This window comes from Gallinula chloropus, assembly GCF_964237585.1.
Source record: "Gallinula chloropus genome assembly, chromosome: 5".
NCBI lineage: Eukaryota > Metazoa > Chordata > Aves > Gruiformes > Rallidae > Gallinula > Gallinula chloropus.
The window spans coordinates 61,643,528-61,762,252 of NC_140090.1; the positions used below are offsets into that span (position 1 = coordinate 61,643,528).

The 118,725-nt window shown below is 41.6% G+C and overlaps 1 protein-coding gene across 1 annotated transcript; it reads right to left on the minus strand.

Moving 5' to 3' along the window:
- Window positions 1-9,966: 9,966 nt before the first annotated feature.
- Window positions 9,967-106,139, minus strand: MARCHF8 (membrane associated ring-CH-type finger 8; the record flags this gene model as incomplete). The annotated part of the gene is made up of 8 exons (XM_084265297.1): window positions 106,061-106,139; window positions 84,151-84,329; window positions 31,494-31,544; window positions 20,457-20,536; window positions 19,306-20,151; window positions 17,208-17,388; window positions 12,746-12,893; window positions 9,967-10,271 (listed from the first exon to the last, which is right to left on the minus strand). Exons 2-8 carry the CDS (start codon window positions 84,244-84,246, stop codon window positions 9,967-9,969), a joined length of 1,707 nt encoding a protein of 568 aa, XP_084121423.1. The 5' UTR covers window positions 84,247-84,329; window positions 106,061-106,139.
- Window positions 106,140-118,725: the final 12,586 nt, after the last annotated feature.

Sequence of the window (118,725 nt, forward strand, 5' to 3'; positions counted from 1 at the left end):
TTTATAATGATTTCCACCTTCAAAGGCTCATTGATAGTATTTCCTGCTGCTTGAATTTTGAATGACAAGTAAAATGGCAGCATATGCAAAAAACAAACCAAATAATTTTATCAATAGACTACGTTGTTTCATCCCTGAGTAGACCCACACTGTATGAGCTCTCAGCATGATTCTCTGTTGTATCTAACAGCGCTTGATGTCAATCAAGGGAACCATTCCTGGAAATACTAGTTGGATCCTGTAGCTGGATACAAGGTAGGTGTCCTAAAGATTAGTCCATGGGATCAGACTCAGACTTGCATTGCAGGGTTTCCCCTGCTACCCCAACACCACCCTGGACTACTCTTGGCATGATGGCTAAGTTGCAAGGGGAAGGTGGTGCTGCACGGTGTGCATGGTGCATCTCCCAACGATGGAGAGGGAGGCTTGAAAGGCTCAGTCCAGGAAGACCCTGACCTCTGGTTGTTGGTCATTTCTGAAATCCCCAACTTAAAGCACATAGCCATCCTCACCACTTCTGCCTGCTCTTCCAGCTCCTGCAAGACAGTAGAAGGCATGGAGACCAAGGGAGATGGAGCCTGTACAACACACTCTGGGACCATGAGCTTCCTGGCCAATGTGCCAGCCTGCATCCCTGCTCTAGGCACCAACACCCTGCTGCTTGCTTGCAGGCTAGGTGCTCAGACAACACTGCTTGCATCTAATCCCAAAGCCTTTCAGCCAAGAGGAGACTAAGATGAGAACCCCCAGTTCCCTCTGGTCCTTGGACAGATCAAAATTGCTCCTATGCCCAGGTCTGGGTGCAGGCTGGGTTTTTAATTGCCATGGGAATGAAATGCACTGCATGCATCTGGGAACTGCATTCCCACAGCATGGTGCCTTGATCTCATGGAAAACACACAGAAATGGAAAATGCAAGACGTGGGGGCACTGCCTGCCTCAGTGCTCAGCCCAGCTGCTGGCATGGCTTGGCCCTTCCCTACCTCCAGCCCAGCCAGAAACAGCCCGTCAGCCACAGGGCAGGGGCAGGCACTGAGCAGGGGCAGCTGGAAGGGACAGGGTATGACCAGCCCTGGACAGTTGCAGAGAAGACAGGAATGCTGTTACGAGTGCAATGTTATGTTCTTTGCCAGTGTGGAAAATAGAAAAAGTTCTGTATTTTTTTCTATTTTGCATTCTGTATTAAGACTGGGCTGCTGTTATGTGGAGTGCAACATTACCTCCTCTGCCAGTGTGAAAAAGGCAAAACATGCCGAAGTAATCAATTTCTAATCATTATCAATAACTATCCTTACCTCAGGCAGTCATAGCACATGCAGCTGCTGAGACCCAGTGCTGGGTTTCTGGCACCTGTCTGCAAAACCAGGCAGTCCTATTCAGGGACTGCCCCAGTGCAGGCAGCAAGTTTGGGGTTGTATATCCCCAGGCTGCTTTCCTGGGGAGTGAGGATCCACTGCCTGCATGAACTCCACACTCCAGCCTCTCTGCATTTCACCTGCCTCACTCCTCACTTGAAGACAAGGCTGTGGCAGGATCCGTGTGCTCACAAGCAGTGAGCTGGGAAACTGGGCCCTTTAAACAGAAGCAGCTGCTATTTGTGATCTGGCTGTGTGATAGTGGGGGGCTAGGACAGCCCCCTGCAAGGGCACATCTACTCTGCCATGGATTTTGCTGCTTGTAATTCACAGCTCTTATTCTCCCAAGTGTCACACCGATTTACTACATGGAAATTCACAGTGGAAGTCAGCTGCTGTCCCTCTTTATCTCCTTGCAATGCCAGTGAAAAACAAGGTTGTTCTGTGAAGATGTCACATATCTTATAGCCCTCCTGAGGCTACAGGCAATTTGGGTGGGCAGATGGCTCTCTTGAAATACACTAATAAAGGACTGGGAGTGGGGAGGAGTGACACAACATGGTAATTAACAAATGACAGAGGGGATCAGTAGAGCCTACAGAAATTTCCAAGCTACATAAATAATCTAGAGGGCATGAGCTTAATAGCTGGGAACATATGGGTGCTAATTGTGTATTGCTCCACCAGAATGGGAAGCAAAAGCTCCTTGTACATAGACCTGCCTTATCCCAGATGAGACAGTCCAGAAATTAACTCTAGGATTGCAAAGCTCAGCACAGGTTGTCATTGCTCTGCCATGCAGGCAGTGACAATTCTGAGAGCAGCTCTCACAAACCCCAAGTGGAATCAGTATCAACACTTATTACAATATCTTTATACTTTTTGTGCAAGGGATCATCCAGATTGCAAGGGGCTGTGAGCCTCCCCCCACCTCTGTGGATGTAGCTGTGCTACCCTGGCTCTTTGCAAGTTGAGAGAAAAGAGGAGGGAGGCAGGGAGAAGGCAGTGTGCTTTCAGGCTTTACAACTCCAAATCAGTGCCAGGAGGCCATGCAGGTAGCACTGCTAAAGAGGAGGGGACAGCAGAAGCACGGGACAGGTAAACCATGGACAATGTAAGCACAAGGAATACAGCTCCATTAGTAGCTACTCTTTTAGTTTCATCTGGTACTGCACATGCTTGAGAACTTCAAAACCAGAGTAACAGTGGGAAACTGAAGACTGGTGCAGAAGTCCTCTAAGCCTCACTGGCAAACAGAGAGTCCTGATAGATGCTTGTGCAGTATCAGCTCTAATCTAAAGCCAGGCAGGTCAGGTCTAAATTCATCCCTGAAATAATACCTTTAACTTCTACCACATCTTGATTTGGCCCAGGGCTGCAAGAAAGCTGCTCAATGGTTTTACTTAATTTCCACCTGATTTCTCTGGAGTGCATCAACTGCTTAGGTGTGACCACTAATACAACATGGTTCTGAAAGCACAGTTTGGGGATAAAATGAACTACTGTCTTGCTGGCATGGGAAACACCGATTTAGCTAATCCCATGATCAGAATCAGCCCTCTTTTAATGCAGTGCTTTCAAGACTAAAAGTTAAGCAAAAGAGCAAGACAAGTAGTAAGTCAGACTCCAGAGAGACCTCAGTTTATCCACAGGAAGGGAACAGTGGTACTTTGTGAGTTAATTTGGGGTGCTCAGGGGTAAAGCACATATGAAATACTGGTTACACTAAAACAGCTGCTGTTTCTCAACTGGGATCATCATCAGCCTGAGACATTTTCTCTCCCAACCACAAGGATGTTTCCTTTAACAAAGGAACCTGCTGTCCCCAGCATCAGATCCTATGGCTCTAACTGATGAATTCTCCTAAGCCTGCATGGCCTGCCTTGTTTGCAGGTGGCCTTTCAGACAGAGAGCATCAGAGCAAACCAGCACGGCCAAGGGCTCCTAGCAAAAATGACAGGGGTGTTAATTTTAGTGAAATCTTAAAATGTTAGGAATTGCAAGCCTGATTCCTTGAAGCTTGGGCATTTAATGAACACACCCTGACTGGTGATCTCCCTCTCTGCAGCCTTCTGTTCGCTTATTCACTTATTTCAAACCCTCCTCTGATGTTAAAGCCTTTGAGAGAACTTCACTAGTGATTATTTTTTATTTTTTTAAAAACTTCTCCTGCCTCCTTTCTGAATTATATCCCACTCTCTGTTTAGCCAAGATGAATGACTTTTTTTTTCAGGTTTGTTTCTTATTCTATAATGAGATATTCTTGCCTGAATTTCAGGTATTATTATATTGCAACTCCATCAAAAAGCATCCTCTTCTGACTGCCTGTATTGTGGTAACATGATACAATCCCAAAATGTCAGAGAGCATCCTACACATCAGAGACTGAACCCTAGAGGATTTACAGGGAAAAAAAGGTACAGCAGGTGACACTGAGCTTTATTTGCAGTGTCACTTTCTCTGTGGTTATTCCTACAAATCACATGCCAATTGTAATTTGGTTCCAAATTACACAACCCCCTCTTTCCAGCCTCACCCAGAGGCAAGTTGAGTGACTGAGAAATAATGACAGTGGTGAAAGAGGAAGGGAGGAAGAGGAAGGAAATTTGGGTTGCACAAGGAGAGTGAATGGAAAGGGAGAAGCACCCCCTGATGTGGTGTGACGTGTGAACAGACTGGGGACAGGGGAATTTGAAATGGAGGGGGTGGGTGACAGGAAAGTGGTGCACAGGGTGACTGTGGGAAGAGGGGATTCCAGGAGGATGCACAGTTGCTGTAGGATGGGCTTAGCAGCAGTGCAGGCGCAAGCAGGACTCTGGCTGTTTTTTCAGGGTCAGTAGCTGGAGTTACACCATCTGACATTTCTGTAGCCTCCAGAGGGCACTCAGGTGGATCTTACCATCCCTGCCTTTTGCCCTCCTACCTCCCGATAGCCACTCTGTGTGCTGCTGGTCCTGCCAGACTGTAACTACTCACCAGACAGCTCCAGTTCCTGGGGACCAGCTGAAAAATCCTGTTCCTGGAGTCACAGCCGTGCCATGTGGTGCTGAGCCCCTGCTCTGCTCTGCCCGAGATGGACACACTTCACACAGTGATGGTAATACACTTTCAGATGAAAATAAGGTTCATAAGAGAGAAGTTATTTTATAATTAACTCGAGGTGCCTGAACCCAAGATGTGGAGCACTTTTTAACCAGCAGGCAGATGGCTCTGTAGATTTTCTTTGAGGTCCCTTGTGTCTGTTACACACACAACTTTCCAGATCTATTTTGCCTTTTGGCATTTATGCTTTTGTTACAAGCTTTCTCACAGCAGCACAGATAGATGTTTTCCTTCATCTACTGGTGCTAGAAACCTATTCAAGTGAACTGCCTAAAACTTCCCATTCTGCAGATTGGTCCTGGCATGAAAACACACTGCAATTGCATTCATGCCATCAGCAATGAAGGATAAATACAGCCATCCCCTACTCCATGCTTCCACAAAATTATTTTTCTTCTCAGAGGAGAGTAGAAATGAGCATCTTCTGCTCTGCCCCTCTGCACAGAAACCGATGCGTGTGAGAATGCTGACCTCAGACATGAAGCATTTGTAGTAACACTCAGTATTGATTCCAGAAACTTCAGATTTTAAGGCCCACAGGAATCTTGTCTCCCCACCTCCTGCGTGACACAAGCCAGAAAATTCTCCCCATGACTCCTGCATCAGAGCCCAAAGCACCTGCACAGTCATATCTTCTCACTACATCAAAGGAGTCGCCCACTTGTTCTGATGGTTAACTATCCTTTTGTCATTATGAATCATTTTAACATCAAACTGTCATGGGATGCTACTCTGCATTTGCCTGTTACACTGAAAAGCCGTAAAGTTCCACGTTTATTCCGGTGAAAGTAACTAATTTTGCTCATCATGCTACTACTGCAGAGCTCAATTTCTCTCCTGCATGGGCCTCTAACAGTTTTTCAAACAAAATGGATACTATAATGGTTTTGTTTTGTTCTGGTTTTTATAGAAACACTTTATTGCTGCAGTCAATAACCCTGTGTATTACACACAAATATCCAATTACAGTTTAAGAAACTAAAAATAATTCTGCAAATGGTAATACTGAGAAAATGAACATACATGAAAGGATACAAAACTATACATTTAAGTTACTAGAAATTTACTAACTAAAAAATTCTGCAGAAGTGTGAAGTGTCTTGTATAAACTATACAACACATGCCAGTGTAAAGTTGTTTAACATTATACAATTACCTATCTACAATTGTTTTACCTAAATACAAGATCAACCGCAATTTTTAAACAGTTATCTTCTATACAAAGACAAGTGCTTTCAGTACTTCATTGGAATATACAGACATTGCAATATGTCAAAACAGAAAAGTAATCACAAAATAAAAGGTCCCACTTAGAATTCTGTTTTCTTTGCATATCTAATATAATGCTGTGAAAATCCAGCCAGCAATATCCTTGCGTTTGTATTTGCCCTGTTTCACCCATATCTGAGAGACCCAGCCTAGAGCCACTGACCTCCCTTCCACCGGTGGCCACCATCTCCACAGCAGGCTACACCAGAAATCTGCATCTTAACACACTTCAGCTTTAGGAGAAATTTGGACCCACTTCCCACTTTGTAATAGATACTTACCCAGCCAAACACAGGGCAGAAGCAACCGGCTCCCATGCGTGGCCATACCCACGTACCACGAGTGGCCCGCCAAGCACCCTCTTCCTTACAGCACCGCCACACGTAGGATTGATGCCCCATCAGTGGCGTGGCAGAGGGGGGCTTGGACAGGGAGTTGTTATTGCTTCCCTGGACTTCCAAGGTGCTGCACAGAGTCCCAGCACTTTTCCAACCCCTGGCAGGCTCAGTGCAACTACCATTTAATTCCTCTTGCTGAAGCAAAGCCGATCTCAATGACATTCAACCAGAGGAGGCTGTCCCCAGGTCTGGCCATCTCTTCAGAACACAGGGCAACATTTTGAACACCGCCCGTGCTCTCAAAATACAGGGTTACAGTTGAAGAAAGTCCTGAGAATTCATAGAAATTTAATGTCTCATGATCTCTTAAATGGGATCAACCTTCTGCAGCACACACCTGTATTTCTAACACAATACATGTTCCTGACCTGGCAGATATACCAAATATGACATGTTGGGGAAATTTCCTTGGCACAGCTGGTGCTTTTTTGGACGGGATTTAAGTCAGCAGAACAGGAGTCTGGTCAGATATCTAGGGCATGGGACATACATAGGCTCTGGCAAGTTAGGGAAGGGATTGTGGTAGATGGTATTAAGTCTATATTCCCTCCTACTTAAATTCCAGTCTCTGAAAAGTTCCATGTAACCCAAACTAACTTTTGGCCAAAAAACATGAACAGAACAAAACTGACACCTCCATCTCAGTAATTTCAAAAACTGTCAGGAGGAAGCGTTGGAAAGCCTGATCTTAAGGGGAGGGATGGTCATTCCCCTGGGCAGGAAGGACAGAGGTCACCTGAGCTAGCATCAGTGCCTCGCAGCTGGAAGCTGAAAACAAGTCAATAGTATCTCCTTGAGGAGAAAGGAGGAAAAAGCACCATTCAGACCTTCTCACACCATTTGATGGCACCATGCAGAAGCAGGGAACTGCAGCTCCAGAAGCCCACTGTTAACACCAAGCAAGAATCAGCATGGGAAGTGTGACCAGCACAAATGAAAATCCCTAACAGATGTTTTTCTTCTACAGCCATTCCTGGTATGAACATTCCTAAACAGTATAAAAAGTTCAAATGTTAGGCCTGGACTTTAATTCAGAAAAGACCTGCTGGGAGAGGGAATGGTTAGAACACTGGCTAAATCAGTTTAATTCACAGATCTTTTTTCCCAGATGATTTTGCTGGATGTGATTTTTCTTCCCAAGTTAAGACAGATGGGACACAGCAAAAACTTCAGTATCCTGGATACACTGAACATGACCTGGCATGTGCCACATGGAGCATCCAAAACACCACATGAGATTTCACAAAGTTTTACCAAGAATCACATACGACAGTGATTGAATCAGGACCAGCACATTATGGTATGCCATGTCGGCACTTGGCACAACAGCAGTCAGATGCCAGTGCCTCCCAGATGTGAGCCAGAGAACAAGCAGGTTTCATACCAGAAACTTGTCCGTTTTCATTTCACCTACTGGCCACAGATCAGATGAGAACACGCACAGCATCAGTCGGCAGCCGACTCTCTGCAGCTTGCAGCTGTAACGTGCGCATCTTGCAGTCATGTAAGCCTCATGCACTTGGGTATTTCAGAGGAACATGATGAAGGTGTGCAAGACCTGATATTTAACCCACCTGAGTTTATCTAGTAAATCTTTTCACAGGTAAAAATAGAAAACAAAACAAGACAGTGTATTATCTGGGTTCTCACAATAGCAGAAGACCACCCACAGCAGGGTTCAGGAAAGGGCCCAAGTAATTGCACTTTAAATTACGGCAGGCATAGGCAACAAACTCTACACATGTATGGTCATGAAGACTGCTGCCCCCAGACTAGCAGGGCATGCAGGGTTTGTTTGCCTGTATCATGTAAGCATGGGACATCCTGACACACCTAGCACAGTACACAAACCTATGCCAGTGCAGCTTTGCTAGGTCTGCCTAGAGGTCTGGGTATTTGAAAACTCTCAAGAACAAGGTACCATAATGTTCGTGAAGATCACAGCCAGCAAGCTTCAAGAATGAGACCACACAGAGGTACACATGCACACACATGCTTGTCCTCTAGGAGCTCTTAGGAACCACTGGTGTTTTCTCTTACCATAGTCTCCTCTCTGCCTTCTTTTAAAATAGTAATTTAAAAATAAATTAATATCACATTTTAAGGAAAAAAAATCACCAATCTCTTACCATTATTCTTTGGGAAGTCTTAAAGCAACTATTTTTATTATGAAGAAAACTTGCCCAATGAAAGCTCTACTTGTAAAAGACTAAGTAAAACCTGAATCAGAGCTGGGGATTTAGTTCAATATCTCAACAATTAAACAGAAGGTTTCATCTACCTAGAGAAGTCAGTCCAGGCAACTCCTACTTAGACCAAACAAAAGATTATCACTGACTTTGCTGAGATTAAAATTGGGCTCAGGTAGGGAAAGTCAACTTTCCAATGCAGAGGCCTTGTGTGCTGACTTTTCATGGGGCTTGGTTACTGCTCCAGTCACACCGAGACTTTGGGCGAGTGAGGGCTTGAATCTGAACAGGGGTTCAGTGCAGCAGATGGGTCAAGTGAATTAACAGCAGACATCCCAGGCTTTGGGCAACTCTGTCTAAAGCAGAGAGGTTTTAAAGCTGTCCCTTTCTTTCCATTAACAGTGACTGAAAAGCTGGTCTGAAATTCAAAAGCACACACAAAACTATTTTCTGACCATGTAATTCATCACATCAGGACTCAAACCAGGCAGGTATTTTTAAACTTATCCACTTCATGGAATATTATTTACTTCCTAGACTTTGATCTCAGCATCTCCTCTGACAAGGTTAAATTCTTAGGTAATTCACACATGACACAGCACTAAAGAAGGAAAACAAATTTCAGCTGTATTGACTAAGTATCATTTTTTTCTGTAACAGCTCACATTTTTACCAATATAGCACAAACCCTTTGCCAATGGTTTGGAATGAAAGTTACATCAAGTATGTATGTGCAGATGTCTTGGTGGTCTGACCTGTTAAAAAAACCAACCACAACCCAAAAATGTAAAACCATCCCCAGAACAGAGCACTGAAGCCATTACGCATTGAAAACAAATGCTGTACAATCCACCACTCCCCATACACAAACTACAAGTGCAATATCTTTTGAAAACAATTGCTTCTTAAAGGAAACCCAAAGAGGCAGAGTTTCTTAGTGTTATGTTTAGTAAGATAATGTGGACATGTATTGGAAATAATAGGTTGGAATTGTTTTTGATTTTTTTTTTATAAGGCAAGAGGTTTCGTTCCAGAAGAAGAGATGGGGTAAAGAATGAAGAAATGTTCTGAAAATGACACATTCTTTCAAGTTTCATTCTCATTTGACATACATATTAAAAATAAAGATTTTTAAAAGTGCTATATGCTTTGTAAGTCTCATCACAATATGTAAAGCAAAATTTTACACCTGCTGCCTAAGACTAAAATGTTAGTGGCAGTTAGCGGTACATTAGACTCTCTCATTTCCTTCAATGTCTGGGACAAACTTCTTTACCACATTTAAACAAATCCCACTCTACACATATTCCAGAATCATTTACAGCCATCTTCTAAAGTAACAGACTCCATGAAGCTGATGACAGGTCACTAGCAGCTTGCTTGGTACTAAACCTAGGGCTCATTCTACTCAGTTTCCTGTGGCTCTTTGACCAGACAGTACGAGCGACAAAACATGGAGAGGTATGCAACTGTGATGACACTGACAGATATGCCAAAGGGATTTAAAAAAAATTCCAACAAAAACAAAAGTAAAAAAAATTCATCCGCCAGCCCTCAGCTGTTGGCTGATTTGAAAAAGGTAGAGCAGTTTGCAGTAAACAATGATACTTTAAATCTTCGAGGACACACAGAAGCACCTCTCCCACCCAGCAATCAGACGTGAAGGATTTCTGCAGCGCAGTCTTCTGGCTCTGTGTAATGTGAAGAGTTTGTGTCTGAATGATGAACCCCAAGCATTTCTTTACTTTCAAAGTTTGGCTCCATTAGTGCAGGTTTTTCAAAAATATTCTTTTTGCTAGTTTCTGGACAGTTTTGCACATATATTACTCGGTTATAAGCTTTAAGTCTCTTCCACAGCTGTACGTACACTTTACATTGTACATACATGAACAGAAGTCCTCCAGTGAAACCAATAGCCACAACCACCAGCTTAGTCCAAAATGGCCACTCTAGAATTCCTGGAAGAGAGAAAATTAAAAAGATATAAAAAAAGGACCAGATCAGTATTGCCTGGGCTACATCAAAAACATCCTTTCATAGAATCCTTAAAGGAAACTATCAGAGTTCAGGTCACAAATCAATCTTATTTTGCTATTTTTCTCACTTTGCATTTTTTTCCCCCTTCAAGTCAAACACATTCAGACTTCTAAGCTGTTGAGTTCATACATCACATTTATTCTCATCTACCAGAGGAAAAACAAAACAATTGATCCTCTGTGTCTGAGCCTTTGTGTGGCACAGAGTCACAGCAACAGCCAGGAATAGGTTTAGGTCCTTTTACACCTGTTTTAAAAAGAAAATTGTATCAGATTATGGAAGGAATGCTTTTCTCTCCATAGCAGGAAACTCAACTCAGTGACCCAAGAAGTCTGTTCCACTCTGCAGTCATGCAGTACATGCAGTCACAGTTTTGAAACTTATATGGGAATGACTGCTACCCTCTAGCTTGATGTGTTTGTTATGCAGATTGGGCAATTTTATCTGCATTAATTTGCAGTTCAAGTAGAACACTCTTCTGATGAAAAACTTCAAGCGCTGGAAATGCCGAAGCATTCTGGCAAGCTTACCCTCCCCTATTAAAAATGACCACCATTACTTTTCCCGAGTTTGTCTAGCTTGAACTTTTAGACATTGGGTCTCGTTACATCTTTATCAAACTCATTTACAAGAAAGACTATTCATTTTATACATCATCTGCTTACATAGGTCCTATGTCCTAGAATCCACACAGTTTCTCTCCTTTTTGAAGACAAGTGGCATAATCAGATGGATATGAAACCATGCTGAATCACCCACTATTGGGTTTCTCACAGAATAAAATCATGGCCTGCCAAGTATTGAAAGTTTGTTACCAAGATAGAGGACAGTGATCTTCTGGAAATACATGGTAGTGTGGGAGGAATGAAAATATTTTAGTCCCAAAATACAAAAGGCGCTGCAGTGTGACTATTGATGAAATCCCACCCGTGATTAATACTCGAACCTCTGATTCACAGGTGAGCTTTGTGATGCCATCTGTAGGACACTGACAGTATATGCTTGCCTCTATGCAGACATGAATATGCACACACTCCCCACAAGCCCCCCATCTCATTTCAGCACTCCCCAGATTTAGGATCCAAATGAAGGGATCAAAGGCAGCACTGTAACAAGTAGTAACTACTCACACTAATATTCCTATTCACATTCACCTAGTATATTTATTGGCTAAAATAACCTGGAGACAAAAAAAATATATCTTTAAAAGCATATGCTTTTCATTTTCATACAGAAGCCTTAGAATGAAAGGACAACCATTGCCAGCATCCATGGAAGAGATGGGGTGGGATGGAACAGAAACTAAAAGATTTAATTCAAAGCAGCTTCCTGACTAAAGTGACGAACAATCAATCTACAGCCCAAATCAGAAATGACAGCTAAACTGTTTGGTTTGAAGTGTAGACCTGCTCTGAAGAGTCTGTAACAGCTCTACAGTTTTGTAGCTTTACCAGTGCTCAGCTACCTCCCCAGAGGACGCTCTTGAATGACCAACAAAACATTTTCTAACTGCATGTCTAGTTGTCGGGCAATATTCTGCAAGCAAGGACAGTTTGCCTTCTAATAGCTCCCAGACTTGGAAGGTACCCCATCCCTTCTGTCCCCACCTTCAGAGATATCTCAGCTGCCTCAGAAACAGTTCCGTGACAAGTTGGAAATTTGGAGTCCAGAACACCCAGGTAAATAGATTTCAGTGTGGTCAGTTTGCAGCTGGCATACTGAAGAAATCCTACTATTCAAAAAGTTAAGACATCCCTGCAGTGGGGTGGCAGCGACTACATGAACTGCAGTGCACCTTATCTCAGCTGCGTGAACTGGAGGCCTGAGGATCAACCTGAATTTCTTCAGCTTCATGCACACTCACGAAAATTTCTCCAGTCTAACATGGCTCTCACAGGAACCTTGTGCTAACCCACCTCAAGATGACTAAATAGAAAGACCACCCCGTTGATTTACCTCAAAGATTTGGATTTTGGTTCCTCTTACTTCTTCTCTTTTTAAACACTGTTCTGGTTTTGCCCTGTTAAAAGGTAGCCATAGCAGCAAACAAATGCTTACGTCTTTATCTGCTCAGTAAGTGTTCCAATTTGAAACTAAATTAGCTAAGGCAGTGCAATTTTGTGACTGGCTACAGTGAATTTGCTCTCATATCTGTGCACTTAATGAGTACAAACTAAATTGACTTGAACTAGACTTTAAAAGCACCCACAGATGAATTTACACTGATTTAACTAAATCATTTTAGAACTGTGCTTTTAAACCAACCCAACCTTAGGTTAAAGCTGACTAGTCTAAGTATAAACATTACCTGCACACTTACGCTCAGCATCCTCTATACAATCAGGACAAATAGTTTTTCCAAGATAGTAAATGGGAAGATAAGCACGTAACATACCAGTAGTCTGTCCCTGTTTAATCTCTTCAGCAGTCCTGTCTATCAGGACATAGAGAGACCACACAACGCAGGTGATGGCAATGATATGGAACGTCACAGAGCACATGATCTTCCTCCGCTCGCTAGCCGTCATCTGCAGCTTCTCCCACTGGCAAAGAATCCAGAAGCAGAGCAAGAAATTAGGTGTTTATTTGAGTTAGAGAGTATAAAAAGAGAACACCGATAAGAACAAAAAACAGGCAGGAGGCCAGTTTACCCCTAACACAGATTTTAAAAGTCAGGTGGCATTATTGCTCTGACCACAGCATGTGTGCGATGGTGGACAGCTCACCCTGCTGTGACAGAGCCATCCTGGCGCTGGAGGGGACCTCTGATACAGAGCCTCAGCAAAACATCATCACACCCTGCTTACCCAGGCAGGTGCACCTCCAGCACAGAGGGATCCTAACATGAGGTTGTGTGCAGCACAAGTAAGGCTGCTCCTTCTTGTGTTCCCCACTCAACAGCAGGTACCCACAGCCACCACTGAGCATCGTGAGCAGCAAAAGGTATCCTCGCTCGGGAAGGCATTCAATAAAACACAGCAACAGAATGGCATGAGATTCAACTGACTGGCATGTGCAAGACATCTCACACTGAGCTGTTAAGTGTCCCATGATGCACAGTCAGGGCTGTTTCACTCTCAGCTGAAGGCTGTTCAGTTCTTACTTCCTCCTACCTCTGGAGTTTTCATTCAATCTTCACATATATTTAACACTACATACAGCAGCGACACACATATTTTATTCCCAGTGTTTCAAGTACACGTGTCCTATGAATATACAGTCAAACTAAGGTGAAAGCTTTTGTGAGTGAGAAGACATAGCAAATTAAATCCCAAGATGTGTGTTTATTGTATAAACAATAATGTTTATACAGGCCAAATAGAAACCACAAAGTCAGATTTCTGTCATTTAGGAAAGATACAAAGAAACTAGACAATTATTATAGATGCTTCCAATAGGCACAGAATTGTTCAAAACCAGCGTTGCTTTTTTTTTTTTTTTTAAACTTAGACACCTGGAAGCTTCTTTTACTTTTATTCCAATTTTCCCCAGGTACACAATGAAAACTTTTGCATGTGGGTTACACATCCCTTAGTATATCTGCTTGGAACAGAGAGTTAAGATGGGTTTTTCTCACACCTTCACAAAACATATGCTGGAGCATATATAGCTATGTGTTTCTAGAGACATGCATTTGATGTCTCCTAGATAAATTGTAGAAAAAGAGGACTTTGAAAAGGAGGAATAATGTGGAAGAGTGTGAAGATGACCTAATCAGTATGATTGAGTTCATCCATTGCGTTGAATTATTGTTTCCACTACTACAAATATAAGAATGGTTGAACTCTGAAACAGACTTTGTGATCCACTCTGTCTTGCCAACAATCTCTTTGGTCAGTCCAAGCCACCTCTCCAGTGCTGTGGGCATTCTCATCATGTAACAAGAATTGAAGACTTCTAGCAATAACATGCTAGATTCACGTCATGCTAGAAAGCTATATTCTTTCAATCTTCTTAGAAAAAGATTAGACAAAACATTCCTTTTGGATGCTGTGTTTTAAACAGGAAAATGCTTTTGAATCTAAACAAAGATGTTTACTTTTGAGAGAAAGTGTAAATGTATTTTGTCAAAGCATAAACATGTGAAATCTGTGAATACTCTTGCAGAACCATGAGGATTTTTGTTTGGACTAATTTATATTTCTCTTTTCTGTCCCACAGGTTGAACTCCTCAGCTGGACAGTATCTCCTGTGAACTGGTGGCTCTGCATCCACCAAACCAACCCAAACCATCTTATCTCTTCAAGAGTTATGACAGCACAGCAAAAGAGAAAATATTCTGCAAACTGTGCACTAGCTCAGAGAGGAAACCAGAATTTGTGGGTCCCTGGCGCATTATTCTGATGACACAGCATGTGGCATTTCCCAATTAAAATAGTCAGTATTTCTGGGGTTTTGAGGTGTTCAAACAAACAAACAAAAACTCAGCAGAAGATTTAATGTCTTCTTTTTTCCCATTGAAATTTTAAAACAAAGTATCTCTCTTGTCTCCTGTCTTCTTCACTTAAACTGTGACACTTTATTTTCTCATCCTCTTCCCACAGTAACTTAGTGTTTAAACAGACCAAGGCACTGAGTTGCAACATAATCTTAAAATGCTGACAATTTAATTCTACTTCTACCCTACAGACCAGCACAAGCCCTGTTATTTGGCCCATCTGGTTCATAATCACCAGTTCCAGACTGTCTTCTCCTGACTGACAGGATACCATAAAGGCTGAGCTGAAGATACAGAAGCAGCTTATCTTCTGGCTGCAGCTGAACCTCCAGAAGACTCTTTAGATATATTTGAGAGGTAAATTTTTTCTCCTGTTTATGGCTCTGTCCCTACCTTCTGGCATCTGGTCTCTTTCCCACAGATGACTTGTTCAGATATAACTAATGATGCTGTCTGACTCATTTCTGAAGGTACCCAACAGCTTTTTCTCACAGGACACAAATATTCAGAAAATGCTTTCCACCCACTCCAGGCAGAGAAAGCACTGAAGAAACATTAGCCAATTACCAACTACAGCAACTCTTTTTACTTAGGATCCTCTAGAGTAATTTCTTTAGTGTCCTATGGCTTGGCTATGCAAAGTACTGTCTCTGCAGATAACAGAACAGACACCTTAGCTCAGAGGTACTATGCTCTGTGCAAAGGGGCTACCAATGAAAAACCTGCAGTTTTAATTAAAAGGCAAAAATTCATTGCAGTCATAAGCAGAGGTTGTTCTACCAAACCGACATGTTAAGCTCTATACTTTGCAGACTGTGTATCTCTGAAATAAAATAATGGCTACTTGATTTGAAATCTGCTCTATTTCCTGCTAGGAGTCATTTTCAGGAATTGGGCAAGTTCTCATTACAGCTTTTGGATGGTTGCAGTCTGGACTTCCCACTCCACATGATTTAGGTTCAGCATAATTGAATTTAATGTTTCTCATTTATTCTAGTTCCAGACTAAGGTTATTGTTATTAACCTCTTCCATTTTGGTAGATGTGTCCTAAGAATAGCAGTGACTTCCATCTCAAAATCCTGATGGTAAGCACCAACTGAGGATGTGGAGAACAAAATGGATACAGCACAAAACTGGGCTTACAATACAGGTAGCATGTAAGTAACTTCTTGTGGTTTACCCTGGCCAGCAGCTAAAATGACCACACTGCTGTTCTCTCCACCCCCTCTCAGAGGGATGGGGGAAAGAATGAAAAAAATAAAACATATGAGCTGTGATAAAGACAGCTTAATAGGACAGAGAATTAAGTTGATGGTGATTACGATAATAATAAGAATATTAGGTGATGATGATTATGGTAATAATAACAGAATATACAAAACAAGTGATGCACAGCACAGCTGCTCACCACCCAGAACCAATGCTCAGCAAGTTCCTGAACTGGCTGCCCTCCTCCCAGCCAACCCCTAAGTTATATACTGAGCATGACATCGTATAGTATGGAACATCCCTTTGGCCAGTTTGGCTCAGCTGTCCTGCCTGTGTCCCCTCTCAGCTTCTTGGGAACCCTCTGCTTCTCACTGGCAAGTCAGTATGAGAAGCTGAAAAGTCCCTGACTGCTTGGCAACAGCTAAGAACATCAGTGTATTATTGACATTATTCTCATCCTAAATCCAAAACACAGTGTTATACCAGCTTCTAGGAAGAAAATTAATTCCATTCCAGCCAAAATCAGGACATATCTATACTTTTAAGTCACAGATTTATGAAAATTACTTTTCTATAAAACAGAAATACAGGTTTTAGCAACCTGAAGTACTACAACCTAGTCATTCACATTCTAAGAAAAGGTAAAAATCAAATCATACACTGTAATGTTGTCACTAAATAGGTTTGCTCCTTTAAAAAGAAAAAAAAAGCCACGAATTTTAATCAAATTACACTCAGAAAGCGTGGTATAAAGTTAACCTGAAATCCTCGCATTTTCAAGAGAGCTTTAAAACAATGTGGGTTTCGGAGCAGCAAACTAAAGCAAATATCAGTAATCCAAAACTCCATATACACCTTTGTGTATCAGCTCTAAAATGCAACTGTAGAGAAAAACAACCAGGCTGCTGCATGCATGTATGTATACATGTATACATGTGTGTGTGTACATTTATATGCAGAGAGCTGCCAGGCTACAACAGCTAACTCTCAGAGCTGGATTCCACTGATGCTGAACTTGCTAGGCTGAGTATTAATTTAAATCCTTTTGTGCCCATACAAAACTGATCAGACTTCCTGAGGAGCCACAGAAACATGATAAATACGTGGGGTGGGAGTATGCTGTCAGCTCACAGGCAAAAGCCTGCCTGTTTTCAGAGCAGATCTGTGTTTAACAAAGCATTTCCTTGGGGAAGCAGGTCTCGTGCCTACCTTTCGCAAAGGCTTCAGTTTTGTCTCCATGATGAACTCATACTTGCACAGTTCACAGCATCGTGTATCTGAGCTCTTGATCCATTGCTGCAGGCAGGCTTGGTGCACAAAATGAAGACTTCCCGTGCAGTGACAGGGGGTAATCAAAGGGCTCTCATCATCTCCTTCACAGTGACATATCCTGAATCAGAAGCAAAGCTGCTCATTAGGAGAAGAGGAAGCGGAAAGGATGTGGAAGAGGCATGTAATATCTGCGATCACACACGGTGGTCCATTGAGGATCCTGAGACATACATATCAAAGGAATGTGTTCCACAAAGAAGCTACTACTAAGGAACTCCCTTGCTGTGCAAGCACATACACAGGCACAAAATAATTGAGCGCAGACACTGCTAACTAGACAGCTGCTTTCTAACAGATGAGGCGGGCACACAGAGCCTGACAGAAATGCAGGATCCAAAAGAAAAAAACAGGGTAAGAAATGACAACGCTTCATCTAGAACAATAGCACTTAACTGAAAATAGCATTTAAACAGATCAGACGGCACTTCCCAAGACAAAATATGCACAGAGAAGTACAGCTACTCATGGATTATGAACTGAAACAGAAGGTAAAACAAAATGTCACCAAACCAATTGTGAAACAGCCACCCCAGTATCACGAACATTTGATTTAGCCTGGATTTTGCACAAGAGAAGTGGCAATTTCTAGTGCCAATTGCTAAGAGACAGATTCACACTGCAAAGCACTAAATCTCCCCAAAATACACCTACTCTAAATGGACTAATAGTTTCACTTTCCAATTCTTACTTTGCAAGAGCTGCTAAGGAAGCATCAGCTCTGCAGCATTCTCCATTACCCTCACAGCCTAACTGTGCAGACGGCAAGGACACCTGATACAGTGTTATTACCAGGTGCTAGCATTTGATTTCCAGCTTCGATTTACACACAACCCTGGGGTTGCATCAAACATCACTAAGACCTAACCACGTGGAAGAGGCCATGAATTGAAAGGGGGATGGTAAGATGCTCAGGGAATTAATACAAGTTACTAAGCATATGTGAAGTACGTCTTGGCATGCTGCCATCCCTGTCTATTACTGAAATCTCTTACTGATGTGTAGCATCTTGCCTCTTCTGACCTTGCTGATAGCTGGCAAGTGGAAATGAAGGAGTGGGTGGATTATAACAGCATCTTGTTGATGACAAATCAGTACAGAACTAGATATTGCTGGTAATGGTGTGGGGGGGGGGGAAGGTGGGAGGGGATCAAATAATATTGGCAAGTAGCAACAAAGCCAGCTTCAGAAAGTTCTGTCAGGGAGGAGAAAGGTTAGGATAGTAGAACACTAGGTAGAGAGGGATGGGACATTTCCTCCTGTACTTGGTGAGCCCTTCTCCTCAGCCACATTCTGGAGCTGGGACGGGGCAGCTCCAGTCCAGAGCTGGCTGTTCCCTAGACATGTGCACGTGGCTAATCCGCTGTTACTGGAACATGGACATCCATCCTCGTTGGGCCTCACACTATGGACCATCACACAGGCCCACCACTAACATGCAGCACTCTTTACAAATAGAAGTGTGTGGTGCAATACAAACTATCAGAAGATGTAAAAAAATTTTTTTAAATCTTAAGCTATATTGACCCATTTTCCAAAGAAATTTTCACACAGTCAGTTTTCCTCTTGACTGTCCACCCTCTGACCAAACCAATAGTGACTATCAGGACAACACACTGCTCATTAAAAGCTAAGACATGTTCAGCTTGGCCTTTAATACATGTAGCTGATTCTCTCATGATATTCCCAGTTTGGGCACTGGTAAGAGAAAAATACCATCCCAGAACCCCAAACCTGAAATAAATGGCAAGAGAATTTATTTGACTCCAAAGGAAATTCTTTTGCTTAGTAGCCTTGTTAAGTGCATCAGAGGGGTGCAGGACAGCAGAGACAAGGCTGCATGCTTCATAACGCACATATTAAAGCAAGGTGACAGGGTGAAAGAAAAGACAGAAACAGCACAAAGGCAGGGGAAAGCAGAACGGTCACCACCGCACATGGGAGGGCTCGAAGGTAGGCGGTTCTCTGGTAAACCAACCTGCAGGTATCCCCCGAGGTGGACACCGGGGAGAGAGGGGGGAATTTTTCTGAGAGGGGGGAAGGGCAGTCAAGGTCACTGTCCTTCTCAACTGAACAGAGCGGCGCCCGCTGCTCTTTTGTTTTCAGTTTCACTGAGGTGCTGTCCTCAAAGACGTCATCATCTCCCATATCATCAGAGCAGAAGTCCGTGCTTTCCACCAGCACACTGGAGGATTTCTCAGCTTGGAAGTGACTGGAATAGCTCTCCAGTTCGTGGAACTTATGCAGGCTGCTGGTGCTGGAGGTGTGGGAGAAGGAAAAAAGGTAACGCAAGAGTTTTTTGCTCCTCGAGGTGTCATGGTCCACTTTGTCCTCCAGCAAGGGGATATGTACAGCGCTGTGGTTGTCTGCTCCTCCCGACGCACTCGAGTAGTTGGAAAGGGAAGGGATATAGGAGTGCTTAGGATTGCTAAAAGAAAGAGGCCTGAGATTCAGCGGTTTTCTCTCTTTAAGATGAAATTTGTTAATCCTTAAACACTGCTCTTGAGTCGGGGTCAATTTGCCTTCTGAGCGTGTTCGCTCTACATAGTCAAAGCACTCACTGGTGCTCTGTGCCTTCTGGTCCACGTCATTGAGGGACTTGGAGAATTTCAGAGTGTGGGTGGGCTTTACATTCTTAGCAGACTTGAGTGTCTGGCCCCGATCCTGCCCACGGGAGTTTCTCTTTGCTGCATGTAACGTATCCTGACAGATTACTGTCACAGTGACCCCTTGTGTCAGAGGGCTCTGGCAGTGAGGATTTTTCAAGACAACAGCAGACTGCACTGGACTGTGATGACAACACTCAGAAAACACTGCACTGGAACTGCATGCAGAACAGTGGAATAAAAGCACAGAAAGTAAAAAACAATTACATAAGAGAACACATATAATTAAAAGTGAAGAAATGAGATTTACAGCTAGTGTGGGAATGGCAAATGTAGCGGGGCCGAACAGTCAGTGGGATTCAACGAAGCAGTGTTAGACAGCGGTCGAGTCAAACAAATGGGATGCTTCATATGGGAACCCCACATCACTTACTTCCCCATACACGTGCTTTTTCAGGTTTGTTTTTAGTTAATTTGAACCTCATATGAGCCTCACTACAGCCATGCAAACAACACACTTTACCTGCAGATGTCCTGGTTGGATGGTGTAACAGAAGTCCGAGAGAAGCTATGAGGGGCAGAGATAGAGGTTGGACTTCCAGCCTGTAGTAAATTTAAACAAACAAAAAACAAGTCAGAAGAGCTTGACATGCACTGCAATCACCTTTAGGGTTAAACACAGCATATGGAGTCAGGTATTACTCCACACTGGATATTCAAGGGCTAGTTGCAAGAAAGTGGCTTTATTGTCAAATGCTAAAAAGGGAGGTCACACAGCTTCATCCTTGGAAAAGTAGTAATCAGACCAGAAACGCTTTCCCCCAAGGTCAAATGCAGCCACCTCTAGAGCAGATCCTGCCAGCTGTCAAACACTGCATGAAACAATAGCCTAGGAAATAAGGAATTCTATGTTAATTAGAATAATTAGATGGAGGTGTGTGTACAGACTAGTCAGAATTTAGCTACCACATAATAAGCTTCCACTTATAATGATGACAAGAGATTAAAGGCTTGCAGGTTTTTTTCACAGGACAGAGCTGTCAGTAATTCAGTAACTCAAACACTATTTGGGGACTTACATATGCACCATCTGCCAACACAGACCATTCCCTGAAGTACTCTGTACTTTGCAAGGCTTTTCATCCTGCTCTTATTCTGACAGGGTCTTCCACCAAGTTGGAGAAGAGATGTTGCAAGAGTCACATTGGTAGGACCCAACAAGAGTACAGTGAGAAACTGAATAACTGAATAATTCAGAATTCAGCTGAACTCACTCAAAAACCACAGCTAAGCTTTTGGCATAGTTAACACTTAACAGACAAGCCTCTAAAATCAATCTGGCAAGAACAATCACTTTCTCAGAGTCAGGACTCAATGGGCTGTTATTATAGGCTCTTTCTAGTGCTATATTCTGTGGGTCACTAACAGAAACCTCTCAGCTACTCTTCTTAGAGGCTTTGGCAAGGAGATGACCTGTGTTGATAACCCCTCACAGAGAATCTTTAAACCTGGTTCTCCCATGTTCCACAGCTGCTGGGTAGACCATGTGGCTCATTCCATGCTGTAAAACACTTCAAATTTAAAAATTCAGACAAAGGTTTACAGCTCTTTAGATCTGCAGAGCAAAGCCTAAAACCCAGGAAGGAAGAAAGAAATCAGCACAACAACAGAAGTGTCAACACCATGCTGGGCTGCACAAAAAGCCAGCACAGCCAGCCCAGACCTGGGCCCAAAGTGCTCAAAGCCAGACTAGGAGAGACCTCAGGTCATGAAAGGTGTGTTGCCACAGAAGCATGCTGTGCTCAGCTCAATACTTCCGACTGAGATGCCAGAGCTAGCTCAGACATCACTGTTTGGATGATATTTGGACTCTTCAATCCTACACTTAATTTATTAAAAGCCCCTCTGGTATACTTATAAAAGGCTGCTGCAGGCTTTGACACTCTCATAGCAAAACGTTCCTTGTCACCTATTATACTATTCTTTCTCTGCAAGAGAAGATGAATATGCTAGGATACACATGCTAGCACACAACCATAATTTTCTGTGCTGCAGGACTCATCCGTTAAGGATTTCTTTCTCTAGCCATCAGCACTACAAAGAGCAATGGATTTGGCCTCATACTGGTATGTCTCAGGTGCACCGAGCCTGGAAAAACAAGTATACATTTACTGCTGGGTCTGCAAGAGTTCAGGGAAAGACTCAAACACGTACCTTGTGATCTGTAGCAACACACTGTAACTTATCTCTCATCCCACCTAGCTAGTTACATGTACAGAATAAAAAACCCAAGAAAATAACCTTGGGCAGGAAAGCAAACTGAACCATGGAGTGACTGTGACAAAACAAATTAAAGGCTTAAAGATCAACTATTGGCTTTATCCTAGACACTATGATTCTTTACATTTTACACATGCTAATGATAAGAATGCTGACTATACAGTGAATTCAGGTATTACTTGGAAATTTGCTCTCTATTTGATGCTTAACCTCTCTTAAAAACAGGTACGTCTCTGGCTTCAAATCCTGTCTTTTAAAAACAGTTTGTGCAGGAATTATTTTTCTTTAAGAAAGACTGACAAGTTCGTGAAAGACTTGACACACTATAATCTGCTGCTATAATTATGTAAATGATAATTCAGTAAGACTTAAACAATGAATTATTTAAAAAGACATATTTAGGAATCTTCTAAAACCAAAATATTAAACCACTAAACCAGCATGTTGCATTCTGCCATGGAAACAGAACCATATATTGTTGGAACTGAAGTAATAAATCAATTAATAAATCTGTCCCAGGTTTTATGTTATGAACAAACCACAGAAGGTAACCTCCTTACGATGAATCCAATCTTTTTACTTCTTCACTTTAGAAATGAAGCTTTAAAATCAAAGACAGCAGTATACATGATGTGACAATCTAATGATCCAAAACTTCCCTTCTGAAACCATACTACTGGTTTCTTGATCCAATTGCCTGGCACCCAGACGTCGCAGTCTTGCCACTTGGGAAATCAAAAGACTGGGAAACAAGAAACTCTGGAATTTCATTTGCATTTCAAGCTTACTGTTCTGTTTCTAGATGCCAGCACTGCTCAGGACAGCTTGCAAACACCCCACATCTGAGGCCTTTTCCTCCTATCTTCCTCCTTCAAAACAGGAGGTCCTTTGCTCTATCTATCCATAATGCAAATGCAACCAAAATGTGAACAGAAGTTAACACACTTGGAAAGGCACTACAAAGTGGAATGTCAAAACCTTAGAGGAAGTTATGCCTCATCCTTGGTTTAAGCTAACGTAAGCTGTAGCTACACCAAAAGCCATGGTTCAATAAGCCTCAGGTCTCTCAGTCTGTCCACCTTTCCTCCCATGCTTTTTGCCCGTGAAACTATTTACACTGCTGCACTGCAAATCAGATTAGGATACTGAGGTGAGGTAAAACTAACCACTTGTTTTACTGAGCTTGTTTAATGCAAATGACTGCCCTAGCTTCAGCTGCCAGAGTAACACAAGTCAATTATAAAGCAATGAGCCTCTCAGGGTAGAGACACAACTCACTGACAAGAGAAGGGCAAAGTAAAACACAAGCTGCTGCCAAAAGCCCAACAGTTCTACCAGTCCTAGAAGCAGAGGTGCATCCAGCTGATGCTCTAGAGTCCCCACAACTTGCCTGTGTTTACTAACTCAGATAAGCAGCTCTCAGGAAGAGAGAGGCCACAGAAAAAGAAACACTGGCAGCATTGGGCCAGAATAGAGCAAAGAAGAGGCAATGTGGTGGGTGAATGCAACAGAGAGGCAGATCCAGATAGCCTGGAGCTCTGATGTTGCTTCCACAGGAGGCTCAGCTCTGAAGAGGTTAGGAAAATAAGCAATCAAAGCCTTCACCACTTGGTGGCTTCTGACACACCCTCCATTCTTAGTGGTCCAGCAGTGGCCTCCAAAGTAGAAGCACCTTTGGTTGAAGTGGCTACTTACAACAGTGACAGCATCAGCAGGTGTTAAAGCACTCCTTGTCATAAGAGGTTTCTGCCATGCTCATTATGTGATGGGTAGGCCAAGCCATGACAGCCTGAATTTCACTGTTCCAGCCTCAGAATCACTTACATTCAGTGACTTCTTCTGTGATTTTGATGCCCTTCGCGTGGAGGAATATCACCTCCACCGACAAGCCTTGGAGCTATGTGCTAGTGAGTTACCCTGCACAGCCAGACTGGTTACCTAAAATAGCTCAGGACTAAAGGTCAATAGTTAGTTCATTGTGTATATTGACATTCCCATCTAATGCAATTCAGTGAGGTCACAGTGTGGCCTTTTGCACTGGTGTTTAGATAATCACAGTGACTCCGAAGGCAGTAATCCCTGGAAGCCTACAGCTCTCTGGAGGGTTGCCATCAGAAAGATATATATATATATATATATATATATATATATCTGTGCCTATGTGTGCATGCATATATACATGTATGTGTGTGTGTATATAATGTGCTGACATAGCTGGTTGTTCTCATTCTGACCCCTCTCCAAGAACCATGTGATCTGCTGGTCAAAAAACTCCACCTTTTCTGACTCCCTACTTGTGATGACATGCTGCACACCAAAAAATAAAAACCCCACCCTGCCTCAGAAAATAATGTCATCTTTGAAGTGAGCCATAGTGAACATGTCAATGGCTTGGACATATTCCAAGGAAACAGCTTATGTGAGATGGTACGTCTGGGTATAGCTGCTGCTGTCTCACTCCGGGCTGTACTTCTGTACTAACAATTATACCTTATTTTAAAGGAACAGGGCATATTACATTCTAAGAACCTTAATAAATTATTCATTAAAGGTAAAAAAAATAGAAACAATGCTGGAATAATTCTTCCACCAAATGGAAGGCTGAAGGAAGGAAAATAAGATTTTTCCCACAACTGCAAACTTCATCTTTTCATATGGCTAAAACCAATACTGTGACCCTACTATTTGTGCTAAAAAATCATCTAGAATCCTGGAACTAGCATACTAAGCACCATGCACGTTTAACAATGGAGCACACCTTTCCTTTGGGCAAAGACCTAGAGAAAAGCAGCACAATTTTAAGTCTTTTACTGAGGAGGAGTTGCAGCACAAGGAGCCTCAGACAAACACAGATTTAGCAATAGAGCAAGAAGCCAAATATTCCACCACCCAGATTTCAACCTGGCCTTTTGATTATGGGTTTGCCTTTGTTTTACAGTCATGGACCCCTTTCAAAACTATGCTCTTCTGCTGGGTTAAAAAAATAAGAGAGAATAAAAATCTTAACAGATAGCTGTACCTGCTGTCAAGAGGACTGATGCTAAAAGAAGTCTCAAGTGCCACTATACCACTGCAGCAGTCTCTCCCTCTGTTCCTTGTAAGAACGATGGGAGCACAGTCATGGTCTTTTCCACTGAGCCAACTCCAGTTACCACCAGTCCCTCTGGGGATTAAAGAGCTAATCATTACACAGCTAATCATAGTAGGTGCTGTCTCAGTGGAGACATCTCCCATCACTGCCCTGGAGTTGTCCTGTCCCACGCACAATCAGCAATTGAGGCCCACCACCTCTAATTACTTCCCTCCACAAACAATCCACCCTGCGCTTTTTCAGCGAGGAGATCACGGTGCTGCGGTCTGCAATGGGCCACCAGGAGTTTTGTCTCTCCTGATACTACCACATCCCACATCACAATGATGAACGTGGCAGAATCACATGGTAAAGACAGATGGACAGTTACCACACCCTGTCTTTTAGAACTCATTGCCAAAGAGATGTTTTCTCTCTTGTGCGCAGATCCTATTTAAATGTGTGTTTCTGCTGCTAGAAATGGAGATGGCAGCCACTTATCTTGGGTGGTACATCTCCAGAGGCAGCAAAAGCTTCAGGCTCTGCTCTCTCCTTAGTTTACACCACAGAAACCAAGACCAGCTACCTCATACTGGTTCCTCTGGCAGGATCTAAGTGTAGAAGGTGATCTAGGAAAGAAAACAACAGTGACGGGGCCTTGTTAAAAAGGCACCAAGTGCCACTGCAAGGCACTCCATAGCTAACCTGGCTAGTCTTCACAATGGGATAAGGATATTTTTGAAGAGTCCCAGGGGATCTGACTCTGCGTGCCACTCCTGCCCCATTCACCTCCCATCCCTATGACAGGTGCAGCCCCAGCTCTGTCTCATCCACAGTGGAAAAACTTATTTCTGCCTGCTGGGCTGAGAAGTCCTGAGCCTGGGCTGAAGTAAAGCAGGGAGGTCTCGATTAAACCCAAGGGACACATTCATCATTTCTCTTGAGCCACTGCAGAACAAATGTAATTACTTGGCTCCAGCCATCCACCAGGATGCAAAATATTTGTGTTTTCATGCTTTCAGCCAAGTGCTGTATTCCATGTGCATGTCAGCTCATGACTCACTCTGAAGTGCTCTGCAGCTGTAAAGTCTCCAAAGCTTATCTGTGCAACAGATGTGGTTGTTTCATTGCATGCATGCACACCCAGGCAGCAGTGCAATGAGACCAACCAGCCGTGCTGACACTTGAGATAGCCAGAACAGGACAGCCATGGACAGACTGGATGCTGAGAAGGGCAGACAGCCCTGTTGACAGGCTGCTTGTGAAAGCTTTTCCTAAATACCAATATAGCAGGATCCAACGTCAGTAACTTGTGGTCTTCACTATTATGCTGTCCCTACCAGACTCATGCCATTCTGACTTCCACCACATACTAAAATCAAGTGGTTTTTAGCTGGGATAAGACACACTATTGGAATGGAGAGCGGTTAAAAAAAATAAAAAAGAGAAAGAAGTGTGTGTGTGTGTGTAATGGGTGATGGGGAATAAGTTTGAGAAAGAGGCATGTGAAATTTTCAGGATGATCAACTCCACCATATAATTTTGGCAACAATTCAATAGGAAACTGCAGTCAGCTGCTGGAAAAACTTTCTTCCACATTTTATATAATGTACATGACTATAATTAAAATTATGTCTAGGAACTAGGAGTGAAGCTGAAGTCAGCTTCCCGTCATTCTTCCTAAAGAAATCAAAAGAAGGATTCTGGCATGACCTTTCTCTAGAGACACCAGAGCCATAGGCACTAGAGAAAGAAGGCTATCTATCTTTTGAAAATCTCCCCAAGTGTAATCCAACCTGCCTATAGCACAGGATTAATGTTGACTAAGCCCAGTAACAGTTGCACAGGTTCTGCAGGCAGAAGCAAAAAAAAAAAAAAAGCAGCAAGCCATTTGACTTTAAAATCTTCCTCAAAATACCTTGAATAGGCTGAGGGAATAAAAGAGGAGAGGAAACTCCTGCAGTTGCTACTTCACAGGGTGCCCTCATACCTATGTGAAGTAAGAATCTAGCCCCTGAAGACGGCATTTATCACAGCAGAGGGGGACTATCAAAGTCCTTACAAACATAACTGCACTGTGCCCCAGCATGAGATTACTTGCTGTTGTGGGTGGGGAAAAGACCATACCTTAATCTTCACACTATACAATTTTTCCTGTCTTTTCCTTTCCCCAATAACTCAGTAGAAGGATTTTTTTCCCTTTTTCTTTTTCTTTTTTTTTTTAAAGATTTTTCTGTTTCCCTACCCCCAGGCTCATGTGTCTGTACAGAACACCTCCGAGCAGCAGTTCTTTTCAGTAAGCCCTGGTCATCTGATAGACTACAGGATAGCTAAGCTCTGTGACTGAAAAACCTGGACTGCTTTTCTACAGACGAACGCTCACTGAATCCATCAAAGCTTCAGGCAACAGCGGACGTGTGTATTCATATGCTTTTCTAAATCTGTTCCAAGCTGATGAACAGCCTAAATGGATTTTAAATTTCATAGCAAGCTTAGGCTACCACTTTGCGTCTGCACTGGCTGCCATTCAGCCCAAGAATAATTTAATACTTTACAGTGTGCTTCTGCTCAAAAGATAAAACCGTGCAGGCCTTCAGAAAAGACCAAGTATTTAGATTTTTTAAGGAGTTCACTTTTTCTTCCTTTGCTGTGACCCCAGTGTTAGCATTTTCAAAGTTTACCCTTCAAAAGGCCAGGAAAATAAGACTACAAAGTGCTACCCCACTATGCTAAAATCAGCCCTCCAGAGCAATGAGATGACAGGAACAGCACACAGATGACCTGAAGATATCTCTGTACATCATATCATCAGTTTCAGGATATTCCAGGCAGTTTAAAGCTAAACAATATCACTAATTTGAGGATAACTGTTTAAAGACAAGCTTTGTTAGTGACCTTGTTTAATCTGCTTGTAAGCTCAATTCTTTTACCTAAGAGCAGAGGGCATTTTTCACCACTGTGAAAATCCCTGCTTTTTGCTGCTTTCAGTGACTAGCTGTGCTTTAGGGTCAATTTAATCTATATTTAGAAGATGAATCTCTATAAAGCTTAATTATTTCTCTGTGTGGCTTGTAAGATGAAGGCATTTACCAGTGAATGGTGGCTTCTTGGCAAAAATGTTGGCTTAGGGTAATCGGCTGAAATGTGGGTCTGGGCTGTACACCTCTGTGCCAATTGAGGGTGTTTCAATAAGCATCACTGTGCTTGATTGGGGCGTGCTGGGAATCAGGCAGTGTCCAAGTCCCATGACTAACATCATTTCAACACTTCTTTTTTTACTTAAATTTCAAAATGAACATAGAAAATATTCCAGAAATTCAAACGTTTCCTGTGGAGCCTATTTAAAAGCAGTGTTTGAAATATACACACAAAAAAAGCAAGGAAAAGCCTGGAGGAACGCCACATCCCCAAGCGTGCAACAGACTGTACAAAAGCTAATGGCACCATATGAAGATCCTCCTACATCTTATTCCCCTACTCCTTTTTCTGCTGCTTCTGGCTTCCATCCCTAGCTAAATATTCAGGTGATTGCTTTTTCTTGGCCTGGCCACATGTACTAGGATCTCTTCAGACTCTCTTAGCATCTGCCTCTTGGAGAACTGCCTTTTTGCCCCTTCCTCCTAAGGGATGGCTCCACCTGGCCCCAACACCTGGGGTCTATGTTTGGAGAGGTCCTGCTACCTCTACCAGCTGATCTCATTTTCAGTGGCACCATCTGTTTGCCTCCTTCCTTGATCACTTTTAGCTGTAGGGCATTGCCTTCCTTGGTCACACCGAGTAACACAGCATCCTTTCTTGGCTAGAGGCTGAGTTCTGACTCAATCCTTTCCACTCCTATTGCACTGTGCAACTGAGAGCAGTGAAAAGATACACAGTAATAATCACAGTGGGTTTATAATGACATATCAGCACCAGAAAGGCTTTGAATCAAGTGTCACTGCCAAGCATTTGTAGTAGATTTGCTACATTGCTATGCCGTAAGCTAGTTCTGGGCAAAAGAAATAATAGCTGAAACAGTAATTTGTAGGAAGCATGATCATTATTTCTGCACACACACACACATCAACATATCTGGAAATGCAGCATATAATTGATTAAACTCAATTGTGGTTAAATAGCTTCCTTTAAAATGGTTGTAATATCAACAAGCTCTATGGATTTCAGAAAGGGCTGTACAGGCAACCAAGCATTTCCACACTTTTTCCTTTGTGTGTACTCAATCTGCCTTATTGGCCAGGTAGTTACACTATTCTAAACAGAAATAAAAGGCACTTTTGTATTAAACCTCAGAACTAATGAAAAATTTTCCATGTACTTAAGCTTCCACACAGCATCCCATGACTATAATCTTTTCTGTTTTGTCCTACAAATTGCTTGCAACATCCAACCCACCTGTACACTGCAAAATAAACTGAACTGCCTGGATGTTCACGGCAGTGTTTGGATGTATGAGGCAAATCAAGGGGACTGATTTCACCAATAGGACTTCCACCTCTTTCCCTTTTTAGCAGTTATCTCCAGAGTGGAGTAAGTGTACAGAATGGATCAGACACAGAGCAGACAGAGGAGCAGTAAGAACATCAATGCACTCTTGTTTGCAACTCATTGAACTGCCAAAGCTGACTTTTGCTCTTCTTGAGAACTTCAGACTTTGTAACACACAGCAATCACGTTGAATGTTTCAGTGTTTCAAGATGAATGCAAATATTGACGTCTCACTTGCCAGTACTCCCAGGAGTGCTTTGCCACAGTGTGAGGTCCTTCCCACTGCACTGCCACACTACCAGTTCTTGATGCACTAAGAATGAACTGTGTGGCTTCATATGGGTACCACACTGCTGTTGCCAAAAGGCTTGTGCTGAATTTCAGACACTCAAGGAATAGTACAATGACTCTTAATGATAAAACTACCATCTCTGCTGAACAACACCTGAAATTCAACTAAGAATACCTAAGAAGAGAAGAGCCAGGGTAAGACAGAAGAGGCACAGTCAATGTTAGAAAAGCACAGATGACAATTTATACTCACGTGGATTTATTTCAAAACCCTTTCTGTGAACACGTTTTCTGATACTGAATGCAAAACAATCCTGCCTCATTCTATGATAACACCACCTTCAGCTTGGTCAATACCTTTTGCACTGGACAGCTGTCCTGCTCATTATTTAAGACACCCAGTAATCTTGCCTTTCTATTACAAATTGCAAGTTGTCTGTGCCTGTAGAAACTGTAAATTAAGGGCAGACACTGTTTCCTCTGCTGGAGATATGCATGAATAACTTTCTATATCCTGAAGTACCCAAAATAGAAAAAAGGGACTTGAGCTTGTCACAGCCATAATGACTCAGTCTCATTAAAAGTCACTATTACCAGCAACATCAACTGTGTTAACGAAGATTTGAGGCTTATGCACCCCATGAAAAAGAGCACTGCCCTGCTTGCAAGAAGGCTTTAAGCAACTGCACTTGTATTAAGCAAAAAAGGTGTCAGGCCTCCGCAAAATTATAAATCTTCTTATTTGCAATGCAGAAGTAGTAGTAGGGTATGTGTTGTAGTTAGTTATCTTGGACAGAAGATGCTTTTTCATAGCAGCATAACAAAGCAGTTGTGCCTTTGATGAGTCCATCAGCTATACTGAAGTGTGACTAGCATGGGTAGAGCCTTACAAGATCAAGGCCTATAATAGCAAACATTTTAAAATGCTTACACAGTCACACCCAGGTAACAACACATTTCACGATGCTAACAACACTCCAGTGTTTAAGTGACAATAAAATAATGTTAAACCACATACGCAATGCATATTATGGGATGCATGGCTATACATACCTTACAGAGAACATTACATTGCATAGATTATGGTATAGAAGAACATACTTGAGCAATGTTTTTGGACTGATTTCCCTCCTCCCCCCCCCCCCCCCCCCCCAGATAAGATCTCAGGCATCTGTCATCTATCTTGCAACTACCAAGCTAAGGAGGCTGACAGTGCGAAAGGGAAAACCTACTGTAGCTTCCATTTCATTTGACCTGTAAAAAGAGTCTGCAAAACACCAGAGTTCTAATGTTTCAGGAGTGACTATCAATGACAGACAGTGTAGAAGCATTTTGTGTTGGTTACATTGTCACATATATCACCCCAGTTTTGAAACAAACAAAATGCCAGTATCCCCAGGTTTATCCAAGATTGAGTTATATCGAGGAACATACCTTTGAGATGTTACTAGATCGGCTCACAGAATGCCCCAAAGCCTTCTCATTCTGAAAAAGGAAGAAAAGGATTCACTGCAGCAACAAATGACAATTATGACAATATTTTAAAGCTGGTGTTAGAAACCAAATTCCATAGAGAAAGTCATACAGATGTTGCTTCTATTGACATCAGCCTGATTTACGATAATCACTAAATTGCTTTCTTTGCTTAACAAGATATTACCTTGCAAAAAGTCATCTAGGAAAGGCAAGTGCAAACTGAGAAATATTAGAACAATGATTTATTCTCTCTATGAATACTGCAAAGCCCTTTTCTCAGATGGCACCTATTTTGAAAAGGATATTTCTCAGCCCTGCTTCACTGACATCTAAAGGCAAACATCCAACTGCTAAAACTGAAAGCTCTTGCTTAAAGAAAAACAAAACTACTGCAGTGATGTCCAGAAACAGTTGTGAATAACCACATGCATGTTATGGCAGGAGAGAAAAAGCAAAAATAATGAGAAATATCCTATTACAGAACTCAGAATTAAGCTGGAAATATCATACAAGACGGAAATGCAGAAGCTGTAGTTCTCAAGACTGAAATCAGTGTGACTGCATCTGTTGCTCACTTTTCAGAATACAGACCCTGAAAAGGATGACAATCCTAATCCCTACTAAAACAAAATGTACATTTCACCAAGACATTTCATGCTTCAAGGGTTCCTGGTTTCTGAGTATCAGTTTGCTGTTAAGTGTAACTGGATACACTTGCTCTACAGGAAAGAGCCTAGAAATTGGTCTGCAAAAGCTTTTCTGAATTAAATCCAACAGAAATATATTTTTTTCTAAACAAATATTTTAAACAGAGCAAGTCATAACATTTGCAAACTGGTTTGAGGTTTAAACCCTCTGAAAAAAAGGATAGATTTACTACTTACTCTTATGGGTTCTATGGTGGGTAAAAGCTTTGTAGAACTGCAACTTTTAATCTGGGATTTTAGGAGCCAAACTTTTTCACCTTTACCCCTGATGAGAATTTAACCTATTAGATAGAGGTTGACAGCATCCTGTTCCAGTTTTCATTGGCATTGACTGATCAGAAGTCTTGCATATATGACGAACAGGGACATATGGCTAAACCATAGGCTGTTAGTCCTAGATCAGTCTAGATAATAGCACACTGGTTTCAGACCCCCCGCCTATAGGTTGTTACAATTCACGTGACTTTCAATGCTTTCAAAGACTAAACCCCACATCTCGTCAGCCTGGCTGGGCACCCAGGTGCTATGCCCACATTTTGCGATCCTTGTGCTCCCAGACGCTTCTTCCTACAGCACAACCCCAGGGGCAAGTTCAAAGCTTTGCAGTGAAAAAAGAGAAGGCAAGGCAAAAACTTCAGCATGTGCTTACACAATCAAGCTGTCCCCTCCTTACAACACCAGCCACCACTCAACACAATCTTTGGCACTGCCTGAGTTGACAGATATAAATTGCACTTTCTTCCTTAACAATGTGAGAAAACAAAGACAGTGTTCTGAAACCTGCTGTTTGCAGGAGCTTGAGTATCCTGAAGACAGTAAAACAGTGTTTCAGAAGAACTGAAGAGAAGTGACCAGGGAGTCCCCTGCCAGCTTTGACCGATGGCCAAACTAAAAATCAGCAAGGAAGAGTTTAAGCTCTAGAATAGCTATGGCCTAAAGTACCATTGACTTGAATGCCAGATTTGCATACTGCACAGCTGAATTTGATTTTCAAGGTGCCTATGAACTTTTACATAGGTCACAGTATTCCTGGAACAAACACATAAAGACCCCCCAAAATATGGATGTGATGCTTATGTGAAGACTAACATTGGCCAGAACCAGTATGGCTAAGAATTTACTCCAACCATAAGGGAAAGACCTAGCTGATTTCAAAGGCAGTGTAACTATAGCAACGGGGGAAGAAAAAAAAGTTCATTGAAGCTATAGAAGGTGGTAGAAAGAAAAAAGGGGGCAGGGACATGTTCTCAAGCTATGACGAAAAGAAACCAACACAAGCGGGCAAACACAAAGACTTGTCATTGCATGTATGTGAGGTGGGGGGGAGGGGAAGCAGGCTGAGCTTGGCCTTCTAGGGATGTGTGGGAGGTAAACAAAGCAAGGCTATGTGAGACAAGGGAAAACGATAGAGTGGGACATGTGGTTGTGAAGTCTGCCTGAAGCAACACATACAGCTTCAAACAAAGGACAGTCTCAAATCCTAGCCCTAGGTGTCAAAGACTTCTGGGTGAAATTTCTAAAGACAAAGTTAAACAGAGCAGAGGTTTCTTCACATTAACTCAAGCTCCTCAAATACTGCTGTCTAGCTGAAGAAGATGCCTGCAAGGGAGCATGACTGAATTTACAGAGACACCTGTGTTGAAAAGGATGTGTTAAAATTCAGTAATCATGAACAGGCTGGAGGACAAGACCTATATTTGCACAACATGGTAAATGATGCAGAGCAAACGTACTCTTAGCTGTGCCACAGAAACCAGTCTTTCTTCCTCTGCTCCAAGAACTGATTTTATCGGATGGATGTCAGCAGCCCCTAAGAGACAGATGCTCACATTACCTTTATTGATCTACGTTGGAAACATACCTATCAGAGGTTTCAGTCAGTAGATAACTGTGAACAGTTGGTTTTGTTATTGAAAGAGTGATCATTTTTAAATAAAAAAGTGGTCTTGAAAAATATTGCCTTAAGGGTTACTGAGTGCATACACACACATTGGTGATATTTCTAAAGGACTCCTAGCCACCTAAGTGCTCTTTCACATCTCAGTTTCTTTACCACATAAAGCTGGGACATCCATAAAGTCGACAGGAAAATTCACTACGGCCTTAGCACAGGTTGGGCAAAATCTATATACTGTAAGAGCTACTTAGATTGACAAGGAAGAGAAGCACCAACTCAGCCATATTTTCAAGGAGTTACAACTGACCCAACAGCCACTACCGGACCCAAAACAGAGTTGCAAATAATACTTTGCAGTCTGGATGGGCTGCCAACTGCCAATCAGCCCTGTCACCCAGATAAAACTGCTTCAGCCCTTGGATACCAACTGACCCTGTCTTAGCCTAAGATGATAGAGAATCTGGCATGGGAATGGCAAGGCCAAGCTTCTATTATGGCACTATCACTACCCAGCAAATAAAGATCTTCAGACACTTTTTCTAGTATGTTCCCATTGCACAGTAAGACATACTCTAGTCTGGTAATTACAGCTCCAAACAAGCTCTCCTTCCTTCTTGCAAAAGTGTTAGTCTTTTCACTTGAATGAAAGGTCAAGTCAAATGCAACATCTGCCAGCACCTACCATACAATTATTACCAGTTAAAGCAAGTGTCATTCTACTTTAGCAGATCGGTATTTTGGTATGGGATAATAGGAATCCTGCCTTTCAAAATCATCCTACTCAACTAGAACCACCTGGCAGGCACTTGAAAGAATCTAGATAGGAAAAAATTACAAGTGCAACTTGTAACTTCTCCTGAGCCACTCACGGCCAGCTGCTGCTCCTCTGAGGTCCCTATCAGAGCCCGGCTCTAGGGAAATGACTGAAAAACAGAAAAAATGCTAGCCATTCCTACAGTGATATGCTTCTCTAAACTCTGGATGCACTTGGTTGCAATTGCCTGAATCCCCTGCCCAACCTGCCTTTCTTTTTCTGTTGTCCCCTGGAATTTGCTCCCTCCTGTGAGTCACAGAGCTGACCTCTTCCTTTGGCAGCTGCTTCAGCTCATACCTGCTGTCCCACAGGGCTCTCTACCTTGGCTTCTCCAACCTTGCTGGCTCATTTTCCCTTCCGCCACCATTCCCTGGTTACCCTTGCATGACACCTCTCCCTTCTCAGTTCAGAGATCTAGAAGCCATCACCTCCCTCTCATCCTCCCTTTTACCTCAGTCTTCCATATTCAGAGCTACAGGTTTTTTCATCCCTGCTTGGAAACATTTTGGCTTCCAGTTATTAAGACAGACAAATAGAAGACAACAGAGGAATCAAGTCTCACAGCTTGTGTGGCTTCTGGCTACATATCTTACACCTATGGTCAATCCTAAGTATGGCTAATAACTAAACTTATCTTCATGTCTGCTTGTAGACCTGGAGAAGAAAGAGCAAGCCAGATCCTAATCATTTAGCAAGGAGATTTTTATTTTCTTTCCCACTGTAAAGGGAGTACAGAGAGAACCAGAGGGCCATCCTTCCTCCTCAAGCTACCCATGGCTATGTGCAAACGTAGCACATACCTGCTTCCTGAAGTCTTAATTCCCTAATACACCAGAGACCTTATAGGGTACTATATTTCCCATTTTGCAATACTACTTTTATGCTTCATTATTAACCCATTAAAATGGGTTAATATCCTCATCTAATGATAAGAGTTCTCAAACTAAAACCTCAGTTGTTTTGATGATAATGTTAGTGCAATGACCCAGCCACAGATCCCTACAAGTGAAATACTATGCCTTAGCCCAAGAGAGCCAGAGTTAAGCAAGCCAGGGCACCCTAGCCAGGACACTGCCTACTTGTGGTTTTCTACCTGGAACCTGAAAGCCATTTTAATCTCATTTTGTGCATTGCAATTGTATTTTACAATGATAGTTTAATCACAAGATCGGTAATTAGTAAAATCACTTGTGGCCCAGTGGCATGGGCAGCATTTCAACTATGTCTTCTGGGTAAATGGTTGCTTTCCGTAATAAAAAACTTTGCAGAAGAGAATGAACACGTAATAATTGTTCCCAATCATACAGCAATTCCCATTCTTAGAACTTACAAGAATTACAGAACAGGACACAGAATGGCATTGCATGAAATGGTGAGGTGCTGAAGTACTGAGTAGCTGCCGTGATCCTTGCATGGCAAAGCAGCAATTCAGGAGTGAAACTCAGTTCTTCCAACTCCCACAACTAGAGCATGAATGAACAGCTGTTCTACAAAAATGCTGCCTTACACACCCAAGCGTCGTTTGACGTTTCATAACTGTGTCAGATTTCCTAACCACCTCTTCCCAGAATGTCTGCAAATCTTGCCCCGCAACCCTGTACCTAAACAGTAGAAGTTTGAAAGAACGTATGCTTTTAGTTTGGTGAGGGGGGTGGTTGTTGTTGACAGTATCAGCATGTACACTTAATTGTTTGAAGTGGGTAGAATGAGAGGAAAGAAATGGGAGAAGGCTTTGTGATAAATTTTCATTTGTCAAAACCAATGGATTGATAAATTACAAAAGCTTTGTCAGCACCAGATCTCATGTCTGACAAAAGCCAACATTTAATTAATTTACTAGGAAATGTATTTTGCATCATATCAACTAAATATGGTCTTTATTTCTTTGCCTGTCATCAGGCCATCATGGAAGAGCAATAAATTTAAGAGTTTATGAAGCCAGTGCTTGGCAAACTTTTTAAACCTTGCTCATATAAAATTTCTGTCCATAAACCTTGACAAAATATAATCAAGGTTCATTAATGATTTTTGCGTGCAGCTAGAAGAGTAATGAAAGTAAGAAAAATGGCATCTAATCAAAGAACCATAATGGCATCTATGCCTTGCATCTCTGCTCTTCTGTAGTATTTACCCTAGACATTGGAAACCGAGGAGGGTTATGGAAATTCACCACCTATTTCTGATTTTGCCTTCCTGGAAACCCAATATAAATACTGAAAAATTAATCCAAACAATCTGCCCTGTCCAGCTAGTCCAGTATCTTCTGTTCTTGGATGATACCACTTGATTTTCTGGAACCAGCAATTCACGAAAGCAAACAAGATTTCAGATGTCCCATTACAGTGGAAAATCTGTAGCAAATTCAGTGTGGGTTAGTCAGCTCACTAACTTGCTCATTTTCATGTCCAAATTAAGCTACTTCACATAATGCGAGACAACTTGGGAAAAACAACCTGAAGGCATAAAAAGCAAGGCTGGAAGGAAAACATAAGAGGATTAACAAGCTTTATTCCAGGTGCTGAACTTACAGCTGTTCCTGAAAATATCAGGAACAGAAATAAAATTACAAGATCTATTGCTTTAACAGAGAAGAAAGACCAATGAAAGGAAAAGACAGCAGCGCAAATGGCCTTAATGGTGGAGTTCAAGGAACTCCAGGCCCCTTGGGGGTTTGGGTGGGGAGATTCAAGGAGGCTAAGAGATCACAAACAAGAAAGACAGATTAAAAGAAATTCAAAGAACATGGCAAACAGAAGAATGTTGAAGGTAAATAATAATCTCTTGCTTATGTCTGCACCACAGTGTGGGCAGAAGTACAGTGTGCTCCATCTCCAGTCTGCCTGTGATTAGCACTTAGAGTTTGCATGGAAGGGCCTGATACTACACAAACCTCACAGGCACGCAGATCCATACATGTTACAGATACAGTCCACCTGCATATAAGTCCTTACTCATTGCACAGTGCTGTGTACTGTCTTACCAGTTCAGTCTTAGGACTATGTGAGATACGATGCCAGGATCTACTCTTGAGTCCAGTCATACACTGAATAAGGCAAGGAGAGTACTCTCTTCAAAAGGGCCCTCCATAGCTTTGTTTTCCAGACTTTTCAACACACAATTTTTCCAGCTTTTTTCACTGCTTTGCTTTACTTCCAAAGGCTCTACAAAGTGCATCTGATTATGGATAACCTGCATCTCCAGCTGCCATTTCAAAAATGGAAAGCTGATCTCCATCTCACCTCTTTAATTGTTTGAGCCAGAAGATAACAACAAAAGCTGCCTCCATGCTGACCTGAGGCTGCCTCGCCTAGAAAATAAAATTTTCATTTCTGCACAAGACCATCAGCCTGGTACATTTTGCTAAAATTAAACTCATTTGCACACTTACTACATTCGCATGCCACGTGCCCAATTTCTAACAAAGTAGACTGCAAAGTTTGGCATCCAAAACATGTTTTATGGATGCTCTTATCTTGCTGTTACCAGACAACCTGCCTAAGATGGACGCATGCCTTTACGTGATGCAACACATAAAAATGAATCCTTCCCTCAGGGAACAAATTATATGAGCTACAAAAGACATGATCCAAAAATATACACCTTTCCTGATAATGGAAGCACTATGCATTAAGCTTACCTGTGTGACAGCGAAAATTAAGTTTCAAACACTTTCATATATTTAACAGCAGAAAGAGACACAAACACCGAGGAAGCCAGCAATCATAAACAGGAATAACATTCTGTCTTTTGTGAGGTAATTGCATTTAATGCAACTGCTAGAATTCTCATGGAACACTACACATGTCAATATGCCAAAGCGATTGACTATTTTAAACATTCACAGATTAAAAAACCCTTTAGGCAACTGGCAATCTGGAATTTCTCAAGATACCAACAGACCTAGGAAGCCTGCAGCTTAGATGAACTCTCCTAAGCAGCGGCCCATCTCAGTGTCTCTGTTGCAGGTTCAGTTGCTTGCTGCAGAACTAGGCTGTGCAGTCGCATGTGCTCCTCAGGCAGGGTGTCAGGCAGCCGTGCATTTTGCACGTCGTGTGCAACTTGGACACGACGCATGTGCTTGGATCACTGCCTCTGCTCAACTAAGGAGGTTCACAAAGCCTCTTTGATTTCCAAATCATATTATACCATCAAAGTACACTGTTAAAACAGTGGGTCACAGCACCATCTCTTAGCCAAGGTTAGAAAAGCCTCCTGAACCTAAAAACAGATTCTGAACAATACTGAAAAAATAGGATCCTTCCCAAAGCAAACCTGATACTTCATGCTGCTTCTACATTGCTCAAGGATGTCCTCTTCACACCCTTTCCATCTTAAAATACTAAGATTGTTTACTAACCTATTTCTGACTGCATGGACTATAAGGGTAAACAATATTCCCTACAGCAATTGGGGAAATCACTTCCCAAACAATGCTGGGAAAGCATTCAGGATATTTTTGGTAACATCTAACATGAGATGGCCAAAAGCATATGACAAAATAGTTCTCAAAAGAGCACATATTGTTATCAGACCAGTACGGACCAGTATGGTTTTGCCTGAAATTTCACCTTCCCGATTTCATCAATGCGGTTTGCAAAATATACTGAGCCGCAGCATTTCAAAATCCCTTAGCATTAAACAATCACACAAGCTTAGGTGAATGATGAACTGGGCCCTACAGAAGTTACTTAGCCAAACACTGGTTAGAGTGAGGTCCTTGTAAAAATCTAATCCATGATGTTCTGGAGAGCTTTAAACACATTACATTTCTTACAACAATTCTTTGTAAGGTCAGAGAACACAGAATCACAAGGTTGGAAAAGACCTTGAAGATCAAGTCCAACCGTTCCCATCCTATGCTAAACCATATCCCTAAGTACCTCATCTACCCTATTTTTAAACACATCCAGGGCTGGTGACTCAACCACCTCCCTGGGCAGCCTGTTCCAGGCCCCGACAACTCTTTCAGTAAAAAATTTTTTCCCTAATCTAAACCTGCCCTGGCACAGCTTTGTTCCATTTCCCCTTGTTCTATCTCCTGTTACATGGCTGAAGAGACCATTGCCCACCTCTCTACAACCTCCCTTCAGGTAGTTTGTAGGTGGTGATAAGGTCTCCCCTCAGCCTCCTCTTCTCCAGACTAAACATCCCCAACTCCCACAGCCATTCCTCATAGGATTTGCCCTCCAGCCCCTTCATCAACCTAGCTGTCCTTCTCTGGACTCGCTCAAGGACTTCAATGTCCTGCTCATGGTGAGGAGCCCAGAACAGCACTCGATGTGCAGCCTCACCAGTGCTGAGTACAGGGGCACAATCACCTCCCTAGACCTACTGGCCACACTGTTTTTGATACAAGGCTTTCCTGGCCACCTGGGCACACTGCTGACTCATATTCAGTCTGCAGTCAACCAACATCCCCAGGTACTTCTCTGCCTGACAGACCAGTCTCGCCCAAGCCTGTAGCGCTGCATGGGGTTGTTATGTCCCCTGTCCAGCACCCTACACTTGCTGTTGTTAAACCTCATCCCATTGGTCTCAGCCCATCAGTCCAGTCTGTTCAGGTCCCTTTGAAGAGCCTCCCTACCCTCAAGCAGATAAACAATAATATCCAAGAAAAACAAGACATTCAACCATCCTTACAGAAATAAACCAAAACTACTTAAGGAAAACACTGCTCTGGGAGGAAAGATGATTTACAGCCAAGAGAAAAGGTAGCCTTCATTTAAAGGGCAGTGCACATATAAACTACAGAACAACCATCTTTGAAATATAAATCTGCTAATAAAAAATTACACAAGAAATTCAAATGTCAATTATTTACACCAAGTACTTTAAAGAACATGCATGTGTGAATGTACATACTTACATTAACTTTTTAAATTAAAAACCTATAGAAAACATACACACAGCCACCTACCTTTTCTTTCCCCAAAACACCATCCCTAATACCAGAACCAAAGGCAAAAAACTCTCTAGGTGTAGCAGGCTACTCTAACCAGTAACATAAGAGCATTTTATATGATTTTGTCAGGAAACACAGTTTGTCTCACATGTGACCTCACCTGAAACTTTGAGTTGGAGCCAACTAGTGTGTGCCCAGAGAAGGCTACACAGGACCAGGTAGAAGACCACTGCTGGGGACAACACCATTCGTGAGCACCTATGGGTGTTATCAGCATTCTGCACTGCTTGGTGCTGTGAATAAAGACACTATACTATTACACTATCAGCATATGGCAAGAACCTGGTAAGGCAGTGCTTTGAAACACCTGGCTAATGCCATCACTGACCACCCCCTTCCACAGCACAGCACAGTGTGCACTTCAAGGCTTTCTGCCAAATTCAGACCTGAAGAAGCCAACGTATGTCTCTTGCTTTCACACATTTGCCTTTCGGGACCACTCCCTTTGCTCAGAGTCCTGTGTGAACAACAGTGACTCAAGATGGCCGTTTCCTCCTGCCAAAGCAATTCTAGGATTTGTACAGTGTTAAAAGCTGCAAGAGTCTCTTCTCTTAAACACAAGGGATTTAACACATTCTAAATATAGTTCTCTTTTAGCCTAAAAAAAAAAATCTGTCGTTATTATCTTCGTTTCCACATTTAGGGTGCTGCACTTGACATGCCAACATATTCAGTAATGTTAAAGGAACTGAGGGTGCAGATTCCCAGGAATCACAGATAAACAACTTTCAGAAATCACCAGACAAGGGGTGTGTTGAGAAATACTGCATTCTTCAGTCACAAGAAGATACTCTGGCACTCACTCAGAGGATGTTTAGGACCTGTTACTCACAGGACAAAATCCTGCTGATTCTGGTTACCTTCCAACCATACACCAGGAACAGGGGAAGTACTGCACCATACATCACAAGTATCAAGGGAAGCAAAATGAAAATGTAGAGAAAGTAAAGGAGAGAAACAGAATTTAATGTGTCCCGTTAGTCTTTCCTATATATTACTCATTAAGTGGGTTCCTGATGTAGGAGCAGAATGAGAATTCAGCATGTATCTGCAAGTCAGTTAAAACCACCTAAATCCATGTCTAACAGCTGATGCTATCCGGTTTACTGATACTGATCACTGGTATATGCATACATCATGTTCCCATCTTCTTTATTACGTCTGTCACAGTAGCTTATGCCCACAAATGAAAATCGAGTAAGGAAGTCTTCTTGGTGAAGACAAGTGCTCAGAAGATTTAGATTCTCTACATTTTCCATACTTTTCCTACTCTCAGAGAAGATAAGCACAATACAAGAGACCAATGGGATAAAAACAAAATCCTACAGGAGATTTACGTTTCTTTAGGAATGTCATTTCAACTTGTTGATTTAAAGACTTGTTGATTAAAGAAAAAAAGATGGTATGGCCATACAGAATAAAGGGAAAGTCTTCCATAATGGTACTGAAAGCAATATTGTGATCCCCATTCTGTCAAAGACATCGTTTTTCATTCTGCATTCAGCAGCAATGTTTCTTGAAAAGACAGCTATGTCAGATCCTTCCCTCTTCAAAATGTGGCAGCAGTCAACAAAGCAAACAAAATGCCAACATGGAAAAGCAATGGGTGGAAACGAATACAGAAACAGTCTAAAAAAATTGGCAGGTCAACAGTTATTACATACGGTATCTAGAGGTTAAATCCTGGCTTTACAGAAGTCAAGAAGGAATTCTATCCCTAACATCAATCAGATCAGTAGTTTGATTGACCTCTGTAAGTAAGAGGTGCTACAGAAATACAAAGAGTGGAGCAACAGACAACTGGAGCAATCAACAGTAAGACAAGCCTTTATATGAAGGCAGCTGAAGCAACAGATTATTAAAAAAGAAAGTAAAAAATACAGCGAAGCAAAGAAAAGACTTGTAGCTAAGTAACAAGACTTCACAGTTGTGTCCCACAGCTTCAGAAGAACACCAGGAAGCAGGTGACTCAAGCCAGTTACTGCAGGCTAAGACACACACACATTTGCATGAATTATTTCCTGGAGGAAGCAATTAATCAGCACTCCACGTGGACACAGTGGTCCCACCAAAACCAACAAGAAATGCCTGTGGTCTCAGGAAGACTCAAATTGAGCCACTATCAACACCCTGATCTGGAAAAAGATAAAAAACAAGCTTTAAAAAAAAAAAGTATTTCAATAACTGCAACTGGTAGTAGGCACACTTTAGCAGATCAAGACCTAGAGTAGTTCTAAAAATACTGATTTACCTTAAAGCATGAGAATGAGAGAAGAAATTCCAGTAAGAGTCAGCTAGAAAAATGTGTGCATGTCTTTCCACATGGAAATCTGCATATACTTGACATTCAGCAGGGAGAAGCAGAGGCACTTTAAAAAAAACCCAACCAAACCTGTGCAGGAAGGGACCACTTTGCAGAGCTAACAGAGCAACACCAAAGCCAATGGAGCTTCTTTGGCTAAGTAAAGTAGGGATGAACCCAGAGATCCAGCACAGTAGGGCAGTCAACCTGAAGGCAATCAAACAATGAAAGCAGAAAAAAAAAAAAAAAAAAAGTGTAAATACAGAGCATGGTGCTCAGAGCACCCCCTAACTCCTGGTCAGGGCAGCTGTAGCTGAAAAAGGGGCAGTCTGTGAAGGCAGCCTCATTTCCCATCACTGTAATCCTCAAATCATCAGATTACAACAGAAGTCTGGCTGAGGCAATCAGATAGGCGACTAACAAAACCTACTGGTTGAAGAGAAGCAGCCTCCCAGAAGAGGCCTGCTCTTCACCCAGTTGGGACACTTCAGTGCAGCCACTGTCTAATAAGGAGGGTTGAGGTGGTTGTGCCTCCGAATGAGCTGAATGCCAGCAGCTGCGTAAGAACTAAATTTACCACCGCAGTCCCAGGACCGCCTGCGTTTTCTGCTAAAATAAAATCTCTGGGCCATTAGCCTATTGAAATAGAAGCTTTTCCACTTAACTGAAGGCATTTACTCATTCTCTTTCTGCAACTCTCATGCTCCAGTTCCAGTAAAATCCTGCTTGGTTTCAGAGGGTTTTTTATGGAAACACGCACGCATCAGCTCAAAAGTACCGATGTTATGTGAGTAGTATTAAACAATTCACTTCACTGGGTTCCTCTGCCTCTTGCATTTATTCCTATGAAACAGAAAATGAACTGCAGCTGTCAGAGTGCTGGCTGACCTACTGGGGACTGTGCTGCATTCCTGCACATGAGCTGACATAGCATTTTCTAAAATTTACTTCCCAAGGGGAAAGGGTTATAAATAAGTCTCACATTCATGGTAAATCTCTTGCCCTTCATTCCCTAGTGCTTTGAGCGAGGGCAGTTTTTTTGTGACAGGAAATTGCATCAGAGTTTTCAGAAAAAGGCTATTAGCTTACACAATTTGCTTTCGTCAAACTGCCTTTAAATTGACCCCCACCAAAGCTAGATTTTAAAAGCTTGGTTTCAATCTTCTCTATGCTCACTGCTCCACAGCTGTTTTAGAACATAGTAGTTTTAATTAAAATAAATACTGAAGAACCTCTAAATAATTAAAGACATTTCTGTATAACTTCTGAAATACATATAAATCAGAGCTCCAGGGAGGATGTTTTGTCTTAGGCTCTGTACTTGTAATTGTGCAAGAAACGGAAGCAATGAAAGAGGGGCTTCACCACGGGCTTTAGAAACCTGCAGAGAGGCTTCATTCAGGGGGGAAGATCCTCAATTTGTAATAATTTGTGCCTGGGGCATTGCACTGAGAACATGTTTGCTGATGTCACTACAACATTCTGATCCCAGAACTGAAACTTCCCTGTCCACCCCCATCTCCTCATGAAAATCTATTTCTGATTCCTCTTAGTTTTGAAAATACAAAAGCGAAAATTATCCCTACATGTAAGTACTATCCTTTCAGTTTGAAATGACCACCTCAGTATTTTCTGGGAGATTAAAGAATAAGTAACTGCTGCTTGGGAAATCCATTTTTCTTAAAGGCCAAATCCCAGGCAAGCAATATTGCCTATCTAGATATTACAAAATGTCAATTTTCTCCCTGAGATTTTAGTTTTCAAGGGGCCTTTCAGAAGGCATACAGGAACAAAAAAAGGAAAAAGAAATATCAGATAATGTGCAGGCATTCTCTAAAAGATGAAATAGATTATCTGAACAGATAAGCACCCTGGGGAAAGGCAGGAGTGCCAGGGGAAGGACTTGATGCTGCTAAGCTGCACCTTGCGGTATAGGCAACTGGACTGATGGAACAGTAGCATGGGTTACGGATGCAACCTACAAGAACAACTGCATTGTGCAGCTCTGAAATACAGAGACTTAGAAGCATGAAGACTCAAACTACAACATCCTGATCCACATTCAGACACTGGAGATTCACAATTTTGAGTTTCAATACCAACATTTACCAAAGGTGAATGAGACTGATTTGCAAGGAACAGCTCAACAAGGGTTATGTATAGTTTACGCCATGTCTTCTGCATTTTATCCCCTTGCTTCCCTGTCACTATCCCATACATAAATGCTTTGTTTTGAGGAAGTTACAAATGTCGCTGTGTTTTCACAGTCATCCAGGAGGAAATTAATCAATGGGATTTTGATTGAACTAATTGTTAGGTTGATCAAAACCTGCGGCTGGTAAACAAGGATTCCTGTAACAAAACAAGCATCAAAAATAATGGGAATCCCTCCAGAGGAAAATGCAGGAAAGACTAGTGCTTGGAAAGGGTAATAACTTAAAAACTGATCAAAAGGTGCAGTTCACCCTGTAGTTATAACAGCTCTCTATTAATCTTACAGATTAATTTTTAATAATCCTCAAAATAAGGAGATGTGGATATTGAAATATGGAAGGGAAAAAACACCTCATGTTTAGTGAAAAGCAGGTGGACCAGCCTCTTCCAGTCACTTAGAGCTCCAACAGCTCACAGTAGTGAAACAGGTAGTCTTACCCTGCAGTTAAGAAGAGTGGTACAGCAGAGAGGCAAATTACAAAAGCAGATGTTCAAAGGGCAAGTGGCCAGTTCTCAACAAACAACTCAAAAAACTGAACTTTTTTTCTGAGGTTCCTTAATACTTTCTGCTGCTAGTATGCTGAAGGACATCAAAAAGAGGATGTAAAATAGGAAGAACCTCTCAATACAAACATGCATTTAGGTAACACACTAACTCACTGAGAATGAGGCTGTATCTCAGGGTTGAAACTTTAGCACATGATGAACATGTTTCTTCTGAGGCAGTATTCCCTCTCCAAAGGGAAATACTGTAGTTGCTGATAGGCACTGGGGAGCAGCTCTAAATAAAAGCTGAACAAGACAGTATCTAAGATAAACCGTATGAGGGACGTGATGAGGACAATTTGCCATTTACAGATTCTTGAAAAATAGACTCCTGGAAGTGGAATTGGACATCAATATCCTGAAGTAGGCAGATGTGGCAGGTATTTGGCAGTGGAGGATGCTGAGGCACAGGGACATTATGATGCCCTGAGTGAAATTCACCCTCACTTGGCCTGCTCTTTCACATGGCATAGCTCGGTGCCACTGCCAGCAGCTGTGTTCTCTTACAGGCATATGGCTGAATAGTTTGTGTTGTTTGCACAAGGTGAGTTTCACACACAGCCACGCTGTGCCAAAACAAGAACATGATCAAGATCTCTCCCTTACATTCCTCTCAGTTGCAGAACATAAACCTCCAAGCTGGATCTTGTTAAGCCGCTGATTTTCACATGAAGTATGAGACTTTGGGATCTGCCTGAAGAGCTGCCTCTTGGAGCTTACCACCTGACAAAGCACTAAACACACCTTAGTAAGTGCCTCCTGCAAGTCAGAAGAGTGGTCACATTCAACCACCAATCTTCCCTCCTGAAAATTTTCTATTTGTCCCCACTACTTGTGAATGTGATCCCAAATACCCCTTGTATTTCCCTAGCTGTACAGTGGCCTTTAGGTCTCTAAGCATGGCGATCCATGAAAACGCAGAAGGTGCCCTACAATTCCTGTGCACGGAGGCAAGCAAAAAGAGTAATACAAACAATAAATTCAAGTTCAAAGATACCTCATTTTATTTCTTTTTTGGGGGTTTCAGGTGAGGCACCACAGCATAAGAAATCTATAGACTTTTCTGAAATAGATGGAATTTAGGATCTTGGGTGTTGTTGAGATTTTGGGATTCAAGATTAAGAAACACTTCTTTAGACAATAGTTGTGCGGTTGACTCCTATTTTTTTCCAACCTTTGGCACATGGAGAAACCATGCTGCCTGTACTCCCAAGCAAAGAGGCATAACTGGAGCATAGCAGTGGAACTAAAGTAAGAGGATTACATTTCAGGAGGGACATGTTTTGGTGCGAGACTTGAGGCTTAAAGGGATTAAAAGACAGGAGCTGCTTTCCAGAATGACAGGGTGAAAACCAGCAAAGCCCACAAGTAAACATTGCCTGTAAGTAAGCATTGCATGGTATCCTTCAGCACCAGAGACAGATAACAGCAAATGAGCCACTGACCACATCAACTGCACCTTCAGCCACCTCCACTTCCCCCAGCATGATCTTAACTCATTTCATACCCGCATTTTCTGTCTCCCTGTGCCTTTTATCAGCCTTGTTAGCTGCTGCTCTTCTCACATTAACCAGACCTTTTTCTCCTGTCTGTCTATTATTATCTGTATTGTCTTTCTCAGTATCATTCCCTTCACTACTGGAAAACAATTCAGAAATGTTTTTTAATTCAATGCAAATAAAGGATGTTGGGGTCCTATATAAAGCAGGGTGACTTCCACATCAAGAAACTAGAATAGATAGAAATATAGCCATTTTCATAAGATCTAATCCTGGATACAAAGGGGAACTCCCGTAAGCTTTAGAAAAAAAGGACTGCAATCATTTTTAAATCCAGGAGGATTTTATTTTTCTGCTAGCTAACACTCCTCAAAGGCAGAGCATTTGATTTGGCTTCCAGTTCCATATGCCCTTCTAACAAATACTTACAAAAGTAGTGTGTTTTAATCCCTGAAAGATATGGAGTCAAAAGTCACTGACAAAAGTTACAAATGCCAGAGGGACCAGTACAACTGGAACATCCTATCTATGTGTAATTTAGAAATCAGAAAATTGCCAAATTCAACTCATACTTTCAAGAAAGAAGAGAATTCTGGAACAGGGCTATGTGGTGCTAAGCATTGTAACACGTAGCAAAAGGCTGGAGTCACTTCAGAAAGCTTATAACCCAAATACAAGAAAATTTAAGGATGACTACAGCAACCTGACAACAGACACGAAGAAGGATGGATACTGGTGTATTGAATAAAAGTTTCCAGGCAAGCTTATGTCAAATACATTAATACATACACGCATAGCTACATGTATATCAAGCCCCACAACTATATTTTGGGTTAATTTAATGGAAAGAATCTGCACTTGGAAGGGATGAATCCCAAGGACTACAGTAAACTAAGACAAAAAAACCCTCTCAGAAGTCCTGCAATCATCTGAATTTTAATGACAGGGTTTCATTGCATCACAGACAGCATCAAAAAAGGAGAACAAAGGTCACAATGACCACTGAACCAGGGCTAGGGAACCAGAAGGTGCATATTCTGTAGTCAGACCTTTATGGTCTTGGATACTAAACTTTCCCAAAGCTCAGCTTGAAACAATGGGACAGAAAGACAGACATCACCTCTTAAAAGGGCTGACAGGTAAAACCGGTTCATATCTATAAATGGTAAAGAGGACAACTTGCAAAAATGCCTGCAATTACAAGGAAGATACTTAAATTCTCTTCCCACTGCTTTTCAGAAGGTCATGTTTCCTCCCTGTTAAATACACGCTTCTTGATACTGCAGATGCTCTGTTTTCATTTCAAATATATCTGTGTTCACCTGTCTTTTCCTTTCAGTGAAAAGCATGTTAACATCTTCCCTGGAGTCAGACGTGTGAGAAGGTTTCTACTTGTGCTTCCACAAATCAAAAGCAGCTGCTGTGTGGCATGGCATAAGTGAAAACTATTCTAAATAAAAAGCAGAAGAGCAAAAAGAGGAAAGAGCAAATAATGAGCAATATAACCTGCAATACAACTGAGGAAGAGAAAAACAAAATCAGTCCCCTCTCCTCTCTTTCTTTTTTTTTTTATGGCAAGGAGACTCTTAGATTTCTTTGTTAAATTTGGGATGATTTCTGATGAGAGACAATTTGTAGAAACCATTAACAAGTTGAAACATCAGGAAGTAGACTTGAACACATCCTTGTTCATGGGCTAGGGGAGAACATCTCATGGCAACAGAGAATGAGGAATTATCTTTCCAACTGTACCCACCCATGGTCCTTGTCCGTGTTGGACCTTGGCCACTTTCAACATAACAGGCTACAGAAATGAGACTGACTATTAACGTCCATCCTACAGCTGTTACAACTCAGAAAATGTCTTAGTTCCCACCCCGAAGTCTCTTCCAGTTGCCATCTGCCATAACAATATATTGAGCTCGTAGAATACAGTTTCTTAATTAAGATATATTTTAAAAAATAATAATTTAAAATAATATGAGACAAAAATCTGCAGGTTGTCATTGCATTTACCCAGCTTGATTCTTCTCTGACATGTTAGGAATTTAGCCTCTGTTCTTTTTTTTTTTTTTTTTTTTTTTTTAACTAAAGGCTATCTTTGTTTTATTTCTTGAATTATCACATACATTGCTTTATACCTGCTGACCTGTATCCAGGACAGCTAGTAACATCATATGCTAGATAATCTGGAGATAGTCTCAGTCTTGCTTTTAAAAGGGTTTTGCTCCAGTATAGCTGAGAGAAACAGAAAAGGAAAAGAATGGTTTATAGAAATGTTTTATTCAGCTTGTAATGAGCTAAAATTGTCATTGTCTATATTACGAGAAAGTAGAGTTTATTAAGAGGACTGATGTCCTCTTACATTTAAAGCACACTGTGTAAGTTAAGGCTACCTTACTTAGAAATTCTCTTGGTCCTAACACCACTCTCAACTCCCTTTTACACTTCATACAGCATGTTTTGGCAGAAGAGAAAATGCCTGACGTAGAATTAAGAGCACGGAGAGGGGTGTAATTTGTTTAAATGTCACAGGTATGCCATGAAAAACCATGGTGCAAAAGCAACTTACACCCACACAAAACTCCGTGCCTCTCAAAGTCAGTATGTTTTCCAATCAAAACAAGCTTTTTTAGTTTTTCTTTTGCCTGTCTATGTTGTGTTTGCCATTTGAGTACAGGCATTATCACAAGTCTTCAAACTGCAGCTCAGGTTTTTAGCTCTTAGCCTTACAGCCCAAAGAAAAAAATTGATAAAATGTCTTTTCATTGTGAAAATGCTTCCAGTTGAAATACACAGGCAGTCTGAAACAGCTGGTCAAGTGGGGGCAAGCTGAAAAGTTGATGTAGCAATGATGGAGTGCAGGAACTATAACTTGTCACCAAAGTTCATTATTTTACATTGATGAAAACAACAAGGGCAGTTACAAATCATTGCCCCGTTGAAATGAGCAGCTCCCAAGCTTTCCTGAACACAAACCCATTCCAGGGATATTGACTGTAGCTAAGCTCAATGTTTCTTACTTTAAGAGCTTCTGTCCAGCTGTAATAACTACATTAGACTACAGGACAGATAGTCACTAAGTCAACTCTTACTATGACCTTTGATCGTAACCTGGGAAATAGGAAGCCAACAGAAGTCAGGAGAATAATTTGACTTCAAACGAGGGATATTTTTAGGGAGAATGACACATGGTCCATGGTCTCATGAAGATGTGGCCACAATTACGAGAGGGAAGTATTAAAAAATTTAGCAGAAGCATAGTTCCTAAATAAAGCAGAGGGAGAAAACACTGGATTATTACTCTAACCAATTATAACTCTAACCAGTCTGGATTTGACAGCAGAACTGGTGCCTCAAATAGCCTAAGGTATAATATCTGATTCTTTAAACTAATCTGACCCTTTGAGACAGACAAATACTTCCTTGGGGAAGAGTGTTGTTACATTTCAAAGTCCTAATGTTAACCACTGACAGTCAATCGAGATAAAACGAGCACCCCAATGAGTCATAAAAGACTAATTTTCCATTAGACAGCAAGAGAAAAACTGATGACAAGAAACAACAAAATTAGCAATTATCACAAAACAAATGGAATGGCAAAAAATGTTGAAAGAAAACCATTAACTTGATATCAAGAGAAAGAAATAATAGTGTGCAAGTAACCACAAAACATCTCAATATGGAGACTAACCAACAATCTCAATAAGGGAGCCTAAATTGGTTGGTTTGGAGATTGCTTCCTGTTACACTAGACTAAGCTGGAATCTGGACATTAATGTAGAAAGAAAGGGGAAAAAAACGATCCTCAGGCAAGAGAAACACAAAGTCCCATGTTGACAGCAACCCAGCTGCCCAACAGAAGGTGCAGAATCCAGGCCCTGGAAGAATATTTTAAAGACTTTTTTTCCTCTTTCCCAACACTCTCCTGCTACCTCAGTGCTACCTTCTCTCTTGAACTGCCAATTTCAATCATTCAATCACTGTAGAGCTTCAGATTAACTTTTACTAATTATATATATATTATATATATGTATAAATTCATCAATTTTCACAGTGAGAAGGTTTGTCTAGGACTATGCCAGATAAAGTCACCAAATTGCCACTGAAGCACTACTGACTCTAGTACTCAGAATCCAAACTATTCACCACTTTTTAAACAACTACAAATCATCAACATCTAATACACAAAAAGAACATGCCTCAAGTTTCAAAATCATGAAATTAGCATAAAACTCATAAACAAGCGTGCACATCCCCAGCCACAAGTATACCAGAATACACATAATAAAAATAAGTCAGCTGCCGGAGCCGAAGTTTTGCGGACTCAACTCAGATCAATGTGATCAATGTTGAGCTCGTTTACTGAAACACACACACAGTTTATATAGGTTTCTGTATCAGTACACAAATTACATTACATTGCTATTGGTTAGGTGCTCTGTTCACCTGCCTTACACGCATCTATCTCACTATTGCTAGCAATTGGTCAAAGCTACGCAGTCACATTAGTCCTTATAAGGCAGCTGTTAACATTCTTGCAGTTTCCTGTCTTACAAGCTTGTTTCTCACAAGCTCCTCTTCTCACAGACGTCTGTTCTCCTGTTACTGCATTCCAATCTTCGCCCCAACATCTCTTCTCTCAACCCCCAGGCCTGCTCCCATGGGAGTCAAGCCCTGTGCCAATAAATCTGGATGGGCCACAAACCCACTCCTCACAAGATACATTGTTACAGTCAGCAACACTGCCTAGGACCCTCAAGAGCAGAAGAAAGTCTTAAAAATACATGTTTCAAGCATTAGTTAAAAAAAAAAAAAAGAAAAAAAAAGAAAGAAGAATGAATAAGAAAAAGAATAAGAATAAACCCTAGAGGAGCCTTTATCTTCATAATCATTCTTTCAGTTATACACAGCACAGATGGATGGGTATGGTGCTTCCATGCTCAATCCAGAGATCACAGAATTACCATTTCTTTTAACAGAATAATCTCATTATTTCAGTACCACTGTTTAGTTTTCACTTTTGAAAGTGTTAGATCTCAGTAAGAGCCAATATTAACAATATTCTCCCCCCCCCCCCCCCCCCCAGGTTTTTTTGACTGGTGGGTGGGGATGGGGTTTTTTTTTTGGTTGGTTGTTATTTTTTTTCTTCAGCAAGACTGAAATTCAGGGCTTTTTTCCTACCAAATGAGGCTGCCATTAACAGAGGCAAGGCTGTCTGAGGTTACCACCCAGCCAACAGGTTGAAGTCACCGAGTCCTTTGCCACAAGGCAAAATGGAGAAACAAGGAATGACACAAAGGCATGGGGAGATAATCTGTGTAGTCTTTCAGGCCTAAACTGCTTAAAATCACCTTCTTGAAATGCTCTTCTACATTACCTCAACGTCCCAGAGACAACAAGCTCTTTGACTGGCATCCTATGTCTTTAGGCATTTCTGGACAGCTTTAAAGTGCTTCTGGTGTCTGCAGATAACAACCAAATAAGAGAACTTGGAGGAAACAGCATCTGTGGACATGCTCTGTCCAGCCATATGAGGAAAGGCATGTGCTGGGCCCTTCTGATTTCCTCACAGTTAGCCTCATAAAGAAAGCACATGTTACATTAATTTAATCAATTCAAATGAATGAAAAATTATTCACTACCAAGCAGGAGACCAAGTTCAGGGCAAGGGCATTTTAATTCCTTTCAAGAAGGGCCGCCCCCAATCAGGATTTACAGAGCCTGTGAAGCCATGCTGGGAGGGACAACTGCTTCCCTCCTTCCAACCCATTGTGGAACTGCTCTTGTCAGAAGCTAAATCACTTCAGCCAGAGTAGAAGGGGGCATGAACCTCACAGGTTTTGCTCCTAAGGAGAGGCAGCAGAACTCTAAAAAGTAGGTCTTCAGACACCTAGATTTCTTCAGCTAATCAGGATCATTAAAGCCTAGTTTTTGAGATGACTGGCAATTGCTTGGATGTTCTTAATCTTCTCAGTTTAAAGAAACTTCATGGAAGATTCCCACACACCTACAATAGCCACCAAGCAAATACATTTATCAGTACTAATTATTTGGCGAGCTTGAAGTTAATCAAGTAGCACCAGGGGAGTCCCTAATCACAGTCTTTGTCTTTCATCTATGTACAGCAGACAGATGAGAAAGGGATGTTGCTAACAAAGAAACGTGTAGATTCCGAGACGCATTACAAAAGAGTATTTTTAGCAAATGCAACCATAAGAAAGAAGTGCATAGCTTTAGCAACAAGTGAAAGTCACATATCCAGAAGTATGCTTAACAAAAATTAAATCCCAATGTCAAAAACACATCAAGAAGAGACATGAAAGGGAAGGAGCTCCAGCCACAAAAAAGACATCAAAACGGAAAGGAGGTAGGAAGAACAGCATAATCTGAAATTCTCTCTGTTCTTTACAGATTTATGATTGTTAAAGATCCAGACAGAAAAGGTTTATCTTTTTTCTTTTTCTGTCTTTGTCTTGTTTTTCTCAGCAACCAAATGCAAAAGTAACAGTAAAGTTTAGCTCCACTCTGTAGTTCTGAATTGTCTATTTACAACTACCTATTTTTGCCCTTCTCCAACTGTTCTCCTAACATTCTCATGCAGTTGTAGTGTTTGCCCATTGAGGCTGACTCATTTCTATTGTAGCTGACAGGACTCTTGGTCTTCTAACAGCTTTGTAGTCCTTTGACGTGGCTCATGACAAATGAATCTGTGGCACATGAAGCTGTATTAACAGAGAAAATACACCTTGATAGCTAACAGTTGTGAGGATGCTGTATACGATGGAGAGGCAATTCTCTGTCAAACCACTCTTACTGCAAAAGCTTTAGCAATTTGCAACATCTTCTAAAAAGTTGCTACCAGGCACCCTTACTGAAACCATGGATGTATGCTTATCTCTTGAAAGCAGGAAAGTGTGGCCTGACAGCAGTACAGTTGAGCAATTTTCATGAAGAGATGACAAATTGTGTTAACTGGAATCACTAAGGCCAGTTAGAGTCAGGCTGCCTTTAAAAGATGCAGTTAAAATGCATGGACACCACTCAGAAATCAACACAACAAAGTTTTGAGAATTACAGTAACTGCATATGATTGTTCAACAGAAAGCTTAAACAAGAGCAAAATGGACAAATCTAGAGACAAGCCCTTTTCCTGCATTTCCAGGTACTCCTAGTACCTCTGCTGAAAGAGAATTTATGCCTCTGAAGGAAATAGCTCAACAGCAGCTCTATTGAATGTAGGATACATCACTGATTTTTGACTCAGGGAGCTGTGCATTCATGGTTCCATCATTATTTTGCACATTATTGGGCAAGCCACTTGAATTTATACCTCAGTTCCTCAGGGGTAAAACAGAGCAGGCAAAAGTTTTTCTTGCCATGTGGGCTTACTTGTTAAGACTTCAAAGGCGTGCTTGTCCTGGTTTTGGCTGGGATAGAGTTAATTTTCTTCCTAGTAACAGATATAGAGCTGTTTTTTAGATTTAGTACAAAAACAATGTTGATAATACACTAATGTTTTAGTTGTTGATAGGCAGTGTTTCATTAAGTCAAAGACTTCTCAGCTTCTCAAACTGCCCTGCCAGTGAGGAGGTATGAGCCTTCCACAGATGGAGCACAAGAAGCTGTGAGGACAGCTGACCCAAGGGATATTCCATACCATATAATATCATGCTTAGTATATAAGCTGGGGACGTTTTGGCTGGGGAGGGCCACAGCTCAGGAACTAGCTGCACATTGGTCTGTCAGTGGTGAGCAATTGTACTGTGTTTCAGCTGTTCCGTGTTTTCTTTCATCATTATTATTGTCTTCCTTTTCTGTCCTACTAAACTGTCTTTATCTCAACCCACAAGTTTTACCTTTACTTTTATTTTAAATTCCCTCCCCCATCCCACTGCAGGGGGAGGGTTGAAGTGAACAAACAGTTGTGTGATTGTCTACACTACATAATACCTAGTAAAACAAGCTCTTCAGTGCCACTGTCACACGATGACAGTACAAAATAATGCTTGAAGAATGAAAGTACCATTTCTCAAAAGCTGACTAGGTGAAGCCTTGCTATAAACACCCCAGAGACTCTAAAAATCACCCAAAACTGGAAGTGGAGCAAGCCAGGCTCACACAGAGACCTGAGCTTGGCTGCCAGACATCCACAGGAATATCTGCAAGAGTTTAAAGCAAAAGATAAAGCATATTTCTGGACAGATCAATAGTAGTAAGAATTACTTAGCCATGACTGATGCCAAGGTTTAACCTTTTGGACAGACAGCTCTACAGTGATATCCCAATGAAAGCAATCTTAGTTTAAGGAGGAAAGGTTCTCATGCAGAAATGAAAAAGTTAGTACTAAGTCAGAATCTCTCCTAAGCCTGCATTCCTGACTCCTTGTTTTGCTGGAAAAAGATTGCAATGGGCAACTATAGCTCTTGCAACCAGCAAAAGTTAAAAAAAAAAAAAAGCTATTTGCCTCTTGCTTTCTGATGTACTTGAACTGTGTTACCCTCCTGCTGAGATGGTTTATCAGCCTAGAGTTTTTGGGGTGGCAGAGCAGGGAAGCTACTTCATTTTCAGTTGGAAGTCAAATTTTCTCCTGACATCTTTACATATGAAGCCCAGGCCATATTACTTTCACAGCTCTTTGAAAGACCAAACCTATACTTGTAATTACATTCCCAGACCAAAAAAACCCACAACAAACCCAACAAAAAACAAATCAAACCAAAACCATCAAAACAACAAACCCAACAACAAACCAGTATTGCTTCAATTCATATTCCAAATCAGATACTGAACGTTTTGTGACTCCAGATCAGAACTTTTACTGAAGATGTTTCAAGGATGATATAAATGTCAAATGGAATCTTCTAAAAAACAAACAAAAAACCACCCCAAACAAAAAAAAACCCAACAACAACAAAAAAAGCCCCAAACCCAAACCAAACCAAAAACCACCACCCCACCCCTCTAAAACCAAACAAAAAACCCAAAACCAACCAACCAACCAAAAACCCAACCAAAAACCAATCAAAAACCCCATTTACTAAATACAAAGAATTTTTTGAGAACTGCCACTCTGACTATTCTTATTTTTATTCGAATTCTTACATCATCATCATGATGCAAGAGAACTTTAATGCTCTTATTACTTAAGCTCATCTTTGATCCAGGTCTGAGAAAGGCTAGTAGTATAAGAAAAACAAAACCCCAAAAGAATCCAAAGGAAAAAAGTCATTTTTTTTTTTCCCAAAGGAAGTTTAGATGCATGAAGTTTCCAAAAAATCCAGCACAGACGTATTAAGTAAATAAGATGGGAGATTTTCTATTCAGTTTTTTTGAAGACAAGTGAACTAAGTTTAAAATAATTATCGAGCATGTAATTTTAGCTTTAAGTAAATACTTAATTGTTCTAGCTATCTAATTGTAGATGTATGGTCAACAAGATATTTCCAAAATCAATTGTATCTGGTTTTGAAATCCTAAATTCTATTACACTCTAAACATAGCCTGGTTTCAAAGTTTAGGATTGATGAAATACAGATCAGTTAATCACCATGAAGCATCACCTCTTGCTTAAAACTGCTTTAGGAACAGGGGAGTGGAAGTTGAGTAGTGCAACAGCAGTTTCCAGCAAAGGTGACAGGAAAGGCAAACCTCTATACTGGGTAAGTTTAGTAACTAATCATTCACTAGCAGTCTAGTGAATAAATCATATATAGTACAGCAAAGGAAAGGCGTTTAACAAATTAAATAGTTCAGGATTTTCTCCCCCCTTTTCCCTTGAAAGCATCAACAAGAACAGATATTTTGGGGTGGGATATTTTGTCAAATTCATTCTGTAAACCAAGTAGCATAGGCTTACTAGTTCTGTGTTTTCTAAGCTACCAGAAACAGAAGGAAATGCTTTCATGTAGTAAATATCTGACTAAAGGTTAGGAGAGGATTTTATTTACTTATTTATTTTTAAGGTCGATTTTCAAAGCAGAAGAAAATTGCCAGTGGAACACCACACAGAGACAGTTAATAGAAAAGAGCCTGAAAAGCAAGGTTAATAAAGGGGTGGCAAAGTTTATTTCCTGTACAGCTGCCTGTCATTGTATAAGGCAAGGTGCAGAACACCCTAATTGTACTAGCTAGTAAAACAGCAGATGACATGCAGGGTGGATAAATCTCAAGTGACAATCTGAATTTCACATGCTTAAAGCTGGCATCCAGGTACTTAATAAAATCTTCAGGTTAAAAAAGTGATTTTATAGATACATCATCCCAGCACTCATTAGTGGAGTAACCCTCCTCCCCAAAGTGTTTGCAATTATTAAGGAACAGACAGAAAACAAAACCAGGAAACTTGTATCATCTACAAACAGGGAAATGTTGTTTTAAATACTGTGTTCAGTTCTCATCCCACAAAACCCAAACAAAAGTTAGCAAACCTGAAAAAGATGTGAAAAAGAGTAATGAGGTGACTGAATGAGTACTTTCTATGTAAGAAATTACTAAGACTGGGGCTTCTCAACAAGGAGATAACAGAATTGTGATCGGCTCGGAAAAAATACCTAGAAAATCTCTGATCTCTCCAGAAAAGAAACAGTGAACATCCAATTAAATAAATGTTTCAGAACAAAAAAAGAGACTGGTTTTTTTGCACAATTGGTAGTTAATGGTGGAAGACTCTGCCTGATGTGTTTTGGATGCTCAAAGTTTAATTTGAATTCAGAAAAAGCTATTGGAGAGATTTGTGGGACAAAAATCTTTTGAGAACTATCAAATACAAATACAGAAATGTCCTTGAGCTACAAATCAGTGAAGGCTGAGAGAGGTTTCTGGGGACACATCATTATATGGTTGATTATATGCCTACTTTTAGACATATTACATCATTACACGCCTGTTTTTACAGCTATCCCTAAGAAACTTGTGTTGCACACTGCCACAAAGTGCTTTGGTCCAGCCAGGTACAGCAGTTGTTTTGTTCTCAATTCTGTCTACAATCTTGAATTTGTTAACGACTTTAGTTCTCATGTTATCATGGGCATAAGGGACTGCCTGAGTCTTTGAGTCAGATCTCTGGAATAATCATTCATGAGATGCATTTAGTGCTGTTAGCGCTGAAGAGTTCAAGAAAACATTATTTCATACTCCCATTGAATTTAAATGCCACCTGCACTCAAATACCTATAGTGCAGGGACACAGTCAGATGAAACTACCCTAGGATGACCCTACAAAGAGGACTATGCTCCCCTCTACAATGACAAAACAAAGACGGATTCCCCAAATCCCTGACTGCAACCGCTGCTGTCAGTTCCTTCCTGACCTGTTATCTCACTACTTTCAAGCTGCCAGTCTTCATCAGCTTCATACAAACTCCTCTGGAAGCACAGGAAAGGTGAAACGACTAAAGCTCTTTGCAGAGTTCCAAAATGTAGATGGTCTGACTCCGAGAAGTCTAACTGGCCTATCTGTGTTCATGATTTTGTATCTAGGCCCAATGGCATGAGCACCTGTAAGCCAACATTTACACACTGTGTTGAAATGTCTGTTAGCTTTAAGCTCGGATGCTATGCGTGTCTGCAGTCATGTCATTTCAAGATCATTCTCTAAACATTGCTGAAAGTCAAATACAGGACTGGGGAGCTCCAAAGCACAACTACAGTGTCACATTACCACTTATTGTACACAAAACCTTGCGAAACATCAAACCACTACTTTACCTCCAATCTGTTCATTTGCTGTTACGTTAATGTGAATGCACAAACAAACCAGACCAAAACAGAGCTGCACATCCAAGATAGCACGTCAATAAGCCCTTTGCCCAGGACTTGCTCAAAGAGAGGGTTGGCACACCTCCTCAATAATGCCCTCACAGGGCTTTTGGATTGGGCTTCTCTGTATTGGCAGTCAAGTCCTGACTGACTTCACATGCAGTCAGTCAACGAAGATGCACATGGTTGCCAACATCCCTCTGTCTCCATGAAACTTTACAGAAATCACCATCCCTATGGGAAGCTTTGTATTTCTGCCTGTCCTGCAGTCACTCTCAGGAGGGAGGAAAGGATGGACAACATGGTTTCAGTCATTTCTGCTTAAGTATTGGTGCATCCTGTGTCTTTTGGACAATGAGAGACAGAGGTTTGTGGAAGTGTGGGTGGGGGGAAACGGTCTCTGTCCCTCCTCTTACCAACCCACACTTGTCACCAGCAGCTAAGACATGCCCATGAAGTGGCCAAATCCATTGCATTAAGGCTGATGCAGTAGGAGATGATGGCACTCCTTTGCCCTCCACCAGACCAAGGTGCAGGTTAGCATGTTGAACTTCCTCAAGGAGCTGCAGAGGATCCTCACTCCTGCAACCCCTCTATTGCTTCTCAATTAGCCACATCTGTGGGAGGGAGCCTGACAGTGTCCATCCCTGCTGCTGGCAAAGGAGGGAGACAGGGGGCTACCCCACTCAGTGGCATTGCCATAAGGATGCTGGCTGACACTGAGGAAAGGCTAGATGGTGTATGGCAGGATATAAAATTGACATAATGAATGCATAGTAATATACATTCCAAATTAATTTTATATCATTTGTCATCACAAGCAATTTGATTGCAGCCCCACCATGGCACCAGAATCCAGCTTTCAGGGAGACAACCTAACAAACAGCAGAAAAACCATCCACTGAGTTGTACACTACTGGCATTTTTATACTACCTTCATTTTACACCACCAACAAATTGATTTTCAATCTGAATTTATTCTTTAGTTATTTTTAAAATAAACCCTCCACAAACATAAACTTACATCCATTCTCACTGTAAGATCTATCTTTAAAATCCCTTGTCATCTGAGAAATTAAAAACCCCAAAGTTTATTCATTGTTTGGTAGGTCCTACAACGCAGCCACCATGTTCAGCTTTCCCCGTTTTTTAGCGCTTTTCCCAAGCACATCACAGCTGCAACCATTTCACTGAAACATGGTTACAACATGATGCTGCCTTTATATCACAGAACTAGCTAATAACTCCTCTCCCATTCACTTCCTTAATACCAACGTAAGCATACTCTTCATTTCAGTTTGTGTCATTTCTTGCTGCTGCCAAATAACGATTTTAACTGTTTTTCTGACTCTTCCAGTAGGAACCTTTATTTTCCATTACAAAGAGACAGTGAGATAGGAGATAAACTGGTAAGTAGTTTTATCAAATGACTCACAGTCCTGCTCCCTGCCGCTGTCTGAACACAGCGTATCATGTTTCCTATTCTGGTTTGATTCCAGCTCTTCACAGTGATCTACAGAAAAATAACCAAGAGTTGGATTTGTGCCCTTCCCCCCCCCTCTTTATTAGCTGGGTTATTTTGTTCAGTGCAAATGCCCACCTTCCTGGATCTGTAAGTAATGCCTGAAGTTCAGCACAAATATTTTCCTTAGCTGAAGAGTTACCTTTGGCAACTCTTATAAATATTTTGATCCAGAACATTTAATAATAAAATAGTAATAAATAACAGTAGTAATAATAATACAACTGAATTTTATTCTGGTGTTTACAATTTGTAAAAACTCCTCTCCCTAAGAATAACATTTTGTTACCTACATTGGCACAGTCCGCCTCGATCCCTCATGCTTCAGCTGCGTGAGTATTTTGAGGAATTTCTACTATGGGCATAAGCCTGAGCACTTTCAGATGGCATGTAAAACATGACACTTATCTGGGCCTGAACTGGTTTAAGCCAGAGATGAACAAGCTCAAGACCTCTCTGTGCCAGTAAAGCTGTACTTGCTGTTTTGTCCTACATGATAGTATTAAATCTTATTTGATTATTAAAAAAAAAAATAAATCAGTTGAGAGGGTGGCAGAAGGGCTGGGTGCTGACAAAATCTGAATGTGGATAGCTAAAAAAGAACAACACAGAGAAGACTTTGTAGAAAATTTATCAACACATCTGCCCAGTACATTAAACATGCCAGAGCAGAAATAACCCTGCATTCCCTATACCTTGATAACTGGACAGCGCAGTTCTCCAGGACTCCAGGTGTAACTGAGTAGTAAAGCAGTAAAATAACACTTTATTTTTTTTTAATAAATCTTAAAGTTTAAATCATATAATCCCAAATCTTTCCCTTAATTTGTCTGACTGCAATCAGGTAACTGAATACAGGGGACCTCAAAAGTCTTATAATATCAGATAAATAATCTTATAGCGAGCTTCCATTAGCCAAGGATTTTACACATTGAAAGGTCATACAAACTGTTGTAAAAGACTATTAGACTGTCACCTATCTCTACAAACATAAATGTATCCCCAAAATTCAAGTGGCAGATCAATTCTTGCAGTATGCACAGCATATAAATTTCAAGTTAACACATGAAGTCAAAAGGAGCTTTTTCAGTAAACATTTCAAGTTATTTAGGACTCCTGAAAGTACTGATGTGCCCACTACCCCACCAAGCCACAGGCTGACAAAATATCATCACTCCCAATTGTTCACAAAAGGAAAAAAGAAAAGTCACTAAATATATTCTTGTGTACATGCAAATTATATTTGGATGATCAAGTCATCTTGGAAGACAACATACTGGCAGGCAGTGTACATTTAAGCTTCACCAAAAGCACGTGATCATTAATCTCCTCCTGGGGGATTTCACATAAAGCTGACAATTTCTGCTTCCACCAGTAATGCTTATTTACTAAACCCCGGATTGCACTTCAAGCTATCGTTTCCCAAAGAAAACAACTTGTCTGCACAGTAAAGCACCTTTTTGTCCCAGTTGTCTAGCAGGGACCCTTGATTTTTGCACTTTCAAGTTCAGGATTTTAGCAGTCTGCCTAAATAAATAAATAATCAAACAAACAGAATCCTCCCCAAACTGAAAGAACCCTCCAGACCCGGGAAGGCAGGCGGGACACACGCTCACCCGTGCATTAGCTGCCAGGAGCAACGTACATACATACATACATACATATTTCAGACACACAAAGCAAATAATATTTGAACATTCTTGCCAAATGAGATTATGTGTTTGTATACCTCCCTCTCTCACACATGCAGAAACCCACACAAATAATGCTCACAGAACAGAACAAAGACCCTTTGTTATTGTTCCATAAGGTTTTGCAAAATCCCCTTCTTTGTCTAAAACTGAACTAATAGTGTTGCTCCAGCACTGATGATCTAAACACACAAAGCTTGTAAAGACAAGGAATATGGATTTCTTTTAGAACAACTGATAACATTAGAAAATGCAAACAAGCTTTTAAGAACAGAAGCACCAATTTACAAGCATCTTTATTCAGAAATAAAAAAAAAAATAAAAAAGGAGCAGTAAATACTGCAGCTATTCAAATGCACACACTCTTGAAAGGACACAATTGGAGCTTTAGGCTTATCACACCCAGCTGTGTTTTAACAGAATCTCTTATCGTTATCTCCCCCCAAATAAAAGTGCTAATATCAATACAATTAAAAAGCCAGCTTATTTTAAAAAGCCAGCTTTATTTAACTAAAACCAACAACAACAACAGAATCCAAAAAGCAGCAAGTTGTCCCTCTGCTTTTAAGCCCTAGCACCTTCAGAAGAATGTTAGGGAGAATGAAGGAAAGGTGCTTAAAAAAAAAAAAAAAAGGAAAGAATAAAAAGAGCAGCTTCATAATTAGAACTGAACAAAGTACCACACTCAAAGGGATCATTTATGTAGCACTCTAATGAGCCTCTACAGCAGCCTCTCCTGACAGGCTGTCTGGCGTACATCCTTTATTTGCAGGGCTTAACAGCATCCCTACAATGAACTGTAAAGCCAAGATACTCCGCTGACAAGGCATTCTCCTACCTGAAGCTTCATTTTCCAGCATGAATGCATGCGTGTATCCTCAATGTAGCTTCCCCTGGTTGCATGACTCCTGTTATCCAGACTAAAGAGACGGAGCTGTGTAAGCAGAGCTGCTGACTGCCCTACATTTGCCTGCAGATGAAGAGAAAGAGTTGGTGCTGTACTTGCCTGGGCTTTTTAAGCCCCCTAAATATAATACTAGTGTAGAGCTCAAACTAGACTAACTACTTCCTCCAGCTGATCCCAATGAAAAGCGCTTGTGATGAATAATGCATGAGAGCTCCTATGAATACACTACATTCCTTGCAGCAGCTGATGACCACCTCTCCCCCATCCCAAAAGCAATCCCTAGCAATTTTTGTGCTATGAAGCCTAAAATTTTTCCCAATATCCGAAGAGCAAGGAGGATGTCCCTCCCAGATCCATTCTCTTTCCTTTACTCATTAGTCAAAACTAATCTAGTGATTTTTTTTCTTTATTTTAAAGATATAAATATATACAGCTATAACTCAAAGAAAGCATGATAAGCACAGAACCATCTCTCTGGACCACACAATACTAGTAAATCCAGTTGCTTAGTAATTTTTTTTTTTAAATTCTTAAGGTCTGTGATGCAAGTAAAGCTGTATAAAGATGAACACTGAAGACAGAGAAAGAATGTGACAGACCAGAAAATAATACAGCACAAAGAAGGTGGAAAAAAACCTCCAAAACAACAACTTGCTGTAGCTGGCAAGTTCAGTTGACTGTTTACAGAGAAAAGAGATTGCTTAGGAGAACTTGGTGGGTGGAAGAATATGGGAGATGAATTCACATGCTGATTCTCTTGAGCAATAAATTCTGCTATGTCACTACAACCTTGCAAGTCAAGTACAAGAATCACTTACTTTCAGATATTATTCCAAAGAGTGAACAAATACAGGACTAATTTGCAAGTACTTTATTTGCAACTGCAATTACTGCAATAGGCAAATGTCAATACATGCCACTTGTGGATTCAGTTCTATTTCTCAGAACTGTTTTGCTTTGATTTCATTGTTAGATACACAACAAATTATTTGGCATCTCTTTATCAGTTATATGCTGCAATCCAAGTGACATAACCATCCAAACACAACTGACAAAGATCTCACAAGCCATTAGTTTCTGGTAAAGGAAATATAGCTTTAATATATCATTTGCATCTTCCTAAATCCTGAAATCCCTCAGTTTGGGCATAGCAACTTTAGATATCTCTGAGATCACATTTCTCAGGTTATATGAGAACTCAGAGACAGCCCCTGCTTTCTAACCTCGCCCCAGGTGACATAGGAAGAAAATGAGAGATAAAAAGGTGAAGACAACTGAGAGAGACCAAAGAGAAAGGGATATTTAACACTGTAGAGTCACCTAGTGCTCAGTCATGACTGGCAGTTACTTTGAAGGACTCCTCTCCCACCTCTGCTAAGTGTGATCCTCCTGCAAGACCTAAGCTAACCATAGGACTCTCCAGGTGACACTATCCAGACAGTTGCATTTATTGTCATGCCTTCCCTGGGACACCCTCCGATGCTAGGAATGCTATACACACCATGAGGCAGAGGAGAGGATTTCCCTTCCCTTCCCTTCAGCTGCACTTTTTTCCAGATCAACTCTATCTTTGCACCCTCACCAGTTCCCTGGCACATCCACTTTCAAACTGAGATTTTCAGATGACTGTGCTCCATTCGAAATTCAATTTTAGCACAAAATTACATTACACATTTTGCAGCCAGAACCACTGCATACATACCTCCTTTCTTATATTTCCTCTCTTACCCATGGTCAAGGACAACACCCTAAGCTCAATGGACCTTTTATCTCATCCTCCACAGCTGGTCCCATGTCCTGAACACTCTGCATAACTCACTGTTTCTCCCTTCCCCCAGACTGAATATTCCTTTCTAAAAAGGAAAAGTCCAATACAAAATCAAATCCACACAAACATTATCAGATTCACAAAAAAGGCTATGGAAATATTTACTGTTATCCTGTGGATAAACCTCAAGGAGGCAGAGGTCCTTAACATGTAAAAACAAGGACCTTAATGCCTTCCTCTAGCTACTCCATCATGATTTAAAAAATGGGAACAAAGAAACTTCCAGAGAATTAGCAGGGCTGCCCAAAGTGAGAAGGCAGGTGCTCCACATAAACCAGCCCCTCACACCATGAACCTTACCATGAAGGTAAGCAACTGGGCTGAACATGGCAGATGCAGGAGGATACCTGTATAGAGAGATCTTCTGTTTCCACAGGGGACAGCAAAAGGGCTACACCTTGTTAGAGGAAACATAATCATATGGCATACACAGATTCTAGACTATAAGCAAACAGTAGCATGTCAAACATGTGAAATAAATAATTTATAGTAAAACGCACTTACTAGTTTTGAAACAGAATATGTTATGTTGATTTCTATACAACTGACTGTCTTTGAGAAACCCCAGCAAGTAGCAAACAGGTCTATCAGTGGCAGGGTTCAAAACTCATCTCAGTATTTTCATACCAGACAAGTTTTGGCTAACAGAACACTCTTACCTCTCCGTGTCAGCCTTGCAGATTCTTGCACACCCTCAGAGTGGTACCTGGTTTTAGTTCATAAAGGACCAGTGCAAACAAGCACTTCGAGAACAAATTTTTTGCCTTAGCTCAACCTGGGCAGCTGCACTGCCATGAACTCATTTTCCAGATGTTTTCCTTAGTATCTTTAATATCTGCAAGATTATGTTGAATTCTGAGATTTTTTTTTTTTCCCAGAGGCTCTAACTCTTGAGGCCAATGGAAATGAATCACTGGAGAAGTGGGGGAAAATCTACCATAAACACACATTCGTAAGGCTTTATATACAGGAGAGTACGTATCTAGGCTCAGTTAAGAATTTCAGAGCCCTTTGGATATTTACCATCTTCGTACTTCAGGAGGTTAGGTCAAAGGTTATGGAGGTTGGTTTCTAAATTCAATAGGCATATTACTCCTATTACAAAGAATTATGCAAACACAGCAAGCAGAAAGAGAAATCCTCTTTAATTACATTCCGCACCAGTGTCACGCCAATAGACTCTCAGCAGAACTATGTCTGCATGTGGCCCATGGGACTAATCCCATGACATCAGGTGTTATGAGTAAGTTTCTGCAAGAAGCAAACCAGAACACAAGCAGATGAGCGTGAGAATCATGAAACTTTTTCTTCATTATTGCAGACAGTTCTGTCTGCTACGTATTCAATTTAAAACATAAGAGAATTAGAGCCTTTCTCCCTTCTAGAAAGGGTCCATCATAAAAAAACTTCCTAGCTTTTTAAAGAATAACAAACTCAATTGGTTTCTGAATCCATCTATTTAATGTAGCATACAAAGTTTGTGTTTATTAAACCTTAGCATCTGAAATGATGGGATTTGCACTAAAAAAAAATAATCTGATTTTCGCTTTCAATACACTCATCCATACACAAATTCCACAATGCCTAACAACTTCAGGAAAAAAAAAAACAGGAACAAAACATAAAACACATTTGAAACACAGATATTGAAAGTCTAAAGCCATGCAGCAGACAACTCTGAAATGACATGAGTTCACAGGCTTAAGTGACATGACATTTGACTACTTAGGGTTAACATACTTAAGTCAGGCATCCCCAAAATAAAGCAATTGGGGTTCTCCCCCCAATTAAATATTTATTTAATCAAATATTGGAAGTTAAACAATACATTGATTTTTTATTTATGAGGCTAAAAAGAACCACTTAAAAATTAAAAGCGTTCCTCTGAACAGCTTTATATTTCTTTTAAAATATGCAGTGTTTTGTATCATTCTCCTGCATGCCTGAACAATCATATTGCCAGTGTAAAAGGAAGAGATGCAGGAGAGGCCTCACCACAGCAAGAACTGCGCACAGCAAAACCATCTTTCATTCATGCTCACTTACAAGGTGAAACTTGAAATAATGTGTGTGGTGTCAGTTCAGACACATCACTTCATTACATGCTTATGCTAGGGGCCAAGCTGAAGCATTTCAGTTAAGCATTTAGCTACTGGCTGGCCAGTTAATTTTACAGTCAAATTTTGTACAGTCTATTTAGTTTCTCCCATTTTTAAATAACTGCAATCTCCTGGGGAAATTCTGTAGTAGACCATCTGCTCATTTCCTATAAATCCTCCTTTCAGACCTTACGCAAATTTTCAAGCTGCCAATCAGAACTTCTTTGATGTCTGGATGAAAAAAAAACCCTGACTATTCTGAACTGAAACCTGGAGTACAAAAAGATTAGTTATCCCCTGATCAGTAAAGTAAGGATAGCACAGCGGGTCATTTCCCTGCAATGCATCCCAAGCAGCAGATACACCTCAATGGGACAAGCACTTACAGTGTTTCCTGGCCACAGTTTAGGAAATGACACTCACAGTCCAGGGACAATTAATCTCATATTTTTAGCTCATTATATTCTCTCTCAAGTTTCTGCATGCCTGAGCACCTTCCCTGTGACCATCTCCGTTCATACTGCCTGGGGGACAGCTGATCGGCATTCCAGGTCTAACCCCAAGGAGGGTGGAGGGCAGGAAGCCGCAATTTGGATGCCAAAAGCGTAAAAAGCGTAACGGGGGAAGGACAGGATCAAGACATATTAAATACCAAGCAGTGCTTCCCATCTGCGAATTGCCATAATCATGCTTGTGCAAGTGCTGCACTGCTCATCTCTGGCTTGTGAAACACTGCAGGCTGTGCAAACCCAATGTTGCACCAGACTTTTTCTAAACAAACAAGGCTGGAGGGAGTTTAAGCAATCAGGAACACACTGAAGGCGCGAACAGACTTTGATCCAGCAGATATTTCTCTGAGCCTATGCGAATTTGACAGTGGAAAAACAAGTGAGGATTTTATATCTATTATTAATGAAATTAGCACCAGTATCCAAATTCTGTACCAGGGATTAACAATGCATAAGATCCTGTGCTTCCATGGAACAGGCAGAAAGACAGCGGTACCTGTGGTTAGGAGCTGACTTTTGGCTGCTGCCTGTGCTTAATTCAAGAACTTGTCATTGCAACAGTACATTCACAGTGGTGCAAAGCAATATAATGGTGCTTACCCAAGTACCATGGCTGTCAGTAATGCACTTACAAAACAAGAGTGGGGTATAACAATACAGCCTGCAGAATTTTCCAAAAAGCATTGAAAGACTGATTGCAGAAAAAACACACCTAAAACCACAAACCAAATCCACAAAAGCACTTCAGACTAGAGAAAATTGGGTGATTGAACATGAAATTAAAAGGCCAAGCAACTAAGGGTGATATTGAGCTTCCTGAAAGGTTTTATTTCTCCTCACATCTACCATTCTGGCTCTTTGTTCTGCTTTTTGGTCTCGGAAAATACAGCCAAGTTTAGAAGTTCTCCCCAACAAAACTGCATGTTAACTAATTAAGACACTTTCACAAACATTTGAGAAATCTAAGAAAAACAAAAATAAAAAACCCAGAACTTTGTTACAATGAGAAACTGCAAGAACTTCCTCAGAAGTTCCTCCAGAAAAAAAAAAAAAGAGAAAAGAAAAAACCCCACTGGATTCCAAACTCGTGACAGCTAAAACTCACTTAAATATTGCACAAGAAAAATTCACCAGAAAGGATGCAACAGACATAGGGAAAAGTTCTCTGCATTAAACACCCCAAAAAAATCTGGTTATAAATCAGAACCTCAGACTTTACAGTAATTTCTGACTTGATGACTGAACTGAAAAACTGCAAGGCCACAAAAATGAGTTGATCTCATCTAACTTCACTCGTACTCCACTGAGACGCATGTGTGTGTGCCTCAGCTAAGTTTACTACAGGTAGCTAGACAGAAGTCAGTCTTAAAGAAGGACTTCAACAATCTACTTCTTGAGCCAGAGGCTGCCACTGAATTCATGGTGGAGGCCGTGTGAGCAGAGAGAACACGGCAGGTATTTTCTGAAAGAGTATAAATTGTGAGAGTGCATTTCAGAGGGGGCCGGAGAATGCTGGATGAGGTACAGGGGAATGGCACTTTTAAAGTGGTTCCTTAAAATAAGTAGCTGTAGCACCAAAGGTTCTACAGGGGACGAAGAAAACTCTTTAAGGAATCGAAGGCGCTCTTGCACTGAAACCTACTATCTGCTCTGCAGCTGGGCTTGTGTCGCCAGTGTCAGATGGCAACCAGCCAAGTTGCTAAAACATTTAGACCCAGATATCAGAACTCCTGAAAGCAAATATTTGGATCTGGATATGATGTCTAACACATTGAACACATACTCACACTCTTCTAAGGGCAGGGGGAGGATTCCTGGCAGTTTGGAGGCAGAGCACCAAAGCCAAGCAGAGGCTAAAACTGGGAACACTTTCAGAAGATAAGCAGTCCTACTCAGCGTGAGACTGGGTGGACTCAGGGGAAGGTCATTCACAGTGCTCATAAACCTAGGAGCAACAGCAGTGCTCTCCGCTTTAAATACATTCAAAAGGAAAAAGGTTAGGGAAAAAAACAGAAGAAAACAGCAGGCTATGGACATGATACAGCAGGAACCAATGCTCTGAGGGGGACAACGTAGCCCAGCTATGCAGATTGTCTCTCTCCCTAGCTACGTTCATGGGAAAGGCCCAGTTTCCCATGGAAACTGCAAGTTCCTGTATTTCAGTCACTTCACTCTAATCACCATTAGAAAGCATCATGAAATCAGCATTATTTGCTCAGGTTCCAGAACACACAGAACAAATGATGTATGAAGGCCCCAACACCTGGACACGTTACCTACTCCTGAAATCCTTCCTGATAGCTTTTGCAGAAGAAACATCCCTCACACCAGCTGAGCTCAGGATGCAAGTGGGAGAAAGCACCGTCTTGCTGCAGCCATGCTTGTCCCATCTGTGGGTTGGTTTTTTGTCTGTGGTTTTTTGCCAGTCGCCTATTAACATTTCACTAGTGGGATGGTTTAGGTCACTAAAACTCCCACTTCTTACTATGTCTGATATGGTGGAGCATTCCCTTTCATTTCTTTTCCCATCTAAAAATGAAACAAATGGTATCAATAGAAAACATGTTAAATGGTGAAGACCTTACTCCTGGCAGATCTGAAGTTGATCTTGTCAACAGAGAATGAAATGAAGATCTTCCTACTGGCCCACAAGATGCCCCTAAGCCAGGCATTAGTTAATATTTTCAATAATGATCTGTAAATGAATTTTAAAAAGAAAACACAGGAAAAGTGACACAAAATTTATCAGAGTGGTAAAACAGATGAGGCTTACAGCCTCAGACACTGAGCATCTGAAGTCAAACTGGTTTATTTTCACCAGTGACAGAGGCTGTAACTGTGTGTTTTACAGGCTTCAGCCTAGCAGGAAGAGTAATGTAAAGGATTTAGGAAGTTTCAGCAAAGTGACAACTAGGGATGAGAACCTGAATGTGGTTTGAGGACAGGATCACCATTCATGCCTGCATTATAGCAAGTGGAGATCAGTTTTCTCTCTGAAGTCCAGCACTACCAAGAAACAAGCCGGAGAATGAAGGGAGGACAACAGCTGGAGCAGTGTCCAAATCCTAAAAGCAAGAACTTATCTTGCCTTGAAATTACAAAAAATGTACCTCCAGTGTCCAAATCTTTCCTTTCAAATCGGGGAGGGGGCTGAAAATGATCTCTTCCCATCCCTCACCCCAAATATTTTCCTGCTTAAAGAAACCGCCTACTGGGAGAGATTAAATAATTTTATCTGAAAGTTTATCTAAAAAGTGCATTACCTAATGCATTCTATGATGAACTAGAATGCATTAGGTTGGAGGGGACCTTTAAAGGTTATCTAGTACAACCCACCTGCAGTAAGCAGGGACATCTTCACTAGATCAGGTTGCTCAGAGCCCCATCAAGCCAGACCTTGAGTATCTCCAGAGACAGGGCCTCCACTGCCTCGTGACATTCCTCCTACCAGTATTGCAGTTGTTGTATACTCAAGTAAGAGGCACTGGGATAGGTCCAAGAGCAGAATTTAAGAGCCTGTTGCAATTATCAGTCACCAACAAACAGCAGCTGGAAGCTAAAGCCAGAAAAACAGAATTAAAAAGTAAAAGTTGGGTGTGGTTTTGGTAAACAGCAATGGCAGTTGGCATGGAAACAAACTACTCAGTAAGACAGAAGATATATCCTTCATCTTCAAGTCAATGCTGGAGGTTGAAGTACCTCTTCCAAATACCGTGAGTTATGGGTTCAGTGTGCGTTGCATGTAGTTGCCCCTGTAATACAGGTCATTACATGCCAGACATGGCCATCCCTCCCGGCCTTCAACAGCACAGACTTCAAAGGAGTCATCAATATAAATCAAGCCATTCTCAAGCAGACCATTGGGAAAGGGTTTGGGGGTGGCTAGCACTGCTTTTAGGCTGTTGACTTCAGTTAGGAACCAGGATAATGAGCCCTTTATTACTGGTGCCTATAAATAAATTAATATATATTTATTTTAGATAGCTATGTTCTCCTTTGCATGTTTAAAAATACATACAAAATAGCTTTTTAAAAAATATATATATACATCGTGCTCCAATGTGCCTTTCCCTCTTCTGCATAAACTTCATCATTGAAGATGAAGATAAGCCAAATAGTCAAAGTTTTCGTATTAATCACAGAAGAGAACCAGTTCAGTTCTATTCCCACCCGTAAGCAGAGATGGTATCTTATGTTAGTTTAAGCACAAAGAAACACTGGCAGTACCCAGTGACCCTAATTTGCAAATGTTTCCACTAAGTACCTACCCTAGTGCTTCCCTTTAAGTGTTTAACTTAAAATAGCTACGGCATAAATTTTACAGGTACACAGAATCTGCACTTCCCTCTTCCCAAACATCTCAAAATTGGTGTCTGAAGACAGAAACACCTCATTTAGAGATCACTTCTACATTTATGCCTGTGGACCCTTCAGTAACTACAGTGTCTCCGGAGGACCTGATGCTTGTCATCAGCCAAAGGGGAAGTCACACGGCAATGTTTCATGTGGAATGAAGCTGTTTAACTGCTATTACATAACCAGCTCAGAGAAATTAGCACGCAAAAGTTAGTGAATGTTTCATTTAGTTGCATAGGAGCCTGCCTTGCAGTCTTTACCCAAATAATGTGCTTTTAGCCATCTGCATTACAGTAAACATAACTAAAGAGGACTGCAGGGGAAAAATAAAACTCAAAAAAACAACCAACCAAACACAAAAAACCCAACAAACAACTCTTACCTATTCTCTAGCATCAATCAAATGTTTCCAGTGTTGTTATGCATAAAAATTGAAGCTAGAAAGCATCTTATAAGGCACTTGGTGAGGGAAACGGGTGGAACTGAACAACCAACCTTCTCTGGCACCTATTGCTTGGGAATAGTTACTAAAAATAGGCAGACAGATGATTACCAGAAAAAACTTTACAACTGACATGTGGTTTGTGTACCCAGTCAGAGCTGACTAAAATATTTCCTGTTCTGAAACTTTCCATTCAGGAAAAATCACCAGTATGTGTTATGTGGCTGTTCCTTGACCACCTGAAAGGAAAAAGTAAAAAGTTAACTGATTAGTTGGTATTCAAAAAAAGCCAGAAGCAGCCCTTACAATTTTTAAACCATCTGTTTTAGGCTCCTCTCTCTAAATCCTAGGAAAAAGATAATCGCATAATTCTTTTAAGAATTTGATGCAAATCTATAATTCTGATCAACGTGTAGTTGTGAGATTTAACACACAGGAAAGGAACAGCTAAGGAAGAAAAAGTCTTGTAGACTAGTCACTTCTATAGGCTGTATGGTAAAGTCTGGCATCAACATACACGGCAGAGATGACATGACACAACCTCTCGTGTGACATCTATCCATGTAGGGCCTCAGGGCACTGACAGATATGCCTGCTTGTATCTGCCCTGGAAAGACACCCTTGAATTATGGAATTAAAACTTCCTGTTGCATACAGCCACCTCCCAAACACTACAAAAGACACACAGCGATCTGGCTCTTGTTTCTAGCAAGCATCTTTTTCTTTGCTTAAGCGAGGTTAACATCCCCCACACAGGGAAGCAGAAATCCAGCAGGGCAGATGCTTCACAATAGCTCAAACATGATAGCCACCTCTGAAATGAGTCTTGCTACTGGCTGAAAAGCTGTCCTGAAATGGCATGAAAATAAGGGACAGCATGGGATGCCATTCTTCTAACTCATTTATTGTTTCCCTAGTGACAAGGTACAGAAGAAAGGATAGTGTATTGGCTCAGAAAATCGTTATTCAAAGAATAACCTGCCTCTGCACAGATTTACAGTAAAATGTGATCAAGCTTTAACATCCATTTGCGACAGCTCTACAGAAACTAATCAATTAATTAAATGGCTAATATAAAGCTCTACTAATAAATGTCAACTATTTTGTTGCAAGAGATTTCACCACTGTAACTGTGATACTATTAACAAGTGCACCTGAACTATTAATAGCATTTGAAGTATGTCTTCCACCTCATATGTTTTATGAGTTTCCTGTCTACAAACACCTTCACTTTTTCTATCTTCACCTGGGAATTGCAAGCTTGTTACACATATTAACTAAACATGAACAATCCTCATGATCCAACTGTGTAGACAAAGAAACTGAAGCATGAATAGTAGCTAAAGTGGTGACTGCCAGCATATAAGCTAGAGAGGTAGAGCTGGAAGATGCTGAGTGGCACGCACATGGCTGGGTGCTGGTGTCAGAGGAAGGCAGGGACTCCCAAGAGGGGACCCCACTCAGTGTCAACATTGGAGGTGCTTGGAAGTACTGTCTTACATAGTAATGGGATAATCCTGGCTCACAGGAAGTCATCACCGGCCTCTTCACTCGAAGTTTCTACTGGACCTCTTAACCTCTGAGTTGGGAAAGAAATTTGGTACATTCTGGAGTGGTAGACAATCTCTTGAATGAAGTGTGCATGTATGGGTTATGGTATATAATTATGTGATTATACACTGTTGCCTCACTTCCTGGTCATACCAGAGCTTGTCCAAGAAGTTTGCAACGAAGCATTAAGACAGTAGTGTTGCAAACAAACCTACACACATCTGGTAACAATGACTGAAATTATCTGACATGCCACATAAGCCTGTTTCCTTTGTGGAAAGATCAAAATGTCTGTTAAAGCTGTGGGTATCTTACATAGACAATTCTGCATGAAGACCATTTCTAGTAATGTGTAAACCTAGAGTATGACCTCTGCAGTAAAAGTTAAACCTGCAATTAGAAGAATGAATGAATTAGAAGACAAGTAACACCTGGTTCTTCCTGGTGACAAGACTTCTGTGTTTGTTTGCAATAAGAATATGACATAGGTACAGCAGGGTTGCAAAACCACAACAGTAATACAACCAAAAGACTGCCCTAGGTCCTATGCTCTGCAAACTTAATGATATACTCTCTAATGTTACAGCATATTATCAAAAGGAAAAGTATTTGTCCCAATGTGCTAGAGTGCCATTAAATAGAGAACAGAACAGACACTTTTTTCTTTTTCTCTTTTCTATTTTTCCTTGAAGAATGGGCTTGAAGGTGAAATCAAAGACAAAAGAAGTATTTTGGCTTTTATATGAAGAAATTGTAGATGTCTAAGGTTTCATCTCACATTGGAAGTGCATGAGTCAAGAACAGGTAACACCTATAAAATGTCTACTTATATGATTATTCAAGAACATCAAGCAGCAAGTAATTTTTCACACCTAAAGCAATTTATAAAGTATACTTTAAAAACAAAAATGGAGCCAAGAATTCCTCAAAAACCCCACAGCTTCATTGAGATAATATACCTCACTAAATTACCACAATCAGACACTAGTTCCAGTTACTAGACAGTGAATTTGCCTTTAGAATTAGGAAAAAAGTTTGATTGATTTTCTTAGAGATAAATAGCCATAAATACTTCTCTGTGTGTGCAGGATTCTCAGCAGTCATTTTCCAAGTGGTAAGGCACACTGGGAATCTGTGCCTCCAAACCCAGCTTTGATATAGACTCAAGGAGGTTACACACAAAAAAATTTAGATGTACATCCCATTTTTTTACTATAAGGTGCCTGAAAATCCTAAGCATTAGACCACTTTCAGAAATAAGCTTGTATCTTATGTTAAAACTATACCAAAAGCTTTTTCCATACTCATAAAATCTGAGTATATGAACATCTGTGCTAAACATGTACACCTGCAGTTACACTGACAGATACATAATGTGCGTGTGAAACGTTTAGTTACAGGGTCCCAGCCTCTTGCTTCCAGGAACACCATAGATGCTGCACCCTTACAGAACATGGGAAGAACACACAGCATGCAGTTAGTGCAGGAGTGAAGCCAAATGCTGCAGATGTGAGGACAATCCTCTCCCAGACAGCCCAGGAGGAATCAGATGCAGTCTATGTTCAAGCATGTGAAAAAATTATAAATGGGCCACTTTTACTCATTTGCATCAACATCAGTGCTTATTTACAAGAAGAGAGAACTGAGTTGTAAATAAACTTAAAACTCCACAAATAGGTGATCCCAGTCTTCCCTTTGTCTCTGAAGATGTGAAAATTCAGTTCTTGACTCCTAGGAAATGAAATTCTGAATTTCAGCCACTGATCTCATGGAACACATTTGGGCTTGCTCAGTAATAAAAGTGTGCTTTAACTTGTGGCTGTCATGAAAATTCTCTGTGAGCAACTTCCTACAACAGGAGCAATGTCTGCAATGAAAGAGAAACATGTTTAGCAGCAGAGACAGCATCACTGGGACCAAGAGAAGCTGAACGGTTCCCAAAAGTGGATTTTGTTTCTAGGTTTGAGGACTGTTGACTCAGAAGGCTGAACTCCAAATAGCTTAGATTTTGTCAAAGAATGGAGGAGTGATTTCTGAAGAATAATTTCCTCTCACCCCCATCAAGAGTTCTTCAGAAATGGCATAAAGCCCAAACAGAATTATCTAAGGTCAGGGTGAAAATTTAAGGCCATATGTAACTTCTCATAAATTAAACCTTTAAACCATTGGGGTACAAGGTTTAAAGGGCAATCAACAACCTGAAAGCTAGGCAGTTTTAAAAACTCTGAAGTTCAAGTACTTTAAGGGTACCACACCACAGTATGCCTCCCTAGCAGAACTGTTAGCCTTTGTTCATCTCTCAGGAAAAAAAAACAAACAAAAAAACCAAACAAAAAAATACCCAACTAACAAACAAATCCTAAAGAAAACCAGAAAAAAACTAAAACAACCCAAACCCCCAACCTTCTTTACGTATTTCACCAGGTAAAGAAACACACCTGTCTGAAAGAGCAAACCAACAAAGTCACTCACGATGCATCAAAGGATGAGGCAAAACATCCTATAGGTGAAAACAAGCCTGTAGTTCTGATGTCAGAGATTAACTAATAAACAAAGAACTTGAGAAATAAGTTTGCAAGAACCAGACAGTATTAAAGACACAGTACAGCCAGTGGATACTGAAAATCACTGCGAAGTATGATGATAATGACCCATGTCTTTGTGGAGCTGCAGTAATTTCAGAGGCACTCTGTACTGACACAGGTATTTGTATGCACACACAATTCACTATAGGATCATGGCTGACCTACACTTCTGGATTTAAAGGAAATAAACAAGCAAGCACATTTTGCCAGGGAAGAAAAAATACAAACTCTAAGATCATGAGCTCAGATCCAGGGCTCCCTTTATGGAAAGCTGTTACACATTAACATACACCAGAAACATCAACAGACCTGCAAAACACCACCAGCAAAACATACTTGGCTATCACATTATTAAGCACTGGCACTTCTTTTACAAAACTGTATTGTTTTAAGAACGGTGCTCAGCTTGTTCAAGTGAACTGCCTGTGAAAGCTAGACAGAGATTGTGTTAATATCAGAGAGGTTGTTTAAGGACTCGGGTTAATGCAACAGCTACAGACCATAATAATTAACTATAAGTTTCTGGTTTTGAGACACCAAGGCAAGGAGTTCACATGCAATAAGCAGATAAAAATCAAAACACAAATTGCATCTGATTACAAGCAAACAGTGAAATGTGAAACTTTCAAAGTTTTGACTCTGAATCGTTACTACACAACCCCCCCTCTGCTGCTGTAGCAACGGCTGTTAGTTTCTGTAATGTAATTCTGGATTTTTAAAAGAAAGGGCTGTCTCCTCCTTCAAACCCCTTTCAGAAACCACTTCCCGCAGTCTGTCTTTCATAATTCTCCTCCACTCAGAAGCCATCTGCTCCTCTCCTCACACACACACACATGCTGTACACACTCCAAGACAAACAATGCAGAATCAAACAGCGTGATCTGACTTTTTTTTTGTTAGGACTGCTGGAGCAGGAGCAGCTCCCCCCGCTTCCATCACACCCCCTCCCCTCTCTCCCGCTTCCTTTCCCCCCTTCACGAGTCTGGCTGGGAAGCCGCACACTCCAGCTTCCAAGGGCAGGGCTTGAGAGGTCCAGCTGCCCATCCCACACACAAACACAAAAAGAGCAGAATTTGGGAAGGTCACAGCATTTTGCACGTTTACCACAGCAGAGCTTTGGGCCAGCTCAGCAGAACCAGCTGCCAAGCAGGATTCTGGCAAAGCAGTCGTCTCAGAAGATCTAGTGACAAATGCTTCCTGCTGCTCAGCTTTTCTCCATCCACCTGAAGCCCTCCGTAAAGCTAGTCAGTCAGCAGTGCTAGCCCTCTTTCACAGATGTCAGGAAGAAAGGCACAGGCACCCAAGGGACTTCCCCAACACTGTCTAGCAGGGCAGTAAGAAACAAATCCCAAATTCCAGACCCCTGGTTTCATCCAGATGCAGCTGCACTCTGTGTGCTTCTTGCCAGCTTTCCAGGTACCGCACAGAAGTGGAGGTCAGCAGTGTTCTTGCCAGGAGCACAGGGAGAGAAGAAAGCCCTGAAGCTAGAGAGGGGCTGGAACAGTGGCACCTGCTCATGGGGGTACGGCAGGCGGGAAAGGGCAGAAGGAGCACCTCTGGCACTCCCACCACCACCAGATGCCCCAGCATTTATAGGAGTAAAGAAGCAGGCAATGCTCCATGAGAGCACGTTTGCTGGGGCACCCAGCAGCAGCTGCAAAGTGCTCTGTGCAGGAAGGGTTTGATGCAGGGAACAGTTAAGTTGTCTTGACAAGCACAAGAACAACTCTCCTAACAGAGAAATCACTAGTAGGGTGGTGTTCAAGCATGTACAAACGCACCCACAGACAGAAGAGAGGCATTTAATGTGAAGCAGTTTCTCAAGCAATTTTCCAATTTATCTACTGCTCCTCACTAGACTGCTTACCTGCTAAAGGTAATTGAAGTGGAGTATGTTCACAGATATGTACTAATATTTATTAAAATGTATTTAGCACAGAAATCAGATATGGAAATACCCCCCTCTCAGCACAACAGCATCGCTGCAGGGATACAGGTGGGAAGGACGTTACAACTGTCTCAGTCATGTGGCTTGTTCTCAAATGACAAGGTCTAGGAAATATCTACCTACTCCCTGACTGCAAAACAAAAGCATTTTCACTGTAGCTCTTCAGTGCAATCTGTGCTTCTGTCATAGATTGTCGGCTCTGCCCAAAAATTATCTAATTGCTTTTTTTTAAAGTGGGAAGTGCAACATCAGCTTTTCCTAAGAAATGCATTATGATCCATTGAAAAAAACCCGCATTAACTAAAAGCCAAGTTTTCAATTGTCAGGAAAGGACTTTGCAACTCCCATGTTGATGCTAAGCCTATAAGCAGTACAGCAGAAGGCACATTCTATTTCCCACGGAAGAGCTGAAGCATACTCAGACAAAAGTTTTTCCATAGTTTACAAGTTTTTATCCAAAACAAATGGAAAAATGCCAGGCCCAGTGTTAATATATGACACAGCTACACATAAACAAACAAACCTCAGTATAAAAAAAAATAAGGGGTGCAATTTTCAAAGGACTTGTAGCTTTTCTGCTTAATGATTTGGTTCAATGCACAAGCAAAACCAAACACACACACACAGAGCCCTACACACGCCTGAGCATTTGGATCAAGTTCAGCCAGTTAGAGCCCACATTCACAGCTCAAAGTCCAAAAAGTGAATGGAAAGGTCACAGAGTGCTTGTGTACCTTAAAAAAAAAATATAATAGCTCTCAAAGTGTCACACTGGATTCAACAATGTAAAGCGTGGACCTTTACACTGTGCTAAAAATTCTTGCAAATGCATCTTTTCTTTTTTCATCTTCAAGTCCTGATTTCCCAGTAAGACATGGCTTATTTGAATCAATAGGCCATAGTGCCTTTCCTGTAACAGGATGCAAGAGATCATTAAGACGACAGAAGAAATTTAGCAAGATGCAGCACTGTACTCCTCTCACCATAATTTCATCCAGACAAATTAGGTAGCCATGGTGTTACCAGGATTGCAGATTTGAGAAGCACCTGGAGATATTTAAAATGATCATAACATCTCTGCTGAGCACAGAACAGTCAGTAATACAATGTAACACTGGGAAGACAAGAAGATAGTTCCTCTACAGCAGAGGATGGAAGGGAGTTTTGTTCATTCAAATGGAATTAAGCAAATTTAAATTTGATTAGAACATTTATCTGCTTCTGTAATTAACACCATGTGATCTTTTATGACAGTTCAGAAGTCTTCTCAATGGCCTAGACTTGTGAAGCAAAGAGTATCGTGCACCCAAAATGACTTGTACCAACATTTCATGATCTCTCGTTCTCTGATCCCATCCATCCCAATCCGCTTACGAGATCTGCAGAGATCACAGCAGAGGCCACAGTTGGGAAGTTACTCACACACTTTTAAAAGAGCAGCTATTGCTTGGGGAGCTTCACTCACTGCAGTAACATTTACTAAGAACTTGTGGTACGTATCAGTCCACTTTGGCAAGCGAGGGACCAAGCCCTCAAATAGGCAATGCTGTAACAAAACAAAACCAGAGCAATATCTCAACCTCATGCCAGAACTGGTTTCTCATTTCCAGCTCAAGTCCCAAGAGCTGTTGGACACATTAGGGAAAAAAAAAAAATCACTGCCAGCATATTATTCACCAAAAAGGGCGGGGGGGGGGGGGGGGGGGGGGGAATGTATCATCACACAAACAATAGAGTCACTCTCCCTTAAATCAGGTATGTATGAAAGCTATTCCTAGTGAAGGATAGGTAAGAAGCTAATGATGGTTATTAATAGCCCTTAAAGCTAAAAGTTCATCAGAGTTGAATGCAAGAGTAATAATCTCATTATGACCTTTACCATTTTTACTGGGGAAATAGACAAAGTTTCATGAAAGACTGCTGTTAACCACAGTTTTCAACTTTTTTTATATCTTGAAAATGACACTAACAGGAAGGAGACCTTACCAGGCTCTGCTACTTACACCTGTCACTGAGGACTTAGAAATGCCATGCAGGAACTTTGCCTTTTACCTCTTCAAATTCAGTAGGATTTTTGTCCCAGGCTTCCACAAGTGTTGAATCTACATGCTAATCTGCCATGAGGCATGGTTAGGGACTATAGATCACCCAGTTTGAGAAACTGGATTGTAATGATAAAAGTGGAAGGATTTCTTGCTGTTCTTCACTGTTAGTCATGAATCATTAGCCCAGGAAACTTGCTCATGTAGCAAGGAAAACTATTACTAAAATCAGTCAAGCCCTAACCTGAAATGCAAGTGCTGTATCTTGACCACAAGCATGAAAGAAAAGACATAGTAAGAGACCCAAACTGTTCAGCCTGAGAGTCTTTTCCCCAGCACCTCTACTACAAATGTGAATAACTGAACACATCCATAATCACAAAAGATAACAGAACAGGATGTAAAGCATCATCCTCCTAGGGAATAGGACAAACACTGATTTTTCACAGACTGGTAAAGTTCTCTCTACAGGCACACTGGTGTTTCATTTTCTGCTGCTGTGCTTCTTGAGCCTTTCCTCTGAAGGACTTCTTACAACACAGGTACATCCAGACAGACCACAGGTCTGGTTTGAAATAGCAAGAACAAAAGCAAGACACAGTATCATCTGCTGGCTGACACTCTACCTTTATTCACCTTGGCTTTAGCCAAACTTGGTAATAAACAGGGGAGATATGTGAGTCTGTTCAATTTACAAAGCACACACCTGGGAATGGGCTAGATCTAAGAACACAGCCTGGTATCACAAAGGAAATCTACATATTTAACTGTGAAGTTGTCATAATGGTTTTGATTGTGGTTTAGGGTTTGCTTGATTTGGTTCAGATTGGCAAGTGGGTTTCTACAACTCAAAACATTTTATGAGCACAGTGTACACATTTATTTGAGGTGCTTACTGTTGTTCCTACACAGAAAAGGCAAGGAGCAAGAAAAGAGTAAAGGCAAGACAAGAAAATCATGGCACCTGCATCAAAAAGTGTGCAAAGTTGCACTTACCCCTGAAAAACTATTACGTGTTTTTGCAGAAATCCATGAGATCTGTGTCTAGACTGTCCACAACATGAAAAAATAACTGTGAACTGTGATGCACAATGCAAAGCTCACAACAAAAATATGAAAGCACTGAAGTTACACTGACTTTGTACCGAACTTACAAAACGGACATACAAACACCTTCCTCTGCGATTTTACCTAGTGTCCTTCTCTTGTAGAAAAGATGTTACCTACAGCACAAAAATCATCAACAGCCGCTTAGCAGAATTGCTCAACACAAGATCATGCTCACTCCACATGCTGCTCTATTTTGCAGTGGCTTCTATGTCAAACACAGGCATTTTGAAGTGATTAAAATTATGGTAGCAATAATATATAGTTTCTTTCTCTTGCACCCTTCTCTCTCCTTTACCATATACTTTAAATATAAGCAAAACTCACAGTCATGGCCAGCGGGTCCTGTATTTGCACCCAAGAGTTGACAGGGATTCTGACTAGCAAGTAGCCTTGAACGTCCTAGCTGATGCAATATGAAAATTTAACTGTATTGGTCAAAGTCAGCACCTTAACAACTTGACTGCTCTGTAGCTCATTTGTTAGATCCAGCATTAAAGGTTAACAGCAGAAGCAATGCAGTTTGCAGGATGGGGGAAGAGCCAGGCTGTGGCTTGTGTGCACAGGAGCAGCCGCAGTGTCAGCGTGGCTGTGCATCAAGGATAGCAGGCAGTGCACCCGGTGCTCCAGCTGTTCCAGTTGTAGTTTTGGCAGAATACAGGACTCTTGGGGGATGAATGAATATGCTGATCAAGACAGGAAGGACAATACTAGGGAAATATGAAATGTTTCCAGGTTCACCTAATCTATTGCTTGCGCAGTCCCAGCCCCCATTATTTCCTCTGCAATGCTGCAGTTATTTAAATAAATACTCTGTTCTGTTTCAAATGTCCCAAGGCATGAAAGTACAAGAGCAGCCTGGAAAGGGAAACAATAATAAAAATTTCAACCAGTTATTCTGAAGGAAACGCAGTGGAGTTTTGTTAACTTTTAAGTCACTGTGTCAGAAATGAAGAATGGGTTTGGAAGGAGACTTGGGACTCCCATCTCTGGGCTTACTGCAGAGTCAGTTACCACAGTAGTTCTGATCTGATCTGATCTGCCTCCTAACCCACATTGCCCCAGGGGAAGTTAGTTAATTCACAGCATTTCCCTGCATTTGGCAGAAGGGCTGTTTCACTCACTCTCACTATATGCAATTTCTATATGGGATGGGACCAAAGGGAAGAAACAACAGAGCCCTCTTACCTACAGAGTCACCCAGAAACTACCTGTGGCAGGTGGGAAGTGAGATATCCCAGCAGAATCCTGAGACAATGTGCTTTATGGATTTAAAGCACCTCATCTGTAAGGATAACTTCTTGCCTAGTCCTGGCAACCAAAAGAAGCAGTGTGCCAGCCTAATTAATTACTGGTTTAAGAATCTGAAGGGTTAGAATCCATTTTAAGATGTTAGTAAGGTGAAGGCTCAAAAAAACCAACAGTGGGACAATTTATTTTTACTGACTCACTAGTGACTTTGGTAGGTGCAAAGTGAGAAGGGTAGTTGCGGCAGATGATCCTAACACATCAGAAGCAACTTCCTTTATCCTACCCAAGTGAATCCTTTTTCATATCATGACCACGCCTTTCTAGTCTTTTATACTTAAGCTGTGCCCTATCTGTAATCAGTATCACCCCAGGTCTCCTCAGAATTACAAATGCTGAGTCGTCCACAAAACAAGCACTGCAGTTGTACCATGATGTGAATGTTCTCTTGACCTGATTTCATGTTAGAGCAAAGCTAAAAAAAAACCCTAGGAAAACACAAGGAGGTTTCTGTGGAACTAACAATGTAATATTCAATGCAGTATAGCGTGCACTAAAGTGTGACGTGCACTAAGGTCTTTGGGCTGGATCAGACACAGTCCAGTGGTAAATAAGGTTGACATGTGAAGACTAGACACAGTACACTATTAAAATTTTTTAAGTAGCCTATTAATTAGATTCTGCTAGACTTATAATCATTAGATACTTCAGATGTTTTTGCATTTTGGTTCTCATTAGCACCACAAGACCTCAAAATGATTCCATTTACATAGCTACTCCCAAGATAAGAATAGAAATCATCTCTCCAGAAAACAGCACAGTCAGTGTACCCATAGGCACATATTTCCTTCTTTGTGATATTCCAGTCAATACAAACCACAAAGTAGCTACAGGATGTTGCCAAGAGGGAGGAAAAATGATGCATGTCTGCATATAGAGTTTTACATGCCATACTGTTCTTCTTTTAGAAAGGTAAAATACCTGGTTCCATGGCAATGGTACCAGAGCCATCATCCAAAAATCCCTATAATTTTCTACTTATATGACTTCCTGTGAGAATCAAGCATATTCAACAGTACCTGTTCCTCTTTTTCTTTGGTCTTGCTCCTGGAGACTCTGGAAGAGGTAACATCCTGAGCTGGAATGACAGATATTTGATGCAGTGGCATGTTCATCACACCGCCTTGTTTGGTCCTATCATTTACAGGAAGGAGGCTTGAAGGCAGTGCTCATTCGGTGCCATTGTCAGGCCTTGCACCTAAAAAAGAAAATATTAGGTGATGATCAAGTAGCTTTGGTTTAGAAATAATTGCATTTCGAGCTAAGTCATCAACTGGACCAAGATGCACTTCTTATCTGCTCTCTGGATTCTGAATAGGAGAGTGTTTGGTGTACTGGCTAGGTGAGAAAAGACACAAGTGTTTTAAAGAGCTAGAACTAGACACATGAGAGCAATATTTATTTAAATGAATGAAAAAATAATCAACCAGTTCTGAAAGTGGTCCGAGAGCAGAGCCAGAGGACAGGGATCATGTTTGAGTCTAAGTGGATAGGGGGGAGAAAGAAGAGCAGCTCTCTGAGCTGAGCAGCAGGAGCACGCTAGCTGGAGATGCAGGTAGTTTCCTGAAGTGTGAGCTGTACCACACAGGACCAAACTGCCTCAAGCATCATCCTGAATGAGGCTGAATGCCATAGCTTTGGTTAAAAAATAATCAGCAGCCTGCATTTGGTTCCTGTCATTCACATAAACATATACCAGCTGGCAACAGGAAGATGCATCATGTGAACTGTTCCTTTCTTAAGGCTATTAGAGAATAATATAATCAAAATCCCTCACTAGGAATTGGGAATCCACTGGACTACACACACTTTATCCTTCTCTTACTAATACAACAGGGAAGCATTACACATAGGAAAGACTGTAATAGATGTAAATTAGCCAAAATTTGCAACACTAATCTGAAAGGCAGGCATAATTAGCCATACTTTTTATTAGATTAGCAAAGTTAGGTTAAATAAAAAGCTTTTAGAAACATGTAGGATCATGGAATGTTTATTTGGAATGTAACCTGCTGCAAATGAGACACAATCAACTGTGTTTAAAGAAAGGATTAGAGGGGAATTAACACAGCCGGGACTATACTAAATAGGGCATCTGGATGATGCACTGTTGTCCTGCCACCATAACATATCAACTTCTTGTTTATTTGTTTTTCAATCTGTGAAAGCAGAAAACAGAATAGATTTCCTATATATTATGTTGCTTGACAATTTGGAAGTAGTAGAGCTTAGCACTAAGTGCATGCCACTAAGTTACATTGCATACACACATTTTTAATTGCATTTTTATTAGTTTTTTATCTTTTATATTTATTTTATTCAGTCAAGCTTCCTAGGTTTTTGGTTCTGCATAAGATGTTGGTTTGGTTCTATTTTCATTATACTCCAAAGGAGTACTACAGTTGTGTAAAATGAAAACAAGATCAAGTCTTTTGACTACTTTTGATTAAACAGGAAAAAACGCCAAATACATATCCCAAGGCACTTTACATAGGGAATGATAGTTCAGTATCCTCTGGGAAGTGAGGGGGAGTCAGTCATGAAAGGTCATAAAGCAAGTCATGAGCAAAACCAAAACTGCAGGCAACGCCTGCTGCTTCCCATTTGCTGTATGATGCTATTTGCCCGTTGGAATGCTCAGCCAATGTCAGAAGCCTTATTGACATGGGGTGAGGATTTACATTACTTCTACAGATGCCAAGACAGTGCACCATAAAGCATGCATTAAAGCTTTGAAGGCAGTGCTTCCATAACTTCTAGGCATCTAATTAAAAAAATAAACCACATTTGTATGCATAAACAAGCAACAACAAGGACACTTCCTTATTGGAGGACAGAGGGAAACACGGGATTTACCAGCACTATTGAATGTCAGCATAAAGACAAAACAAGAATCTCCCTGGGTCCCTCACACACCTGATTAGCTGCATCCTCTAAAGGAGCCAAGCCAGGAGAGATGAATGTGGGCTGAGATAGCAATATCAAATGGCAATAAACAAACCATGAAGGAAAGGTATTTTCCCAAGACATAAGGAAATGAAAGTGTTAAGCTCCAATGAAAATATGCCAGGTAATATGTTCTGTGCTACTGCAAGTGATAGCTGAGCCGAGGGGAAGGAGGCAGACCCTGCTCTGTGTTCCCCTCAAAAAGAGGGTCTGGGGCTTGCAGGCAAGGACATGTTACTACCACAAAGAGAACAAGGAAAATTATTAGAAAACAGAGTTAAACCCCTCTGATGATGACAAACAAGTTAAACCAGTTTTTCTGTGGTACTTCGAGGATAGTGTGTTTTAGAGTTCTTTGAAAGAACTCAAGCAGCAGATCTAATCCAATTAGATATCCAAAGATGATGTAAAACAGCCCTTCTCTGGTAAAGACGCCTGGCAGACACGCTTATAAACCTTATTTTATTCAAGGGTGGCTTAGAAAGAGCTTTAAACTTAACCCAGATGCCACACTGCAACATCCCCAATCTGGAGGTCCCTAACAATGCCCAAACTCAAAGCCTGTCTGTAGGAACCTGAAGCACACTGACTCCACAGCACTAATTAAAAGATAGTTACATGAATCAATGGACCATCTGCAGTACCAAGTACAAACAGACAAGGATGCCAGAAAAGCAATGCCACTCAACACAAAGCAAGCTATGACAAGCTCCAAAGGACGTTTTCCACAGCTAAACGAACACCATGTGCTCTCTGATCCACCGGTGAAGAGTTGGGCATCTGTAAAGAGGGATCTGAGCTTCAAGCACATCAAACTGGGGACCTGCTAAAAAGGCTCCCAGTGAAGAAATGCTAAGGCAAGGGCACTACTCCTAAGATTCCTCCTTCTCTTCAGAATTCCAGTTAGATGCTCAGACCATCCCTCATGCAAAGTGAGGGTTCCGCATTGCTACAGTACCTCCACCCAACAGCTGTATACCCTCACCCAGGAGGTGGCAGATAAGGCCTCAGCTTCCTCCTCCCTTGTGTCTTTGTATGAACATACAACTTCTGTTCATAAACCACGCATGCAAGGGAAGTACCATGACCAATGGTGTAGATGCTGTTCTGTTCACAGACAAAGGATTCCCCACACCCTTTTTGCCTGGAAAACTGAAGTAAACATGGGAAGGCAGGATAGGCATAGAGAAGGTACATGCAACAGCCAGGTCCCATAGGCAGGGCAGCAATCTGCCTGAGAAGGAGGAGGGATCTTGTTCTCCTCCTGTTCCCATGGCTGTTCACATATCATTTATCATTCACTGGAGTAAAATACTTAAAGAAAACCTCTCTTAGGAGTTTGGACATTCAGCAAACTCTTGAGCCCACAGGAGATCTTAGCTCAACAGAGCTAAGATTTCATCCATCCAGGTAGTCTAGTTTTACTTTCTACAGGGCAGGCAAAACTAACTAGATGCCAGAAGACACATAGAACCACATCAGCAGGGTCCTCATTACACTCTTTTAACCACGAAGCTGCATCAAGAACAGAGAAAATAAGACGAAGAGTCTCTGAAGGTAGCTGAGGAGAAAAAAGGGAAGGAAAAACATACACGTGACTTGAGCCTGGTGACTGACACATTTCCCTGAGCAGAACATCTCCTGACAGCAACAGGAGCAGAAAATTTGGTTCCTCTGGGTTATCAGCATTAAGTATATAAGAGGGGACAATCAACACCACCAAGTAACCTCACTATAGTAAGCAGGTGGGAGACCACTTGGAACTCCACTTCCATCATCCACTCTATCAGGACCTCAGTTTCCCAAGTGACAAAACAAGAACAGAAATCAGACATGAGATGAGCCTAACAATCTATAAATGGTTGGACTGTTACAGTGAGAAGTGCCATTGGAAGAACCCAGGTGGAGGAAGCTATGCTGTTATCCCACACCGCTACCCACTGTAGCTTCACTGTCCATTACACATTCCAAATTAAAGGCTATGCCACTCTTTGCTACAGATTCCCAGGCAGATTGCAGCAAGTAAGCACAAATCATGGTTTCCTGTCTGTGATTTGGTAGAATACAAAAACATGTAGCATGAACTGCAGTTTTTAGTAGGTCATTTACACTTCAGGAAGTCTATCATATGCCCTTGCTACACATCACATGCTGGAGAAAATCAGCAAAAGCTGTAGTGGCACTGGCTGCAGATGTACACAGGCCTTACCAAAAGAAAAGCTTCCTGAGGACTCACATAGGTGTGTACACATGCTCTGCATGACTCATAGGAGGGAAAAAAATAGCAGCCAAATATGTCCTACGTTTTCCAACAGGTATTCTAGATTATAAGATTCTGTCTTTAGGTGCATGAAAGAAACCCTGGAACCTGTGATACAAGCAAGGCCACAGTTGCTAGCAGAATTGGAAGGAATTTCACCTATGACATCATTCCAGCCTGCCTCGAGGCTTCTTAATAGTTTTCTTCAATTCCCTTAGCCCCCATTTATGACAGTGGGCTGTACCACATCAGTCAATGGTCTGCTAATCTGTTGCAGTGTGGGCAGGTTAAAAATAAAGTAACAGATGACTGATGACACTGCAGCACTGTCCAATGCCGCAACAGCCCTTCCGTGGAATGGATGCAGTTGGTGGACTTCAGGGGACCTACCAGCTGCATGCTGGAAGGTGGTGCCCCAAGGCTTTGTGGATCATTTCCATCAACCCCAGTCTTCTGAAACTTCTCTATACAGCATGAAACCTGACCAACCCAAACAGGAATGGAAACCCTCTGAAGAAACCTCTGACTTGAGCAAGACGGTGTAACATCTTTATCAGCATGTTTATTTTCTCCTAGTGACTCTTGAAATAATCTAGTAATAAAGATTTGGAATCTGTTTCTCTGCTAGAGGTCTTGATGTGGAATCTCAAAGCCCATCCCCCTCCCCACCCCCCCAATCCTTTTTGTCTATGTTCTGAAAGTAACAGAAGCCCTCATCCAATGACCTCAGCAAATTCCCATCTGCATCTTAACTTTCCTTACCTACTGTGATATTTCAGCAGGATACAGCTTATCCCTACTTTTTGTACACTACATTTTCCAATATTTGCAAATATTTGCAATCCTACTAGTTTGTGTTGGCTCCACTTTGGAGCTTTATTTATTTTATTTTGAGCTTGTCCAGACTCCTCCTCTACTAATGTAGCTTACATAATCCTTTTCTAGAGATGACAGATGTGCATTTTTCAAAAAGAGGATCCTGCATCTTCATTTAATTTTGTTTTACTGTAGCTTAATCGCTACTTTGTTAAGAGCATAATTTAAAAGATCTTATCAAGCCTCATACACTTCACAGGCATTTGTTAACTTGACAAACAAACCTAATCAAGGGAGCTTAAGGGAGAGAAACTAACACTCCTTTCCCTGCACTACCTTTCCCATTTCAAGGCTAGTACAACATTTGAAGTCAAAAGAACCCTCTACTTAGACCGGGCAGATATAATTCCGGATTATTACTATTTACAGCTATGCCTCTGCCCCTGTATCATGCATTTTTTTTTACCAGCTCAGCTGCAACTTCTCCCTTTACTGTCTCAGTTCCTCCTTTCCTCCACCTGCTAGTGCCTTAAAAATAATCTTCAAGACTTAAAAACATTTTTCTTCTTTTTTTTTTGTTGTTATTATGTAGTCAAAAATCAAAAGAAAGGCTTAAAAAGGGGACAAGAGATCCTCCTGCATATTACCCATGTTCCCTTTGAAAGCTTCTCAGTGTACAGAAATATATATATATATATAAAATATATATATCTAGACTATATACAACACAGAGAATGAGAGCTATCTGCCAGGTCTGGCTGACTCCTCTTCGAAATAAGAATATGATTGTTTTTACAAACGTAATACAACTAGACAAGCAAGCTGTTAAACTACAGCATCAATAAATAACAGTTCCAGAGCTTTTAGCAACCCACTCGATTGATTTTAATGGAAACTGAGCAGAATCTGCACCTCTGAAAAACAGATTCCTTAAAAATCCGTCCTCTTCAAATCAAATCAGCTGCTGAGTGCTATTATGAACTAGCTTGGTACCATTCAGAAGAAAACAAATGTCACTTCCCTCTGTTCCAGTAACAAAATAATACAGTCACCATAATCCTTTGAGAAAAAAGAAATAACTTTTGGCTACTTATGCTACCAGTAGCAACTTACCTGCATCAAAAGCATCAGTGATCATTCCTGATACCCTTATCTTTCTGAAAGAAGAAAGCGCCAGGCGCTCTCCACACAGAGCACACTCCTGCTACAAAGGCAAAAATTCCTTAGTTACATCAGTGGCCCTCTAGGTAACACATATTTTTAAATACTCCCCTGTCTATCTGTTGATGAAACAGTCCATAGCATCAGCAATAGCCCTTGGGACACACTAACAACCAAAAAGAGAGATAAAGCATAAGTTTCACTCTCTGTGCTGGGAAGAAGCCCTGATGGTGGGGGCCTGGGAGAGGTCAGCAGCCAGGACTCCTGCTTTCTCAGCCTGCTCCATTGAATTTCTAAATAAATTTGCATAAAGGGGTGTCACTGATTCTTTAGCCTAGATAATCACCACTTCACCCCTTCACATTAGACACATCTTCCTGCCTGGAAGTGCTTCCAAACAGAGCAGGTCTAGCACATGAATCACACCACAAGCTGTGAGTCTTTAAAGCTTTGCAGCAAGCAGGATGTAGTATCTCAGCATGTACGGGATGGGACTTGCCTGTTATCACTCTTAGCCATGATCCCATCAATTCCTACAATGAATAGAGACTGGCTTGCTGAGAAATTAGTGCCCTCCCTCCAGAAGATGCATTCTTCCCTTAGATTTCGCACTGAAGCCACCCCATAGAGCAAAAATTAGGCTGTCTTAATCACATGGGGCAAATGAAATCCTTCTTAAAGATACAGATGATGACTTGTTTCTTCATAATATTCACTGTCATTTAACAACATGTCAGTACCACACCTGTCGCTTCAAATTTTGAGAAAAAATGTTTTTCCTTCTTCATTACAGATTCCACCACACTGTGCACTGATGATGCAGTGGTCAGTGCATCTTTTCCTCACTAACCTACAGAAATGGTTAGAGAGTGCAGTAGAAAGGTTTCATGCAATTTGAAATTAATAAATTAGAGAATAATAAAAAAAGGTCAGATTACTGTAAACACAGGTTTGGGAACAGCCCACTAAGATTGCTGCAGTTGATTCCCTCCAACTGTAGATCACCCCACAGTCACCACAGAAGGGTCTGCACTACATCCATTGGATAAAAAAAACCCCTCCATTAATGGTCAAAAGCCAAAACCCACAAAACTATGGTATGCCAGGGAAAGACAGCAAGTGATCTCAAGGTAATATCCCAGACTTCCAGAATAATAGCAACTCTATTGAGAAAAACGCCCACATGATCATTATAATTAGGCAAAGCACTCCATATGACATCAATGTTTTTTAAAAGAAAATGTTAATGAAGTTTGTAATCAAATGGAAAGACAGATATTCTAATACATGTGTAGACCAGTCAGAGAATTCTGCACCTACATGTATTTGCAGGCAAATTTCTAGTCTAGTACAGAAGCCCACATGATACAAGCTAACACCTATGGATAAATTATGATAATTTCTCATTCTCTAATCATTTCTGGCTTCACAAAACTCTAAATCACTTCTAAAATCCTGTAGAAAAATCACTCAGTATTTTTATCTTAAATATTAATAAAGACCATTAAAAACAAATGCATAAATTTACACTGAAGACAATGAAAGCCTGTGTTTTCTCAAACAGTGCAAGTAGACAACACAAAGACAGTGATGAAACAAAACAATCTCATCATTGTTCAGTGAGGACATTGCTCGCATTCTGTATTATACACAGATAACAATGATGCATTTTTAGGAAAATCCTGTGCTACATCACTTATTTTCCATTACATCAGAGGATAACAGTTGTAAAAGCTACTTACGAACAACAGGCGCCTAAACAACATTCTTCACTATTGTTTAACTGCTGCAAGGCAAAAAATTCCTCTTAAACCAGAGTAAAAAGAATATACTATCGACTAAATGACTCTGTGTTTTGAAGAAGTATGAAATAATTCTTCTTTGTCTCTGGGTGAATAAGAAATTTCCAAAGCGCTGCTCACAAAAGTATTTCTTTTGAATAATTTAGGAGTTAAATGCCAGGTGACACTTTATGAGTTTAAGCTGAAACATATCTTTTCCCTGAAAGTCTTAAACTGTAGGTATCTGGATCATTATGATAAACCTTTAAACTCTAAGGAAATAGCTATAAACCGCATTCTTCAGGACTTGCATGATGCAATTTCAGAGCCCAACCCCAGCATCGTCAAAAGTTCAAGCACAGAGCAAAACGAGCAATATACACAGCCTCCCATAACCAATTCTTCCACAAACTCACATGACATCAAGTAAGTTATGTTTTCAACCATAATTTCCCACTTCTTAAAGTAACCTGAACTTCTGATGCAAAACTAGCTACCAGAAGTCATTTGCTATCCTCTGAAGTTAAGTTTTAAATTCTAAATAGAGGAATACTATGAGTCATTAAAGTATAACAGCTTTCAGTGAGAGCTTTTTATTGGGAATTGCATTCAGATACAGCATGTCTATTTTATGTTTTTCTGTTTCCATCTTTTTCCATGCTGATACCTTCTGTACACGCTTGCTGATGTCCAACAAGAACCTCTTTTCCAGTGGGCAACACGGGAAGGACCAGTATTGGGAGCCGCACAAGAACTTGTGCTCCAGGCAGAATAACCAGGTGGGGGTCCACAGCCCCACAGACATAATTAATCCTTATCTTCAACTTTATTTCAAATATCATCAATATAGAGGTGTGATCACTAGCTGTGGTTCAGGAAGGCAAATCATTTAAGTTCTTCAGTCACTTCTGTGTGATGGAAGGATAACAATACTTCCATTACCCTCTTGGTCTAGGCTGTTTCAGCCACACAGATAGCTTCTGTTTGTTCCTTACTGTGGTGATGTATGGTACCTGGTACAACCAGGAGGACAGACTGAAGTGCTACAGTAGACAAGCAATAATAACAGTACCCATCCCAGTCGCCATTTCAGTTTCACACCGGCATTCTCACCAAAAATTGCCAGATGTTGATTTGAGGCAATTGCTAGCCAGACAAGCATGGTATTTCTCATCAAATTCAACATGAAAATTATATTATGAAGAGTTTAAGAACCTTTGTGTCACAGCACTAGCACTAAAAATTAAAGCTGTAAAAAGTCTAAGGGCAGGCTGCAGGTCTGTGAACAGAATTAATTTCCATTCAGGGCCAGAACAAGATGGGCTCTTTCAGCAGCAACCTTATCATAGGATATGTTGCGTGGTTAAGAAGGCTGCATGTGCTGCTCTTATTACAAGTGTCCCTAGTGTAGTTTAGTGGCCAGGCAACTGACTTCAGAGAGCTGAGAAACAGCCTGGTTTCCCTCATCTCAGCTCCCCACACCAGCACTGTCACAACATGCCCTGGCAGGGGATAAGCATCAGCACAGTTAGGGTGTTATTTCACGCAAGCGTGCTGGCACGTGTATGGTGGTTCTGCCCATTCTTCCCCTCCCCGTAACAGTGCTCCATGTCACCCAAAAAGAAGGGACTTGCAATACTGAACCCCACAGACAAGGCATTTTTCTTACCATGGTCTACAAAGGGCCATTCATCCCCACTGTACTTAAAATAGCCACTGGATGCGATCATTAGATGAATACATGACTGTCGATTTCTTTAAATCACTGCCTTTTTACAAGGACAAGAAAGCAGTGTCCAGCAGTTGCTTCCTTGCCCATTGTCCTTATTCTCCATTTAGTAATCAAGCGTTGATCCTTTCTGTCCCATGTAGCATTAGTCCCTTCACTTCTGCAAATAATTAGAAGTTTAGAGAGTTTACTAGAAGTTTAAAAAAAGAGCACAAAACTCCACCTTCTATGCACTTGCAAGATCTGTATACAATCCTATTAAAACAAATTCATCACAGCTTTCTAGCACCAGAACTAAAGCAGCATTTCTGAAGTCCGTGTGTCACCCACTAGCTGCTCACTGCCAGTCAACCACAGCCAGCTGCAGAAGGCTGCCAAGACCTGTACCTAAAGTATCCAGGTATAAAGAAACCCCAAGAATTGCACAGGTCTGTTTCTTCCTGCTGGGGTAGAGGCTGGCTCACAGCACTTTGCTGCCATACTGTTTAAATGACTTGGACGTTTTCCTCCAGCAGCTTCTTTAAGCGATCTTCAAATGTCTAGTAAAGGTGAGGGGAGGTCCAGACCATTGGAGAGCAACATGCTGTCAGGTAAAAGATGGTTGAGAATGAACCTGGTGATAGCCAGGGCAATATAGTGGAACAGATTCTGGGATCCTGTTGCATATCCAGAGGGCAAGTTAAAAAAGTTGATATGGGATGTTGTCCAAACAGGGAAAGGCTTAAAATAAAATTCAGGGTCACGGCCACATCACTGATACCAACTGACACGTTGCATTTTTCAACCTGATCACATTCAGAAGTGGCTTTTTTATCTTCTCCACTAACAGATGTTTTCTGCTTTAAATTAGTTTAGACAGCAGTCAGAGAGATGAGCCAAGTGTGCTAAATAAGGCCCATACAATTCTGGTGCACATGACCACTACTGTGAAATCTTACCATTCATGAAGAAAAAACCTGAAAGAAATAGCAGTTTCTATCAGATATCTGTAGAAATTGAAGGCAAGAAGAGAAACTTCATTTCTTTTTAAGCTAAAATCTCACCAGTTCTTGAAGAAAACATACTGCTGGAAAGAGGGAAGCAGTGAACTTGATCAGCATTTTGCACCAACCACATCCAGAACTGCAGTGAGATAAATCCACCTGACTCCACCCTACTCTTCTTCCTGTTTTGTAGGATGTATACCTGCTGACCATGTGGTTTCTTTCTCTTAACTAATTATAGTATTACAGGAACATTTGCTTTTCCAAGGACGAGAAGAGAATTAGTACAATTAATTTGAATGTCTGCTGAATTAGGCTAGCCAAGAGATGTCATATTTCTTTATTAACCATTTTTAAATGGCCAGTGCATTTTTTTTAATTTAAAAAAGAAAACTACTCCCTATTCCAAATACAACAGATGTTAGAAAATCAAGACAAAGTCTCCTCAGTTTTCTGCTCACTTTAAACTATCATCATGTTCCATACCAGAGACAGTCCCATCTTTGGCATGGACTCTCACACAGCAACATCAAGATGGCTGTGAAGTGATTCAAGACAAAGGATATGAATTCTGCTATCTTTAAAGTGACGGGAATCCACAAGTAGCCAAAACACTGCTGCCTTGTCCTTAGTGGACGAAATCATTCAGTCTCTGGGTGCTAGAGGAAGCAGCACCATGCCTAGGAACAGGCACAGTCCCCTCTGCATCACAAGTGACCTCATGCCTGGCACAGCTGTGCTCTCTCCGAATGAGGAATGAGGCCTTGCTCCCGGAGGAAGTTACACTTCTTGTTTTACAGGCATATATGCTATTCAGTGAATGGTATTACATGGCAATGGCAAAAGCTCTCATTACCATCCACTGTCAAAGAACTAATTTGGTACAATCTCAAATCACCTGTTTCCTGGAGAGTTAACAGAAGTTTCACAGCTCAGCAAGGCCAGCTGATCTCTCATTATAACGGACAGTAACCACCTAACTTAGAAATGAAACCCAAAAGAGGCTTATAAATATTCAGACCCAAATTTTACAAAATGCTAAATATCCCAGCTAACCCTTTCCCTCAGTGCTGAAAGGTGCTGCTTCTGCCACAAAACCAGGCAGCTGTCTTACAATGCTACACCAGCACTACCTAACAGCTTCAGGAAGGAAACGACAACATAACACATTTATAAAGTCTTGCTTACATGTTCAGGGGTTGGGGTGTTTTGTTTGGGGACTGAGGGTGTTTCTTTAAAGAAAAAGAAATTCTAAGGAGGGCATCTTACCTGCTTGAAAATAAGACACTGCTATAAAGCTGCACCCTACTGCACCTAGCTGGTATAAAGACTCAGCATGAATCCAGTGCAAAGCCAGTACCATCACCCTTAAAGCACCTGGTCTCCCCCCAGAATTCTCTTCCCAAACATTGATCCTGCCCAGGCTTTCCCAACTGGCAAAACCAAGATAGCACTTCAGTCTCTGATCTTATCTGCAATTTATGAATTAGAATACTTCCCTAATTAGACATCAACTGTGGAATTAGAAGGTGGATTATTTCTAGTAATTGATTGAGCCAGAGCTAAAGTCAGTTGTAAATTAGTCACTGCTTTTCCTAAGACTGCATTTTACACAACAACTTCCAATGCAACATTTAGTATCTCTTCAAAAGCCATAACCCATCAATCATCTTTGCAGGAAAGAGAGGAAAGAGGAAGGAGTTATCATTCAGCTGAGAAGAAGCTTAAGATCTCCAGGTTTCTCACTCAAAGCCCAGAAGGAATGGCAAGGAGAGATGAAGAGTTTTGGAAAGGCACAGCCATCTTCACACACCAGGGGTGAAGAAACTACAAGCTTGAGTAACCCATCCCTCTGACAGCTGTCATGTTGGAGTGGCATGCTCTATAGAAGGGGTTGTAGAAGGCCCAGAGACAGCATACTGTGCTGTTTCATCGCTCATCAGATTGAAGTATGGCTTAGCCTGACAGTGATTTTCTTCTTTTGGCACATTCCAATAAAGAAGAAAGGGCATATGGAAGAAAGGCCCGGCTCAGAAACTTGCCAACTCTCCTTGACTAACGAGTGTTCCTGGAAGCTGAAGATAAACAGCTTCCTAGAAAAGCAGGTCTGACTTGCAGTATGTCCATGTTACTGGCCTTGGTGGGATTTACTGTGTACAGTCAAGCGGCTTTCCACATCCATGCCCTGCTGACAGGAATTAATTTCAGACTTGAAACCCAACAGTTTCATCAACTTACTATATTACCTGTTCCTGGCTTAGATGTGTCTCATATGCATTAGTTACATTACATCAGCCACGAAGACCTGTCCATGAGCCACACAGGATACAGCTCAAAGGAGGCCAAAGTTTGGCTCATCAGCTCTCTGAGTTTCTCCTCCCTTACTCACAGAAGCAGGAGTGCAATGTGTGACAAGGGATGATTTATATAATATGGTTTGTGGGGTCATGCACAAAGGGAGACAATACCAAAACACCAAGATGCCACTGGCAAACATACCTTCCCTGAGCAGAGCATCCACCCTGGAGTGAAACGATCCCTGCAGCTTCTTCCTACAACCCCTGCTCCAGGCATGGCCAGCAAGCCAGGCTAAGCCAAAACCATGCAGAGTGCCTAAATACAGCACCCATGGAGGAAATGAAAAGACAGATGACAACAGCCAACCAGCAACCTAACCAGCAGGATGCCCGCAGGGCACCATGGGCCTACCAGGTCTGTGCAAAGTACTTGTAGTACTGCACAGTGAGAACCTGCCAACTGAAAAACGTCCCAGCAGGCATTCAAAGCTGGGTAAGATGGACTGAACATGTGTCCCAGCTGACAAGTGCGGCTCAAGTACACTGAAAAAGCAAACAACCATAAAACATGTCTAAAAGATACAATTGAAGATCACAGCCAAAGAGTAAAATGCATGATGTATCTAATTCCCTTTCTATATAAGGAACTGATCCTGACTTAGCTTCCTTATTCTCAGGCAGCAGGACCACACAATGCTTGCTTCTTGCCAGGGTATCACTAACAAAGGAAAGTAAGTGAGAAATCTTATCTTGAATCAAATGGGTTCAACAGCACCTGAGCTAGGATCCTTGCCTAGTAGTTGGAGAAGCTGATATCAACACCACTAATTAATGAAAGCCTAGGCTTGGTGCAGATACAAGTGCCTCAGGGTCCCCAAAACACTAAAGGCTGACCATGGGAGACTCTCATCCCGGGAAGAAGAAAACTACCAGAATATTACAAAGCACACATCAGACTTACTCTGCTGCATTTGGCATGTAGGTACGAGAAGGTACTTCCACACTTCACTCGTGCATCTCAGATGCAGCTTTACTGAGCAGGGGTAAAACGCAAGGAGCACACAGGCAACCCTGGCAGGAGGCACAGGGCTCTGGCAGGGCCTCCTCCTGATGCTCTGAACAAACAGCTTTCAAGCTGCAGTCCAACCTATAGCTTGCACATTGCCTCGCTAGAGACAAAGCCACCAGCTTCATTTAAGAAAGTAATCAGATGGATCAGGAAAGGTCAAGGAGGAATAATTTTGAACCTCTTGCCATTTGGAAAATAAAAGAGGTTGCAAACCCCACCTTCTCAGTGATTTGCCTGGAAAACATCACAGTGCAGTTTTCCTATGCTCCCAGGAAGGCACATAAAAAAGAATATCATCTCTAAAAGGCCTTGGGAGCTGCAGAGCTCCACAGATGTACCAGAGCAGGCCAGGTCTCTCGCACACCTGCCGAAGCATGTAGCAGCTTGTAGAGAACAACATGGAGACCTCATAATTTAGTGATGAAAGCAACTTGGTGAATGTTTCTGCAACATTTGAAAGATTTAACTCTAGTTGTCTCAGTCAGAAGTTACTCTCCCCTGTCAGGTCTGTCTCTAGAACAAAGGGTACAGAACAGCAGAACACTGCTGTCACAGGGATCACAGAAACAAAATATGCATCTCACACAAAGGAACTGCGAAAAGGCAACATACAGTTTTCATGCCCCAAAGCAACAAGGTATTTCAAGGCTACAGTGTTAACACACTGCATAGGAACACTGATGTGTTTAGAGAGCTGAAATTTGATCTCCTTTTTTTATTGGCTTCTGTCAAGAGCAAAGTTAAATTTCCCTTCAATCTTTTAACCAAATGCACTACTTTGTTTTTGTTAACTCCCAAGGTCAAGCCTGTCTGATGAGGCTCCTGCAGTTTTACAAGGGAATCTCTTGTCCCTCCACCTTTTTATACTATCAAACATTAATTTTGTGAAGAGTCTGCAGCACCATGACAGCTCCAATTTAGTAACAATACTTAACCTTTCCTCTAGGCGCTCAGAAAGCCTTGCAAAGGAAGAAGGCTATCCCACAGGCAGAAGGATTAGCACAGCCTGACATGCTACAGTTCAGTACCCTGTGGCTGCAGACTGCATCGCCCACGTGAACTCTCTCAAGTCTAAAAAAGTGCTAATTCCGCACTACCGGTGCAGGGTGAGGTTGCAGCTCTATGTCATGACATTGCAATGGTCATTCCCTTCTTCCTGTGACATCTAAGGTTCTAGCAATATTTGACATTTAGCCAAAATGTTTGGAAGGTACTTGCCGTGTGACTGTGCAAGCCCACCTTCCCATGAAAAGCAGAGTGAAAAAGTATTTTCTAAAAACCAAAATGATCCAAGCACCTTACAGCTGCCAGAAACTAAGTTATACATAGGTGAAGTAGCTTAAACCAGAAAATAGAGGCGAGAAGCAAGAACAGGACTTAGACTTCCTGACTCTTACAACAAACCTTTAGCTGAAAGCGAACTGAACTTCCTCTTCTGTTTAGAGCTAAGTAGGTTCTTTTTTTTCCTCTGCAAGTTAGTTCATATGCATTTATGCTGTTTGGTATAAGAAAACCCTCTCATCTAGAGATCATTTGCAATGTCAAAGAGCACCAGCTCCTCTGCAAGTCTTCAGTCTACTTGTTTGTTATATGCATGTATACACACACATATTTTAAAAAAGTAGCTTAAATATACATGGTTGGTCACATACCATGCCAGAGAAAAAACACCACCAACAACTGTCCTTTCTAGTTCTGGCACATCCAGTTCAGATTTGGCAGACAAGCTCTAGATAAAAATGACCCTGAAAGTTATGATGACAATAATCACATTTAAATGGACAATATTTTGGATGCAGAACTACAACGGAAACTCACTTCATTCACTGGAAAGGAAGGAAAAAACAAAACCTACTCTTGACTCCTGAAAGGGACAGACTGCTCCCAAGTGTATTTTCTTCTCTGCCATCACCTACAGTAAACAATTACCTAGTGCTCTTCACATTGCTCTGGTACGTCAGACTTCACCAGGCTTACTGAGAACAGAAAAGCCACAGCCAACTTTCACTTTCTATCTATTGTAGCAGAGTTCATCGTGCTGTTAAGTTCAAGTCCCTTAAGAATAGCTTGCTGAAGGCGGCCATGGAGAACAGTTGTGAGGGGGACACAACCACACCTAGGGCAAAAAGAGGCATTTGCAAGAATTTCTTGCTATAATGTGGCCCATGTTATGAAAGCATAGTAGAACTCTGTTGCATCAGTCCCTGCATTTCAATCCATCAATCTTCCCATAAATATATGTACACACATACAAGAAAAAACCAATAATACATATACACACACAGAACTATGCCACATTTTCCCATTAGCCTTCCTCTTCTGACTGATGTGTTCGTAGTTACAACAGATTATAACAAAGATTGGCCCAGCAGTGAATCACCCTCAATAGCACACTGCGCTTTTACAACTAGAAATAGAGGGATCAGAGAGATTAATCCTCTGTCCTGGATGACATGAGGAGCCAGGGACAGTGAAAGCAAATATAAATAGACAGAGAAGGCTCTTTGTCTTGCTACAGCCCCCTTCGGTTTTGAAAGAGGCTCTTCCACCAAGAGATGCCTTAAGAGGTCATTATGAATGAAATGAAACAAAGGCATCCCTTTTGTAAGTCCTGCAGTAGTTGTGAGAGGAGGAGCTCCCACTAACAATCCCTATGACATCACCTTCCCTCCCCCAGGAAGGTAAAGGCCAGGTTCAGCCCCTCTGCCAAGAGAACTCACAGTACCAAGGTTTGACTGAGTACTTCCTCAATATTTAATTGGTGCTACAGGGCAAATTGTACACAGCGAGTCTGTTGCTTCCTGTTCAGTTAATACTACTCAAATGGTCATTTACAGGAAAAATTCACCCAAAAGCCATGTCGAGAAGTCAGCAACCTTTGGCACTGGGAGTCACGGCAATACATGGACCCCCACTCTGTCACTGTGCAAATTCTTGTGAAACAAGAAAGCGGAACTTAAAACCCCAACTCTGGAGATAAGAACAGACACACACTGCCCCTCCTCAAGCTGCACTGATGGCACAGAGTTATTAGCAGTAAGTCTGAGTGACAAATTATTCCGGTCATTAGAATCAGCAGATCAGACCCAGGGGAAGTCTGTATGTTTATTAGGAAGTGTTGCGTGTTTTTTTCTACAGATACTCTTCCTTACATGTTCAGTACACACAGTGAAAAGGAATTGAAAGGTTTTTTACAAATACATTTGAGAGGAAAGGAGGCATGAAGGATTTGTATGCTTTTTTAAAAATTGGCAAGTGTGTGTAAAAATCCTGCACCCTTTTTTTTTTTTTCCTTCTTTTTGGTGTGTCACCCTAGATCCTTCTATCCAGCTCTTAGGTTCAAAGAGAAGTGTTTCTCATCCTGTGTCCAGGACATGACAGAAGTCAAGTTAGCTGCTTAGAGAAGAACAGCTGGAAATATCTTTATTTCTTTTAATATACCTCTTAACCTTCATCGTGTGTAAACACATGATCTTACTGAAAACATGGCCAAACCAAGGGACAAACTTACCCTTAGTTGTTTTCAGTCACCTCTTAAACAACATTGCTAAATCCAGTGCCTATTTTCCCAACGAGAGATTGTGGTGTAGTTGTTCACAACCAGCCCACCTGCAGACTGGGGTGGTGACCTGTATTCTGTCCTCCTGATGCCTTCTGAAGGACAAACAGAAACTTTAAGAGGCAGGTATCAAGGTATACCTAACTGATATATGAGATTTGCCTATCCCAATATACACAATATTTATATACTATATTCATTCTTGCCACTTATTCAGCAATGTTTAAAAATTTAATCCTTAAATTAATCTCTGGGAGCAAAGTGCTCATCTACTGGTTAACTTTATTTCATCAAACTACAAGAAATCTCGGCCACAACTTCTAGAATCTTTTCGTATTTTCCACCTATTAGACATATACCTGACATCAAAATTTTCAAATTGTTTTCAGTAAAGTTCAATCAATCACAACATTCAACTAAGTCTCTCGTAAAATTCAAGATGTGCTTCTAAGCTCACCTACATCCCTGCAAGTATCAAAGATGAACTTCACAGAGAGGCACGTATTTAAAAAAATAAAATGTTGAACAGTATTTTGAATATATCTTTGATCTAAACCAGCCTAAAACTGATAACCAGCTGGACAAGTAATAAAGGCTAGCCTTCCCCCCAGTTATAGACAAGGTTGCCCAGGACACCATCCAACCTGGCCCTGAATCCCTCCAGGGATGGGGCAGCCCATTCCAGCACCTAAGTGCTCTCTCTGTAAAGAACTTCCCCCTAATACCTAATCTAAACCTTCCCCCTTGTCCTGCCATTAGCCACCCTTTTAAAAAGTTGATACCCCTCCTGTTTATACGCTCCCCTCAGGTATTGTAAGGCTGCAATGAGGTCCCCCTGCAGCCTTCTCTTCTCTAGGCTGAAAGAAGCTGCAGGCACTAGAAACCAGATATCTTTTGCTGTTTGTGAACTGTGTGGCTGTCTGGTGACGAGTTATATATACTTCTTAAAGTGTATCTTTAATTGCAAAAGGATCGTGCTTCCAAGGACTCTTGTCCATTTACCCACACCAGAATCAATAAGCACAATGTAATCTGTTAATTGGCTTTTAAATGGTTCACAAGAATGTGGTTAGGTTCTTTAAGAAAAGACCCACAAAAATATTATGGTAAGCAGTGAAAAAAATCTGGTTTGGAAGTGAGTTCTTTGGACAACTGGTGTTTTCAGTAAAAGCCAGACAACACAACTAGTAAAAGTGACCCTAACTTAGTAAAGAGAGTTTTAAGGATGGGGAGCTGTGAAACTTAACTACCAACAAAGCCCACCCTGCAAGTTTAATGCCAGCTCTGCTATGCCAAATCAAGCTGCCACAAGATCTTCACAAGTCAGCAAAACAGAAGTACCAGCAAACCCAGTGCGAGCTCTGTCTCCCTACAGGAATTAATCCAGTGAATGAGATATGCAGTTTGCCTGGTTCACTCAGCTCCTGCAGCAGCTAGCACTGGATGCACCACAGAAACAACTGGAGTAGGCAGTAACTGGGTAGCTTGTTCCCCACAGAGATTTCCCATGTAAAACCTTTTGCCCTAGAAGTAAGGTTCTTTTCCCAAACTCGAAGTTTTCTGTTCTTTATAGCTTTCTACAGCTTTGGTGTTCACTATTTGCCTGCCACATGCAGACAACAATCCAAGCACAATGATGTCCAGAGTTCCTACAAGCTCCTTCCTTCAAAGCCTGTTCATTTTTTAAAGTACCTCAGCTACAGCCTCCTACAGAGTAACAGGCACTTCTACAGGATCAAGAGTTCCTTATATTTTTGGGGGAGGAAGGAAGGGCAGGACCAAAGCAAAACAGAACAATAAATGAATTTAAAAAAAAAAGAGAACACTTTATCCCTGTGTTAATTTTTCCTAGCTAATGGCCACACACACTCCATTCTTCACCATTTCTGAAGCTGGTTATCAGTCCGTCACACCTGGGCTGGCTGCTTCTGCAGAGCATGGTAAGAAAGACCCATACCAGGAGATTCTTTCTTCTCATGCAGCAGAGTCAATCCAGGACTTGTAAGAAGAACCTACAGCTCCTTCCTTGAACCGTGTTACTGGGAGCTGCTGCACTCCTGCAGTGACCTGCCTCCCCCACTAACACCAGCGTTTCAAAGAGCAATAAGGAAATAAGGCTGGCAGAGAAGAGACTTTGGCACATCACCCAAAGTACATGCTACAGCCTCAGCAGCTGGGAAGATTGAATCCTTTCACCCTTGAACACGGGAGAGTTGATTGCCCATAAGGTTAGACCTAAAATAACAGAAGGGTTTTTTTAAAAAAAGCTCATCCTGAAAATCTAGAAAGTTCATCTGCTATGCTGAATTAATCTATGCCACAAAGCCTAGTTTAAGACTGGGCAAAAGCAGCCAGGAACAGGTGGGTTTTCTAGCACTGGAATCACAACTGCCTCATCTGGACACCTCCACCAACTCTGGCCACATAACCATACACCAAAGTATGAAGAGTGCTGCAGCCTTTCCTCTGATCACACCTCAACACAGAAAATTGCATCTTTCCAACTCCTTTACCTCTATAAGGAAAACTGACTAGGGCTAGCTGACAATCAAGTAAAAAGCCCAAAACAACAACAACCCCCAACACCATAACAACAAATACTCTGTGAATTTTAAAAGTTCCCATCAGACTGTAACCACAGCTATACCAAATCCCCAGGAAAGGTGCAGATGTTCAATCTTTGGTAGTCTCACCGGTTTCAGCAGCTGTAGCAGAATCAAATCCCAGGGAATGTTTTGCTTTCCCCAGGCAGCTACAAGGTTACTCGGGGGAAACTGGAACTGAAAAGGTTTGGGCCACAGCAGAGGAGCTCTCAACCCCCGCCTTAGCAGATGTTATTCTGGGTGCTGGGACTGCACTTCTAAAGTGGGACCCTTGGTGTTTTCAGCAATCCTGTCCCACAGACAGACCTCACTGAACTCTGCAGAAGAAATTTATCGGCATTGACAGGTTTCAAAGAAAACATCTTAAGTTTAATAAATATCAATGTTTATTTGTTAAATAATAGCTTTCCAAAGAAAACTTATATTCTCTGAAAATTTTTGACCAGAGCAATTACTGGATCAACCACAGCTTCATCTGACATTGCTCCACAACTATTTTCAGCAGCAAAAGTTCCATAGAGTGCTGCTGCTTCATCTAAAACGTTATTGTCAGACCAGCTCTCCTCTCCCACCCACACCTCCCTTCCAAGATCTTTTCCCATCTCTGATCAAGCTCTATGTAAATTGTCCCTTCTGTGCTCATGCCGCTGGGTTATTTCACAAACTTGTGCTCGGAAGTACACAAGTCCTTTGCCAACCCCGCAGCCTGAGCTGTATGACCTCTTGTGCTGCGGTTTTAAACACGCTGATTTCACACTGGCACATTACAATTCTCGCTTCGCTTGCGCTTCCAGCGTACCAAAAAGAGGAAAAGTTAAAGTGTTACAGTTCAGAAACAACTTGAGGGATTATTCTATCTGCCAACCAGCCCCAGGAAGCATGAAGGAATTCTGGCTATTTCTCAGTCTGCCGTGAAACTTCATGATTTGTTATGAACACGTTGTGACCAGCACATCTTGTGCGGTTTTATCTCCCGTGGATCTTCGTTCCACACCGCTTTCCGAATGCAATCTCGGGACCTCCTCCAAACTGGACGCCCTGTGCAAACACCGTGCCTTTCCCACCCGGCTGAGCCGCTCTCGGTTTCTCCTGAGCAGTACTAATGCTCCCAGGGCCAACGCGTACAGAGGGGCTCAGGCTGAGCAGACAAAGACGGCGGAGGTGGGAAAGCCTCTTACCAGTGAATTAGGTGCCGTTTCCTCAGCTCCGACAAAGGAACAGCCCTGCACTCCGCGAGCAGAGCCTCCGCACCGGCCAGCGACGGGAGGCTCCGCCGCAGCACCCGCCCCACGGGCCGGCGGGGACGACCCCCGCGGCCCCGCCGCGCTGCCTCCTGCCCCGGCACGGCACGGCAGCCGGTCCCACGGGTGGCAACCGCGGGCCGGGCCACAACGCCCCCGCACAGCTGCCTGTTGATTGCCGTCGGCACCGATCGGCTTCCAGGCGGCGCTTCACCTCCAGGCACTCCGGCCGCCGGACCCACAGGGACGAGGTGGTCCCCGCGGGGAGGGTGGGACGAGCGGCGACCGCAGGGCAGCGCCCCCGGGGCAGGCACCCCCCGAGCGGCACCGCGGGCAGCCCTCCCTGCGCCACCGCCCGCGGTCCGACTTCGCTTTCTGCGGCGGCGGACCCGACCTCCCCGAGCCGGCGGGGGCTGCAGACCCCGGCTCGGCCCCCGCGGAGGAAGCGGCGGCTCCCCACAGTCAGGGCGGCGGCCGAGCCTACCTTGCTGCCCCGCGCAGGGCCCGAGCCGACGGCTCCTCCTCCGGCTGCGGCGGCTACGGCTGCTGCCCATACCCGGGAGGCGGCGGGCCGTGGCGCCGGGGGCTGTGAAGCTCCTGCAGGCCGGGGCACCCCCCCCGGCTCTCTCGCCCGGCTCCTGTTTACGGCAGCTCCCCGGCCGGCCGGGCTGCCTGTCAGCACTCCGCCCCGCCCCGGCCCGCCCCCGCCGCCATGGCCCGGAGGAGGACGGGGAAGCGAGGCGGAGGCACAGCGCTCGGGACACTGCTGCCTCCGGCAGGGAGGGTACGCCGGCGGGGCAGCGGCCCGACCGATCGCCTCCCCCTTAAACTTTCCTACGCAGGGCGGGCTTGCCGCGATCAGGACACGGAGGCACGGAGCTGCATCCCCGCTCCTCCGGCACCTTCCACCAGAAACATGCCCCGCGTGTCCGCAGCGGCCGCCGGGCCGGGCCGGGCGGGCTTCCAGCACCGGCGCCAGCGGGGAGGCCGGGGGACGCGCCGGGCCCGTGGCTCACCGCGAATCATCAGACGAAACTCGGAAAGAAAACGGTTGGTGTCGCGCTGCCCTGAGCTTTGCCCTCACCCTGCCCTCCACCTGCCGCGAACAGTGCTGCTCGTGTCGGGTCCGAAGGGAAAGAGGCTTGCTCTTCAGCAGAATTAGAAGAAAAGAGCTATAGTAACTTCATAAGGTGCCATTTAGCTTTTTAAAAGTGTATGTGTGCTATAAGCCTGAAGACTGCTTGCAGCCACCTTTGTAAGGTGTTGTGCTATTGATTTATCAGCAGAAGATTATGTAAACAAAAAGGTTCAAGTACTAAAAGGATGCTAATGAAGTTGTCTGTTGCTGTTTTCCACTCCGATTTGCAAGTAGCACACTCCAGTCATTTCTTCCCAAAGAGGAATAGGTAAACTAAGTGAATTATACGGGGGAGTGGGGAAGAGGGTGGGCGGTAAGAGTGGGGAGCAAAATGAGTTTTGTGAGAAAAATCACAGCAGTATTTCCTTTGTCCCAGCATACTGTCTATTCCCACTTGGGAAAGGACCAGGAAGACAGGCAGCACAGACAAGAAAGGAGATGTTATTAAGAGAGAAACTAGACTGAAAACCAGGACAGCTCCTGACTTGACATACAAGTTCATTCACTAAACCTAGTCAAAGTTTTTCACCTCTTGAGGCTGTACCTTTTCACATCAGTAATTTACAGGACTCCAGGGAGATTACCCTTACATTGAGAAAACCATGAAGTGAGTAAGGTAACCCCTTCTGATGCAGAGCGCAACCAGCCCTACAGAAAAGACATGTTACAATAGGCCCAGAGAAGCTGGGCTGAAATTCTGTCACCTTAGGACCCAGCACACCCAGAGTGATGGTGGGAGCAGCAGCACTCTTACAGTACAGTGTGTCTTCCTGTGAAGAGGAGCGTGTGTCTACAACTCCCATTTAATCCTATGTAAACTTAGGTTAAAAACCAGATTCTTTAAGAGAGGGTATGGTAATGTGCTTGTCAATTATGTCCTCTTAATGGTGTACTGTAATGCTGGCTTGTAAATAGAATCAGTTTCCATCCTGAGCTGTACTGGTGACTTACCTTGAGGCCATGGAGATGTCTCAGAGTGGGATGTTTTCCTCCTTCATACTCTTGGTCCGTTTTGATGTGGGGTTTTAAAATTATTTTATCCCACTGCGGGTACAGCGTAGCTGACCACCCACTACTGTGTGCTGGACTAGGAGAAAGGCCCATAGGCACAACTGGGGAAGTAGAAAGTATGCAGAAATCCAGTTGCACAGAGGGCAGATTTTTCCAGGCAAACATGAATAACTAATGATTAAGGCTGAAATGAAAGAAGATACAATAAGCTACCAGTACAACTCCTTGAGAATTAAGTGTTTCCCCGTAATTCTTAAGGGGAACAAAGTGCCTAAATTCCTTCGCAAATCTAAAGCCTCCCCTGTGTTTTGCAATTGTCACTCCATATCTTTGTTTCCCCTGAAAACTTGTCTAGTATTTTCACGTGTGTTGCTGTTCTTGAGTTAAAAAACTCAGCATCAGCCTCCTGAACACGGGACTGCGAAGGTAGGACTAAAGCCTAAACGCTGAAGAGCACTGCTGTGGAACATCCTCCCCACATGCCCTGTAGCCCTCAGGAGAAAGTGCAAACCTAACTAAGCCTTTGCAAATGTGTGTGTCCTCCCCCCAGTTTGCAACTAACTTAAAAAAAAAAAAAAGAAAATAATAGACTTAAACTAAAGGCAATTAGTCAAATGGAAATCTTAAATTCTTCTGGCCAGCACTGCTGTTCACAATCCCAGTAGGAGAGAAAAGGTTTTTAAAAAAGGATGGGAAGGGAACATCTCCACTATGCTCATTGGATACCTCTGGCTCCAAGTTAAGGGAAAACCATCGTTAGGGAACATCCACTTAGAGATGCATGTCACATGTAGCTGAAGATACTGGTGGGTCTGCTACCTCAATGCCCTGCACACAGGGTCAGCACCTGCATGTGGTCACGGTAAATACTTCCCATCAACAATGAATTCAATTCATTTAAAGTTACAAAATAACTACCGTTGCACCCAGGAGACTGATTCTCTCTAGAGGCAGCACAGACCTAGCATCTGATTAAGACTGCTTTTCAGATGTACCTTTACACCTTTTAGCAAGAAGACCTGAAAAGTGGTGTGGGACAGAAACCCTGCAAAAAATAGTGTACAACTGTACCCTCTATTTTGTCTTTAGTTATGATAATACATACAGTTGTGAGGTGGAAAAGCATAATTCATTTTTTCCCAGATAATTAGAAATGATCTTTTTATTCTACAATACCAGTTTAAGCACCTGCATGTTTCCATAGCAACTCCACAATACTTCAGGGGATTACTTCAGAATTCCACCGTGGTTTGAGTCTCCAAAGTTATTTAGATTTTCTGGAGAAAATCTGTTTCCAAGCATAAATTACTACTAGTATGTATTTAAAGAGCTATACCAGTCTCCTTTGTTATCGTCTTAAGAAACTGGAAGACTTCCTTGCAGCTTTTAGTACAAAACCGTATTGCTGTAATTAGAACAACCATTACAGGGAAGTAGCCTGAAACGTCTCTCAGGGGATCGTGCTGAGGTGAGAGCTGATGGGAGCCTGTAAATCCCCCAAAGCTGCATCTCCCTAAAGAAACCCTTGCAAAGAACAGGCAGGTGTAAGTGCCTTCATGCAGTCAGGTATGTACATGCTCATCATATCACATGTATGTTGGTGAATTTGTAGCTATTAATTTAAAATGTGGAGAAACAGACCTACTAGACTGGGTAACAACAACCAAAAGAAAAGAATGTGAACCTGCTGCCTAGGAAGCTTTAACTCCAGAGGGTACCCTGTCAGGCTGCTAGGAACACGCAGACCTTCCTCTGCATATGTGTTCACGCATGCAAACAGGACATGCATGCAGACAGGACAGGATGTGGTCCTAAGGCTTTTCTTTGCTCGTTTTTCTCTTGGTCAGCTCAGTTCATGTACTTTCACCTGCATATCCTGAGCTGCGTGTTCCCCCATCCGTTCCCTCTCTCCCATGCACACTACTGGCAGAAATTAGGGGAAGTTCTGCAGTAGTTATCTGAAGTTCCCTAGTCTTACTGAAGGCAAACCCTGAATTCACTCCTCCTGGCACTGCTGCTCTGCTGTTTTCTGCCTGTGCTGGGTGAATACAAGAGATTCTAGTAAGAGAAGGCGGAAGAGCAGCATTGGGGAAGGTGAAAGAAACTGGTGTGAATCCAAGTAGAAAGATGGTAGGAAGCATAAGTAAAATTTATGTCCTTCCTGACTTTTTCATTCATACAAAGGTGATTTCAGGTTCTGAAAAGCAAAGGGAAAACCAAACCAAAACAAAACTAACTTACCTCTGAAGGATCTGGAACTCTTTAAAACCTGTTACCAATGTGCTTCACACACCATTGAGTTTAATCTGCTCTACGGGTGGGAGCACTTTTTGCCACTCTCCCTTTGAAAATCAAGAAAATTAGACACACCTTTCTCACTAATTTTAGGAAGAAAATTATTTGCTGAGATTGTTTCAAGCATACAGAAAGTTAAGAGTTTTCCTGATTTGCTCAAGAATCGGAAAGGCCCAACTACCATTCCTTTTTTTTTTTGCCAGACCCAAATATCAATGCTATAACCATGAATGTTCAGACTCATGATGACTGGAAGATGCTCACTGTCTGAAAACTGTATTCTGCTGCAGTAAATGGCAACAGCTTAGAACTGAATGAAAAAATAAGTGAGATGATGCATGAGAATTGCATGGCAGACACATGAGAGAAACTACATGCTGAACAAGCACTGTACAGTGTCAAGGCACTGACCCTGTTGCACAGAAAGAGAGAAGGAAGTCCAGGACTGAGGCTAATAATCATATACGTACAGGCAACACATCCAAAAAAGCCGAGGTCACTGGAAAATAAACCATTTTTCTTTCTCAGATTTCTGAGCCCCATGTTCAGTGACCTGCAAGTAGTGACCCAGCAGGATGCATTGTTCGAAGCCTGTTTAAGGGAGACTGCCAGGCAGCTTTATCCAGAAAAGCTCCAGATTTCAAAACTTGGAGCTCTGGTTCTGTTTTCATTAAAGGTGATAAACGTAGGTGATTTCCAGACATCTTATTTCCAAGTGCCTGAAGTTTATCACATTTTCATCACTCAGATGCAGGATATAAATTAGCATTGTGGTCACACATTCCACTGAAACCTGGCCTTGGAAAATCACTAGGATGACATAATTTTAAACTTATCTCAGACAGAGTGGCATTAAAGTCTCTTGGAAAGCACCAGGAGAAAACAGTATTCCTGCCTGAAAGCCAAACTGTTACCTTTCTCCCAGTACAGTGCTGTAAGACCCCTGTACATTGTGGATTCAGCAGACAATGACTGTAGCCAGCCCTAGATGTGGATTTAATCTGGCATGGCCTGTGACAAAACAGGCATATGTGGCCACACACCCCAGCAGACTTCAGCGACTCCTCTCAGGCATGTGAGGGTGGCTTTGAAGGCGACAAGATTGGATACAGCTTTGAATCTGCCTCCGAGCAGATAAGCTTTTGCAGCCAGCCAGCCTAACCCAGACCTCATAAATGCTATCCTCTGTACAAGCATTAATAGGGATTTTCTCGTTACTGAGCCTCAAAACTAAGGAAGAAGTTGGCAAAATGCAACAAATTGAGCTTTTAAGGTAATGTCTCTAAACAAAACCAGTTGTCTCTGTATGGGTGATATGGCTCTAGGAAAATCTAGTCAACAATATTAAGGTGTCACGCTTGATTAAGGCTTATAGCACTGCAAGTCATTTAGTATTTACAGAAAATAAAGAAGTCTCTAGCTTAGTCCTTTCAGTAAATTTCATGCTTATTCAAGGCAGGATATGCACTGCTAGGAAAAAAAGTGAAGCTCAGTGACCAGTGATGCGTCTCCAGAGGTCAGAGCTGGGACTACATCTCACCATTTTGGGGAAAAAAAAATTAAAAATTATTATATATTTCCTCATCTACTGATCAGAACTTGGAGAAAGGACCTGACCAGTAAGCTGCACTTCCAGGTTTGTTATTCAGACCATTCAGGAGCATAGAGAAAGTTACATTAACTTACAACCACCAAACCCAAATATGCAGAGAAAAGACATTTTCTGAGCTACCTCTTAGTGGTCAGTATTTCAGCTTTGGCTCTCCCCAGTAGAAAAAACAGATTCCGTGCATTCAACATACAGATGTGGTGAAGGAGTAAAAATAGCCTGTTTCTGTGTAACAAAACTCAGACATCTTCCTCATAAGCGCAGCTATTATGCTGAAACTCAGCAAGATGTTCCCCTTACAGAACTTTCCTGCATTTTCTCCTCATACTCTGACTAATGCTATTTATATCCTGTCCAGAGTACAGACAGATTAATAATACTAAGCATTTCAATAGGACCTCCCTTGGAAGAACGCTGGGCATATCTTACAAGATACTATTTTTATCACAATTTTAGAGGCTTCCATTGTAACAATACCTTGAGCCACTTAAAGTTAAATATACAGGACAGGAAAAGGGGAACCAGAGATCTGAAGAAAGATGGATCTCAAAGTATATTGCAAAAGTAGAGGAGATCCAGAGGATAGCAAGCATAATGAGGCTCTGGAATAGCAAAGACAGCAAATCGCTACCATAAAAAGAGGAGTAGAGGAGATGTGATACAAACACAGAGTATACTGAATATTCAGAAGACACTGCTTTCCCTTTTTTATAACATTAGGCCAAGTGAATTTCAATTTTAAAATGGTAGGAAATTAAAAATTACAGTGAAAGAAAATGCTTTTCACATTACACATAGAGACTGTGAATTCTATCAAGATTAAAAAGTAGTTTTAGACTTCTGTGGGCTTCCAAATTGATACCATACTGTATACTGAGACAGCAAGTTCTTCACAATTCAGAACAGACATTATCATAGGAGGTAGGATCCAGCAGTGAAAACAGGTTCCTGCACACTTGGTTACAAAAGAAATCTGTGTCTGTACCTCCTATTCTCAGACAGAGATGCTGGCCTGGATGGAGCTCAAGCTAATCCAATCTATTTTGACTTGTCCCCTGTTTCCCCTGAATTAAACTACCTATGATCACTGGCAAGACAGACAATGCTAAGAAGAAATCCTGTCACTCAATCCTCAGTTTCAAGACCATGTGTAAAACCAAATATATTTCATTATAGATCTGTGTTATAACTGCAGCAGCCAGCACAGGTTTTTAGCAAACCATTTCCTATATCTCAACTATAGCCCATTACAGGCAACAGTTCCAGCACTTGAAATTAAGTACAAATTAGATGCATGCAAAATAAAACCAAGTCTACTGTTCAAACAACATCAATTCAAGTAAAATAAAAAGACTGTCTGCATGTTAAGCTTATAGATAGTAAGGGTTGTTCAGCCTGGAGAGAGCAGGCTCCAGGGAGAACTTCTTGCATCTAGTAGTACATAAAGGGGCCTGCAGGAGAGCTGGAGAGGACTCTTTATCACTGAGTGTAGTGATAGGACAAAGTGGTAACGACCTTAAGCTGAAGGAGGGGAGATTTAGATTAAATATTAGGAAAAATTCTTCCCTGTGAGGGTGGTGAGACCCTGGCACAGGTTGCCCAGAGAAGCCGTGGCTGCCCCCTCCCTGGCAGTGTTCAAGGCCAGGTTGGGCGGGGCTTTGGGCAACCCGGGCTAGTGCAGGTGTCCCTGCCCATGGCAGGGGGGTTGGAACTAGGTAGTCTTTGAGGTCATTCCCAACCCAAACCAGACTGTGATTATGTAAGGAAAAGTAAAAATAGAATAGTTAACTTCTTTTTTTTTTTTTTAAAAAAAATCCTGTTCATTTGTTAAAAAAAAACCACAGCAAAACACCCACCAAAAACACCACAGAGGAAGAGAGGACATTTCGAAACTCCTGATTTTGCCTTTTAGAAAACTTCAGTTTTTATTTCCAACTCATTAACCTTCTTCATCTAATACCATGTATATCATACTGTTTTTCTGATAAGGTATTGTTTTGAATTTCTGGTCCTGGGCAGAAACACCTAATTTCATCCAGATATGATCAGAATACATAATCCTTACGTAGCTCTACATATACGCACACTATATGAGATACACAGTAATCAGCCCTACTGAAGATCAGATTAGGAAGGACTGAAAATAGCCTTTAAGTGTGGTTTAGGAATGCATTTCTGTTGCTGAAAGACCTGTCAAAGCTTCTTGAATTGCAAGACAAGAAAGGAAAAGTAATTAGGAGTGATCAGTGCACACTCCTTGCACACCACTGAGTTTATTCCTTCCTATGCTCACCCTGTATCCGTAAGAAATAAATATTTCATTCTACAGCATGAAATTATAGGGACAGGTAATATTTTTACTGCACATATAGTATCCAGCATAACATAAGTAGCAGAAATCTCTGAAATTCATAGAGGAGGGCTCTCTATTCCACAATACATTAAGATTACCTAATAATCAGCATAAAATCATGTTTTGGGGGCACTTTGGAAATAGGAAAAAGAAAGGAACATACACTATTGCAGACCTCTTCAGATCTGTTCAGAGTGGGCTGAATAAGGGTCATAAAGAAATAATCACAGTTTTTCTTTCTGTGTTTTTCTTTGTAAATCATTATTGGACAAACCCAAAATTTTGCCAGTCTTAAAAGCCTCCGCTGCCCCCTGGTGTTTCTCCTCTGCAGCTTCACAAAGAATTTACACCTCAAGTTCTCTGCCACAAAGCCCCTATGAAGGAGAAAAGTTACGCACCAACTAGAGGACCACACTCCTAGATACAGTTGTTTTTCAGAGTGATGCTTATAATAATTTCTGAAAACAAAACAAAAAAACCCCAGCCTATTTACTAGGTAAGCTTTATTCCCTAAGATCCTGCAGAACAAACAAAACCTCTCACACTGAACACTGCCAGCAGAAATTGCTTCAAATTAGCCAGAGTACCAATAAACTGTTCTAAAGACTTACAGTAAGCAAGGAAATTGCTGTCTTCCTCTTTTACGCAATCTTCTGTAGATATGGTACTAATTTGCTGATTATGCAAGGATTTTTTTTCCTTTTCCCTACAGAACAGTTAATAGGAAAGGCAAACAATGACCTGAGCTAAAATCCTTTCCAAGAAATATGCACATGACGGCCATAAAAGAACACAGAGCAAAAACTTACATGGTTGCACTAAGAAACCCAAACATACTGGCTTATTCATGGACTCACTGATAAAAAAAGATGGAGACAAAGACTGACACACAAAAGGGCTGAAAATGCCATCTCCCAGTCACTTGAATATGGGTATAGTAGGGAGAAGGAACGTCCAGAATAAGCAGAACCTAAGCAACAGAGATTCACACAGCAGTAAGGCATGGCACATGTTGGATTCTGCAGTTTTCTTAAATGGTGCATTCCTTTTGACACATTTGATGGCTTTAAAACAACTGCCTTTAAATATTGCTTTTGAGACGTGGCTAGCGGTCCCAAGAAAAAATGGCTACAAGTGGGCTTTTTATTCATGGAATTAGCTGCAGGGAAGACAGTGGTGCAAGGAGTCAAGCCACATGCAGTTGGATGACATTGTTTCATCTTTTGAGAAAGCAATATACAGAGAGTCTGACACACCATTCTTGAAAGTCTGGAAAGGCTTTGAAGTACAACTTGTTCTTTAACCATGCAACCGTCTTGGTGAAACTCTATCAGATAGAACAATTCATCAGAGAAAATCCTATAGGAGGTTTAAAGAGCTAAAGTAGGGAACACTTCTTTAACCTATGGCTATAATTCTAATTTAAAAAAAGGGGTGGTTTTCCACTGAGGAAAAATAAGGCAAGCATCCACTCGACTGTAAATAAAGCAGCGATGGAGGACAGAGACCAGCGTGCTGAAATACTTGTTTCAGGAAGGCTACCTGGGAATGCACGTTTCACTGATTAAGAAATAAGGACAGTTTATGAAGACATGGTCAGAACCACCAATAGCCTAAGCATCATTACAAATACGTAATTGTGTCCTTGTTTTGTACATTTGACTGGTTAAGCCCAAATCTGCTCAGACTGGGGTCTCCACTGACATCTCGTGGCCTTTGTGGAACATGTCATGGTTGAAACACAATGTTATTTTTTCAAGCAATTGCTCTTATACAGCAAAAGGGGTAGGAAAGCATTTCTGATCAGTTAGAAGATTTGCTTGCGAAACTCTTGATTTGTGTATTTGCCTTGATTTTTGCATAGCCTTGGAAACACCAAATATAAACTAGGAATTGAAACCAGCTAAAGAGAACAGAAGACTGTTTTGGCAAACTCTGCTGGGAAAGTGAACACAGTTCTACATATTAAAAACCAAGCGTTACCACCCACAGTATCCCAATGGCTCTAAACACACCTACTTCACAAGAAACAGACTAAGGTCATCTTTCTATTGAGCACATCATATGATTTTTTTAGACTATAATCTTCAAACAGGACAAGAACTACTGGAAGAAAACCACCTTTTTTCATTATTTTCCACCCAGCACTGCTGAATTACTTGGCATGGTTTAAACCTGCTGGCAGCTAAAGCAACCACACAGCCATTTGCTCACTCTCTGCCCAGTAGGATGGGGGAAAGAATTGAAAAGAAAAGGTAAAATTTGTGGGCTGAGATACAGATAATTTAATAGGACAGAAAAAGAAGAGAGTAATAATAAGAAAAGAATATCAAAACCAAGTGATGCACAGCACAATTGCTCACCACCTGAAACAAACGCTCATGTAGTTCTCAAGCGGTGCTGCTGGAATATCCCTTTGGTCAGTTTGGTTCAGCTGTCCTGGCTGTGTCCCCTCCCAGCTCCTTAGGCACCCCCAGCCTTCTCATTGGCAGGCCAGTATGAGAAGCTGGAAAGTCCTTGACTGTTTTGCAACAGCTAAAGACGTCCATGTGTTATCAAAACTATTCTCATAATAAATCCAAAAGATAGCAGTCTACCAGCTGCTAGGAAGAAAATTAACTCTATCCCTGCCGGAACCAGGGCGCTACTCCAAACTACAATCAGGGTAAGAACTACAGTAATCAGAAGCAGCATGAGCTCACACAACTGTTCCATAGCTTCACACTGCTTTCTCAGATGAATGGCCTCATAGGAGGAGGAACTGTGGCTCACTGTGAACATACATACCAGGGAAAGTGTCAAATGCATTTCAAGATGAACCTGATTAATATAAAAAAAATGGAAAAAACATGACCCAACACAAAAGCCACAGGTGGAAGCAAGTCCTTACAGGCACAAGCAACTCCAAAGCCATAGTTTACACCCAGAAGATGATGTCCCATTATGGAAGCTAGAAGTACTTAAAAAAGAAACCAAAGTGTCTAATTCGTGGTATGTAAAAAAGCTAGAAAGACTTCATTCTTGTCATACAACACACTGAAAATTCTAGCCTTGTCTACAACTGAAGATTATGAGCAAAAGGCACCAGGGGGCACCAGTGCAATTACGTCCTGGGGGGCCTGTAAACTGAATAGAGATAGGAATTGCAAGCAGACAGGCTTTTATCACCAGGACCTTCTAGAGATTTCAGAGAAAGGAAGTATTTTGTTCAAGATCCAAAAACATGTTTGACACCTCTGTGGCACTTACCCATTTGACACAAGAATCCCGGAGGTCATTCAACAGGAGATCACCCTGGTTATGCCTCATAGATCCTCAAGCATAAAAGCAGCATGCAAAAAATATGTGACGGGAAGGTAGAGAAGCACACACCAAAGTCACTGTTAAACTTCCATTATGCAAATGCTTTATGATACAATCTAATTACATAAACAAATACACAAAGGCTAAACATTTGTCTACAGCAGATGCATAGCACCACAGTGCACTAATACCCAGAAAACCAAACCATTTAGGTAAGTTTACACAGTAAACAGTAATTAATCCATAGCACAGTCTAACACAGGATTTGGTAAAACCTGACAGCATATAAATTAGCAACTAGCAATTAATTACAAATTTAAGTGCTCTTAGAGCTGTACTACTCCTTGAAAATAAGAGTGCCTGTAACACAATAGTGGAGATGAGAATAAAACCAGGAGAGTTCTGCACAAGAAATGTCTGTATTAGGTATAATCAAAGTGAGGTATAATAAAAATTTACAAGCAGCTACACATATGGAAATTAGAGTGTTACTACATTGCATTTTCTGAAGAGCATTGCTGTGCACTTCATTATGCGTACGTAGAAAGGAAGAGTCACGATGAAGATTTGACTCAGCCTTCCTGCACACACCTCAGTTACGTAGTCTTATTAAAACCTGCATAAGGCCATTCTAATGCACTGTAAAATAATCTCCTGACAATTACGCTTATGCAAAATCAGATTATAAGTGAACACAGCCAATATTATTTTAATTCCACTTCTTAGAAAATCTCTACTGTGCCTACAAAAAGATTCTGTCCTAAGACAGTTGCTGAACCAGAAGTAATTGTTGGGAAATCACTAGTACATTTCCCCTGTTCCTTACTCTTTTTCTTCAGCATCTAGTATTTGTTCATACTGGAGTTGAAATAAAAACTCGTGTTCACAGCATGTGGCACTGCTCAGTAATGATGCATTCTTATACTAGGTGTAACTTTGTCCAACAAGAGCATGCTTTGAGGCCACACACAGAGAAAACTATCTTTTTAACTTGTCACTGCCCAAAAGAATTATTTTGAATTTTATTCCAAGGCCATCACACTCTGAAAACTCCAGAAGGTTTAAGAAGTTGCAGGTGGGCTACATGAAATGGATTTCCTCCAAGGATGATAATTCTTCGATTCACTTCTCTCCCTTTTCAGTGATCCTCTTTTTTTTTTTTTAGCCTACCTTTTGATTGCCATGCTCATCAGCTGCTACTCTTTGACTGGAATGCAGCCTAGATGATTTTAGTATCACAACCAGCTAAATAGCTAAGGACTCTGGCAAGAGGACAACCATGGCATTCAATCATTTAGATGCAGTGTGGAGGTTTCTTTTGGTCTAATGTTTAGTTGTAGGTTTTTTATTAATCTCTTTATACTAGAACACCTCAAGCAATGTAAGCTTATAAAAAATAGATTTCAGACACATTAAGGGAATGAGAGGAAAGCTTTCAGT